The sequence below is a fragment of the Lepus europaeus genome, chromosome 3 (genome assembly GCF_033115175.1).
Source record: "Lepus europaeus isolate LE1 chromosome 3, mLepTim1.pri, whole genome shotgun sequence".
Taxonomy (NCBI): domain Eukaryota; kingdom Metazoa; phylum Chordata; class Mammalia; order Lagomorpha; family Leporidae; genus Lepus; species Lepus europaeus.
This window is the reverse complement of record NC_084829.1, coordinates 41805785-41924225: the sequence shown is the minus strand read 5'-3', so window position 1 is coordinate 41924225 and position 118441 is coordinate 41805785. Positions and strand designations below refer to the sequence as shown.

General features: G+C 58.8%; 6 protein-coding genes across 14 annotated transcripts; 3 read left to right on the top strand and 3 right to left on the bottom strand.

The window, feature by feature from the left end:
• Positions 1-237: 237 nt before the first annotated feature.
• On the bottom strand, positions 238-1493 carry TOMM6 (translocase of outer mitochondrial membrane 6). The gene is made up of 3 exons (XM_062186098.1): positions 1287-1493; positions 732-836; positions 238-515 (listed from the first exon to the last, which is right to left on the bottom strand). The coding sequence occupies exons 1-2, from the start codon at positions 1412-1414 to the stop codon at positions 740-742; spliced, it is 225 nt and encodes a 74-aa protein (XP_062042082.1). The 5' UTR covers positions 1415-1493; the 3' UTR covers positions 238-515; positions 732-739.
• Positions 1494-1616: 123 nt separating this feature from the next.
• PRICKLE4 (prickle planar cell polarity protein 4) lies at positions 1617-7179 on the bottom strand. Of its 4 annotated transcripts, none has more exons than XM_062186092.1 (8): positions 6831-7179; positions 6264-6300; positions 5197-5352; positions 4731-4838; positions 3984-4121; positions 3505-3708; positions 2730-2934; positions 1617-2245 (listed from the first exon to the last, which is right to left on the bottom strand). In XM_062186092.1, exons 1-8 carry the CDS (start codon positions 7130-7132, stop codon positions 1902-1904), a joined length of 1494 nt encoding a protein of 497 aa, XP_062042076.1. In that variant the 5' UTR covers positions 7133-7179; the 3' UTR covers positions 1617-1901. The 4 variants fall into 4 exon arrangements, with proteins under 4 accessions (XP_062042076.1, XP_062042077.1, XP_062042078.1 ...); XM_062186093.1 differs by having other exon boundaries at positions 5206-5352; XM_062186094.1 differs by lacking the exon at positions 4731-4838.
• Positions 7180-7667: 488 nt separating this feature from the next.
• FRS3 (fibroblast growth factor receptor substrate 3) lies at positions 7668-15625 on the top strand. Of its 5 annotated transcripts, XM_062186091.1 has the most exons (8): positions 7668-7748; positions 9208-9330; positions 10220-10308; positions 11069-11255; positions 13036-13197; positions 13959-14116; positions 14334-15023; positions 15119-15237. In XM_062186091.1, the coding sequence occupies exons 3-8, from the start codon at positions 10243-10245 to the stop codon at positions 15140-15142; spliced, it is 1287 nt and encodes a 428-aa protein (XP_062042075.1). In that variant the 5' UTR covers positions 7668-7748; positions 9208-9330; positions 10220-10242; the 3' UTR covers positions 15143-15237. The 5 variants fall into 5 exon arrangements, with proteins under 5 accessions (XP_062042075.1, XP_062042071.1, XP_062042073.1 ...); XM_062186087.1 differs by having other exon boundaries at positions 14334-15625; XM_062186088.1 differs by lacking the exon at positions 7668-7748 and adding an exon at positions 7947-8708 and having other exon boundaries at positions 14334-15625.
• Positions 15626-17252: 1627 nt separating this feature from the next.
• On the bottom strand, positions 17253-19180 carry LOC133756521 (large ribosomal subunit protein eL32-like). Its single transcript, XM_062187194.1, has 2 exons — positions 19143-19180; positions 17253-17696 (listed from the first exon to the last, which is right to left on the bottom strand). Exons 1-2 carry the CDS (start codon positions 19178-19180, stop codon positions 17288-17290), a joined length of 447 nt encoding a protein of 148 aa, XP_062043178.1. The 3' UTR covers positions 17253-17287.
• Positions 19181-35628: 16448 nt separating this feature from the next.
• Positions 35629-43366, top strand: PGC (progastricsin). Its single transcript, XM_062187495.1, has 9 exons — positions 35629-35687; positions 37978-38128; positions 38391-38508; positions 39318-39436; positions 39811-40010; positions 40889-41008; positions 41542-41689; positions 42371-42469; positions 43214-43366. Exons 1-9 carry the CDS (start codon positions 35629-35631, stop codon positions 43364-43366), a joined length of 1167 nt encoding a protein of 388 aa, XP_062043479.1.
• A 1524-nt stretch (positions 43367-44890) lies between these two features.
• TFEB (transcription factor EB) lies at positions 44891-93134 on the top strand. Of its 2 annotated transcripts, none has more exons than XM_062186086.1 (9): positions 44891-45105; positions 87191-87419; positions 87497-87751; positions 88095-88175; positions 89675-89795; positions 89894-89950; positions 90381-90456; positions 90779-90926; positions 92090-93134. In XM_062186086.1, exons 2-9 carry the CDS (start codon positions 87213-87215, stop codon positions 92567-92569), a joined length of 1425 nt encoding a protein of 474 aa, XP_062042070.1. In that variant the 5' UTR covers positions 44891-45105; positions 87191-87212; the 3' UTR covers positions 92570-93134. The 2 variants fall into 2 exon arrangements, with proteins under 2 accessions (XP_062042070.1, XP_062042068.1); XM_062186084.1 differs by lacking the exon at positions 44891-45105 and adding an exon at positions 56313-56463.
• The last annotated feature ends 25307 nt before the right edge of the window (positions 93135-118441 follow it).

The window sequence follows — 118441 nt, the reverse complement described above, 5'->3', positions numbered from 1 at the left end:
TGCCTCAAGAATAAGCCTCATGCTCTGTGAACATCAATGTACGGTGGTTACCATTTCCGTTCCTTTTCCTTTTTTAAAATGACGCAGACCACCTCCATTACAATCCATGTTTGGATCTTGTTCCTGCCTCTTTTGAGTATGAAATATAAATCATGTTTTTATGATTTTTGTAAATCTTGACTTTTTACACCTTGTTTTTGTAAGAAGAAATTTCTTATTAAAAGAATAAAATGGCTGTCCTTGTATGCAGTCTTTATTTCACATATCTGTTAACACACCGCTGTGGGAACTATGTACAGAACTTGACAGAGCAGAAGCGACACCTTAGCGGGGGCTGGGCTGCTCACCAGGGAGCACAGTTCCCAGTGGACTCAAGGGAGGAGAGAGAACCAGGCAGGGAAAGGAGAGGCTCCCGCTGCATCAAACTTCAGCCGCCATCGGGGCATGTCCTGTGGTGGTCACACACTGTGGGCTGCTTTTGGAAGGCTTGAGTACTGCACCGAGATTCCGTCTGTCTGCAATCAGATGACAGGACAACAGGTGACATCAGAAAGGAGGGAGACTGCTAAGAGATTCGAATCCCTTGTGCCATATGGAAACACGTTTAGCTAGGAAAAGCCAAGGGTTTAAACTCGAGTCTCTCCTAAATTTCATGAACAACTGGTATAAATCATGGCTTCTCCCCGCCTCTAGGATTCCTAAGACATGCAGAGCTGTGGTTAGGCGCTTACCTGCTTGGCTACACCCCTGGCTGGGGTGCCATTAGGTCAATATCACTCAAGTTCCTGGCCAGCCACACGCCTGCAGCAAACAGTCCCAAATTGAGGATCAAGTTCCTGGAAAAAGAATGTATTTCATCAGTCCTGTGGCCACGGAGTCCCTTGGATAGTCACCCAACACGGCGAGGGAGCCTTCCCATCACCGCCTCCTTCCTGAGGTTGCCCAAGACCCACGTGGGAATTTTGAGTCCACTTCTGAGCCTGATAATGGCAGGATCAAACCCACAGACCTTCTAAGCACTCGTCCAGCGCCCAAAACCCTGTTGGTATTTGGGCGCCTTCTCCCGCCCAGTCACCCTATATACAGCCTCTTAACAGATCGCTTCTGCCCCCACGCAACTCCCGCGGTCAAGTACCCCAGCAAGGTACACCCAGGGCCATGAGAAGGCCACGATGTTGGCAGTGTACCGAGACAAGCCCGGGGACGCCAACCCCACAGGGAGAGGGCTACGCAGCAGGTGTAGACGGTGAAGGCCACAGAGGGACCGGGATGCCCGGCTCAGTTACCTCCGGAAATCATTCCTGTCAGTGGCAAAGCGATAGACGCCACGAAGCCAATCTCCCACGTTGTCAGGGATCTCTGGAGCTTCATTCGCGGGGCCAGAAGGATTCACAGTGACCCCACTGGAAGCCATAGCAACACCTTTGCGCTCAGCACCGGCCCCGCACACGGTACAGCAGCCGCCCCGGCCGACACGCAACTTCCGGCCTGGCACTTCCGGCGGTACAGGCCGGCAGAGGGCGCTGTGACCCGAGCATGCGCCGACGTCCGGAGTGGGGCCCGACTCCACCGTCCCCTGCTGCAGGCTCCCGCCCTGCAGCTGCACGCGCCGAGTGATCATTTCAATGGCTCCAGAGGAGGATGCTGGGCTGTCCCAGCCCGCGGGGGTGGGGTAGGGGCCGGCTCTGCCCGGAAAGCGTAGCCTTGGGGAATGGGGTTTCCAAGAAAGTCTCCATCCAAAGTCGTAGAACGCGCTGTGCTAAAAGGGGTCGCAGTTTGTAACTCCCAGGCTCGGCCCCGATTGCTTTCATCTTAGGAGTTTTGTAAGGGGAGGAGCGCCTGGTGCTCTCGCCTCACAAGATCCCTCCCACCCTATTCCCCGCCGTCTCCGGTCTGTGCCACTAGCAAATGGTGCAGTGCTTCCTGGAGGTGGCTCTGTCCCCTGCTTGGGGGCTTCCAGGGGTCTTCCGGGACCGGGGAAGAGGCTGGCCCAAGAAAAAGCCTTCGGGTTCAGAGTCAGAGGAGGAGGAGCAGGTGGAGCAGGGGACATCCTCCCTCGGATCAGGGGGCGTCTCTAGATGGCCTTGTTCCCGCTTCCTGGGTCCCTCTGCCTCGGCCCCAGCTCGGCACTCCTGCCCCTGCTGGGTTTCCAGGCTGGAGCTGGCGGCTGCGGCGAGAAGGGCTGCACTGTTGGTGTTCATCGAGGAGCGATCCTTGCGTTCAGTTCGTTTGGGTCCCTCTTCCCCTATGCCGGGGCAAGTCAGAAACGCTTACCTCGGGGCCCCGAGTTTCTCTCTCCCGGAACCAGGCTGGGCGACCCGACAGTTGAGCCCAGCGCCGCGCCCCGTCCCGTCTCGCCCCTCCCCGCCCCAGGACCGCCGGCCGCCCCCCGAGCCGCCGCCAGCCCTCTCCAGGGTCCCCCGCCTCTCCGCCTCCGCCCACCAGAGGGCGGCCGCGTCCCCCTCCCGGGAGCAAGTCCGGCGCCGCAGCCCCGACCGCGGCGCGGGGTGGGTCCGGGAGGCCCTTGGAGCGCTGCGGCCAGGGACGCGCGGTGAGAGCTGCGGGCCCGGAGGCTCGCGTCTGGGGGGTGCGGGGGCGGGGGGCGGGAGCTCTGCTGGAGGGAGGGGATGGCGCGGGACCGGGGCGAGGATCTTAGCTCAGGAGGACCCCCTCCTCCCAGCCCAAGCCGCCGCCCCCTCCCGCTCTGCTCTGCACCTCTCCTCCCATACCAAGGGTCGCCCGCCCTTCCAGCGCCCCGGCCGAGCTCGAGCACGCGTCCGAGTAGCGGCTCTCGAAACAGCTGGGGCAGCAGGGGCTGCCCCCCGGCAGGGCATAACGGCCTCCACCCAGGGGCCCGGCGCAGTCCTGGCAGCAGAAGTGGTTCTCGTGCCAGCGCCGTCCCTCCGCCTCGGTGCAGCGCGGGGAGAAGATCAGCTGGGAGAGGGAGAAGGGAGCGGTTCGTTCGTTCATTCATCCATCCATCCATTCATTCATTCATCCAGTAGCCACGCCTTAAGCCCAGTTAACGCCGAAGCACGTCTAAGACATTCCCATTTGATCAACTGCTCTCAGACGCAGGGAGGGCTGGACAGGCTTGGCCAGGATCCCCCAGGTAGCAGGTGGCAGGGGCACTGCTCGAAGGGCGTGCGACCCTGGCTGCCTCTGCTGCCGAGACTCCCAGCTCTGCTAGGCGCTGCCTTCTGTGCTGACACTCAGCATAGCACTGGGCACCCGATATCCTGAGATGGATTCCAAGAGTCTGCTGAGACACTCTGAGTCCATGAAATTGGAAGGACTCTGCTTTCGTGGAAGGAGGGCACAGATAAAGTAGGGGTCCCGCGTGCCCAGGAGACAGGGTGGTCCTGGGCTGGTCCCTAGTTCTCCCTGCCTCATTCCCCCATGCCAGGAGAGGCTGCAGCCCAGGAGGACGCCCCTTAATATCCCACCACGCTGGCCATAAGCAAACCCAAAGCTCCACTGCCCACTGCCGGCCCCGTGCTGTACCTGGTCACAAGCTGGGCAGCGCGGCCGCAGCAATTCGGCGTGATGACGGCCACAGTAGAGATGCCCATCGCGGTAGAAGTAGATGAGGCTTACCAAGGTCTGGCCACAGGCCTGGCAGGTAAAGCAAGACCGGTGCCAGCAGTGCTGCTCCCCTGCCCGAGCTGCGAACACTCCGTACTCGCCTGGCTTCAGCGGCTGCCTGCACTGGCGGGCGGGCACGCTGGGCTGGTCAGAGCCTGCACTACTCTCCTTGCGTCCCTCTGCCTTGTCCATCCCAACCCCAACCTGCACCCGCTCCCCACTGCAGCCTCCACCAAGAACCCCCCATGCTTGAGTCCCCTGTTCCCAACATCTGCCACATTGCAAAGCTTGAACCCCACTTCCCGGCCAGAATCCCAGAAGTTGGTCCCTTCTACGTAAGTGAGAGGGGCAGAGTGGAGGGGGAGCAAGGCTCACAGTGGGGGGGTGGGGCTCCAAACCTTCTCACAGGTGTGGCCTTCGAGCCACGGAGAGACTGGGCGCGCCACCCCCTGTCCCAGGGCCTCCTGCTTCCTCTGAGCACAGAAGAGCTGCAGCTCAGCACGCTCCTCCTCTGCAAGGGCCAGGCAATAGCGCTCCTGCAGAACAGACTGAGGCTTAGCTGTGGGGTCTCCGAGAGAGGCTGCAGACCACCCCCAACCCGGGAAGTGCGGGAGCCTACAGCAGAGAGCACTGGGAAGGGCAGTGAATGAGGCAAAGGGGTGCGAGAGAAAGGACACCTCCATCCCCCCACACCCCAGGAGTCACCCAGGGCCTGAGCGCCCCCTTAGCCCTGTCCCCAGGGTTTCAGCTCCTTGCTCCCAGTGACTCAGAGCCCAGCATGGACTCCCATTCTCCCACTGTCTCTAATTATGTCATATACTCCCGTCTGGCCTCCCTGGCTGAATTGTGAGCCTTGAGACTGGGCACACGTGCGCCCTCAATAAACCCTTCGCCACCACGCTCTGCATTAGTCCATTCCATGACCAGTTCCAAAAGCCGCTCACGTCCATTGCTCATTTGCTCGTAAACTTAACCACTGTGGCAGCCAGAGCGGACGTTCCTGCACCCCTTATGTAGTTGAGGCAGAGCTGGGCCTTAAATCCACACCCCCTGACTTGGGGACCCTGGATCCTCCCACAATAAGTGAGGTGAGGGCCAAGGGACAGGGGAGGCAAGAGAGAGGGAAGAGGGGGTGGGGGACGCACATGGCTGTCTTGTGGAGGGAGCTGCCGCAGGAGGGTCTGAAGCTCAGGCCAGCCGGGGGCGTGGATGGCGTCCAGGCGCTGGGGACCAGAGCTCAGAACTGCAGGATCCTGAGGAGCCAGCAAGGGGGAGGCATTCCAGGTCTGCATTGTCCCTTACGGCCACCTCCCCTCCAGCAGAGAGCAGATTCTAAGCATTCCCCTCTTGGGGATCCTCACTGAGGGCACCCAGCCCTGGGCTGATGGGAGGGAGGCTGGGAGGGCCCTTGCCGGCAAACTGCCTCCCCCCAGCCGGGCTCCTTGCGGCTAAAGCTTTGAGGACACAGCACCTCCTCCCCACCAAGGAGAGCTCCCCAAGACTGTAAGAAAGAGGAATTCCTGAAAAGATAAAGTGAGGGGGCAAACCTCCCAGCCAGAGGGCAGGGAGCAGAGGGGGCCCCAGGGGTCTCAGCCCAGGCAGGACTCTTACCACTCTTACCGCCCCACTGGAAGGGTCCTCGGCCTCACGTCCTGGTAGGTGGTCCGAGTCACTGTCCCAATTGGCCGGTGGGCCTGGCCGCCTGGACATGGGACTATCCTCTCGGTGGGGCCAGCCATTGTCCAGCTCTGACATTGGTGGCAAAGTCTGCCCCAAACCAAGAAGAACACCTCCATCTCCTGGGCTCTCACAACGCGCTTGGCACTGCGAAGGGCTTCACAGCCTCACCCCGTCCGCCCAACAACCAGGTGGCTTCCGTGGTATTGTGCCCATTTTCCAGGGGAGCAAACTGAGCATGAATTGTATGCCCAGGGTAGAACAGCTAGTAAAGGGCAGAGCCAGGTTTTGAAGCCAGGGCTTTCAAAAAAAATCACAATTCTGGGGTCTCCTAGGATTGGGCTCGAGGTAAGAGAAGACCCATGGTGGGAGACAGCAGTGGGTATTTTGCCTTTCGGGTGAAGCTTTGGGCAGGCGAGCCAGCCTGAGCCCCTCCACTCCCGACTGCTTGTGCAGGGACAGCACCAGCAGCCCAGTTCCTGCTTTTGGGCCAGCCCTGGTAGGTAGGACCGGGGTACAGAGGGGTGGGGCGGGGCGGGGCTACAGAAGTTAAGGGGAGCAGGGCCCTGCTTCCAGGAGCTCTCTGGGAGTGGGTGGGGGCAGGGGCAGGGCTCTGAACACTGCAGATACACACACACCCCCCCTGGTCAAAAAGCAACCAGAGCAGACTGTTCTAGCATTTTCTACAGTATAGGCTGTCCTCCACACTCTACCAGGTAGTTTCCCTTACCCTCTTTTAAGGCTGAAATAAACGGAGATGAACTGATTGCCCAAGACCATACTAGAAGGCCAAGGGAAGCCTTGGGAGGAGGTGGCCTCCGAGCAGCAGGGCACACAGGAGGCCATCGCCAAAGCCCTGGTCTCCCTAAGACCCAGCTGTGGGGTCGGAGCCAGTGTCTGCACCCCAACAGTTAATGATAGTGCTCCCCAGCCGTGGCCCCCCACAGCCCCCCTTCAAATGGCCCGTGCCACCCCTCCCTCCTTCCTGGCTCCACACCCACCTGCTTCCTTCCTGTTCTGTCTCTCAGGTCAGATTTCCTGTGGAAGGGTGGCCAGGATGGGCGGTTGGCAGTCAGGGCCAGAAGTAGCCACTCCCCCTAACAGCACTGCCCCTGCTCCAGGCAGCGAGGGAGGGGGCATCTGAGGCCCCAGAGGGGGACTTGCACCCTCTTCCCGCTGCGCTCTGCTTTCCGGGAAATCGTCCAATACGGAGACAGGAGACGTCGCTGGGAAATCAGACCTGCACCCCTCACCCTTGCACCCTCTGAGGCGGGCCCAACTGCACCTCCGCCCAGCACTGGAACCCACCTTACCAACCCGCCCCATTCCTTACACTCCTGTCCTCTCCTGGCCCCTTCAGATCTAAGGGGCTGGGAGGAACGCCCTCTACCGCCTCCTAGCAGGTGCACCGAGCTCAGGGGCTCGACCTCCCCAACCCACCCTTATCCTAGAGGGCACAGCCCCAGATGCCCGAGGGAGGGGAGGGTTTCCCGGGACAGCGGGAGGGAGAAGGGTAGGGAGCGGCCGGTCCCGCCAAGGCTCCCCCGACGGGACTTGGGAGGGCCCACCTCCTGCCGTGTGTGTCTCGGCTTGGCTGCTGGGGGCTCAGGGGCAGGGACTGGGTCTCCGCCGGGCTCTCACTCTCGCCGCGCGCCGGTGTCTGGGCCGAACGGACAGGGGCCATCCCGGGGCCTCCGCGCCCGCCCGCACCGCGCGGCCCTTCCTTTCCCACGCCTCCAGCGGCCCCCGCCAGCACCTCCCCGGCCGGGGGGACAGGGCTGCTGGGGAGGAGCCTGGAGCCGCAGACGGCGGGAAAGCAGTCGTGAGCGCTCGGAGAGGACGCGTGAGGCTCCACTGCCTCCGCACACATGGGCTTCGCGCCAGGCCCGCGTCCGCCGGCTCGCGCAGAATGGAAACACCTTGTCCGCAGCCCCTTGCCCCGGCCGTCCCCGGAGCCCCCCGAGGCCTTGCCTCGGCCCCTCCGCCCCGCCCCCTCCGTGGGTGTCATCCACTTCCCACCCACTCCCTCCCCTCTCCTCAGCTCGCTTCCACGGTCCCCCGGCGCTGCCCTTCTCCCTACTGCCCCTTCACAGCCTCTCTTCTATCCCCTCTTCCAGCCCCCGGCCCCCTCTCTGCTCCCCGGGGAAACCCCACCTCCCGCCCCTCAGCCCCGCCTCTTTGCCCCGCCCCCTCCCCAGGCTCCGCCCCGCCCCGCCGGGCTTGCTCAGCTGCTGGCCCCGAGCGCCCTCTGGCGTCTGCGCATGCTCCCTGCTCCCGCCTGCAAAGTCCTCCAAAGGGACCTTCTAGGCTGCGCGCCGGTCGCCCCCGCTCGGGTCCGCCCGCCCGCAGCGTCTCGTTGGTGCTGCCGGTGACCTCCGACCCCTCGGCCGCGGGGCGGGGCGGGGAGGCCTTAGCTGCGGGCGGGCGGCGGCTGCTGCAGCGGGACCCGGGAGCGGGGCCCGGCGCCGCCCGGGCCGCGGGGCGATGTGAGTCGGGGCGCGGCGGGGCGGGGACGAGGCGGCTCCACCGAGGCCGCGCCGCGCCGCAGTCTCCGCTCCCTCCCTGGAAGTCCCGGGCGGGCGGGCGGTGGAGCCCCGGGGCTGGGGGCGGGGATGCGGGGACGACGCGCGGCTCCGACCTCCCCACGCCTGACGGGTGTCCAGAAATTCTCTCTGACAGCCCTGCAGCCTAAACCTGCTTCTCGCTCCCCAGACCCCTCCCTCGCTCCCCTCCCTCGGGCACACCTGCGTGCCCTGCGGAGCCCCCAGAGCCTCTCGCTCACGCCGCCAACCCGCCGGCCCGCCCCCGGGCCCACAGTTCTCTCCCAGATGGCCCCGAATGCCCCACCGCTGGGAACCTCCTCTGCTGCGTACCCTTACCTCCCTCCCCCACCCCATTCTTGCTCGGTGCCCAAATCTGGAATTCTTGCCCACATCCCCCCAAGGCTTGTCATTCGTTATTACCCATCACCCCCTCTAGTTCCTGCCCTTGATCCCAGACCAGAGCCCCCCACCCCAACGTAAGCACCCCTCAGTGGGCTCTCTGGTGACGTGTCCTGGTATCTCCAAGGGAGGGGGATAGGAACATTGCACCCCTCCCCCACCCTGCCCCCTATAGTTACTGGCTCCACATGCCCCTAGGGCTCTTGGTGGCCCAGGGAAACCCAGCCACCTGTCCCAAGCCTGCAACACCTCTCTCAGCCTGCTTCTTCCTTCCAAAGTAACCCGGACCGAGGGGAGGGTGGGGTCCTTTGACCTGGATGTGGTTCAGGGTTTCAGGGCACAAGGGACCCTGGGAATCGTCGCTTTTCCGGAGCAGAAGGTGGGGATGGCTCGTCTGGTCTGCTTGGGGCTTGATGCCCTGAGCTTTTGGCTTACTGTTGACAGCAGTGTTAAAGTTAGGCCTTCCCAAGCTTGGAGGACAGGAAGTCTACCAGGCTTCCCAGGGTGAGCTGGAAGAGGGAGATGGCCATTTTAGTGATGTTTGCCTTGCCTCAGGATGCAGATATTTCCCCTAAAAACTCAGGCGGTGGGAGGGGAGTGGAGTTGGGATACTTAGTAGCCGTGAAGCTGGCCAGAGCGTTGGTTTCCTGAATGGGAAGCCAGTGCCCTCTCCAGCCCGGCACATCTTCGTGTCCTTTTGAGAAAGCATTGTGTAGAGAGGTACAGTTCTCTGCAAAAGTAAGGGGGCGTCTGGGTGTTGGCAGATACAGGATTCAGAGGGCATTCTAGGGTCTTGGGCTCAGACTGAAACACGTGGTCCTAGGGGAGTTTCTCCCTCTCAGGGCCTATGGATCTTGGTATACGGGGTCCCTTTGCCCTTGATGTCACTTTGATCCTTGCTGTTTGACCGGGCCCCGGACGGACAGCACAGCAGTTTTGTTGACAGCGGGGGTGGCGGGGGTGAAGGTCTCCGTTAACCTGCAGTCTCTGTGTTTCCTGCTAGGTGAGCCCCCGGTGACTTCTCTGCAGACCGATTGCCATGAGCCCACAGCGAGGACGGGGCGAATAAAGAGGGGCTCCTTCCCCATGCCCCTCCCATGGTCGGCTCCCCAATGGCCTGGGTGAGGTAAGAGCTGCGGGTGGGAATCAGCTTCCTGCAGTCTCCCAAGTCGGGCAGGATGGAGGGAACAGGTCGCTGAATTGTCCGAGGCTCTCTCCGTGCAGCGGGAGTTCTAGGAGGATAGTGGCTCCGATGGGCTGGGGTCTCGTGCAAGTTGCGACTCTTCCATTTGCTTTTTGGCCCATGCATTTCCCACTCTCTTAGCTCACGCAGGCCAGAATGGTACCCTTGCCATCCTGGGCTTTAGCTTGGTCGTTGTGACGTGTAATCCGAGTTCCCGAATCTTGGACGGGAAAGCCAGCAAGTGAGGCCTCTGGTCTCCCCTTCAAAGGGGAAGAAACTCAGCCTTTGTGTTGATGAGGAGCCACACAATCTATGTCTGTGGTTAACATTTAGTCTCCTAAGCGTATCTTTATGATCGCACTGGAGCAGCCCGTTTGAGGAGGACGTGAGGAAGATAAACGAGGTGGGTGTTGGGATGGCGGTGAGGGAGGGCGAGAAGGAAGGTGCAGTGGCCAGAGTGCCGGGGTTCCCGGTGAGTGCCCACCCCCTTCTGACAACAGCCCGCTTCCTCTGGGCCTCACCTCTGTCCCTGCACATGCTCCTGCCTCACGCCCCTTCCCCGTCAGCACCAGGGTTAGAATCCCCCGTACCCACCCAGGACAGCATGGAATGTTACCTCCAAGAAGCGCTCATCCCCGGATCTGTGCGAATCCTACTACAGTCTCAACAGCAATGCATGTTTGCCTGCTGTGGGTCTGGCCCTGAGCTGAGAGTGGGGATTCCTTGGAAGGAGGGTCTGTGTTGCAGTCCTGGGGGCGGAGGAGCGGACCACAGGAGAAGTGGGTCTGCCCAGAGCAGGCCTTTCCTGAGCTCCTCATCCCTCTTCCCCCAGGGCGGGCCGGCTGCTCTGACACCATGGGGAGCTGCTGCAGCTGCCTGAACAGAGACAGCGTCCCAGACAACCACCCCACCAAGTTCAAGGTACCCAGAGCGCCTTCTCCACTGCATTTTTGTGGCTGTCGATACTACCAGAAATTAAGAGATGCTGTAGCATAGTAGCAAAAACGGTGCTTTTAGAACATCCACTGCTGCCAGTGTGTTTTTGTAGGTTTATATACACTTTGGGGCAAAGCAGCAAGTCTGTGAGTTAATGTATGTGAGGTATTTAAAATAATGCTTAGCACGTGGTGAGTGTACCTCTGTATGCTGTTTGCTTTGGGAAGCTGGGCCTGGCAGTGAGGACCTCCGCCTGCTGGGGTGTGCTGAGGTACATGTTTCTCCTGCCCGCCAGAAGAGGGCGCCCTCAGCAAGGGCGTACCACTGGGGAGGCAGTTTGTGTTCGTTCTCGCTTGTCCTTGACTTTTTCAGGGTCTTCAGATTTTGACTTGACAGTTGAACCCCTTCCCCATTTAATGTCTGGTCCCTGGATGCTAAGCCTTGGCTCATCTGAGGTCTTTCAACATTGGCCATTTCACTCTCTGACCTTGAAGGTCAGCAGGCTACCTCTTTCCCCACCGTGCACCTGACAAGACGAGTTGTTTGTCCAGGCAGCTGCTGTGGGTCCGTGCACCGTTTTCTGCAGCCCCAGCGACCTGTGGCACTCAGTGGAGTCTGGAAGGGAGTCCGCCGAGACCCCCAGCCCCCAAGCTCTAGTCATGTGTCTGACTGCCTCCTGGCGGCTCAGGACCCCTGCACGCACTTGTTGGACTCACCTGTTGCCCCTCTGTGCTCTCCCAACCAGGTGACCAATGTGGATGACGAGGGGGTGGAGCTGGGCTCTGGGGTGATGGAGCTGACGCAGAGCGAGCTGGTGCTGCACCTGCGTCGGCGCGAGGCCGTCCGCTGGCCCTACCTCTGCCTGCGGCGCTACGGCTACGACTCCAACCTCTTCTCCTTCGAGAGTGGCCGCCGGTGTCAGACAGGCCAGGGTGAGTGCCAGCCCCACCCCAGCCCCGGGGTAAGGGCCTGTGCACGTGGGGCAGGCACTGGGTCTGCAGGTGTCGCCCAGAGAGGGGGCAGGGTCTTAGCCAAGAGCGCCAAGCATGGCATTGCATAACGTGTGACCTTCCTCTTGAGGCATCGCAGCTCCAACCCAGGTCCCTTCTTGGAGACATGCATCACACAACCCACAGGAGAGAGCCAGGGCTCCTGGGCCAGAGCCCGTGGACAGAAGCAAGCAGCGACTCCTCCCTCTGCTACTGCAGTTTCAAGGATCCCTGTTGCCCCCTAAGTAGGAGCAAACTTTTTTCTGAGCACCCAGCGTCTGAGGCAGGAGACTCTGGCTGCCAGGGGGCTGGGAGGCTCGGGGAGCAAGACTCCTGAGTCCTTGACGTGCAAGGGCCCACAAAGGCGTCCGTCTCTGCCCCGAGTCTCCTGTGGTGGTGGGTGTGATGGTCTCTCCCTGCAGCACAGCTCAGGGGCTTCGGGCTGTTCCGTGAGGTCGGGGCCAGAGGCAGCCATGGCTCTTGGCGGGAGTGGCGTGTCGGGGCTTGTCTTTCGGGATGCAGACGTAAGCTCTGCCAAGGAATCCTGCCTGGGGTTGTGGTGACTGCTGTTCAGGATTGTGCCTGTGCAGTGGCTCTCTGAGTGAGGCTTCCGGCAAGGCAGCCCCGGGGGTTGTCTGCAGGAGGAGCCTTTCCCCCTGTGTCTCGTGTACCCTTAGCACGCCTCACGCAGGGGCAGGCAGTATGGGCTGAGGCGAGAAAGGTGAGGCTGCTCTAGGCCCCAACACAGGATTCTTCTGAAACTCCAGACCGCTCCGGTCTTTTCCAACCCTTGACATATGGGGGTACTTCAAGAAGTTCACAGGAAATGGAGTTGAAGACAGAAGTGCAGGTGCCACCCTCGACTCTGGCCAGCGTGGCCCTTTTACCCAACGTCATTCTCTCACCTCGGCCTGACAGTCTGTGTGGTGGACATGTGCACCTGCACACCCCAGAGAGCCTTCTCTGAGCCCCAGGTCCCCTGTTAGAGCAGGGGGCGCAGGGTCCCACACCAGGCCAAGAGCCCAGGACACACTTGGCCCGCTGCGTGCCAGATACTCAGCTTCCAGGACCTGGAACTGGCAGGGCCGGGAGGCTGGCTGCCCCGAGAACTTCCCTGTGTGCCTCCCAGCGCCCCTCCCCTTCCACACCAGAGTCCACGTTCTGTGAGGCCATAGGCCTGGACATGGAGGGGAGGGTGGGGGGGGCACATTCCCTCTGGCCAGGCACTGGGCCAAATACCCGGTGAACAGGGGGTGAGCAGGACAGACCTCCTGCCCTCGGAGAGCTCAGAGGCCATGGGGTGTCGGGCCAAGGGCTGATACCCCAGCTGGGCGGGGCTTGTCTTTCTGGGCATGGGCGTGGGGTCCAGCGTGTCTGGTGGAATCGTCCCACATCCGGCGTTCTCCTGTGCCTCCTGGGCATTTATTCTCTCCCCATCGCCCTGAACGCCCTTGTCCTTGTGCGAAAAAGCACAGCCGAAGTGGGCATTCATTCATAAGACGGGGGCAGTGGACCGTGTGGGCGTGGGCATGGGCGTGGGCAGCGTCCCCAGTGCTCTTGCATTCTGCAGGATACCGGGAAGAATACTCAGGGTGGGAGATGCGATGCTGCCCCCTCCAGGCCCGGGCATTGCTGCACGCCGCCGTGCAGCTGCTGGCTCCTGTGGGCCTTCCCCACCCGGCACAGGGTCCCAGGAGCCTCGTTCCTTCTCCTCCTTCTCCAGGGATATTTGCCTTCAAGTGCTCCCGGGCTGAGGAAATCTTCAACCTCCTTCAGGACCTGATGCAGTGCAACAGCATCAACGTGATGGAAGAGCCGGTGATCAGCACCCGCAACAGCCACCCCACGGAGCTCGACCTCCCGCGGGGCCCCCAGCCGCCCAGTGGTGAGGAGACCCCCGTGCTTGCTACCCCAGCACCCGTGCACCAGCGCACAAGCACGGGCCCAGCGAGCACGGGTCTTGGAGGCACACGTGGAAGGGGCCAGGGACAGTGGGGGGTGCGGGGTGAGCCTCTCCCAGGACCATCCTCCGTCATCAGAACCACCCTTGAGGATGGGCGAGTCTGGGGCTGGGCCAATCAGGTGACTCAAGCTGAGGCTCTGGAGTCCCGGGGAGCAGGCAGGCAGAGCCTGGGTTTCCATGGAAACAGCCGTCTGGAGCTCTTTTGCTGCCTTCCTTCTGTCTGCTGGGCCATACCCACAGCCCTGCCTGGCTGCTGGGGCAGGCGCCCCCGGCCGGGACCGTCCCCTGGAAGGGCTCCCAGTCTCTGCTCGCTCGGTCACCGTCTGGATGGAGCACCTGCTCGGCAGTGGTCTGCACTCCCTGGACTGGCCAGGAGCACCGCAGTGAGGCGGAGGGACAGGCCGGTGACAGCAAGGTGTCCCTGAGGAATTTCAGGGGAGGCTGTCGTGGAGAAGGAGGCAGGGTGGGCCGCAAGCTGAGCTCTGAGGCCTGGGGCGGGGTTTGAAGAGCAGAGAGAAGGTGAAGGGTCCCAGCGGCTGCCGGTTCAATGGAGCCCACCATTGTGGAGGCTCCCACAGTGTCTCCTCCGATGGTGGGCGGCCCGGGACACCACACATACGGGCCCTGCTGTGGCTGTCGGGTGGTTTGAAGTGCCACTTACCCAGTCCTATCTCCCGACCCAGCTCTAGGCTACACCGTCTCCAGCTTCTCCAACGGCTTCCCTGGCTGCCCTGGGGAGGGCCCACGCTTCTCAGCAACCCCGCGGCCTTCAGCCAGCAGCCTGCGACACCCCTCGCTCGGAGAGGAGTCCACACACACCCTCATCGCCCCCGACGAGCAGGTGAGCGGGCAGCCAGTCGGTCCCGGGGGGGACAGGACACATGGCCTCTCTTCCCAGTAAGGCTCACGGGAAAGGGGAGCACACTGACAGGGTCCCTTCCCTGAGGGCGAGGCGGAAGAGGAAGCTCCCGCTGTTTGCCCTGAGCCTCCCTCCTCTCATCCTGTCCCTCTGTTCTCTCCTTCCTCCCTGCTTCACCGGCACCCTGCTCCCCACCCAGTCCCACACCTACGTCAACACCCCGGCCGGCGAGGAGGACCAGCCCAGGAGCCGGCACTGCCTGCAGCCCCTGCCTGAGGGCCGGCTCCCCTTCCCCGCCCAGGCCCCCGGCCCCGACCAGCGGGATCCGCAGGTGTTCCTGCAGCCGGGCCAGGTGAAGTTTGTGCTGGGCCCAACCCCCGCTCGGCGGCACGTGATGAAGTGCCAGGGCCTCTGCCCGAGCCTGCGCGACCCCCCCCACCACAACAACAACGAAAGCCCCTCAGAGTGCCCTGCCCAGCCCAAGTGCACCTACGAGAATGTCGGCGGGGGGCTGCGGCGGGGGGCTGGCTGGAGACTGAGCCCAGAGGAGCCGGGCTGGAACGGCCTGGCCCAGCGCCGGGCCGCCCTGCTGCACTACGAGAACCTGCCCGCCCTGCCCCCAGTGTGGGAGAGCCATGCGCAGCAGCTTGGGGGGGAGGCCGGGGATGACGGGGACTCGAGGGACGGGCTCACGCCCTCCTCCAATGGCTTCCCCGACGGCGAGGAGGACGAGACCCCCCTGCAGAAGCCCACCAGCACCCGGGCCGCCATCCGCAGCCACGGCAGCTTCCCTGTGCCACTGACCCGCCGCCGCGGCTCCCCGAGGGTCTTCAACTTTGATTTCCGCCGGCCGGGCCCGGAGCCCCCAAGGCAGCTCAACTACATCCAGGTGGAGCTGAAGGGCTGGGGTGGGGACCGCCCCAAGGGGCCCCAGAACCCCTCGGTCCCTCAGTCCCCCCTGCCCACCACACACCCTGCCCGCAGCTCAGACTCCTACGCCGTGATTGACCTCAAGAAGACGGCGGCCATGTCCAGCCTGCAGAGGGCTCTGCCCCGGGACGACGGCACGGCCAGGAAGACCAGACACAACAGCACCGACCTGCCTCTGTAGGGACGGCCCGGCCCCCACCTCACGCCCCCGCCCCGGGGCTGCGGGGCCGCTTTGCAGGAGGCCTCGAGGTGGGACCAGATGCTTCCCAGCTGCCTGGAGCCCCCAAAGATGTCAGCCACTGCGTCTCCTGGCCTCCACGCTGGAGAGAGGAGGGGTGACCGGGCGAGGAGGGCGCCTCGCCGTAAACTGTGAAGGGTCCCCTTGATCGCGTTCACCCCCCGCCCGTGTCCATTTGTCTCGTCCGTCTGCTGTCCGTGTGAGTTTTTTGGTTGGAACTTCGAAACATTTTGTACCTGTTGATTTTATTTATCAGTTTATTTTTCTATTTATTGTTTTAAATGTAATTTAACATATTTATTATTAATATAATTATTTTTAAATTCTGGCCAATGCACGATTCCTTCTTCTGGACTCTTCTGGTGTGGTCAGAGGGCAGGGGTGGGGCAGCTGGGGCTTTTGTGGCAAGTCTGTGATGAGAACCGAAGAGCTGACAGGGATGGATCCCCTGTTGAACTCAAATAGCAGGACGGGCAGCATCCCGGATGCAGCGAGGTCTCCGGGCTGGGGGAGCTGCATGAGGTCCCGGCTCTGGAACCCCTCACGACGCTCTGCTCCCCCAGGCCCCAGGCGCCGGTGCTCCCCTGTAACAGGGGCCCAAAGGTGGACCCTGGATCCTCTGCTCTACCCAGCACGGCTGAGTCAAGGCTAGAACCTTTAAACGGGACTTCAGGAAAAGCACAGGAGTAGCAAAAGGAAACAAACAGGGTATAATGTGTAACTAGATGGCCTGACTTGCAAAGTGCAGCTCTCCTGGAGGACTGCTGCCCAGGAATGGCTCGTGGGGGACACCTCTACCCTACCGCAAGGGTGGAGCCCTACCAGCCCCTGCTGGTGCACCGCCCCAGTGCCTCTGCCATGGGAGCGCCCTTTCTCCCGCCCAAGGCCGTCTCCCCTCGCTTCACTGGCCTCTCTTCCTCTAAGACTGCATTTCTGACCCAGAGCCCTGTGCGGTTAATCTAAATCCAGTGTCTGATAAGCCACTCCGGCTGGGTTTATCCAGGATTGAGGGAACAGCCTGGGCCCGGTTGCTGTTAGCCCCTGGTGTATGTGCTGGTCAGAGAGCAGGCCTGTCCTCACCGAAACCACAGGCCAGGGTGCGGCTCACGCCACAGACTCCCTGCCCCTCCTTCCTCTCTAGAATGCCACTGAGGCCTCAGTTCCCGGAGCCCCGGCTCCAAGTGGGGGTCCAACTGCTGGCCTCCAGAGCCTCCGACCCCGAGGGTCACTTCCTGTTGGGGAAATCGGCTCCTGGCGGGGTGGCGGCCCCTGCGGGCTGTGGGAGAAGCCCTTGGCACGCAGGGCCCAGCAGGGTCTAGGGGGCGCACAGCCGCCAGCCCGGAGCTGTCCCCAGCCGTTTTCCCCTCTCTGTCCTTTGGGCTTGGGCTAGCCGGCACTCCCTCCCGTGCTACAGCAGGGGGCCTGCCTTCTGCAGCTTCCCCAAGCTGCTCAGTGGCTGCTCCAGGAGAGCTGAGATGGGAGAGGTCTGGCCACGCCAGGACCAGGCCTAGGGACCCTGGCCACTCTTGGCACCTCATGGGTCTGAGCAGGTTCCTTTTTTTTTTTTTTTTTTGGCGGTTTTCAAGGTTTTATTTTTTTAATTTATTTTATTTTTTATTTTTTGACAGGCAGAGTGGATAGTGAGAGAGAGAGAGACAGAGAGAAAGGTCTTCCTTTTTGCCGTTGGTTCACCCTCCAATGGCCGCTGCGGCCGGTGCATCTCGCTGATCCGAAGCCAGGAGCCAGGTGCTTCTCCTGGTCTCCCATGCAGGTGCAGGGCCCAAGGACTTGGGCCATCCTCCACTGCCTTCCCGGGCCATAGCAGAGAGCTGGCCTGGAAGAGGGGCAACCGGGATAGAATCCTGTGCCCCAACCGGGACTAGAACCCGGTGTGCTGGCGCCATAAGGCGGAGGATTAGCCTGTTAAGCCACGACGCCGGCCTCAGGTTTTATTTAAACACAAATAAAATGCGCACCTGAGCCACCTACTCATTTTCTTCACTGCGCAGCCTGGTATTGGGGTTGGTGACCCTGATGGCCAGCTGGGCCGCTCTCTCCACACTGGCCTTGCGGTTCTCGGAGGAGACGTTGTGAGCAGTCTCTGCACAGTAGGATTTGTTGCACATCAGCAGCACCTCCAGCTCCTTGACGTTGTGGACCAGGAACTTCCGGAAGCCGCTGGGCAGCATGTGCTTGGTCTTCTTGTTGCTCCTGTAACCTATGTTGGGCATCAAGATCTGGCCCTTGAATCTTCTCCACACCCTGTTGTCAATACCGCTGGGTTTCCACCAGTTACGCTTAATCTTGACATAGCGGTCCGACTGGTGGCGGATGAACTTCTTGGTCCTCTTTTTGATGATCTTGGGCTTCACCAGGGGTCTGAGGGCGGTGCCTCTAGGAGAAGGCAGCCACCTCCGGCGGCAGCGCCAAGGAAGAGCTGAGCAGGTTCCTTTTTACGAGTGGACAGCGCTGTCTGTCACAGGAGAGCCAGGGGCTGGCTTCAGACGCACTTCTGGCCCTGCCTCAGCCACTATCTCTGCCATGTTGATTTCTCCAAGTCGACTTGGTTTCTGCACCTGCAAGGCAGGGAGCCTGTGTGGGAAGCAGCCTGCGAGACCGAGTAGTAAACGTGACGCCACTTTGGAAGGAGTTGGACTTGGGCAAGCTGTGTTACCAAACCAACCGTGTTTTAGGGAAAAACAGCCACAGTCACAGCTCCTTTGTCCCTCTGTCCCTCAGGCTTGGGACTTGTGGCTGTCCCTTTGCTGAACAGCTCTTGCTGGTTCTGGACTGACCCCTCCCCCACCCTGTAAAGTTATAAATGCTTCAGTGAGTGTATTTGTGGGGCTTTTGGCAGTCCAAGAGACATAGCCTAGGAATCAGCTCCCAGACAGGGGAGGGGGCCAACCTTCCCATCCCCCTCCCCTGGTTACTGCCCCTGCAGGAATTTCCTGGTGGGAAGGGGCAGGTGGGAGCCGTGCCCAGGAGGGCGGCCGCTGACCTGTGTCTGAGCCTTCTCAGGGTGTGGTGTGCAGAATGATCATCCGGGCATCAGTGATGTTTGCTGAGTGCTCCATTCTCTTTAGAAACAGACCCTGCCCGCCCGCCCCCCCAGGGCTGCCCTCCAGGAAGGCTGGGCCTGGCATCCTGTCTGGGAGTGACATTTCAGGTCAGACCAGCAGGGCCCTCCCCAAGCCCACCCTGGGTAATCACAGCACTTTGCAGTGGGATAAACACAGGCCACTTTTCCACAGGGCCTTCTAGATCGTTTATCTCTGCCTGGCCTCTCTGGGCTGGATTGTTATCTGCCCCACACAGAGGAGGAAACCAGCCCAGAGGTGAAGGGACTGGCCCCAGGCCACAGAGTTAATAAGCGGCTGGGGCTGGGGCTGGATGCCAGTCGTGTGTCCACCCGCCCCGCCCCGCCCCTGCTGGGGCCTGGTTCTCCCTCGTGGGCTCCCACTCCAGCAGCATCTCATTCCACTGCTCCCTCTCAGGAATCCCTCGGGATTCTAAGCCACGGCCTTGCTAGCCTAACTCCAGGATGAGCCCGCGCTCCCCTACAGCCTGCCCGGCGCCCACCTACCAGCCCTGCCCCTCTACTCTCCGTGTCCTCAGATGGGCGGGGCCAGGGCAGGTGCTGACCTCAGCTGGCGAGCATCTCAGCCGCATGGCAGGTTCTCCCAGGGAAGGCCAGGCTGGGCCTTCCTGAGCTCTACTCCCCAGCTCAGGGGACGGGGAACGGGGAACGGATGTGAAAGGGGAGTCGGGACCCAGTGGACAGGGCTTGAGAATGGGAGGCCCCAGGCGGAGGGATTGCTGAGCTGAGCTGGGACCCACCCAGGGGCCCCTCCAGCGGGACTGCTGGAGACGTTCATCGCATCTTTGCCCACACACTGCCAGGGACAGGGAGCTCACTACCTCACAAGCCCCCCGCCCCCAACCCGCCCTGGGTTCTAATTCTGCTGCAGCTCCATATGTGGCTGAGTTTGGCCTCTCAAAAAGGGTGCTGGATTTTGAAACTTGGTCACTGCTTAGTGACAACTTCACCTCGTCATGTGTCAGTTTTCTCATCTGTCACCTGGAGTAACAACAGCCGTGCCTGGTGGGATTGTAGTGAAGGTCAAAGAGGGAATATCCACCCCCAACAGCGCGAGTGGGGCACCCAGCAGCACAAGATGGGTGTTTGTTCTTTTTCATTTACTTGTTTATTCTCTTATTATTATTTTTAAAAGATTTATTTTATTTTTTGAAAGGCAGAGTTACAGAGAGAGGTAGAGACAGAGAGAGAGGTCTTCCATCCGCTGGTCCACTCCCCAGATGGCCATAACAGCTGGAGCTGTGCCATTCCGAAGCCAGGAGCCAGAAGCTTCTTCCGGGTCTCCCATGTGGGTGCAGGGGCCAAAGGACTTGGGCCATCTTCTACTGCTTTCCCAGGCCATAGCAGAGAGCTGGATCAGAAGTGGAGCAGTTGGGACTAGGACCGGTGCTCATATGGGATGCTGGTGCTTCAGGCCAGAGCGTTAACCCACTGTATCATAGAGCCGGCCCCCACTTATTATCTTCATCTACTCAAAAGGCAGAGTGATAGAAAGAGACCCAGAGAGTTATCCACTGGTTTACTCCCTAAATGGTTGCAATAGCTCCGGCTGGGCCAGGCCAAAGCCAGGAGCCAGCAACTCCATCTGGGTCTCCCACATGGGTGGCAGGAACCCAAGTACTTAGGTCATCATCCACTGCCTCCCAGGAAGCATTAGCAGGAAATTGGATCAGAAGCAGAGCAGCAGGGACTCAAACCATCGTCCCGTTATGGGGCCAATATGAGAAGCCAGAGTCCCAAGCCGCAGCTTCATCTGCTGCGCCACAGCGCCCGCCCCCATCTTCTGAAAGTGACTCCTCCCTGCCCACCCACAAGTCCACCGCACCGGCTCCCCTCTGACCCAGACCCGAGTGAGGTCCCCGGGCCTGACGTCACCTTCCCTCAGCCCATCACCTTCCTTGAGCTAAGCGTCCTACTCCTGCCAATGCAGCCCTCCTCGGGCCCAGCCCCCTCTTCTGTCAGCGACCTCGGCTTGTCAAAGTCTAAAGTGCCATTGCTCCTTGGTGGCCTGGGTCTGTCTGAGAATTGACAGGCACCAGCTTTTGCCGCTGGCGTGGAGCTGCCGAGACAGGGAGTGGGTGGCTGGGGGACCGGTAGTGCCTGGAATAGAGTCTGGGCTCGCCACGGGGGTAGGTCATGAGGGTGCAGCTTGGCACGGGGCAGAGGGCCCTCAGTGAGCACTTCCAGAACTTTCATTCTGCACACGGTGGTTGGTAGGAAGTCTCCCTAAGGAAGGCGGCTTCCGGGCCACTTGCCTCAGACATCAGGCAGGTCCCCTCCGGGACTCTGAGGGCCCTGTTTCTCCGGGAGGGACACTGCTTACAAGACTGTACATGGTCAGGCTGGGGAGATGTCCCTGGAGTGTAAGGTGTAAGTAAGTGGCCGCTGTGCCATTGGCACGGTGATAGTGACATAATGACTGAGTGACGGAGCAGTCCTGGGGCCCTTCCTGCCTGGCCAGCGCTGCAGCTGGAGGGGTTTCTGTAGCTGACTCCTCCTTCCCTGTGGCCCCTCTTCATGCGGGAGAAGCTGGGGTCCCCGGGGGGTTGGCCCGTTGCCTTCCTCCACCTGCCCCTCTGCAGCCTGCCTCGTCTCCTCTGAGCGAGGGAAGAGGCCTGAGCGGGATCAGTGCCCCTCTAAAAAGCCAGCATGGAGATGCTGGTTCCACCCCACATTGCGTGAGGACAGGAGGAGAAGCAGCCATCTGCAGCCAGGAGAGGCTCCCCCAGACAACGGGCACCATGGCTTGGGACGGCCTAGGGCCGCTTAGCCTCCAGGACTGTGAGAAGCAAAGGTTGAGTGTTTCAGTCCCCCAGCCCTTGGACATTTGCTGCAAATGTCCCGCCTCACTACCATGCCTGCAATGTGGCCTCTGCCTCACTGGACCTGCCCCCCTGGGGATCCTGGGCCCTAACACCCTGCCTCCCCCTGGGAGCTCTGGGAGAGGAGACAGTGGGTGGGGTGTTCATGTCCACATCAGGCCTGGGGGCAGTTAGCACAGTGAGAGCCTGAAGGAGACTCCTGCTGGAGCCTTGGGCCCCACACCAGGCAGCAGTGACACAGTTTCCTGTAAAGGGACAAAGGTGACAGCCTCAGAGATCCCCTGGGAGCCTCGGGCAGCTTTCTGGAATGTGGGGAGGGCCTGGAGAGGGTGCAGGGCTCAGCTGGAAGCAGAGCCACACGGGGCCAGACACCTGCCACAGGCCCTCAGAACCTGTGCAGGGGCTCTTGGGGCAGGAATCTTTGGGGCCACCCAGGTCCTTCCTCTTCTCCCTCACTTCCGGGCCATGAAGACAGCCTTGGGCACTTGGTGATTGCTGAGTGTGCCTGGGCCTATTTGGGGGGCTTCTCCCTGGAGGCCGGCTGTCCCCAGCAGCCTGCCCTGGGCCACCAAGCCCCACCTTGTCCCAGGTGTCCCACGGGACAATCCCTGAGCACAGCTCCACGCTGCCATTGCCACTCACAGACACAGCTTTTCTGAACCCAGACTAGAGCAGCCGGGAAGCCGGGACCTGGGCCGGGGGCTGTGACCACATCCACCTGAAGTTTAATTGGGCCTGGGGGGTGGGGTGGGGGGGCGTCTGGGAGAGCGGAGGGCGGCAGGAGCCTCCTGAGCCCATTATCAGTGTTTGGTTTGGGACTTTTGGATCAGGCCTGGTTCCTGCTCCTTATCCAGGCCCCAGCGATTAGATTCCCTGGGCTTTGATGTGCCGAGTCTGGACACCGGCCTCTCCTCTCTCTGGCTCCCAATCCCCAAAGCCCCACACCTCCAGCTTCCCCTCCCAGTCTGGAGCCAAGTCCAGCTCAGTCCAAATAAGCCCTCCCATGACTTCTACCTGCGTTGCCTCCTGCTGTCCCCACGGCCACACAGGGCACTGGACCACCACTCGTAGCCCCTCTGGGCAGGCCTGGGAGCTTAAAGGGGAGGTCCTTTTAAAAAAGAGAAAGCCACTCTGTAGCTCGAGATTGGGACATACATGCTCCCCTTGCCCCATGGGAGTCGCAGGCAAGAACGCGTTAGCAGAGGCAGAACCACCTGGGGCTGGGGTCCTGGACAGGGAACTTCAGAGCCGGGAGCTGCAACAAGCCTTGGCCTTTGGAAAGTTAGGCTGCTCCCAGTGTTTCGCTGAGGGAAAGAGAAGCTGCCTAATACAGAGGCAAAAGACTCGAGTGTTACCTGCCCAAGGCTTCCTAAGCCCCTTCTTTAAAAAAAAATTATGTATTTGAAAGGCAGAGTTACAGGAGCGGGAGAGACACACGCACAGAGAGATATCTTTTATCTTTCATCCATTGGTGCATTCCCTGAATCGCCCCAGGTGGAGCTGAGCCAAAACCAGGAGCCCGGACCTCCATCTGGGTCTCCCACATGAGCAGCACAGGTCTAAGCACTCGGGCCATCTTCCGCTGCCTTCCCAGGTGCATTAGCAGGGAGCTGGGTCAGAAGCCGAGCAGCTGGGGCTTGAACCAGTGTGCATTAGTCACAGGTAGTGGCTTAACCTACTTGTCACAGTGCTGGTCCCTATAACCCTCTTGTTAAATCCAGCACAGGGGTTGGGGAGGTGGGGGGGGGGGGTGCTGGTGCTGTGACATGGTGGGCTAAGCCTCCGTCTGCAGTGCCGGCATCCCATATGGGCGCTGGTTCAAGTCCCAACTGCTCCTCTTCCAATCCAGCTCTCTGTTATGGTCTGGGAAAGCAGTAGAAGATGGCCCAAGTCCTTGAGCCCCTGCACCCATGTGGACCCAGAAGAAGCACCTGGCTCCTGGCTTCAGATCGCCCAGCTCTGGCCATTGCAGCCATTTGAGGAATAAACCTACAGATGGAAGACCATTCTCTCTGTCTCTCTTTCTCTGTCACTCTCCTTCTCAAAAAAAAAAAAAAAATCCAGCACTGGACACTACTTTTGCCATTGCCAAGGGCTAGGATTAAAGCCGAAGCAGGAGGATTGGGGGTTCACTTCAGGTTACTGAGCCTCCAAAGGCAGTGGGTCACCCCTGGACCCCTGCAGCCCCCAGCCCTTGTTCCTAAGTAACAAGCATGCCCAGAGCATCCTCAGGTGCCCACCATGGGGGCACAGGGAGAGGGAAGAGCCACAGCCCTGCTCATCAAACATCTGTGAGCCATTATTCACGGCGACATGACAGCTGAGTGTGTGTGTGTGTGTGCAGGTGCACAGGTGAGCAATGTGCTCAATATGGAATGGCTGCATCTCACAGTCAATTAGCAATCAATGTAATTGATTGGAACCAGCCTTTAGAAGCAAGTAATGGAATAGAGAATATGACGACGTATCGCATGTACTGCAGATGAGAATTTTACAGGGAGTAAGGCTTTGTTTTATTAATAAAATTGATTCTATTCTGTATGCACAGGGTTATGGTATAAAAGATTAATACAACTTTTTAAAAATTTTCTTTGAAGGGCAGATGGAGGGAAGCAGAAACAGACAAGAGATCTGCCATCCACTAGTTCACCCCCCAAATGCCTGCAGTATTCAAGGCCGTGCCTGGCCAAAGCCAGGAGCCTGGAACTCACTCCCGGGTCTCCCATGTGAATGTCGGTGACCAAAGCACTTGAGCCATTGCCTGCTAACTCCCAGTATCTTCATTAGCAGGAAGATTGGGAATGGGGCTTGAACCCAGGTACTCTGACACAGGATTTCAGCATCCTAAGTGGTACCTTAACCGCTATGCCACATGCCTACCCCTAAATATATTTTTAAGATTTATTTATTTATTTGAAAAGCAGAGTTGCAGAGAGGCAGAAAGAGGGAGAGAGAGAGAGAGAGAGAGAGAGAGAGAGAGAGGTCTTCTATTTTCTGGTTCACTCCCCAAATGGCTGCAGTGGCCGAAGCTGGGCCGATCTGAAGCCAGGAGCCAGGAGCGTCTTCTGGGTCCACATGGATGCAGGGGCCCAAGGACTTGGGCCATCTTCTACTATTTTCGCAGGTGCATTAGCAGAGAGCTGGATCAGAAGTGGAGCAGCTGGGACTTGAACTGGTGCCCATACAGGATGCCAGAACTGCAGGCAGCAGCTTTACCTGCTACACCACAGTGCTGACCCCCCTAAAATATATTTTTAAAGACTTACTTAAGTATTTCTTTGAAAGGCAATGAGAGAGAGCAAGAGAGATATCTTCCATCTGTTGGTTCACTCCCTAAATGGCTGCAACATCCAAGATCGGGCCAGTCCAAAGCCAGGAGCCATGCGCTCCATCAGCACCTCCCGCATCCATGGCAGGGGCTCTAACACTTGAGCCGTCATCTGCTGCCTTTCCAGGCCCATCGGTAGGAAGCTGCACCAGAAACAGAGTAGCTGGGACTGGAACCAGTGCTCCCATATGGGGTGCTGGTGTCGCAAGTGATGGCTTAATCCATTGTGGCATGACACTAGTCCCTAAAAGATATTTCTCAATGTGAGTTGTGGTCACAAAAGCTTCAAGCCCTCTGCTGTGGGAGTGGCCCCTCTGTCCTGTCCCTCGGCCTCACCAACTCCATCCTTTGGTCTTCCCCACTTCAGTCTCCTGGAGCTGTTCCGATGGCTCAAAAATGCTGTCTTCTCCCACTCTTCAGCGCCCTAACTCCTATCCACCCTGCAGACTTAGCAGTGAGTCACAGTATCCCCCTGCCTCAGTGTTGAGGAAACTCAAGTGGAGAGCGGTTAAGAGACTTGCCCGGCCGGCGCTGTGGCTTAACAGGCTAATCCTCCACCTTGCGGCGCCGGCACACCGGGTTCTAGTCCCGGTTGGGATGCCGGACTCTATCCCGGTTGCCCCTCTTCCAGGCCAGCTCTCTGCTATGGCCCGGGAAGGCAGTGGAGGATGGCCCAAGTCCTTGGGCCCTGCACCCGCATGGGAGACCATGAGAAGCACCTGGCTCCTGGCTTCGGATCAGCGAGATGTGCTGGCCGCAGCAGGCCATTGGAGGGTGAACCAACGGCAAAAAGGAAGACCTTTCTCTCTGTCTCTCTCTCTCTCTCACTATCCACTCTGCCTGTCAAAAAAAAAAAAAAAAAAAAAGAGACTTGCCCAACATCCCACAGGTGGCCAGAGCGACGTTGGGGTTTGAACCCAGGCCTCTAACTTCAGAGCTAAGGTTCTGCCTGAACTCATTGAGACCAGTCTGCTGATGGCCTCACTCCCTTTCCTCCAGGTCAGGGGTATGGCTGCCTCAACCGGCTGTGCAGCTCCTGGGGGACACCCTCCGGAGGGTCTGCTGCTCCATCCACGTGGGCAGCCACAGGTGCATCTGGCCACTGCTTTGTTGATCGTCTCTGCCCCCTCCTTGGCCTGAGGCACCCGCGTTCTGGGTCTCACAGAAGCTGGGGAGTCCCCATCTTTCACTGGTCCCAGCCAAATCCTACTCAGGGCTGTGATCTGGGAGACTCCAAATAAAGCAGCTCTAAGGGCTCTAGCTCTGGGGACAAAGCAGGTGGCTGCCTAAGGGTGTCAGGTCAGTCTGACATTTGTGTCCAGTCAAGATGGATCCGTGGGTCCCTGTGTTAAGCCATTCAAATACCAACCACCTTGTGGTCTCGGCACAGTCCATGTGTGGCCACTGACTGGGGAGCTTCAGGGGAGGGTGGGCCAAGCTCCACCCCCAGCTATCTGGCTTGTGCACGGGAGCATTTCTGGAGACGAGGGGCAGCCCAGAGGTACTGACCAGGCAGACAGTGCGGCCAGAGCTGCGGTTGTCCTGCCTGTCAAGCACAGAGGGACACTCTGGGCGGGGCCTGGGTGGGGAGGCGGGCTGTGCATTTCTGGCTGGACTCCACGATCCAGGAGACAGTCCTCCCCGTGGGGCCCAGAGCCGCGGAGGAGACAGGAGGAGAAACCGAACACCCCGAGACTCCAGGGGCCTGATGTCCCGGCTGGCCCTGCCCCGCCCCGCGCCGGCTGGCCTGGGGGATCTCAGCCGCAGCTCCTCGATTGGGAGCCCTTCTTTGGCCTTGTCTTAACCCACTGTGCGGGCAACATCGGGGTGACATGCATCTGTGATGTATGTGAGCAAATGTGTTCTGATAAGTGCTTGGCCAGGCAAAGAAGAACCACTCTGTTTCTAAAATAAAGATCTATTTGTGTTTGAAAGGCAGAACATGGCAAGTGGTAGCTTAACCCACTATACCACAACACCAACCCCACATGGTTCATCTTTTTTTTTTTTTTTAAAAATGATTTATTTATTTTGAAAGTCAGAGTTACAGAGAGGGGGAGAGAGAGAGAGAGAGAGAGAGAGAGAGAGAGAGAGAGAGAGAGAGAGAATCTTCCATCTGCTGATTCACTCCCCAGATGGCTGCAACAGCCAGGACTGGGCCCAGCCAAAGCCAAGAGCCAGGAGCTTCTTCAGGTCTCCCACACTGGTGGCAGGGGCATCTTCCACTGCTTTTCCCAGACCATTAGGAGGGAGCTGGATCAGAAGTGGAGCCGCCGGGACATAAACCAGCACCCATATGGGGTATTGGTGTCGTAGGTAGTAGTCTTACTTGTTACATCAAAACACCAGCCCCATTTTTTGGAGGGGAGAACATTTATTTTATTCATGTAAAAGGTAGAGTTACAGACAGAGAGAGGGAAAGACAGAGGGAGATCTTCCATCCACTGATTCACCCCCCAAATGGCTGCAACAGCCAAGGCTGGGCCAGACTGAAGCCAGGAGCCAAGAGTTTCCTCTGGGTCTCCCATGTGGGTGCAGGGGCCCAAGCACTTGGGCCATCTTCTGCTGCCTTCCCAGATGCATTAGCAGGGAGCTGGATCAGAAATAGAGCTGCCAGGTCAGGAACCAGTGCCCATATGGGATGTGGGCGCTGCAGGCAGCAGCTTGATCTGTTATGCCATAAAGCAGGCCCCATTTTTTTTTAAAGATGCATTTATGTATTTGACAAGCAGAGTGGCAGACACAGAGAGAGAAATCTTCCATCTGCCATTCACTTCCCCAATGCCTGCAGCAGCTGGGGCTGGCTCAGGCCAGCAGCCAGAAACTCCATCTGGGTCTCCCACATGGTCTTGGACCACAAGCACTTGGACCATCCTGCGCTGCCCTCCCAGGTGTGTTAGCAGGATTGCTAAGTAGGAAACTGAGCAGTTAGGACTTGAACCGGGGCTCTGACACTGGGTGCTGGCATTGCAAGCCATGGCTTATCCTACTACTCCACAATGATGGCCCTGAAATGCTCACTCCTTCACCTCGGGGCTCCCCTGCCTCTCTGCCATTGTGGGCCATATTTTTACAAGTGCAAGTGCACTAGTGCTGGCGGCTCGGGACTCCCAGGAGCAGGGACTGCCTGCCTCCCACTTTGCCTTTGGGGTTACCTGAGAACAGACCCTCTTTCTCCTTTCTTCTCTCCCTTATTTTTACTTTAACTTTTTTTAAAAAAGATTTATTTATTTATTTATTTATTTGAAAGGCAGAGTTAGAAAGAGAGGGAAAGAGAGAGAGGGAGAAAGATCTTCCTTGCTGGTTTGCTTCCCCAATGGCCACAATGGCCAGGGCTGGACCAGGCTGATGCCGGGAACCAGGAAATCCATCCTGGGTGGCAGGGGTCCAAGAACATAGGCCGTTAACCACTGTCTTCCCAGGAACATTAGCAGGGAGTTTGATCGGAAGTGGAGCAGCCAGGACGCCTACTGGCGCTCTTTCTGACCTGGGATGCCGGCTGGCGGCTGAGCCAGCAAAAACTCAGTCTGCTGCACCACACCGCTGGCCCCAGGGCAAGTGATTGTTGGGGGTCAAAGGATCATTGAATGGCAGAGACTGGACTTCTGAAGACAAGTTATCACACGCCACACAGCGCATCATTTCAGGTGTGCAGAGAGGGGTGAATGAGAAGAGGGAGGTATCAGGAATCAGTTGGTGTGGACTGCTCTGAGAATATTTGCTCAGAAACACACCTTAACTTCTGGGAACTACTCCCAGACACATTCTTCAAAACGCTGCCCGAGGGAGCCGCCAAGTCCTTGCCAAATCCTGCCCGCTGGCTATGCCGGGTGGTCCAGGAGTGGGTCTGACTAAAGAGCAGCCAATCAGATAACTCTCCTGGGAACTGTGAGTTTGCTCTTTGGAAATGTACAACGCAGCTGCTGTGGCCAGTCACACTGAGACAGCCAGCCGGAGGGAGGATGGAGCAGGGAGGTGATGTGAAGCAGGAATGAGAAACAGAGAGAGGGTCCCAGCAAGGCTGGGATCCCAGATTCCAGCTGATCCTGAGTCTCCACCCTATCCGTCCTTGCTTGCAGCTGGGTTGCTCTGACAAGCAAGCAACTGTCTGCACACAAAGGTGCGTTAGTCAATTGACCAGAGAACAGTCAGTCTGTCTATTACCCTTCCCACACACAGGCTATTTCCAGATGTTTGAGATACAGAGGAAAGGGACTGCAGGGTGGTTGGGGACAAGGTATCGTTTGAGGTTTGCATGTTTAAACAAACATGAAGCACCTTGCCTGGTGCATCTCAGGATGGAATATTTTGGCAGAGAAGGAAGAGTCCATTAGAAAACTTCAGATTCAGGAGCCGGTGCTGTGGCATAGAGGGTAAAGCTGCCGCCTGCCATGCCAGCATCCCATATAGGTGCCAGTTTGAGTTCTGGCTATGCCTGTTCTGATCCAACTCCCTGCTGATGGCCTGGGAAAGCAGCAGAAGATGGCCCAAGTCCTTGGGCCTCTGCACCCACGTGGAAGACCCGGATAGAGCTCCTGACTCCTGGCTTAGACCTGGCCCAACTCCAGCTGTTGCGACCATTTTGGGGAGTAAACCAGTAGATGGAAGATCTTTCTCTCTGTCTCTCCATCTCTCTCTGTAACTGCATCTTTCAAACAGATATATACAGAAGTAAATGTTTAAAAAGAAGTTTAGGGTCCAGTCCTTCCTTAGAGTGGAATCCCAACTAATAAATGTAGAAGGAATGAGGGCAAACACCACTGTAATGACCGCTGCTGGAAGGAACCATGGATGGATGTTAAAATTAATGGGCAGATGAGGCGTGAGAACCTGGATACCCACGTCGTCTCAGAGTATCTCCCCAAAAAATGCTTATTAATCACCAAGAGGAAAAATGTGCACTAGGACATCCGGTAGACCTCAACCTAAGTGAGGGATCGAGGGTCATGCACCAGTAGCAAGCGAGGCAGCATCACAGGTGTGCTGATACGCTGCTGCACGTACGTGATTTGCTTCCGTGATAGCCACATCAAATCTGTGCCGTTCTTTCCCAAAATGCGTGCCTCTGATGTAAATACGAGAAAACGTCAGAATGGCCTCAACCGAGGGGCATTCTACTAAATCAAGCAGCAAGGTCGCAGAAGATAAACACCTAGAAACTGCCACAGACTGGAGGAGTCCAGGGGACGTGAAAGGGGCTGGGGAGGGACCGCGGGGTAAGCCACAGCTCGCAGCGCCGGCATCCCACAGTGCACTGCTTGTGCGAGTCCCACCTGCTCTGCTGCCCATCTGGCTCCCACTAATACTCCTGGGAAGGCAGCGCAAGATGGCCCAAGTGCTGTGGCCCTGCCACCCATCTGGGAGACCCGGATGGAGCTCCTGGATCCTGACTTCAGCCTAGCCTTGTCTTGGCTACTTGTGGTCTTAGTTCTTGTGGGCATTTGGAAAGTGAACGAGTGGTTAAAAGATCTTTGTCCCTCTCTCTCTGTTGCTCTGCCTTTCAAGTAAATAAATAAATAAACTTTTTAAAAAAAGATTCATTCATTTATTTGACAGGTGAAGTTACAGAGAGGGTGGGAGAGAGAGAGAGAGAGAGTGTGTGTGCACATGGGTGGCACTTGGTCCATTCTCTATTGCTTTCCCAGGCACATCAGAAGGGAGCTGGATCAGAAGTAGACAGCCGGCATTGTAGGCGGTTCAACCTGGTGCCCCACACTGCTGGTCCTTCAAAAACAAATTAATTAATTTAAGTGAATAAATGAAAACTAAATGTATAGTGGGAATGTATATTGGACCCTGGACTAGAAAATGAACACTAGTGGGAAAACTTGTGATACTGAAATAATGTCATGAAGCACTTCGTAGTTGTCTTTTTTTTTTTAAGATTACTTATTTTTGAAACTCAAGAGTTACAGAGAGGGAGACACACACACATACACACACACAAACAGAATCTTCTCTCTGCTGGTTCACTCCCCAAATGGCCATAATAGCCAGCACTGGGCCACGCCACAGCCAGGAGCCAGGAGCTTCCTCCAGGTCTCCCATATGGGTGCAGGGGCCCAAGGACTTGGGCCATTTTCTACTGCTTTCCCAGGTCATAGCAGAAAGCTGGATTGGAAGTAGAACAGCTGGGACTTGAACTGGCGCCCATACAGGATGCTGGCACTGCAGGCAGCGGCTTTACCCGCCACAGTATCGGTCCCTAAAGATTTATTTTAATTTATTTAAAAAGCAGAGTGATAGAGACAGACAAACAGATCTTCCATCTGCTGATTCACTCCCCAGTTGGCCTCAACAGCCAGAGCTGGGTCAGAGCCAGGAGCTACATCCAGGCCTCCCACGTGGGTGCAGGGGCCCAAGCACTTGGGACATCTTGCGCTGCCTTCCCAGGCCATCAGCAGGGAGCTGGATGGGAAGTGGAGCAACCGAGACATGAACTGATGATCCTGATGTGGATCCCTGCATCACAGGTGGTGTGGCTCAACCCGCTGCTACATGACACAGGCCCCTGTACCTAACATTTTATACAGACAGCTTCCAAAGACTTACGGTTTATAGAGAACTTGTCCCCAGAGTTGCTGTGACAAGGCCAAGGTTAGAACAGGGAAAACTCAGATTCTTGGCCCCATTTCTCTCCTTCTACAAAAAAATCTCTCCACTAGGATTCCTCAAGGTTCTCCTTTAGCCTCTGATCATGGGAAGCTCACTATTCTCATTCTTTGGATGATCTTTAGGTTGTGAGTCCAAGAGCTCTGGTTAGCACCAAGAAATTGGAAAGAACCCAAATGAATAGGGCCCAGTAATCACAGCTACCAGGAGGACAGAGCACCAGGCGGCCAGTGCAAGTGGCTGATAGGAACGCGGCCTATCTTCATGCATGCAAACATGTAGACGTGTAGGCCGTGAGACCACGTGATAAGGGCAGAGTGGAAGCTGTGCTTGCGCACTGATCACAGCTGTGTTAGCATCTACGTGTACAAGGGGAGCTGGATGATAATTTAGAAAGATACAAACTGTTGTCGCAAGTTGTTTGAAAAAGTGATGTACAGGATGTAGATGTATAGAATGTTAAATGATATTTAGTATCCCAAATTTTTAAAAATACCCTCCTTTAAAGGATTTGAGGGTTATGATTTCATGGAGCACTAAATTGAAAGGATTTTTAAAAAAGATTTATTTATTTGAAAGGCAGAGTGACAGAGAGAGAGAGAGAGAGAGGAGGGAGAGACAGAGAGATCATCCATCCATTGGTTTATTACCTAGGTGGCTGCAATGGCTGGGGCTGGGGCTGGGCCAGGCCAAAGCCAGGAGCCAGGAAGTCCAGTTGAGTCTCCCATGTGGGCAGTGGAAGTACTTGAGCTATCATCCCCTGCCTTCCCAGGCACCTTAGCAGGAGGCTGTATTGGATGATGACCAGTCAGTACTCAAACCAGCACTCCAATATGTGCCACCAGATTGGAAGGATTCTAGGGGTATCTCTGAGCACTATGGGATAGAGTGACATGATTGTTTAGTGATGTCTGCCACAGGAAAAGGGTTAGCAATGGCCTTGTGCATGCTATGCAATTGTCACCACTTCTAGAGACACCAGCTCCCAGGGCCACTTTGGAGAGCCTCTGAACGAGTTGTGCTGTTTAAGGAGCCATGTTCAAGAGGAGGCCTGCTCATGGCCCTACAGACTGGGATTTGGGGACAGTTACTGGGCTATAAGATGGCATAAAACAAGCACCGTGAGGGGAAGAAGAGTTCTCCACATAGGGGTTAGTCTGGGGGCCGGTGTTGTGGTGTAGAGGGTAAAGTCTCTGCCTGTGGTGCTGACATCCCATATGGCTACTGGTTTGAGTCCTGGCTGCTCCACTTTCAATCCAGCTCCCTGCTAATGCATCTAGGAGACCCGGCTGACGCTCCTTGCTTCTGGTTTCAGCCTGGCCCAGTCCTGACCATTTCAGGCATCTGGGGCATGAACGAGCAGGTGCAAGATCTCTCTCTCTCTCTCTCTCTCTCTCTCTCTCTCTAACTCTTTCAAATAAGTGAATCTTTAAAAAAGAAAATAATAATAAGGGTCAGTTTGAGAGCAGCTGGTGTGATAGGGAAGACTGGGGAACTGGTGCTGAGTCGAGGGAAGAAGAGACCGTGCAGGCGACACACTGGGAACGGTGCTTCGGAGGGAGGTGGGAAAGAACGGTGCTCCTGGGAGAAAGCACGGTGTGGGCTGGGCTAGCAGCACAAGGCGAGCTTGGGAGTGGGCAGTGGGAAGGCACCCAGGGCTGTTCTGGATGCCAGGGTCACCACTTTGGCTTCCACCCGGTTAGCCTCGGGCGTCCTTTGCTGAGTTTTCAGGTAGGTGATGCTTACAGGAAATGAGCCTGGCAGCTGAGGAGCACCTGGGAGACCCCCACTGTGGGGGGGGGGGTTGGAGGGTTGGGGGTGGGGGGTCGTCTCAGAGCCTGGATTAGGGCAAGAAGATCCTTTTGGGGCCAGGGGTGGAAATCTAAGCACTGGGATAATGAGGTGTGCGGTACTTGCTGTCCCCTACCCCCTAAGAACCATCGCATGGGCTCCGTCAACTGGATAAGATTTCCTGAGCTCTGGGCCAGACGCAGGAAGGCAAAAAGCCTGGGTCTCTGCTCCCTGACAGCTTCTAGTCTTCAGAGAGAAAAGTATCCCTGGAGATGACCAACCAGTCCCGGGCAGGGTGAGCCCCGGCGCCAAGGGAACAGCAGCAGCTGGGAACACAGTGTTTGGGGGGCAGCAGATGAACCTGGGCAGGCGCCCGCATGCTCAATCTTGCTGGGGCTCTGAACTCTAGAAGGTGGCCGAGAGGTCGTCTCTAGCTGTCGCCAAGCCCTGCAGACCCCTGGCCGGTAGAAGGGAGAAAAGTGGCCTCCTGGATCCGAGTGGGGCTTGTGCTGTCTGGGGACCTGAGGCGGAGGCAGGGGGTGCAGGCTCCTGAGGCCAGCAGCAGGGCAGGGCTGCCTTGGCTGATGCTCTAGGTCAGGGACATGGTGCAGATGGGGTTTGGGAAGGGTTAGCTCAGCAGCCGTCAGCTCCTGGGGTCCCACCAGATAAGGAAAGGGTCTCTGCATACTCACATGGGCATCCTGGTGGGCCTCACAAGACTTAGGGGAGGGGCCGGTGCTATGGCGCAGTGGGTTAACGCCCTGGCCTGAAGCGCCGGCATCCCATATGGGCGCTGGTTTGAGACCCAACTGCTCCACTTCTGATCCAGCTCTCTGCTATGGCCTGGGAAAGCAGTAGAAGATGGCCCAAGTCCTTGGGCCCCTGCACCCATGTGGGAGACCTGGAGGAAGCTCCTGGCTCCTGGCTTTGGCTCGGCCCAGCTCCGGCCATTGCGGCCAATTGGGGAATGAACCATCAGATGGAAGACCTCTCTCTCTCTGCCTCTCCTCTCTCTCTCTGTGTAATTCTGACTTTCAAATAAATAAAATAAATCTTAAAAAAAAAAAGACTTAGGGGAGTCCATGGATTTGGCCAAGTTCCAAGGAGCCCAGCACTTTCTTTGATTGCTTTTTGAGATCTAAGGATCTCCTATCCCAGGGAAGCTGTCCCCTACCTTGCCTCCCACTTCAGAGCCCAAGGTGCTGCTGGGGGCTGCTGGGGGCTGCAGGGAGCAGTGGGAGCTGAGCCAGCCTTGAGAAACAAGCAAGCAGGGACCTCACTCTCTGGGTCAGGCCTGGGCAGTGCGTGGCAATAGCCAGAGTGGACAAGTCTCCCACTGGCTGCACCATATCAGTGGTTGGCAGGTCTGGCTCTGGCCTTCTGCCAGGGGCCAAAGGCTTGACAAATCTCTGTGGGGCCCTGGGTGTGGGGTACTGGGAGGCACAGAGGGTGCTGGCACGGGGATTTTTTCCACTTGCCTGAAATGGACAGCTCTCCTGGGCCAGGTGGGTGGGCAGAAGGCCAACTCCTGGTCACTTCAGGCAGGGGGAAGCTTGGAGCTGGGAATGGGGTGGGGGTGAGGGGGCTGGGGGAGGCGGGGGGATGTGGATGCGGGGGCAGAGAGGTGGCATGGACCAGGCCTAGGAGCCAGAAAAGGAGCAGCCCAGGGCTTGGGAGAGGGCGGTAGAAGGGGACGCGGGCATTTTAGGAGGAGGTGCAGGCAGGGCCACAGCGGGGTAGGGGACAAGAGCCGGTGATGGACAGTAGCAAGGGGCCGGCAGGTCCCTCCTCACCAGGCCTCCGCGTCAGCAGAGGAAGCCGGCGTGGCGGGCTTGTGAGTGGGTCCTGAGCACGTGCCAGGAGAGTCTCTCCCCATGCTGGCTGACCTGGGAGGCTTTTGAAGCTGCCCCCAACAGCTCTAACTTCAACCTCAGCACCAGCGCCAGTGCCAGCAACATGGTCATTGTTTCCATGGCAGCACACTCTCAGCTGGCACAACCATCATCCTAGTTGCTGACCCCAAGCCCACCCGCATACACTTAACTCCATTCTCCAAGAACTTAGGGATGCTGGGAACCAGGACTTGAGGCAGACATCCAAGTACATCAGCAGCAGATGATTCTCAGTGATTTTGTCCCCACCCCCAGGCAAGTAAGGCACAAGGCGGGGCTGCTCCCGGCATCTAGTGGGTGAGATGCCTGGGCCCTGGCCACATGTTCCAGGGTGCGCAGGACAGAACCAACCACACACAGGTGCCCGGCAGCTCTGTCTGCAGAGCCTTGGTCCCTCCCTCGGGCCGTACCATTCTCCAGCCCTCACCCCAGAGCGACCACATCACACCTGGGGTTCCCGGACAGGAGATAATCGCCACTCCACCTTGCGGCTACTTTGTTCTCGCTTATCGCTCACACCTCCTGGCCTTCAGCCTTGTATTAAAAAGTCAATAAGATGAATGGCCTGCTGCGGCCACATCCAGAGGAAAAGCACACAGGAACAAGTGATACATGGGGGCAGGGTACCTGCTGGAGGGGGGTCATGCTTGCACAGGGCAGGGGGGCAGGAACCGGGCCGGACCCCGGGGGTATAAGGGAGGAGGAGCGCTCAGGTCTCCACTCCACGGCCACTGCGGAACGGGGAGCAGCTTTTCTCTGCGGTCAGCTGTGAGGCAGCATCATGAAGTGGCTGCTGGTGGCCTTGGTCTGCCTCCATCTCTTGGAGGCAGCAGTGATCAAGTGAGTCTGGGGCCTGGCTGCTGGGGCAGGGCACCGGGGGAAATGCGGGGCTTGGCCAGGAGCAGCCCAGGCCGGGCAGCACGGCTAGGGGCCGCCCCGCTGTCTCTGCTCTGGGATTTCTGCCGGGGAAGGGAAGGTGCCCTTTGCTGGTGTTGGACAGAACGCGGAGGCGGGAGGAGATGCAGCCGCTACCTTCAGGAAAGTTCCCGGCAAAGGGAAAAACACATGGCAGGGTGCCCACGGAGCAGGCAGCCCCCGGATGGTGGGTGTGGCCCCTTTCCATGGACGAGAGACGATGATCTTCCTAAACATTTTCCTGAAGGCCCCCAGTTGACTGGCAGCTGCCAGACTCTTGCGAGCAGAAACAGCAGTACATGCCAATCTCCGAGCCCCGAGGTGTCGGGAGGGTAGCCTTGGTGGTGCAGGTGGGGCCCACGGGGGTCAGGGGGCACCCAGCCTGCCACACTGCAGCTCATCCGCCCTGCAGCCATGGGGTCCATACTCCCTAACCACAGGGTCTGCACCCACCCATTTAACCACCACAGTTAGAAAGCATTGGGAAAAAATTGCATCTGTACTGAGCATGTGCAGGCTTTGCCTTGCTATTATTCCCAAAACAATACAGGTGGCAATTATTTACCCAGCATTCACACTGTACTAGGGTTGACTTACTGATTTATTTGGGTGAAAGTCACAATGGGAGAGAGAGAAACAGTGACAGAAACAGAGAGATCTTCCATCCTTTGGTTCACTTCCCAAATGGCCACAGTGGTCTGGGAGCCAGGAGCCAGGAACTCCATCTGGGTCTCCCTCGTGGGTGGCAGGGGCCCACGCACTTGGGCCATCTTCCGCTGCCTTCCAGGATACAATAGCAGGGAGCTGGATCAGGAGCAGAGTAGCCAGGACTGAAAACAACTCTCCAAGGTGGGATGTGGTTATCACTAGCAGCCCGTGCCACAGTGTCCACCCTGTCTATGCCAGTTTATAGAAGGGCCTTGATTGCCGTGCCTACAGCAGTCCTGGGACCAATCTGTCCTACCCCTTGCAGATACCAAAGGGGTGTGATTGCTCAGGCAAACAGCTAGCTCCTATCAGAAACTTCACCAAGCAAATTTGGGAGGGGAGGCTGACGGCAGCAACTGTCAGTGTGGAGAGGCCGGCAGAGGACCCTGGAGAATGCAGGGTCCAGAAGCATGGGGAGAAAGCTAGTGAACGAAGCAGAAGAGGCAGGAATCCTGGCGTGTGCAGCTACTGGGTGGACCTGCAGACACTGCTAAGCTGTGGCAGCAAGCAGATCTGGGAGGAAGACCGTGCCTGTGGTCAGGGACTTGGGCAGAAGTCACCATTCCTAAGTTCCAACTCCTGAGCTTCCAGCCAACCTCCCTGAGGACCTGGAGTCCTGCAGAGAGCAGTGATGGGCCCCAGGCTGGGCAGTCAGAGCAGGAGCAGAACCAGGGCCCAGCGAGGGCCTGTGCTCCCCACCCCAGGCACTGTCAGCGTCTGGCCAGTGTCAGGTGCCTGGGGGCCGCTGTATTTAGGCACTGTCTTTGGTGAGTTTCCATCTTAGAAACTTTTTTTTAAATGCACTTGTCCTGAAAAGGGTGGCTCCTGAAGTCTTCCTCGACTTCCTGGGAAGGAATTCCTGGAATATTTGAGAGCAGAGGGTCACAAGGGAGGGGGGCACAGGGGAGACCCTTGCCTTGGGGGAGGGAATCCACAGGTGAGGTCAACTTGGAGCAAGTGGAGAGAAGAGCTTTGGAAGAAAGAGAAGGTGGGGTCTGTGTCGTTGCACAGTTAAGCTTCTGCCTGCGATGCCACAATCCCATATGAGTGCTGCTTCAAGTCCTGGCTGCTCCGCTTCTGATCCAGCTCCCTGTGAATGCTCCTGGGAAAGCAGCAGAACATGGCCCAAGTGCTTGGGTGACTATCACCCTATGGGACACCCAGATGAAGCTCCTCGCTCCTGGCTTCAGCCTGGCCGTTGCAGGAATTTGGGGAGTGAAACAGCAGATGAATGATCTCTGTCTCTCTCTCTCCTCTTTCTCTCTGTAACTCTCATCAGAGAGAGAGAAAGAGATAGAGAGAGAGAGAAGGAGGAGAAAGGAAAGAAACACTGAGATAGAGCCACACAGACACACACACACACACACGCATGCACGCAATAGCCACAGGACAGAGTCGCAGGGAGGCAGAGGCACACAGTGAAAGGTGAGGAGACAGAGAAGGAGGGAGAGGCAGAAAGAAGAGAGGAGGGAGGCGGGCCCTGCCCTGACCCGGAGCAATTCCGCAGAGTGCCGCTGAGGAAGTTCAAGTCCATCCGTGAGACCCTGAAGGAGAAAGGCTTACTGAAGGAGTTCTTGAAGACCCACAAGTATGACCCGGCTCTCAAGTACCGCTTCGGCGACTTCAGCGTGACCTACGAGCCCATGGACTACCTCGACGTGAGTCCTGCCCCGCCTGACGCCATCCTCGCTCTGCCCTCAAAGGCCGAGGCCAGGGTGCCCCCGGGACTCGTCCCTTCTCCTGGCAGACCTGCCAGCCCCACCTCACTGCCCGTGGGAGACTGTGACAAGCATGGGGGTGGGGAGCCCTGCTGTGACCATCCGGGTAGGTACGGAGGGGAGCCTTGGAGTAGGGCAGGGGCTGGTCAAGCCTGGGCCCTGGACTCCGCCAAAGCTAATGGCCTGTCCACGGCCCCCCCAGGCTGCCTACTTTGGCGAGATCAGCATCGGAACTCCACCCCAGAACTTCCTGGTCCTTTTTGACACCGGCTCCTCCAACCTGTGGGTGCCCTCTGTCTACTGCCAGAGCGAGGCCTGCAGTAAGTGCAGGGCGGGGCAGGGCTGAGCTGGGCACTGGCACATTCTGGGAGGGCCTGGGTTTGTGAGGGCTTGCTGGCGGGGCTCAGTCCTGGGGAGGGCGAGGAACTTGTGCTAGGGCCCACGGTCCACCCAAGCTGGGGGGCAGTGGCTGGCCTGCAGCCGGGTGGCCCCCTTGCGTACCCTGCAGACCAAGACTGTCCCTCCACTCAAGCCAGCCCACCTCCCCCCACTCCATTTCATTCCACCCACCCCATCATGTTCACTGCGGGCAGTCTCCACTCGGTTCCATCCCAGTGTATGCCGCGTCTCCAAAGCTCACACTCGTCATGTCCAAGGGACGTGGCCTGGCCTGCAGCAGTCTGGGAGATGGGTCACGTTCACTTTCCGAAGGTTGCCCTGGGCCCTTGGGGAACTTGGGGTTTGGGTCCTGATACTCCTGGTCCAAGGGGTCCCTGGCTGGCCCACCCTGTGCCAGCTCAGGATCCTGGGGTTGGGAGAATGTGGGTGTGCCCTGGAGGCCCCCCTAGTCCATCCTGTGATGAGGAATCACTTGGCACTGCCTGTGTGCTTTGCGCTCTGCCGGGGGACGGGGTACAGTGATGGGTTCCTCGCAACCCGGCCCATGGCGAGGCCAGAATCCTGGGAGCCCAAGATTCTGTCATCACAGGGGGCTTTGGGCCAAGGCCAGCCTGCCCCCAAGAGCCTTCCCACGCCTGCAGCCCCAGCTGGCCCCCCAGGGATGCGAGCACAGGCCCTGGTGGGCAGCCCTGCCCTCGCCAGCTGACTTCCACCCGGCCCTCCCCTGCAGCCACCCACAGCCGCTTCAACCCCAGCAAGTCCTCCACCTACTACACCTACGACCAGACCTTTTCCCTGGAGTACGGCAGCGGCAGCCTCACCGGCTTCTTCGGCTACGACACCTTCACTGTGAGTGGGCGGCTGCCACCCCCGGGTGGGGAGACAGGCGGAGCCCGGGAAACACAGCTGGAGAAGCGGACAGGGGGCTCACCCATTCACTCCTCCGACCCTCGCGAGGGCTGCCCTGCGCCAGGCTCTGGCGTCACCATGATGAGTGGGACAGCCACGGTCCTTTGGCCAGGGAGCTTACAGTGTGGGGCGTTCCGAGGACAGGGAGACGGGGACGGGGAGGAGACGATGGCTCTTGCAAGACCTGTCCAACGAAAGGGCAGGAGCCGAGGTGAGGGAGGGATGAAGGACACAGTGTGGTGGGTGGGGAGGGGGGTGTCACTGGGGGTGCAGCCAGACTTGTCACCTCCCCTCCTTTGTGACCCGCCCCCCAGATCCAGGACATCGAGGTCCCCAACCAGGAGTTCGGTCTGAGTGAGACGGAGCCCGGCACCAACTTCCTGTACGCGGAGTTTGACGGCATCCTGGGCCTGGCCTACCCCTCTCTGTCCGTGGGGGACGCCACCCCAGCTTTGCAGGGCATGCTGCAGGACGGCGCCATCAGCAGCAGCGTCTTCAGCTTCTACCTCAGCAGGTGAGCAGCTTCCCGCCACGGCCCCTGCAGCCTGGGACAACTGAGGCGATGGGGGTCTCCAGCTGGCCTCTGGCCCCAGATTCCCTCCTAGGCTCCCCCGTGCCCCTCCACCCCTCCCAGCCCTGTCCCCAGCCCACTCGCTCTTTTCTCTGCATTTCTCGGCCGGGAAGACTCTCTCCCCCTTCTGATTCTGCTTGGACCCTCAGCTCCTCTTAGATTTGCCTCTCCTGCCCGGGGCCCGAGCCAGCCCTCTTCCTTCTGACCCGATGGTTCCTATCTCGGTCCCTGCTGCGTTTCGTGCCCTTTGATCTGTTGTTCGGGCCTGGTCCTGTGGTCTTCTGCTGCGAGTCCTGGCAAGTGGTTATCCTTGCCAGCAAGCACAGCCAGTGTAGCCGCTCGGGGCCCCCGGGCCTGCCTTTTCTTCCCTGCCTTCCAAAGACAGAGCTATTTTTCGTGGCTTAATCCTCTGGATCTGAGGTTCGACACTGTCCTCTGTCATTGATGGCACTGATTTACTCTCTGCCTCTGTTTGCCGCTGCTTGGATGAACCCTGCAGGGGCTCGCCCCAGTGCTACACTCCAGCTCCGGGAGGGCCCCTGCCTCTCCCCTCCCAAGGCCGGCGCTCTCTCCCATCCCTGCATGAGGCCCCTGTACACCGCAAACAACAGAGGGGGAGCAGGGCTCCGTGGGGCAGCCTCTGTCGGGAGCCCGAGGGTCCAGGAATTCTGAGGTGTCCCAGCCAGGGTGCCCCAGGCTGAGGGAGGCACAGCCTGTCCTTGGGGAGCCCATTTCTGGAACCAGGGGAGAAGCTATGACCGTCTGGCAGGGACCTCCCCTTCCACGGCCCGCCCTGACTCCCCTTCCCCTGTCTCCTGCAGCCAGCAGGGCACTGACGGGGGCGCGCTGGTGCTCGGGGGTGTGGACAGCAGCCTGTACACAGGGGACATCTACTGGGCCCCTGTCACCCGGGAGCTCTACTGGCAGATTGGCATTGACGAGTAAGTCCGCGGTGACGGTGACATGCACTCTGGGGAGAGGGCTTTGGGGCAGCCCAGGTCACACGCACATCCAGGCACTGCCAGGGGCACAGCAGAGAACTGCCAGGCCTGCCCTGCAAAGCACCAGCTGCCCTCTGCAGGAGGGTCAAAGCCCATCTCGGCCTGGAGAAGAGGGCTGGGCTGGGGGCGGACCCCGGACATTAGAGACCGTGCAGTCTGACCCAAGGCTTATGGATTAGACCCTGGGGGAGATCAGTTAGCTCCAGGTCCTTACAATGAAGCAGTGACCTTGGCTTTCAGGGTTTCTAGAAGTTTCCTCGAAACTGTTTAGAAATAGGTCCCATCACCCCTCAGGTGACCTTGGTAGATTCTGGTGTGGTGTGACAGAGAGGAGCAGAGGGACTGACCCCCGTAGGGGCAAGTGCACCAGGATTCTGTGGTTGCAGGTGTCTGTCCCTCAGCATGGTAGGAAGCCCACCCTCTGCGGCCCTGAACTAGTGGGCACTGAGGCTGGGCATCTCCTCACCACACAGGTTCCTCATCAGTAGCGAGGCCTCCGGCTGGTGTTCCCAGGGCTGCCAGGCCATCGTGGACACGGGCACTTCTCTGCTCACCGTGCCTCAGGAGTACATGAGTGACCTGCTGGAGGCCACAGGGGCCCAGGAGAACGAGTATGGAGAGGTGCGCCTGGGGGCGGCTCCCCCTACCCCGCCCTGGGAAGGCCCTGCACAGCGGCTCACCACGAGAAAAGCCTTGTCCCCGGCCTCCGCGTCTCTGATTGCCCCAAAGCACTGGAGTGGGTGGGGGCTTGGGACAACTGGGGCTGGGGACAGACAGGAAGGGGACCGGAGCCAGGTTCAGTGGAGCCAGCTGCCTGTGCTGAGGGGCTGGGGGAGCTTGTAGAGAAGACTTCCTTCTGAGCTGTAGGCACTCAGGGTGCTGGCTCTGGGGTCAGCGCAGAGCTAAGAGGAGCGTGGGGTAAGCGAGTGAGTGACGAGAGCGCGCCCTGGCGTGCACAGCTCCCGCGCCTCCACGGGGCCCTGCTGCCCGGAGCCCCTCTCTGTCTGGAGCCCAGCAAAGGGTGTGCCCTTGAACCCATTTCTGTGGGGGACTGTGGGAGACGGATGCGCCACCACGTCTACAGATCTGTGTGCTTTCAAAGGACGCTGACATAGAGAGGGCAGTGTCCCGGACTCTCAGAGGGGAAATGTGTGTGGGGTGGGGGGATTGCACGTGTGTAAGGAGCCCTTCAGTCCAACAGCAGGCTGGGGACTCAGGCCTGAAAGCCGGGGGGCTGGAGAAGCCGGCTGAGTGGGACTGCTGCGTGGCAGATGGTCACCGGGCCCCTGCTCTTTCCTGCAGTTTCTCGTGGACTGTGACAGCATAGAGAGCCTGCCCACCTTCACCTTCATCATCAACGGCGTGGAGTTCCCTCTGCCCCCCTCCGCCTACATTCTCAACGTAAGTCTGGGCCCTGTGGGCTGAGCCACCATGACTGGGGGTGGCAGCCAGGGGTGGGGAGCCAGAGACCTTGACCTCCTTCCCGGGGGCCATTTCCTGACTCTGCAAAGCACCGATTGGTTCCCCACGCAGTGACTCTAAGCCCCGTTCCCTGGAACAAGGCTGTGAAACAGAAGTGTGGCATCTGTTACTTCTGTTCCTTGCGGGGAGGGACACTAGGCCTTTTGCCCGGCAAATGCCAGGGCCAACCCCAGCACCGGCCACTTCGTCTGTGTTCTCCCACCCAACCAACACAACATTCACCATGGGAGTGCCTCATTTCTGTTATACGAATGAGAACTTTGAGGTTCAGAGAGGCTAAGAACAGTCTCAAAGCCACATGGCTAGTCAGGGTGAAGCCATGGGTTGAATCCGAGTTGATCTGGTCCTAAGGCTTGACCACCAGGCTGACCTCTCAAAACTGGGGCAGGAGGAAAGCCTGGGGGGGAGGTGGTGGTGAGAGAAGCTTCCCATCGTGGGCAGAGGAGACATGGCAGAAGACCACAGGCGCCTGAATCCATCCACCCCAGAAAGCTCTCCCACCAGCCCCTGCCCTCGTGACCCAGTTAGCCCATGAGCCCTCTGGGGCACAGCCCTGGCCCACTCACGTCCGCCTCTGAGCCCTGGCCCCAGGCTCAGGGCTGAGCAGTGTGCCCAGGTCACATCTGTGCAAATGAATGAATTCTGCTTCTCTGTATTGAGCAGACTGACGGCCAATGCATGGTGGGAGTCGAGGCCACCTACGTGTCCTCCCAGGATGGCGAGCCCCTTTGGATCCTCGGGGATGTCTTCCTCCGGGCCTACTACTCCGTCTTCGACATGGCCAACAACAGGGTGGGCTTTGCCGCTCTTGCCTAGACTGGCAGCCCGGATAGCACACCCAGCTCCTCTTCCCTCGGCCGCGTGCGCTGTGGCGGGGTCTCCCTGTGTTTCCTCTGTGCATTGAGCCTTCCTCCTCTGGGCTCTGGACTTTCCCTAATAATAAACAGTTCTTCACGTTGGCCAGCCTGTCGTTTCTGGAGGGGAGTTGTGGCCCATAGATGTCCTGGTCTGCACCAGTGGCTAGGAGGGGTCACAGAACTTCTGCGAGAACTGGAGCTTGGTGGATGGCGGAGGTGAGGGCTGCATCTCCCAGAGCTTGGAGTTTGTTCGCAGCTTCCCTCTGGAGCGGGAAGGCAGTGGTCACGGCATGGGGGCCAGGTCCCTGGTAACTGGGGACACACCTGAAACGCTTGGTTTGCTAAACGGTCACCTGCATGACCCTGGGCACCCTGGGACCCACGTGCATGGCCACGGCTGTGTGACTAGAGGCCTCCCCGACCCGGGTTTAGGCATCCATCGCAGCCTCTGCAGACCATGTTTGGACTGGAAGCTTCTGAGGAGTGCTGGAGACCTCTGCACACTTGCAGCAGCCCTGAGGCCCTTGAAGGAGGGGGAGGGTGCTGCCACAAACCACCCCAGGAAGGCTTCCCCAGCTGGGGCTGGGGCTGGGGCCGGGGCCGGGGCGGGCTCCTGGGTTTTCACTCCAGTGCCTGTGTCCCCGTCCCAGGACTGGTATTTGAAGGAGAGCAGGCTGTCCACTCGGGTTACAGTGAAATCAAGGCCACTTGCTCTAACCCAGCCAGCAAGAGTTCTTGCTCCTCTGGCCTTCATCCCTCTCCTCCTCAGAGGTTGCATAGCAAATCTGGGGCACAAGGTGTGGGGAGGAGAGAGGGAGGGGGAAGGGGAGGAGGAGGAAGCAGAGAAAGATGGCTCTGGGCCATGAACTTCCAGTAGGGGAAGGTGACCCGGAGCAAATCAGAAAAGTCCTGGGGCAACAGGTGGCGGTGGCCAGCTGTGGCCCACGCCACAGTGGAGAACCCATGACAGGGGCAGCGGGGGTGGGCTCCTCCAGCAGCCCGACCCCCAGCCTTGCCTCTTAGGCTCAGGGGCAGGGATAAAAAGGCAAGATTCAGGTCTTGCGCCCCGCTCCAAACCAGGAAGGAAGAGAGTTTGCCACCGAGGAGTTTCTATAGCCGCGGTCCACCGTCAGGGGCCCTACATTTTCCCAGGAGTCCTGGAGAAACAGCCTGACGGGTTCAGACAGGCCACTGGAGGAAAGGCAGCGAGTCCTTTGTCGGAACGTCACTGACTGAAAGCAGAAAAGTTTGCAAAGGCACTAGAGTTCCAAACGACACCGCAAGCCCTTGCAGACCGAGACTGCAAATCCCGGCGTGCCCAGCGGGGCTGCGGCCAGGACTACGTTTCCCGGGGGGCCCCGCGGCAGGCCGGCGAGGGCGGGGCGGGGCGGGCCACGGGGGCGGGTGCTGCCCTCTGCCGGGCGCGGCGGGAAGTGGGCGCGGAGTGACAGCCGGAGCCCGGGCGCCGGGCGAGGGGCTCGGTGACAGCGGAGGCAGCCGCCGCGGGCGGGACGCAGGGAGCCGCGGCGGTGCCGACAGGAGCGAGGAGGGTGGACTGGGGGGCCTCCCTGGCGGCGCGGAGTCGGAGGAGCCCGGGAGTGGGCGGCGGGCGCAGCTCGCGGGCCGGGCACCCCAACTTGGGACAAGTTGCCGGAACCGCGGGGCTCGCGCGGCGGACGGACTGACCTTCAGAGCGAGGTGAGTGGGGCAGGGGGTGGGGGGACAAGGGGCACGCGGAGGGCGCGGAACCCCGATCCAGGCGCCGCGCCCCCCTCCCGCAGGATCCGGAGGCAGGTGGGAGGTGGGAGTGCGGGCTGGGGAGGGAGCGGGACAGTGCGCGCCGCCACCCCCCACCCCGGCCTGCGGCCCGCGCAGCCCCGGGCGCCCGGCGCGTGGACCGAGCGTCGCGGCCCGCCGCTCCGGGGGCCCCTCCGCCCCTCCTTCCGACCCGGGCCGGGGGCGGCTGCTCCGCGCCCTTATGTAACCTCGCGGGAGGGGCGGGCGGGCCTGGGCCATCCCCGCCGGGCGCGGGAATCCGGGCGGGGGACTGGCGGCGTGGGAGTGAACTTGCTAAAAGTTTGAGGGACACGCGGGCCCTGCGCCCACCCCTCCCCCGGACGCAGCCCGGCGGCGGGTGCGGGGGAGGGGTCCGAGGCTGGGAGGCGTGCGGGGGCCGAATCCGGCCCGGTCGGGCCCAGCCCCGATGGTGGGGGGGAGTGGGAGGACCGGGGCGGCGCCACGCCCCGGGGCCGGGCTGCTGGGGGGGCGGTGGACGTACCCGCCTCCACCTCGGCCTCCCGCAGCAGCCGCGACCCGGCCCCCGAAGGCCCAGGGCAGGGTCTCCCCCTCCCATTATTCCGTGACCCTCCGCGCGCCCAGCGCTTCGCGGAACCCTCGGCGGCAGCCGGCACCCAGCCTCCCTCTCGGTGCCCCGAACCCCGGAAAGCACGCCCCCTGCCCCCTGCCCGCTCGGATCCCCGGCCGCAGAGCCCGCACCCTTTCCCGGACACCCCCCCGTCCCAGCCATCTAGTCCTACGGGAGCGAGCTCCGACCGCGCGGGTCCCTCCCCTCGCTCCCTCCCGGCGCGGGGCCCCGGCTTCACGCACGGCTGCCCCGAGCGGCTCCGGGCTGCGCGAGCAGGTTCGCGCCGCAGCCGCCTGGCTCGCCCCGGCCCCGCGCGGGGAGGAAGGGAGGCCGCCCGGGCGGGGCCCGTCTGCGTCCGCACCCGCCCTCCCCGCGGCGCCCTGCCGCGACCCGCGTCGCTCCCGCCGGCCGGTCCCTCCGCTGTCGGGGCCGGGGACGGCGCAGCGCGGACAGCTTCTGCGCTGAACTTGGGCGCAGCTCTTGGGCTGAGCGCTCACTGGCTGGGGAAGTGTCGGTTAATTTCCACTGGCGTCCCTACCCCGAGCGAGAGGGTGCTTCTCGGAGCAGGGGAGGAGACAGCTCAGGTCCGTGGCCCGCCCTGGCCGAGATCCTGCTGGCCCAGACCCGGCGCTCTTGGGCATCGGGGGTTGGGGGGGGGTGGTGGTGGTGAGGTGGGGTCTGGTCTCTGGTTTCCTTCAGGGCGGCCAGATGCGGCTGCTCTCAGTCGGAACCCGCAAGGCCTGGCTGGTTCCTCGGCCTGTGCCCTCTGGGGTTGGCTCAAGCCCCGCCTCGGGTCGATGTTCTGCAGCGAGTGGCCAGCCGGGAGAGGCAGTGGGAGGGCACTACGCAGCTTGGTTAGTCTGATGGTGTGCTGGTCCCATGCCTCAGTTTCCCCAGCCCCCACCCCGGGGTGGGGGGGAACAGCAGCTGGAGGGGCGCTTTGTTTTTGCATGCCTCCTGGCTCCTGAGCTGGAGGGTGTGAGGTTGGCTGTGCGCTCAGCTCCTGCCCAGGGAGCCCGATGTGCTTACAGAGTGGGGGTGGGGTGGGCTCTGGGGTCTCATGGAAGGGGCAACAAGGAATGTGGCAGGTGAGGTCTCAGGTGGGCACTGAGTCCAAGGACAGCCGGCTGGGCTTTTGAGGGCTCACTGCCTGCTTCGTCAACAGCAGGGTCCCTCGACCGGCCAGGGCCCACTGCCAGCCACCTCTCCTCCCCCTTATTCCAGGAGCTGGGAAGTAGGTGGGAGGGGCTTCCCACCTTTCAGGCCTGGCTGCCCTCGGAGGGTCTGGCCCTGGCCCTGATCCCCCCCCCCCCAGGCTCTGTTTATGGCTGTAATTGCATCATTAGCCAGAGTTTATAGAGTTACTTAGCACCTGCCCCCACAGGGAGTGGCCCAGCCACCCCTGCTTTCTGTCTCTTCCTTTTCAAAGTCAGCTTCAGCAGCAGGGTTTCCCCAACTGCAGCTGGCATGAAAGCCAGGTTGGGCCTTTGTCCTGGGGCTGGAGGGCAGGCAGGCAGCGCTTGGGGCCCGGCTTGGGGCTGCCCTGGAGATGACCGTGGAAATTGAGTTGGCCTCCTCTGAACGGGAGGGAGTGAGTTCAGGGTTCCCGGAGCTGCCAGAAATGTCCACATCCCAGGATGCAGCGAGTGAGCAAGCACGCGCGTGCGTGTGTGTGTGTGTGTGTGTGTCTGCTCAGCTGGAAGGAGGGCAGTGAAAGCCCATGTGAGTGAGAGGGTGAGTACGCGTGCGGCTTGTGCGTGTGCTTGAGAGGCGATCGGGGGCCAGGTGGGCGTGCGTGGCTGCGTTGTGTGTAAGCGTGACTCTCAGAGCGCAGCATTGACTCTGTTCTATTAGGAGAATCTTCATCTCTTCATGGTAGTATAGTAAAACGTAGTTAGCAGCCATAGCTGCCAGCATTTGTGGTGTGGTTGCTCTTCAGAGTGTGGTAGGCCTTACCGTTTGCTAATGCAGAGAAGCTAAGCAAGTGGCTTAGAATCACACCGCCTGCAAGAGGCATGCCTTGCATACGGTGAGGCCCCACTGAGCCCAGACCACGTCCGGGATTCCCAGGAGTGGTGGGGAGACCTCCCTGTCTGGGACCTCCTGCTCTGCGCAGGGTGGGAACTGCTGAGGCCCCTGCTCTGGGCTACACCTGTCTCCCGCCTCTCTGCCAAGGTGCTGCTGTGGGTGACCGAGTCCTGATAGCACAGGGGAGGAGATGAGTTCAGACAAGACTTCCTGTGCCTCTTCGGAAACTCGGATGCCCTGGGAAGGGCAGGAAGCAGCCCTCAACTAGCAGCTGCCTGGGAGCCCAGCTTTGTGCCAGGGACTCCATGCCATGAACTCAGATGTGGAGAGGAGGCAGTGGGATGGGAGCGAGGGGCACAAGGGCATGGGCTGGGAATCGGAAGACCCCACTTTGCCTCTGACTTGCTGTGTGGCTGAGACAAGTCCCTGCTCTGCTCAGCTTCAGTTTCCCTAACCTGGGAACCTAGGTCATCTGTGGGGTCCCCCCCCCCCCGAGCAGGCCTGGTACCCATCTCTGCCGAGGGCACCAAAGCAGGGAAGGATGTGGGTTGCAGGGATGCTGGGACTTGAGCTTCAGCTAAGGGCTGGCCTTGCTGGAGCAACCTCAGGTGGGTTCTCAGGGCCACAGTGCTGTGTACTGGGTGATGGGGCACTGCATCAGCCAGTTGAGAGCCTGCGCTCTGGGGCCAGGCCATCTGGCTTGGAGTCCCCGCTCCTCCTGTGCGACCGGGGCCTCTTCCAAAAGGGTGTGTAAAATGTGTGTCATGAAAAAACGATGCATGGATTGCAAGATTTTTTGCACCAAAATAAAGTTTTTAGTTGTACCTCTGCAACCTTCTTGAAGCGCCGTTTGATGGCATGATGCATACCCAGCACTTAGAATGGTAAATAATTAACTTACAACTCATGTATCTTTCTTTTTAAAGATGTATTTATTTGAGAGGGAGAGAGAGGAAGAGAGATGGAGAGAGAGAGAGATATCTTCCATCTGCTGGTTAACTCTCCAAATGCCTGAGATGTAAAGGGCTGGGCCAAGTACCAGGAATCTGGTACTCCTTCTGGATCTCTCAGGAACCCTGATATGGGCTGTGGATTTCCCAAGCAGCAGAGGGAGAGAGGAGGAGAGATTTTCCATCCACTGGTTCACTTCCCAAATGCCCACAACAGCCAGGGCTGGGCCAGGTCAAAGCCGGGAGCCAGGGACCAGGAGCTCCATCTGCGTGTCCCATGTGTGTGGCCGAGGCCCAAGCACGTGAGCCGTCAGCCTCTGCCTCCCAGGATGCATTGGCAGGAAGCTGCATCCGAACTGGAGTAGCCAGGCTGGAATCAGTCACTCCAGTATGGGATGCAGGTGTCCAGGAGGTGGCTTAACCTGATGCACGACGCCCTCACCCCAAGCAGCGTCCTAAGTGCAGGCCAAACGCTCACTTCCATGTCTATCGTTCTCATTTCCAGGTGAGGCAGTAGAGACATAGGGAGCCCCAGGAAGGGAATGAAGTGTGTGGGTTTCCAACAGGCCTCCCCATGGCCTCCCCCGTGTGCCTAACATCCTCAAAAATCAAACCTCGCGTGAGGCTTTGCACACTCCCGGCCACAGTCTCTGCCATGCCTGTTGCACCCCACCAGCCTGGTCTCTTCATTTGCCAGGATTGCGTAGGGCACTTGGCAGTGCCTGAAGCATCTCTCCCACCCCTGCCTTGCCTGTTGGATCTCCTAGATTTGCCTTTGGCCTGGCCACATACCGCCCACTCCCAGCTATGACTCTCCTGTGGCCTCCTCCTGCGTGGCCCTCCCCTGCTCTGTACCCCTTGGCTGTGGTGTCACTGAGGACAGAGATAAAGTCCCAGGGATAGGGTAAGGTCTGAAGCTTATCGTGCCCACAGGAAATGCTCTGTGGGGCAGTGATGTCATCAGAGGGCAGAAGCACCAGGTGGGGTCGTCAGCAGCTTTCCTGGGGGCAGGCTGTCACGTTGGCTCTCCGCCTACCGCAGGGGTCCCCAACTACAGCACGAGGCCTTGGGGAATACTCCCGGGGTCCTGATAGAGTCTCCATCCAGACGCCAGTGTTGCCTCCCGCCAGCCCTTGTCGGTGCTGGTGCCTTTCCCCAGCATGCCCTCTACGGCCCCTCCCGGCGAGCAGTTCTCAGCCTCCCTCAAGGGCCCCATTTCCAGGAGGCCAGGGCACTGCTCCGGCTCCCTGCAGCCTGGACTGGGTGTTACAGCCACCTGGGGAGCTCTGAAAAAACACCGTTGTGTCAGCAATCTCTGGCTGAGACGCCTGGACATTGGCAGTAAAAGAAAAAAAAAAAAAAAAAAAAACCCTCCCGCTGATTCCAGCGCTTTTTCTCTCAGAGTTGGGCATGCATCAGAATTCCCGGGAGGAATTGTAAAAACTGGCCGCCTGGTCCCAGGCACGCGGGTGTACTCCGTGAGGTCTGGGATTTGAATTTCTGAGCTGTTCTTCCATGTCCTGAGAGCACGCTGGAGAACCACAGGGCATGGGGCTTCCTCTCCCCAGGCACGAGCTTTCTTTTTTAATTTCTTTAAAGATTTATTTATTTATTTATTTATTTGTATTTATATGTATCATTACAAAGAGAGATCTTCCATCCACTGGTTCACTTCCTCGCTGCAGCCACCAGGGCTGGGCTAGGCAAAAGCCTGGAGTTGTACCCACATGGGTGACAGGGGCCCAGGCACTTGGGCCATCCTCTGCTGCTTTTCCCAGGCCACTAGCAGGGAGCTGGATCAGAAGTGGAGTAGATGGGACATACACCAGCGCCCATATGGGATGCCGGCGTCACAGGCAGCAGCTTTACCTGCTACGCCACAGCGCTGGCCCCCACAGATAACTCCTGAGAGCATTTGTCATGCCCGCCCCCTGTCCGAGTCCTCTGCCCTCCTTCCCCCATTCTGCTCTCCGCTCCGGTTAACCTGCAGTTCAGCGCTCTAGTTCTTGGTCCCGTTCTTTGGGACAGGTGCTTAAGAGATCTGCACCTGTGGACAAAGGCATGGTGAGAGAGCAGAGTGGGCAGTGCTACTGGCATCCATCAGAGCACGGGGCAGGGCACTGCGGCAAAGATGCTGCGAGCCAAAGGGGCAGTGAGGGAAGAAGGGAGCAGGGGTCCGAAGTGACCCCTCACCACGCTTTACTCTCCTGCCCGCCCCCTGGAGGACGAGGTTCACTCACATGGTGTCTCTTGTGATCACACAGACACACAGATGCACATGGACACACACACACACACAGAGTGTCCCCTTCTCCTTTCCTGGCCCAAAGTGGAGGTGTTGGAGGCAGTGCTGTATCCATCATCTGCTAGGAGGAGGTCCTGAGCCTTGAGGGCAGCACAGGGTGAGGAGACCTTGGGGGATCATCCCTGGGGGATAGAGTTGACCTTGGACATGTTGGGGTGAAGGCTGGGAGGAGGTGAGGAGAGGGTTGAGGGGTGGGGCTGAGCTTGGAGTCAGCCAGCTGGTCAGCAGAGGACTGGAACTGCCCAGGCCCAGCACCCGGAAGACAACCTCGTGTATGGTGGATGCTCAGGAAACCTTAGTGGAATAAATGAGTGAACGTGCCTTGAGCCCCCGGCACGTGCACACAGGTGCTTTGCCCAGCCTCTACCCTGCAGGTGCTTCACCATCCAATACCCAGGGGCCTTGCCCAGAGCTTGGCAAGATCCTGAGCCCTGTGCCTCTACCCTGTCCCCTCCCCACCTCCCCAGCAATCCAGGACCTGCCCCTCCCCGTGGAGAGACGGCCAGCACCGCCCCCAGGCCCCGGTTCTTCCAGTGGGTCTGTGGGGTGGGGCTCAGGTTTGTTTGCTCCTGTTTGCCAAGGGAAGTCACAGCTTGTCCTCTGCCTTGTTTATGACTGCTTTGGGGACAGCACCTGTTCAGCCCCCTGCAGGCCCTGAAGGGTGTGGCATCGCCAGGAGGTGATACACTATACCTTAAATCCCGCACTGCCTCTCATCCACTCCTGGCTCCAGCAGGTGCGCCCTCAGCCGCTGGCACGGGTGGTGCTGGCTGGCTCAGGACTGACTGGAGTTGTGGAGCTGGGGCTTTGGGGGCCAGCTCGTGCCACCCCCCACAGTGTCCGGGAGACGACCTCCGGCCTCAGCGCCGTACCCACGCTTCTGGGCCAGGGCCGGAACAAGAACATGGCTCCTCCCTTGCCAGGGGAGCGGAGTGGCCGCCGAGGGCAGAGGAAGGCAGAGGAGTGACGGAAGATAACGTGCAGTGACAAATAACTCGCTGAGTGCGCAGGCGCACGGCGGGGCCTGGCCCTGGGCTCCTGCCGGCACCGGGAACCTTGGCTGAGTGTGGATAAGGCCCTCAGTCCCTCCCACCATCTGAGCCCCAGCTCTGTCCCTCCCTGGCTCCTCTCACCTGTAGGCCCAAGAGCCTTCCCTCGTGGGCAGAGTCCTTCCTTGGGAGTCGCTGGGCGGCGGAGTGGGCGGTGCCCTGGGAAGCCAGCGCCGCGCACCTTGGTGGGAAGCGGTGCTCTTTGGCTCTGCTTGTGGCTGAGCCCCAAGGCTTGGCCTGCTGCTCGGGACAGTGCGTTCGCGCCCGACAGTGCGTTCGCGCCCCTCGCCGCTAGAACCTTCCTTCTTTAGATCGCCCAGCTTCCCGCAGTCCTCTGACGCCCCCGTCTAGCTCCATGGCCCCTGGCACAGGGCCCCTGTTGAGTGCGTGTGGCTCCCGCTCTCTGATCTCCTTCTCCATCCTCCTTATTTCTCTCTCTGTTTCTCTCTTCTTGGTGTGCTTGGGGGATGACTGAGACCTGTCCCCAGTGCCTTCCCCAGAGGGGTTGGGAGGGATGGCCCAGGTGAGGGGGGAGGCAAGTGTGCAGGTGCCCAGCCTGACGCACCCTGGGACACGTTGGCCAGGAGGGGTAGTTGGGGCCCCTGGCAGGTGGGATACACAGGAGGCTGTGGTGGCTCCGGTGGGCTGAGGGGCAGCCAGTGGCCTGGGCCGGCGTGGGGAGAGGCGTCCCTCCATAGCCTGCGCCCAGCGTCACCAGATCCTCTAGACCTGGAACCGGCTACAGCTTCTCCTGCAGCTTTTCGGGTCTAATTATAGTGTCCTTTCAGAGTCGGGGGTGGGGAGAAGGTATCAGGACTTCCTTTTCTATTTATTTGTACCTCGTCTCTCCCCCTTGTTGTGAAGTATGGCGTGGTCGCTGAAACAGCATAAATACCCACATCCAATGTAGGAAAGGTCTTCAGAAAATGTATGCAAAATGCATGTCATAAAAAACTGCATGGGTTCCAAAATTTTCTACATCAACAAACTTACCTTTTAATTCCCTTTTCCATGAACTTTTTGGAGTACTCTCACAGTAAATATTTGTAAAATGAAGCCCATGGTAACCGCCACCCAGATGAAGAAGCAGAATGTAGGTTGTGCACCCAGATCAGCTGCGTCACCCCCTTGCAGTCTCCGCTGTCCTGGCCCTAGGCCAGCCCCGGGCTTCTCATCATGGGACTCCTGCGGCACCCCTAGCAAGGCAGGGCAGTCTGCCTTTGAACTGAATACACATGCAGAGACTCGAGTTATGCTCATGTCAGTGTCATATTTTTCCCATTGAACATTTTATGAGGGTACTTCAAAATGTTCATGGAAAATGGACCTGAAAGATAAGTTTAGGGGCTGGCGTTGGGCATAACGGTTAAAACACTGCACGGGGGCGCCGTGGCTCTCTTGGTTAATCCTCCGCCTGTGGCACTGGCATCCCATATGGGCGCCGGATTCCAGTCCCGGTTGCTCCTCTTCCAGTCCAGCTCTCTGCTGTGGCCCGGGAGTGCAGTGGAGGATGGCCCAAGTGCTTGGGCCCTGCACCTGCCTGGGAGACCAGGAGGAAGCACCTGGCTCCTGGCTTCGGATTGGCGCAGTGCCGGCCCTAGCGGCCATTTGGGGGGTGAACCAACGGAAGGAAGACCTTTCTCTCTGTCTCTCTCTCTCACTGTCTAACTCTGCCTGTCAAAAAAAGAAAAAAGAAAAAAAAAAGACACTTCATGGGCCACCCACATTCCATATTGGAGAGCCTGGGTTCAAGTCCCAATTTTGCTTCTGATTTCAACTTCCTGCTATTGCACACCATGGGAGGCAGCAGGTGATGGCCTAACTAGCTGGGTCCCTGCCACCCACATCAGGGAGACCTGGATTGAATTCCAGGCTCCTGGCTTCAGCCTAGCCCAGCCCCAGCTGTTCTGGGTATTTGGGGCATGAATCAGCAGATGGAAGATCTCTGTCTCCCTCTTTCCCTCTGTATCTTTCTGCCTTTCAAACAGATAAAAAAGAAAGAAATAATAAATATGAAAGAGATAAATTTATTTTGGTGCAAAAAAAAATTGTATTCCATGCAGACAAGAGATCTTACAAATTGTCATGAAAATCATGTATACTATGAAAAAAACTGTGCATAGATTTAAAAAAAAAGTTTTGCACCAAAATAAACAGATATTTTAATTCCATTTCCTGCCATCCCCCCCCCCGGTTTGTGACAGCCATCCGTCTTGAATGTAACGGTAGCATGTTCGTCATCAGTGTCACTCAGGGACATTGGAGTTGCTTTCCTCTCCTGGCTACAAACTCTGTTGTAAGAATATCCCTGTGCCTACTTCCTAGTGCGGTGCGCATTTCTCCCGAGTTTACAGAACCTGGAGTGGAACCGCCACAGAGTGGAACCGGAGCGCAGAGCACGCAATGCTTACCTCAACTTCGGTAAACATCGCGAGTGGCTGTGCCAGTGTCGTCCTCCGTAGTGACATACAGGTGCCTGTTGCCCCATATCCTTGCTGACACTTGGCGGTGTTGGACTGTCTATTTCAGCCACGCTGGTCGGTATGTATCTCATCACGGGTATAATGCACATTTTCATTCTTGTCTCTTTGCCGACGTGCGTAATACCATCATATGTTGGTATAGATGAGCCGTTTCTGAGGGTGCTCAAAATTTGGTACCGACAGCAGCATAGGCTCAAACTAGTTGGAAGATCATGCTCATGTTGAATGCCAGAGAGGGGGCAGGTGTGTAGCTTGCGGGCAGGGTGGGGTGGTACTTGGTCTTGGGAGGAGACCCAAGGGCAGGTCCTCCCAGAGGGTACTGAGCCAGCGAAGTCCCCAGCAGCCTGCAGTTCTCCCGCCCGCACGCCTGGCAGGGGAGGAAGGGCGACTCCAGGCTTGAGCCGTGGGTGGAAGCGCCCTTCAGCTGAGAGTTCTAGATTCTAGGGCAGTAGCTCTCAAGTGGGGCGACTTTGTGCCCCAGGGAGAAGCATCCTCAAGTGCACAGGAGACAGCCCCACAACAAAGACTGGCTCAGCCCCCAGGGTCGGTGGGTTGGGCAGAGCTCTGATCTAAGGAATAAGTCAGGAAACAGATCTGCCCTCCACTGGCTACCCAGCCTCCGGGGAGCGAGCTCAATGCTTTGAGCCCCACTCTTCTGATCTGAAAAGCAAGGGTGGCCAGGGTTGCTGCCCTTCCCCTTCAGGGGCCTGGGAAGCCGGTGGACGCACAGGCACTTGGGGAGCCATCCTTCCTCTGTGTTCCAGGGGAGGCGGGGCTTGTGGGCGCTGGCCCCTCCCCCTGTGCACTGAGCTGGAGGCTGGGCCCTGCCTGGTTCCTGCTGCTCCAGGGGCCCCGGGGGAACTGCCCGGGGCCCCAGCCTTTTGATGAGGGCTGCAGAAATGAGGGGCTCTCTGAGAACATTGGGGCCCAGGCCAAAAACCGTTTCTGACTTTGTCCTGAGCTGGACGAGAGTCCAAGGTTGTGGGGGCGATAAAAGGTGCTCGTCAGGCTCTTTATCTGAGGCCCCTTTGCAGGTGCAGGCCTGCAAGGGACAGGAGCCAGAGGTCATTGTTGGGGACTCTGGACATCCAGGCCAGCCCTCTCCTCACCCTTTATGTCCAGGGCCAAGGGTTGAGCCCGGGGCCTCTCTCACCTCCCTGCTGGGGACCTTCCTTGCCCAGCAAAGATGAGCATCCTTTTGCTGCCAGAGAGAAGCCGAAGTGAGCTGTGGGTGCAGACCCTGTGGCACCTGCTGTGGGAGAAGGCCCTGAAGTTGCCTGCGCAGCATGAACGGTCTCCCCGAGGTGGAAAGGGCGTGGCGGCCTGGCTCTCCCCGCCTCTCACGGGGTGACCTTAGGGCTTAGGGCAAGCCTGCAAACAGGGGGTCTGGAGGCCCTGGGAGGCACGAAGCTGAGGTGACAGGCATGTGGGGACTTGGGGGCTGCTCTGGGAGGAGGCATGGGTCCACCCTGGCCCTGCTGGCCCTCTGGGTCTCTCTGGCTGTGTTGGGTGAGGGGCTTCTGCTGGGAGAGGCTCAATCTGGGAGGTGAGATTGGAGCTGGGGCACTTGTGGGAGGCAGAGGGACCTCGGGGAGCACAGTTCCCTCTGCGCTGTGAGTAATCAGCCCCACATTTGCAGCTCCCTGGGGATTGCGTAACTTCCTCTCAGGGCGGCCAGAGGTACAGGGGGCTGGGTGAGAAACAGCACAGGGGAAAATGAGGAAACGGGCTGGCGCTAGGGCGGGGGTGCGGCCCTGGGCTCTGGCCCCTGGAGGAGCCGATCAGTTCAGGGGGCCTCCCTCCTGGGGGCTGCTGCTGTCAGGGATGAGGGGGCCCGCATAGGTGCGCCGATGTGTGTGCTGTCTTCCGGGATTGGGTGAGTGCACCAGCTTTGGGGTGTCTTCCAGGAGGGATAGTGGGTGCTCTGAGCAGGACCAGAGCTGGGGCTGGGGAAGGGGGAGGGGAAGCTGTGGTCCCTGTGAAGGGTCTGGGAGGAGCGTGGGACAGTGGGAAGTGTGGGAAACTAGGAGTTGGCCACACTCTCTGTCGGGGTTTCTGACGGGAAGGTCATGGGCGTGATGTGGTCATCATGGACAAATACCCACACACTCTGTCTTAAAGACTGAGAGCAGAACAGAGCCTGGCACCTGCTAAGTAAGCCCTCTGCACAGGTCACCATTTGACCCGTACATAGCGTATCTGTGTGCAGATGGCAGGAACCCGCCCGGAGCTCATGGCGATTGCTTTTGATGGTGGGGACTGAGTGGGAGCTGGGACTACTAATGAGAGCTCAAGTTACTTGGCTTCACTACATGGCAGGTGCAGCACCAGCTCCTGGGACCCTCACAGTTACACTATGGGGGGAGACTGTTAGCCCCATTTTACAGAGGGAGATGTGGAAGCACAGAAGGCTTGAGTGGCTCTACCCAGGACAGTGAGGAGTGGCGTGGGGGTGGGGCAGAGTGTTTCCCCAGCCCTCAGATGGACCCCCCCATACCCCTGCCATTCTTTGGGTTCAGTGGGAGGTAAGTGGCGGCAGGAGGAGGGAGTAGGGATGTGAAGGCAGCCTGGCAGCCCAGGGGCTCTGGCTCGGAACCCTTTCTTTGTTCCATCTCTAAACAAGTATCAACAGATATGAAGAGTGGATTTAATGTAGGGAGTGCCTTTTAAAAAATATTTAATTTATTTATTTGAAAGTTAGAGTTACACAGAGAGAGGAGGAGAGGCAGAGAGAGAGAGAGAGAGAGGTCGGTCTTCCATCGGATGGTTCACTCGCCAGTTGGCCGCAATGGCTGGAGCTGAGCTGATCCGAAGCCAGGAGCAAGGAGCTTCTTCCAGGTTTCTCATGTGGGTCCAGGGGCCCAAGGACCTGAGCCATCTTCTGCTGCTTTCCCAGGTCATAGCAGAGAGCTGATCGGAAGTGGAGCAGCTGGGACTCGAACCAGTGCCCACATGGGATGCCGGCACTGCAGGTGGCAGCTTTGTCCAATTCACCACAGCGTCAGCCCCTGCCTTTTTGTTTTAATGTTACTTATTTTAAATTATTTTCTTATTTGAATGGTGCAGAGAGAGAAGTAGAGAGAGAACAGTTCCATTCACTGATTCATTCCCCAAATGGTTACAACAGCCAGGGCTGCACCAGGGTGAAGCCAGGAGCCAAGAACTCCATCCAGGGCTCCCACATAGGAGGCAGAGACCCGAGCACTGCTGCCTCCCAGGGTGCACGTTAGCAGGAAGCTGGATTGGAAGTAAAGCTGGGACTTGAACCTAGGGATGCAGGTGTCCAAGGCGGCTTTCTACTCTTCCAACCAGTGCCCTCCTGGGAATGGTGTTTTGGGAGTTGGGAGTTGGGGAGGACCTTGTTGGAGGGTGGGCTCCCTGGCGCGTGTGGCTCTGGATGGCCCCCAGGCATGACAGACCAGACTGAGTTCTCCCCAGGCCATTTACTCCGCCACCTTGGGCCTCGGCGTCCTCACATTTGAAATGCCAGTTCTAATGGTTCCTTCCTGCACAGTGGTGGTGAGGATGAACTGAGAGCACGGTGCAGTGCGCGCCTGGCCTGGCCGACAGGTGCTTTGTCAGGCGCTGTCGTAGAGAGTGGGCAGGGAGCTGGACTCACAGGTTTCCTTGCAGGGATGTTTTTCGAACTGTGGATCCGAGCTCCACGTGGGACCTTAATCGGATCATCCAATCAATTTAGTGTGGATCTCCATGAACTTTTTTTTTCCAATGGAACAGAATAGAACAGTGCTGTTCTGTGTCTGTCTGTCTGTCTGTCTAGGGTCGAGTCAAATGTATCTTTCTGCGAGTCACGGTCAGGATGTGTGAGGCCCCTTCCTCAGCAATCTTTTCCCTCTGTGCAATGTTTACGGAGACCCGCCCCCAAGGACAAGACCCAGCCACTGCTGTAGGGGCCGGAGCGTCTGTCCTCGGTAAGCCCAGTGGGCTGGCTGGATACTCAGGGCCTGGTTCTTAGCAAGGTGGCTCCAGGTGTGTCTATCAGTGGAGCAGAGGGCACAGGTGGTCAGGGAGGGCTTCCTGGGGGTGCTGGCCTGTTGGCTGTGGTAGGGTAGGGTTGAGAAGGACTGGGGCCTGCATCTGTAGTGTCTTTGGGTGACCTCCTAGGAGCTGTCTGCACTTCTTCCTCCCTTCTGATGCTCCAGCTGGCTTGGGTGGCTGCCTAAGACCCTGCCCCAGGAGCCAGAATCCTTGCTACAACTTAGATCCCTGCCCGGCAGACTCTTGGTTTGCTCATTTGTAAAGTGGACCCACGAATCCCTGGGCAGCCAGCTTCTCGGGCAGTGTTGTCCATCTTGTGACCTAGAGTGGATAAATGGGCGGTGGAACGCGTGGAGAGCACTGGGCGGGTTATTACTGTCATCCATACGGCCAGGAGGACTGAGGGAGGTCATGAGGACATCAGCTGCCTGGCTGGAGAGCCCCCCACTGCCCCACCCCGTGACCTAGGATGGTGGGAGGAGTGGTGCGAGAGGCCTGTGACCCGTGGCAGGCTGGGGATGTCCCTAGCCCAGAGTGGAGGTGGCTTGGTGGGGACCTCAAAGGGTGGGTGAGAGCTGGGTTTGGCTTGGGTCCGGGAACCCCCAACCCTAGAGCACCCCCTACACTGAATACCCTGGGAACCTCAGCTTGGAGGGGCAGCACCCTAGGCCTGACTGGCAGGGGCCAATTTCCAGGAAGCTGTGGGTGGCTTCCTGCTCACTGAGCTCAGCGCCCAGACACTCGGGCGTGAGCTCCCAGGGTCCAGTGCAATGTGTGATGATGACAGCGCACATACATTGTTATTATTACCTCACTTTATTATTATTATTATTATTATCCTATTTTTTGTTATTTTCCCACTATTATCCCACTTTACAGATGGGAAAACTGAGGTGCAGGGAGGTTAAGCCTTTTATCCAATATCACCCAGCTAATAAGTGGCAGAGCTGAGCTGTGTGGGTATGAGTTCTGGATTCAGGCTGTCAGGGTGCTAATCTGGGCAGTGCCACAACTAACTTGGGCAGAGACTGGATCTCTCTGACCATCACTTTCCTCCTCTGTGCCTTCCTTAAGTGGTTGTGGTGAGGGCGATCTGAAGTGCTGGCTGTGAGGCTCTCTGCACACAGGAAGGGCTCTCTCTCCCACTCTGGCCACCCTGGGGCGGAGTCCTGGCCTCCCAGGCGCCTTGGTTGTCTGATGCAGGGCTGGCCCCCTCTTTGTCCTTCTCAGCAGGGTAGCTGGTAATCAGAGAGATCAGAAGCCTGGATGAGGCCTCCAGGAGAACACAAGGCCTGGACTTGCCCCACCGACCCCGAGGCTGCCAGGGGGTCCCAGGGCTTGTAGCTCAGGCAGGGCCTGCTGCGACCTTTCATGCTTCCGGCCCAGCCCTGCAGGCATCTCGCCTGGTGACCCCCAATCTGCTCCGAGCTTCCTGGCAGGTGTTCTGCAAGAAGGCAGGCAAGCAGGCACGGGGCGCAGAAGGCAGAGCAGGCAAACCGGTGTTCAGCCTGGCAGTTAAGAGGCCGGTGCCACAGACGAGTGCCTGGGTTTGGTCCCCAACTCCGGCTCCTGACTCCAGCTTCCTCCTAATACGGACCCCGAGGGGCAGTGGTGATGACGTAGGAGGAATAATTTTTTTTCTTTCCTTTGAAATATATTACACAGCCGAGCAAATGTACTAGGTAGTCATAATGTGTATTTCAAAATCAGTAAGACAGTAAGCTTCAAATGGTTTCACTACCAAATGTGATACAGATTTGAGGCGATAGATATGTTAATTGTCTTGATTTAATTACTCTACACTGTATTCGTATATCATATCACATGTTGTACCCCATCCATTTATTTTATTTTATTTTTTTCTTTTAGACAGGCAGAGTGGATAGTGAGAGAGAGAGAGACAGAGAAAAAGGTCTTCCTTTGCCGTTGGTTCACCCTCCAATGGCCGCTGTGGCTGGCGCATCTCGCTGATCCGAAGCCAGGAGCCAGGTGCTTCTCCTGGTCTCCCATGCGGAGTGCAGGGCCCAAAGACTTGGGCCATCCTCCACTGCCTTCCCGGGCCACAGCAGAGAGCTGGCCTGGAAGAGGGGCAACCAGGATAGAATCTGGCGTCCCAACCGGGACTAGAACCCGGTGTGCCGGCGCTGCAAGGTGGAGGATTAGTCTGTTGAGCCACGGCGCCGGCCTATCCCATCCATTTAGACAATTAGAAGAAGCAAATGCAGGACTGTCAGAGCCTTTGGCATGCTACTGTTCATCGTGTGTCTACAAATGTGGTTGTGATATGCCCCAGGCCTCAAAGGCCTTAGTATTCGAAACCCCAAGTTTTTAGATGGAGGAGCTGACCTCAGGGGAAGCCTGGGAAAGCATTCTCCCCGGCCATGCCGTTCTCCGTAACAGAGCTGGGACTAGACCCCGGTGCTCCTGACTCCCTGGCCAGTGCTCGCTCTGCGGCAGCCCCTCCCTCACCGCCTGTCCTGCGCAGAGAAATGGGGTGTGTGCGTGTTGACAGCCCTTTCCTGAGGGCGCCTCTCCTTCTCCCGCTCCCCTCCAGCTCCCAGCAGGAGAGGGTGTCCTGTTGCTTGGGCGCTGCTGGGAGGGGCGCTGTGCCTGGCCCGTGGCTCCTGGGAGAGGCACGCAGGCCGAAGGATGGCACGTGTGTGCGCCGGGCCGCAGAGCCCTCAGCTCTGACAGGACTCGTCACCGGTGCCTCTGGCTTCCTGGGAAGTCCAGCCCTGTCTCCTGCTGTGTGCATCCATCGGGTGGGCTTCCCGCTCAGGGACAGCTGTCTCAGAACTTCCGGGAGCCTTGGGTGTGGGAGGCAGCATGCTCAGGACTCGGAGGATGGGGTTTGTCCCCCACGTTGGCCGCGTGCCCTTGTGCACATTCCTGCCCCTCCGTGCTCTCAGCTCCTCTGTTCTCTCTGAAATGGGCCAGACTGGCTGGCGGGAGGGACCCGTTGCACAGATGGGACACGAGGCAAGGCCCACTTTCCCAGCTGGTGTCCTGAGCAGGGTGTTCCTGTCCAGCTTGCTGGCCTCCCCGAAGGGGGCAGGGCCCTGGCCGGTGCCGGGAGCCACTGTCCCGGTCACCGCAGCCGTGGGGTAGAAATACCCTCGGCCCTCTGCTGGCTGCGGCAGCCTGGGGTGGGGTGTGTGGCACTGAGAGGCCCCGAGGGAGGCGGGAGGAGGTGGCGCCTCCCTGGCAGACGTGGTCTCCTCCTGGAGGGCCATTTGCCCACAGTATTCTTAGCACTGACTCACTTGAAAGGCTATTTTTAGCCTGGTTTCTAAGTGTTGCCAACATCTGGCGCAGCCAGTACTGAAGGGGGTTGGGGATGGCAGGGGCGACCCCTTTTGGCGTTTCTGGCACCTGGAGCTCCGGCACCGGCCCCAGCTGGAAGCTGTGGGCACAGTAGCCACCTGCTCACGTGTGTGCCTTGCTTGCCTTTCCACAGCTCATGCTTCCAGCTGCAGCTCCTGGGTGGCAGTCGGGGTGCAACGGGTGCCCCCTTGCAGCTGCAGGGCGTGGGCTCTGCACCTTGGCCCTGCCAGGCAGCCCTCCAGGGCAGCCAGGGGCCTCCGAGGAGGGAGGGGATACAGCCCTAGCCCCAAGCCGCGATGGAGCGGGTTTAGCGGCAGTGGCTGGGCAGGCAGGTTCTGCAGTTAGATGCCCTGGGGGTGAGGCCTGGCTTTGCTATCTCTTAGCTGTGTGACCTGGGGCCATCCACCAACTTCTCTGTGCCTCGGTTTCCTCTTCTGTGAGATGCGGATGGGATGCAGCCTGGGGAGGATTGGGTAACGTCTCACTAGGAGGTGTCAGGTGGCGTGAGCCGCTGTGTGTGCGCCGTCCTGTTGGGTGAGTGGTCAGGAGGCGTCTCAGCCTTTCTCTGAGGGCGGTGAAGCTTGGCAGGGGGCTCAGAGGGACTGCGGCGCCTGCATCATGGCAGGGCGATTTCTGCGAGGCCGCAGCCAGGGTCAAGGGCGCAGGGGGTGGATTGGGATGTGGGCCCGGCCCCCTACAGGTTGGGGTGTCAGGTGAGTCTCTGAGTCTTCCTAACGGTCACTTTTCAGGGCAGAGGTTGTCCCCGGGCCACACTGTGCCTGGTGCCGGGTGCCTGAGGGGACTGGACCCATGAGACATTTCCTGGGAGGGCTGTCACCATGTGCCTCCCCCAAGTGCGGGATGGGGTCCCATGGTGTTGAGGGTCATGGAGAGCAGCCTGGCCTGGAAGTTTGGGCTGGCCAAGTCTGCCTGAGCTTGGTGCAATCCACGCCCCTGACCTGCTTCTGGAACGCAAAGAGCCTGAGAGAAGTGTGGCTTCCAGACTATTCCTCAAAATCCAGAGGTACCTTAGGACTGCGGTGGGGGGGGGTGATCCCCAGAGGGAGGCCGGGTGGCCCGGCCCTGCCTGCTTCCCACGGAGCTGCTGCGTCCTTGGGCTGCACATGGCAAGGTCCCAGAAAGTGGGCTCCTGCTGCTGAGCTCCGCCGGGAGCCCTGGTGGGGTGCGATTTCCCAGCTTCCTGTCGGACTGGGCGTCGACTTGCAGGTGGGGCTGAGTGTGCTAAGGGCCTGGATGCCTGGGGTGCAGGGGCACGGCAGGGCTGCCTCCAGGCTTCTCAGGGGACAGCCAGGCTGCTGCCCTGGGGAGGGCTGTCAGGGGTGGGAGCTGGGTCACACGGGAGGCGGGGCGGTGAGGGGTATTAAGGCATCTATCTGCCCAGTCACTGGCCTGAGGCAGGTGTTCAAAGAATATATATATATATATATTTTCAAAAATATTTATTATTTATTTGAAAGGCAGAGTTACAGAGAGGCAGAGGCAGAGAGAAAGAGAAATGTCTTCTATCCACTGGTTCACTCCCCAGATGGCCGCAATGGCTGGAGCTGTGCTGATCTGAAGCCAGGAGCCAGGGGCTTCTTCCAGGTATACCACATGGGTGCAGGGGCCCAAGGACTTGGGCCATCTTCTTCTTCTTCTTTTTTTTTTTTTTTTGACAGGCAGAGTGGATAGTGAGAGAGAGAGAGAGACAGAGAGAAAGGTCTTCCTTTTTGCCGTTGGTTCACCCTCCAATGGCCGCTGTGGCTGGCGCATCTCGCTGATCCGAAGCCAGGAGCCAGGTGCTTCTCCTGGTCTCCAGTGCGGGTGCAGGGCCCAAGGACTTGGGCCATCCTCCACTGCCTTCCCGGGCCATAGCAGAGAGCTGGCCTGGAAGAGGGGCAACCGGGATAGAATCCGGCGCCCCAACCGGGACTAGAACCCGGTGTGCCGGCACCGCAAGGTGGAGGATTAGCCTGTTAAGCCACGGCGCCGGCCGGGCCGTCTTCTACTGCTTTCCCAGGCCATAGCAGAGAGCTGGATTGGAAATAGAGCAACTGGAACTTGAACCAGTGCCCAAATGAGATGACAGCACTGCAGTCCAGGGCTATAACCCACTGCACCACAGCACTGGCCCCAAGAATATATATTTTTAAAGATTTATTTATTTACTTAAGAGGCAGAGTCATAGATAGAGGGAGAGACAGAGAGAAAAGTCTTCCATTTGCTGGTTCACTCCCCAAATGACTGCAACGGCCAGAGCTGGGCTGAGCCAAAGCCAGGAGCTAGGAGCTTCTTCCTGGTCTTTCACATGGGTGCAGGGCCTCAAGCATCTTATACTGCTTTTCTAGGCCATAGCAGAGAGCTGACTCAGAAGTGGAGCAGCCGGGACTTGAACCAACGCCCCTATGGGATATTGGCGCTGTAGGTGTAGGCTAAACCTACTACACCACAGCACCGGCCCCTCAAGGAATAGTTCCAAGGAAAGAATGACATGGTACCAGTGCACCAGCCAGACAAGCAGCACCTCTGGTGAGGTGACAAAGCCCCCCACCTCCCTCCTCTTCCTTCCCGCTACTCACTGCGTGCTTGGACCAACCTTAGGCTACCCCAGCCCTGGGTTCCAGCCTGGGCCTTGTTCATAACTTCAACCAGACGCTTCCCCAGCCAGACTCTTAGTTCTTTCATCTGTGAAGCGGAAGGCTTCCCTTCTGGCCCCCGCGGCCTCTGTTCTCAGGGACAGTTTCTCTGCCCCCCCCACACAGGGCTTGGCCAGGTGGCCCTGGCTGAGGAAGGTTCCCCCGCTCTGAGCTGGCAGCCGTTGGGCCTGCAGGATGCGGTGCAGCCTGGGCTCTCCAGCTGCGGGGGAGGGCCCGCAGGTGTCAGGGCAGGGGCGGCCATCCGACTGTGTCCACTGGGCGGGGCCGCTGCCGTGACTTTGGTGTGTGACCTTGGGGAGCGTGGGCGGCCCTCAGAGGGGCACATATTTGTGTTGCTGGGCCCGGGTGTGAAGGGGTGCGTGACCTGTACTCGGGCCAGGAGGGAGCAAGTGCAGGTAGATTTGAGGAGAAGGGAAAGTGAGTGGGGCCAAGGGGCCCTCCCCGCTTGGCCGCAGCCCGAGGCTCCAGGTGCCGGGTTCTCCCCTCTTCCCCCTGCAGTCGGACGCCTCTCTCAGGGACACCTCAGAGCAGTGGGCCACCCACGCCTGCAGCCGTAGGGATCAGTGGGCACACCAGGACATCAAGACCCCCAGACGCTGGGATCGTGCAAGGCCCTCACCAGAGGAAGTGGCCTCCTGAGGCCCAGGCTGGGACGCTGTGGTCAGTAGCTGAGCCCAGCCGAGTGGTTTCCCAGCCAGGCAGCCGGGGAGGGAGAAGACCAGCCTCACCTGCCCACTGGCCAGTGCTGCCATCCTGGTGATGAGTCATCCCCCCCAGGGAGGAGGCCGGCTCCCTCCCGGGAACCCCCAGCTCCTGGGTGTCTTAGGGCTTCGGCTGGCTAGGGAGGGAGGAGACAGGCCCTGTGTGCTGGGCCGGGGTCGTAGCCAGACTTCTCTTGCCCCCTCTCCTTCCCTCTGGCCACGGCCGAGGCTGCAACTCCAGGTTACATAATGAAACCAAAATGCCTCACAAGGGAGCAGCCCAGCAAGAGGCAGGACCCAGGAGTTCCGCGGCCAACAAGTGCCACCACAGGGCCCGTTCTTGCTCCCTGCCTCTCGGGCGCGGGGGACACAGGGCTGTGCTGTCTGGGAGGGGGAGGGGAGGCTCTCTCCAGGGAAATGAATTCTTGGCCTGACCCCAGATGCCAGCCTGCCCAGCTCTGCTCCAGGGTAACGCTGGGTGCACACACAGTCCCATTGTGTGCCTGGGCCCTGCGCCCGCCGTGGGCCTGGCACCAGCTCTATCAGCAGCCGTGGCTCCGTCAGCTCCTCAGCACCCGCGCTGGGACCTGAGCCCTCGGCCCCCGGTGAGGAGGACACAGGAGGGCTGGTGATTAGGGGTGAGGGACCACGACCAGTTGGACCTTGAGAAGCGTTAGCTGTGGGAGACAGAAACAGACCTACCCCGTTCACAAATGAAGAGAAGAGGCATCAGGCGGCTTGCTTGGGTCACTTGGCCAAGGCCTCGCTGCCAGTGAGCAGCCCAGCTGCCTGCCATTCCCTGAGCTCCAGTCCAGCTGTGGGGAACATGGCTGGCTTTCTTCTGGGAAGCCGGGGTCCCCCAGGGAGAGGGGTCCTGGCGTGCCGCCACAAAGCATGGGTGTTCATTCTGAAGACCACTGCCATGGCTGGGCAGGCAGAGAGGGTCGTCAGAGCAAGAGGGCTCCACCTGCGCCTGTGGCTTCTGGAGGGGACAGGAATGTAGAGGTGAGGTAGAGCTAGGGCCCCGACTTCTCACACACACAGAGGTCTTCCATCCTCTGGTTCACTCCCTAGATGACCACAACAGCTGGGGCTGGGCCAGGCTGAAGCCAGGAGTCAAGGGCTTTATCCAGGTCTTCCACTTGGGTGCAGGGACCCAAGCATTTGGGCCACCTTCTGCTGCCTTCCCCAGTGCATTAGCAGGGAGTTGGATGGGAAGTGAAGCAGCCGGCACTCAAACTGGCACCCATATGGAATGCCAGTGCTGCAGGAGGTGGCCTAACCTGCTACATCACAGTGCCGGGCCCTGGACTTCTCTTCTGAGCCCCATAGGCTAGCCAGGGAGCCCTGGCCCTGCCCTAGCCCTCCCTGGTGGGTGGCGGGGTGCCATGAGAGATTGGCCTGAGCTGCCCATCTCCTTGACTTGCCCAGCCCAGAGGGGTCTCTGAGGCTACACGAGCCCACTGTCCCTGTCCCATTGGCCAAGGTAAGGGTGGCCAGGGGTGACCCTTGTGGAATCTTCCTGGTTTTTCACTTTCCAGGCTCAGTCCAGTCCCAAAGCCCCAACCCCCAGGGCTGTGGAGCTGCAAGATCCCCTCTCCAACCACCCCCCCCCTTCCACCTGCCCATCCTCCCAGCTCCCTACCCATACTGGGCACAGGGCCTGTCTCCCTCCTTCAACAGCGCCTCAGCCTCTGCGAAAGACAGTGACCCAGGAGCTTGTGAGGTGCCAGGGCTGGGCCATGAGGCCAGGTCGGGAGGGAGACACTGAGACCGGCTCCTTCCCACCCTGCCCTGGAGCCCTGTCTCCTCCTCCACACCGCCTGGGCACATTTTCCTCCGTTTACACCGACCCGCCAATGCCTCTCCACCCCAGGTCACAGGGCGGGCGTGAGCCTAACGTGGCAGAGTCCAGAGGGTCGTGGCGGGGGTGGGGGGGCGCCTCTATCTGGAGGCCATGTGGGAGATGCCAGGAAAGAGAACACTTTGAGAGCTTTGAGGAACCCCAACAGAGTAGCCTCACTGTGTCTCACCTGCAAAATGGGCACACTAGTACTTCCTACTTCCCAATCGTAGTGGGCGGGTCGGATGAGCTCATGCTTGAAAGCTCCTAGAAGCCGTTCCTGACAGATGGTTGATTAGGTGTCCTGTGCAGTTTTATTTGCCCTAGTGATAGTGGCAGAGCAGGTACTCTGTACAAGACCAGGTAATGGTGCTTTCTCCAAGCTAGATTGTGAACAGCGCAGGGACTGTCTTAGTCCTGTGCTCCTGTGTCCGACCAGAGTCTGACCTGAAGCAGAAGTAGTTGTTTTCAAGTGGTGCTCAGAGGAGGATGAAGTTAGGGCGGGCTGCCTGGGGGAGGCCCTGGGGCAGGACTTCCGAGGGATGCGGAGGGGTTGGACAACCTGTGGGGAAGGCGTTCTACAGCAGATGAACTAGGGGGTGAGAGGATCTTCTTGTTTGTGACGTTAGTGGAAAGGGTTATGAAACAGGAAGCAGACTGCAGACAACTACGGTGTCTCTTTCAGCTCCAAGCATCCATTCATCTGTCCATGCGTGTATTACATCCATCCTTCCATGCATGGAGCTAATATATCCATGCATGTATCTATGCACCCATCCATCCATGCATCTAGGTACCCATCCATCCATCCTTCATCCATCCATCCATCCATGATATTCATGCATCTGTGCATCCACCAGTTATTGAGCACCTGTGCTGGGTCAGACACTACATTAGATACATTTAATCTCTCCATTAACTCCCCAAAAGGAACACCATCCTCATTTTACACACAAGGATACTGAGACCCCATGAAGTCAAGTGAGCTGACGGAGGCCACATATCTAGTAAGCGGCAGATCTGAGATTCAGCTCTATGTGCTCTTAGAGTTGAGTCAAGTGGCAACCCTGGATCTGAGTGCGGAGCACAGAGGCTGTGCTGCCCGGATGCATGGACATGCTAAGGTTCTGGAATGCTCAAGTTCTGTGGTTCTATCCGTGGTGCATCACCCTGTGGCCAGATGGCAATGCAGGGCTTTGCAGCCTATTGGCATTCGTCACCAGTAACCTAATGTTGCCATCGCCACCTCCGCTGTGGAGGTTTCTCCTCCACGCTGCTTGCAACCCTGCCAGCCCTTGTTTCTTCTCTCTGCCTTCTCACCTCTGATTCCGAGGGCAGTTTTACCTGCCCACAGGGAGCGAAGTTCCAGGCACACATTTGGCTGCTGCACCCCACTCAAGAGGTCTTCTCCAGGGTCCGAGTCTTACACATCTGCTCTCAGTCAGGGTGGGCCAGCGTGAGCCAGAGTGGCTCTTTTACTGGCTTTTCTTCCTAAGCTTTGAAGTCAGCTACTCAACACCAGGCCCCGTTGGCTGAGGGAAGGAGATGAGTGCGAATAGTGCGGGAGGTCACCCTGCCGCAGAGTAGGGTTCGTGAGATAGCAAAGAGAGGGAAGCTGGCAGCTGTGGGTCCCTTTGGCTCCACCTCATGGGGCCTCTGCAGAGCATGCGCGACGGTCACCCAGTAAGGACTGGGGTCTTTGGCTAGGGACGCTGGCAAAGCACAGGGCGCAGGCCCCTTGGCTGTGGCGCAGGTGCACGTGTGCTCAGGAGGGCAGGTTCAGGGCTGTGAGTGTCTGGGGCCTGGACAGCTCCTGCCTCATTGGCCAAGCCTGGGCCTGGCAGTCTGTCAAGCCCTCTTCCCACAGCCCTCCCTTTCTGTCTGTGTCCAGCAGGCTTCCCCGGGCAGACCCTTCCCACTGTGGCCACTGTGCAGAGCCCCCTTCGTTGTGTTCAGCAGTTACTTACGGAGTACCGACGAGGTGCTGTGGACAGAGAGCAGGAGCTGGGGGGATCCCTTTGGTGGGTGAATGAGACCCTCCCCCTGCCAGCTAGCACGGATTGTCCCAGCCCCGTGCTCCGTGCTCTCCCAGAAGAGGCACAGAGAAGCGGGGTGCCGTGGCGCACGGGCCGGGCTCTCGTCCACGCCCCTCCCACCTCACGCAGCCTGGGACTGTGATTGCCGCGGTTTGCTGACTTCCTTTTTCTTTCTCACTGCCCTGCCTCTTCCCCCAGCCCATGGCTGCCGTGTGGCCTGCCTTTAGTCAGCTGGGAACTGAGCCTTCTAGTACTTTCCTTCTGTTTCTCTCTCGGAAGAAGATGCAATTCCTGGGGCCAGGGGAGGGCAGGGGGACCCCCTTTGCCCTGGGAAGGCTCCGCTAAAGCCTGCTTCCTCCCTCTGGGTCCCACCTGCTCCCACCCCGACCCCTGCCCGCCGACACTGCCACTCTCCTGCCTTAGGGGCGAGGGAACGAGATGAGTTGAAAGAGGAAAGTGGTGTGTGTGAGGCCTCTGGGGTGGGGGCTGCAGACAGGGGTGGGGCAGGCTGCACCTGGCAGGTGTATTGCCACTGGGAAGCATATGGGGGCATGGGCAGGTGCACAGTCCTCGCGACTCCAGCTGCTTCCCACGGGCTTTCCCTGGGAGGTTTTGCCTTCCAGGGCTGGTTTGGTTAGGTTGTGTGCTGGGTGGTGCAGGCAAGAGCGTGTCCACCTGTGCCGGCCACCCTCACTACCTACCTCTGGCACTCTCTTATTTCCAGGGGGCGTCCATTCCCGCCAGCGGGCCGAGTGGGGTTAGCAGACAGAACATCTCTCGTGTCTCTCCTGACCCCACGTGGGCAGGTGTATGGGTGCAGGGCTGGACAGGAGTGGAAAGGCAGGGGAGATGCTGGGGCTTTGTGTTCCTGTTTCAGGTTTGGCCTTCAGCACCTTTGATGCAGCCGGGAGGTAGAAGGCAGCTGCTGCCCGAGCCCAGCCCTGCAGGAGAAGGTGGAGCAACTCCGGGCCTTGGCAGAGCCGGAGATAAGGGAGAGTGGGTTACTGACACGCTGCCCACACCCTGGCACACAGTCCAGGGCATTCCACTCCTCTCTGTGTCCTTTTAGAGGCAAAAGACTTCTTGGGGTGTTTAAGTCCAGGGGAGAAAAGGGTAGCCGTGTCTGTTTTGCAATGAGGCTTTGGTCTTCCTCCCATACCTGCGTGCAGCCCAGGGCAGTGGGGCAGGTGGGAGGTTAGAATGCAGCTGTAGGCGGTCATTTCTCCTTGTGGGGCAGAGGGTGGCCTCCAGGGCGGGTTTCTTCTGGTTTCCCCGGTGGCGATGCCGGCCAGCGTGCACCCTGGCAGGCAGCAGCTTCGCTGAGTCCTGGATCTAAGGCGACCAGTTTCACTGGGGAGCCCTGGGGTGGTTAGGGCCTGGATAGGACCCAGGCAAGGGAGCCCCTGGACTTTGTGCCCTGAGGCCTGTCTTCTGCACGGAACAGAGGAGGCGGCCCGTGGGGGCAGGCGCGTGGACTGAGGGGACAGCAGTCCCCAGAGCCACTGCCGGGGCTGGCTGCTGGCCTGTGCCGGTGCTGGCCGCCCGGCCTCCCCCACCAGGCGTGAGTCAGACCGAAAGCAGAAGCTGCCAGACGCTGTGGAGAGTGAAGTGAGGCAGAACCAGCTGTGCTATTTTGGAACCTGGTTAATTCCCCCTCCAGCTCCCCCACCTCCCTCTCTCAGGGCTCCCACCCCCTCTTGGCACTTTGGCTTCCTCGGGGTGCCAGGGGGGCATTTGGGACAGGACTTGATGTCCTGGTGTGTCCGGGGGAAGACGGGCTGAGAGGCTCACAGCTCCTGCCTGTACCGAGCTCCCCTTCTGTGACCGGGAGAGGCTGGCTTCTCACGACAGCGCTGGTGGCTGTGGGAGGGCAGAGCGCCCCCTCTCGGTGGAGCTCATGGGCAGGGCGCCCTGCTGAGCGGATGGTCAGTGGCTCTCAGCTCTGCCCTGTGGCCCTGGCGCCGCCCTCCCTGTCCATCTTTCGCCACCGTCAGGCCAGCTGTCAGCTGCCTCTCTCAGGAGTGAGTGACTTCAGGTGCGAGCCTCTCCCGGCAGTGAATCTCAGCGGGCTGGGAGGGATTTCCGGACCTGGGGAGAGATATTTTGGGGCTGAGGGCCTTTCCAGAACTGGTGAAATCACACACCCTGTTGCAGCCCCAACTGACCCCCTAGCCACCGGCGGTTTCTTGGACATCCTGGGCCTGCTTGGAGTTCTGCTCCGCTCTCCCACCCCCCATTTTGGTGAGCCTGGGGGTCCTGGCAGTGCAGCCTGCAGTGGTGAAAGAGGTCAGTGGGGTGTGTGTCCCTGAGCTGAAGAGGAGGGTATACGGGCAGACAGGGCCCCTGCCCTTCCTGGAACCCTGGGCCGGGGACACAGTGGATTTGTTCTTCCTATGTGAGCGCATGCGCGGGAGATGGGCTAGCCTCAGTAGGCGAGGCTGCCCCCTGGGGGTCCCTGAGGTCAGAGCTACACTGTGGGGGTGTGCACTCACCTGGGACGGGGTGAGCAGGCAGGTGACCAGGGGACATTCGGGTCCTTGCTGACCTCAGGTGAGCAGGACTTGGCTTTCTCACTGCTCAGATGGAGTTGGGGTTCAGGCAGGTGGGAGGCAGGGGCAGAATAGTATGGAGGGGAGGATCGGCTCCTAGGCCTGCTGCAGGGGGTCTCAGCGGAACACATGGCAAGCACATGCCAGGCGTACTGGTCCTCAGGTTGTCTGTTGTGCCAGCCCTAGGGCGGTGTGTCTGTGTGTGTGTGAGATGCAAGGGTGGATGGGTGTGTCCCATGTGGTCCGTCTGGGTTGGGTTTCCACAGGTAACCACATCAGCTTCTAGGCTGCTTCCCGGCAGACCCTGACTATTTTCTCCAGAGCCCCCCACACGAGGTGAGCCTGCTGGGCACAGAGCCGGCCTGCAGCCCTGTGTGTTGGCCCCCACTTGGGCTCCTGGGCCTGGGAGTCAAGGCTGTTGGCTCAAGTTCATTGTGGGGCCCAGAAGGGCATGTCTTGCCCTTTAAAGAATCTCTTCTCCACCAGAGACCTGCACCTGTCTGCTGTCTCCTCCCACTTGTCACCAGTTTTCATAGTTGGGACCAGGTGGCCAAGTCCCCAGCAGGAACGAGTCAAGTTTCTTTAAGGTGCCCTCAGATCTCGTGGAGTGACTTGTTAAGGTGCAGATTCTTGTCTAGTTGTTTGTTTTTAGATTTATTTTATCCTAAAGGCATAGTGATAGAGAGGGAGAGAGACTGAGATCTTCTGCTGGTTCACTACCCTATTGGCTGCAACAGTCGGAGCTGGGCTGGACCAGGCTGAAGACAGAAATCTGGAACTTTCCAGGTCTCCCACTTGGATGGCAGGGCCCAAGTACTTGGGCCATCTTCTGCTGCCTTCCCAGGCATATTAGCAGGGAGCTGGGTCGAAAGTGCAGCAGCCAGGACTTGAACCAGCACTCATCTGGGATGCTGGCATCATACGAAGCAGCTTAACACCACGCTGGCCCCAAGGTGCTGATTCTGACTCAGTGGCTCTGGGCAGGGGCCCAAGAGTCTGCTTTTCTTTTCTCTTTTTTTTTTTTTTAAAGATTTATTCATTTATTTGAAAGGCGGAGTTATAGAGGCAGAAGCAGAGAGAGAGAGAGAGAGGGAGACAGGTTGTCCATCTACTGGTTCACTCCCCAAATGACTGCAATGGCTGGAGCTAGGTCAATCCAAAGCCAGGAGCCAGGAGCTTCTTCTGGGTCTCCCATGTGAGTGTAGAGGCCCAAGGACTTGGACCGTCTTCTGCTGCTTTCCCAGGCCATAGCAGAGAGCTGGATTGAAAGTGGAGCGGCTGGGACTAGAACTAGTGCCCATATGGGATGGTGACAGCTTTACCCACTACACCACAGCTCTGACCCCTCTTTATTTATTTATTTTTTTAATATTTATTGATTTATTTGAAAGTCAAAGTTACAGCGAGAGAGGGAGAGACAGGACGAGAGAGGGAGAGACAGGAAGGGAGAGAGAGGAGAGAGATCTTCCAGCCATTGGCTCACCCCCCAAATAACTGCAATGACCATGCTGGGCCAGGCTGAAGCCAGGAATCAGGAGCTACATCCGGGTCTCCCATGTGGGTGCAGAGGCCCAGGCACTTGGGCCATCCTTTGCTGCTCTCCCAGGCCCATTAGCAGGGAGCTGGATTGAAAGTGGAGCAGCAGGGACTTGAACTGGCACCCATATGGGATGGCAGCACTGCAGGCTACTGCTTTACCCAGTAGGCCACAGTGCTGGCCCCCAAGAGTCTGCTTTTCTAACAGCAGTTGGGGGTGCAATGCCTGTGGAGCATGTGAGTAGCAAGGACCTTTTGAGGCCCCCTCCCCTCCAAAGTCCCAGCAGATGGATGGGGTCACGCAGGCAGGGAACTGACCCTCGGTGCCAACACATCACCCCCTTCAGCTCCTTTGCCCCCTCGCCTACGTCACTGCCACCCTGCTTCACAGATGGGGAGAGTGAGGCTCTGTTAGGGAAAGCAACTGCCCCGGTCTCCGGTCACTGGCCAAGGCAGATTTGAATTCTGCTCTGTGGGGGTCCCGGGCATGTGCATGTTCCCCTAAACCCAGCTGTCTCTAGAGGGAGGCTCCATGCAGGGGTGCAGCCATCAGAGAGCTGCAGGGGTAGTCCTGGGCAGCTCTTGGGTGGGAGGCATGGTTTGAGGCAGAGGAGCAACTGAATGAGGAGTAGCTCTGGGGGAGGCAATGCCAAGGGGGCTTGTATCCTGCCCCCACCAACTTAACCAAGCACCCCCCCCCAGCTCTTTCCACAGATGCTCAGCACACCGGGGTGACCATGAACTCCTGAGTGTGTCCAGGAAGTGACCAGGTGGCCCCACTGCCTTCCATCTGTGTGACCTCTGGCAGGTGTTCAGCCTCTCAGTCTCAGTTGCCCACCCCCCGTAAAATGGGGGATGGTTAGTAGCTCCATAGGTGGGCAGGATGTTTTGGGGAGGAAGTCAGTGATGAATCCCAACCAGCTGGGAGCACTGCCTGGGGCATGGTGAGTGCTCAATGTGTGCAGCCCACGGTGGCTGTCGGCTGCACCCGGACATAGGCCACCCTCCTCTCGGTGAGCGTGGTGCCCTCATCCGTGCTCACGGTGTCCCCTCTTCCTGCCCACTTCGCCCTCCTTAGCAAAGCCCGGGCTCTGCAGGCCTCAGAGGCAGTTAGACTTGCAGCCATGTAGCAGGACGTGGCAGTGGACCAGCCTCAGGGAGAGCAGAGAGGCTGGAGGGGGGAGCATGGGGGCTGCAGGTGATGGAGGAGAGGAAGGCCCCGGAGCAGGGGCAGGAGCCATACACAGGTGGGGTTTGGAGTGCTCTGTGGGCACCAGTCCTGGGGCAGGGCACTGGGCTGGGGTGGCTTGGGTACTGGACCCTGGGCCATTAGTGGCCAGCACAGAAGGAGAAACAGGGAGGTGGGGCCTGTGGCAGGGTTTGGAGCAAGGCACTGGGGCAGGGAGGCAGAAATGGCTGTGTGTGCCCGGCTCTGTGTGTGCCTGGCTCTGTGTGCCCAGCTGTGTGTGCCCAGCTGTGTGTGTGCCTGGCTCTGTGTGTGCCCAGCTCTGTGCTCCCCTATGCACCTGTGTGTCTGCTCGTTTCGCACTTGAGCAAGGAGCCTTCCCTGCCCCGTGCAGGGACTGAAGAGGCTGGGGTGCAGGCGCCTTCCCCCGAGGAAGCGGAGGGCAATGGCTGGGTCCCTGCAGGCGCCGCTTTCTCTTGAGCATCCCTGAGCAGGAGTACCACGGAAGGCCACTCTGCCGTCCCCTCCTGGCCCTGTAGGCTTACTGCCCTGGAGACCTGGCCATGCACATGGCATCTGTGCCCACAGGCATAGCCAGTGGGAGTGAAAGAACCTGCGAGATGTCTCATCAGCCAGCTCTCCCACTTTAGCAATGAGAAGCCCAAGGCCCAGAGAGAGGCAAGACAGCTGGCAGAGGTCCTGCCCATGTGGCCGCGAGCAGGCTCTTGGGCTGGGACTGTGGGGCTGTGGAGCCCTCGCAGGATGACCCATTGCAGAGGGTCCCAGCTGTCGGGCCCCCAATCCCTGAAGGCACTGAGTGGCCACTCGAGCAGACCATCGGGCCTTGTCCTCCTGGGATGGGGGACCCCATCCTCCCTGGGGAGGGTCTCAGGGACCCCACTGGCTGACCTCTACCCATGAAAACTTGGCTGCTCTTCCCTTCCCCTGAAGGAGCCACCTGTGGGCAGGACCCCCCTCCCCGAAGCACGCAATGGCATGCTGGTCCCGGGCCAGCACTCTGGTCCACGTAAATGTGCTTCTGTCTGGCAGGCTTCATTTCACTGCCCCCGGGCCCTCTCGTGGCCCATGTGAGCCGCCTCAGTGAGATCCAGATATACAAATATGATCCCCACAGCTTCTGCGCAGGGGCATCTTGGCTGGTGCTGAAAAGTACCTGTGGACAGTCTGGGAGGACCAGGGGCCACCCGGGGTTAGGGGAGTGGGCAGGACTGGGAAGGTGGTGGACATAACCCATCTGCATGGCAGGGGGGGCTTTCCTGGGGGCCCCCGGTTTTCTCACCTGTGCCGGAGCTGCAGGTTGCACACCTGAGTGACCTAGGCCGGGTCCCTGCTTCTCTGTTCTTGTAATGTGACCTTGGACAGATTTCACTTGACCTTTTAGAGCCTAGGTTTCCTCACCTGCTGGTGTTGCTGTTTGCTCTGGGCGCCTGCGGGGGCTGGCTGGGGCCTGAGCAGGTGTGAGTTGGGTCCCTGGGCGGGCGGGCCCCGGGGGCACAGTGTCTGATGGGTGGGATGGGACAGAGACCCTGAAGAAGAAAGGTGACTTCTCTCGAGCGTCCCTGTTGCTGGGAGCCTGGGAGGCGGCCAGAAATGATTAGAGAGCGAAGAAGAGTGGACACAGGCGGGGCGCTGAGTGGGCAGAGTGGCGGCGGTGGGGTGAGGGGAGCAAGGGAAGGGGATCTCACCTTCCAGCCCTGGCGCAGCCCAGGAGAAAAGTGGCAGCCAGCTGGGGGTGGGGTGGGGGTGGAGGCGGCCTTCAGACTGCAAGGGGTGGGTGAGAGACTCAGCGGCATTGTGTGTGTGCACGTGAGTGCGTATGCATGTGTTTCTGTGTGTACATGTGACACACACACACACACAGGCTGAGAGACAGCGTCTGTGTGGGCAGTTGCGCTGGATCTGTGCCTGTGGCCACCTCAGGACCTTGCAGGTTTCTCCTCTCCATGTCCCTCTCCTCCCCGCACTGCCACACCCAGGGCCAGTGCTCCTGCAGCAGCTTGGGCCAGGGTGCAGCTGGCCCCGTGGGACAGGACAGGGCGCCTCTCTGGCCCGGCCTGCCTTTGAAGCTGCCTTTGACTGCCTTTGACTGCTGCACAGTCGCCTGGCCCTGCCCCGGGCCAGCGGGCTGCCCAGCCGGGAGGCGCCACCCCCGCCCTTCCTGTGGGATGTGAGCTGTGACTCGGGGCTGCTGGGCCTGAGCTGTGGGAACGGGAGGCCACCGCACCGGCCGGGAGCCCGGGGGGCTGCTCTTCCCTCCCTCTCTTTCCTCTCCTCCCTCCCCTCCCTCTCAGGCTTCCAAACAAGCCCCTGAGTCCCCCTCCACCGCGCCACCTCCTGCATGGACCCCTTGCAGTGGCTCTGGGAGAGGCGGGTGCTCTCCGTGGGGTAGGAAGTGTGCTCTGGGTTTTGCAGGTCCCCCTGATGGAACCTCGGCTTGCTCATCAGAGTCACTGTCCATTTTCTTACCTTGCATCAGCGTACACAGGGGTTTGGTGTGCCGGGGCTGTGTTTTTCCACTTGGCAGCCATTATGTGGCATGAAAGACGCAGACGGCCGCTGCCTACGTGGCATCATCCATGTGACACTCAGCTGGGGCCCCCCAGTGGGGCGGGCTCCCAGAGCAAGCCATCCCGGCGGAGGGGACCTCCTCTACCTTGCAGTCGGCCGTGATGCCACACCTGAGCACGCTCCCTGGGCTCTGCCCCTCAAACCTGTGCAGTCTGCTGGGATACGCGATACTGCAACAAACAGGGAGGATGGCGAAACAATGAATTAACAATGCTAAAAGCAGGTACCACTGACCTCATTTCTGTTTCCAGCACCAGGGGCTGCCCAATGGAACAGTGCATACTTCCCAGAGCCTGTGGTTTGCTGTGTTGGTGCAGGAAGCAGCCAGAGGGCAATGCTGCCTTCACAGCCTCCAGGGCCACATGGGCAGGTGCGAGAGCATGAGCCTGCCCTGCCGAGTGGCCCCAGGTGCCAGGTGCTCAGTACCCTGCCTCTTCATCTTCTCTTGTTAAGATTTATTTACGTATTTGAAAGTCAGAGTTACACAGAGAGAGGAAGAGACAGAGAGAGAGAGAGAGAGAGAGAGAGAGAGAGAGAGACAGAGAGTGAAAACAGGTTCACTCCCCAAATGGCTGCAACTGCCAGAACTGGGTTGATCCAAAGCCAGGAGCCAGGAGCTTCTTATAGGTCTCCCACTTGGGATGCGGGGGTCCAAGGACTTGGGCCATCTTCTACTGCTTTCCCAGGCCACAGCTGAGAGCTGGATGGGAAGTGGAGCAGCTGGGACTTGAACCGGTGCCCATATGGGATGCCGGTGCCGCAGGCGGCAGCCTTACCCACTGTGCCACAGCACTGGCTCCTCGTCAGCTCTTTAGAACCCTAAGGGCATCTCACTCATCAGTCTCCACCTACCTCTCCCAGACCTACTTCTGCCAATTATGGGATAGACAAGCTTTGGAAAAGAACATCTTTAACAACCCCAGGCTGTTGGAGAGAAACCCAGAGGGTGCTTGATAATGAGACTAACCGGCCCGAGGCCTTCCTGCCCTGTCCAGTAAAGGGGACAGGGGCTGGGGTTGCCCCTGGCAGGTCTGTCTCAACCTGGGGCCTGCAGATGGGTGTGTGTGCGTGTGTGTGTGTGTGTGCGCACGCACATGTGAATGGATGGGACTTTTCCTAAAAGGAACTAGAGAGGGACAGGTAGAGGGGACGCCACGCAGGGGGCACCACGAGTGTCCGCCAGGACTGGAGCCCGAGCCTCCTGCGGGCCGGAGTGCTGGCTCCTGGGAGTCGGGTGCCGCCTCGCCCCCCAGGCCCTGTGAGGACCCGACTGCCCGGCCGGCCATGGGGAATGGCCTCGCCCCAAGACCTGGGGGCCCCGTGGACGCTCTTGTTTCGTTTCCTAGTTGGTCAGATCATCCTCGGCCACCTCCTCCGAAGGGACTCAGAGGAGACAAAACAAACCCCCAAACAGGAAGCTGTCCTGGCTTCCCTCCCCGAGGCTGGAGGCTCCTGGGGGGTCACGGGGTGCTTTCCTCCGGCCCTGCGGCACCTGCGCCGAGCAGGCAGCTCCCGCACAGTGGCTCGTTTGTGCCCGGCTGACTCAGTAGGAAGCTGCTTCCGACCACAGAGGCGCAGAACGTGACGAGGGCTCCGACGGGCGTCCCGGCCGCAGGCTCGCACACTTTGTTGTTTCAGCCGCCTGACATGTGTTTTTCTGGGAGCAGGAAATTGCCTCTGCCCTTTGAGGAAGGGGAGAGGTTTTTTTTCTCCTGTGTTTGGGGATTCCAGACCATACGGTCATAGGTGCTCTGCCTGCTGGGCTGCATGAGACACCAGCTGCTGCAGCCTTGGATTGCTTGATTGCTTTTTTTATATTTGAAAGACAGAGTTGGAGAGCGAGAACGAGAGAGAGAGAGAGAGAGAGAGAGAGAGAGAGATCTTCCACCCACTGGTTCACTGCCTAAGTGATCACAACAGCCAGGACTGGGCCAGGTTGAAGCCAGAAGCCTGGAACTCCATTCGGGTCTCCCACTCAGGTGCAGGGGCCCGAGAACTTGGGCCATCCTCCACTGCTTTCCCAGGCACATTAGCAGGGAGCTGGATGGGAAGCAGAGCGGCCGGGACTCAAACCCGTGCTCATGTGGGATGCCGGCTTAACCCTATGCACCACAGTGCCCCAGTGGGAATCCTTAAAACAAAATGGTACAGTTCTCACCCCAAGTGCAGGAGCCAGGCCAGACCCTCACCAGCATGGGAGGGATCTGCAGTGGCAGAGTTACAGAGAGGGAGAGGGAGAGGGAGAGAGAGAGAGGTCTTCCAGCTGCTGGTTCACCCCCAAAATGACTGCAACATCTGGAGCTAGGTCAGTCCAAAGCCAAGAGCCAGGAGTTTCTCCTGGGTCTCCCATGCAGAATCAGGGGCCCAAGCAGTTGGGCCATCTTCTACTGCTGTCCCAGGCCATAAGCAGAGAGCTGGGTCAGAAGCAGAGCAGCCGGGACTCGAACCTGCGCCCATAGGGGATGCCGGCACCACAGGTGGCAGCTTTACCTGCTACGCCATGGTGCTGGCCCCTGTATTTGTTAGTTTTGTGACCTTTAGCAAGGGACAACGTCCTTGTGCCTGTGGTGCTTCAGCTGTGAAGTGGGGACAATAATGAAGTAACCATGATGACTGTGTCGGTGCTTTGAACAGTGTCTAGCCCATGGTGCCATGGTGTGTATTCTTTGCACCAGATACCATTCCCTGATTAGGAAGATACACGTGTTCATTACGGAAGAATTAGAGACTCCCACATGCCACACTGGAGTGCCTGGGTCCCAATCCCAGCTCTCCTTCCAATTCCAGCTTCCCGCTAATGCACACCCGGGAGGCAGTAGACGACGGCTCAAGTACTCGGTCCCTTCCACCCCCCTGGGAGACCTGGACTGAGTCCCAGGCTCCTGGCTTTAGCCCAGACCAGCCCTGGTTATTGCAGGCATTTTGAGGAGTGAGCCAGTGGTTGAAAGATCTTTGTCTATTTCTCCCTGTCTCTGTCTCTCTGCCTTTCAAATAAATAAAAATTAAAATTAAAAATTGAAAAAAGAATACACACATGAAACACGATTGTATCATCCCAAAAGTCAGTAATAATTTTGGTTATTTCCTCCCAGGAGATCTTTCTACACGTGATCTTACGTAGTGATTAGATTTTCTGTTCAATTTGGTGTGCTACTTTTTTTTTTAAAGATTAATTGATTTATTTGAAAGGCAGAATTACAGAAAGAGAGGAGAGGCAGAGAGAAACAGAGAGAGAGTCTTCCATCTACTGGTTAACTCCCCAGATGGCTGCTACAGCTGGAGCTGGGCTGATCCTAAGTCAGGAGCCAGGAGTTTCTTCCATGTCTCCCACGTGAGTGCAGGGTCCCATAGGACTTGGGCCATCTTCTTCTTCTTCTTTTTTCCTAAAGATTTATTTTATTTATTCGAAAAACAGAGTTACAGAGAGAGGTAGAGAGAGAGGTCCTCCAGCCACTGGTTCACTCCCCAGATGGCTTGCAATGGACAGAGCTGCTCCGATCTGAAGCCAGGAGCCAGGAGCTTCTTCTGGGTCTCCCACATGGGTGCAAGGGCCCAAGGGCTTGGGCCATTCTCTACTGCTTTCCCAGGCCATAGCACAGAGCTGGACTGGAAGTGGAGAAGCCGGGACTAGAACTGGCGCCCATATGGGATGCCAGCACTTCAGGCCAGGGCTTTAACCCAATGTGCCACAGCACCAGCCCTGGGCCATCTTCTACTGCTTTCCCAGGCCATGACCGAGAGCTGGATCAGAAGTGGAGCAGCCAAGACTTGAACCCGCTGTGCCATAGCGCCTGCCCACCCCCTCATCATGGCTTACTTTTATTCACTTGACACCTTCCCACGCTCTGTGTTGCAAACAGAGTCCTGGACCAGGTGGGGTACACTGTAACTTATTTACCTATCCTATTCTATTGTTTGCAATTCTGTTGGCATTATTTTTATTTTTCTCCATATAACGTGAAGGGCATCTAATATATAAACACCTTTTCTGCATTAGGATTCCTTCCTTGGGCTAGTGAATATTTTTTAAGGCTTTGACACTTTTTGCCAAATTGCTTTTTCAAAGAGATTGTACCAGGGTATGTGCTGGTAGTTATGTTAAGGTGCCTGGCACCAAAAATGTCTCAAAATCATGGGGACACTGCATGGGGGGAAGGTGTTGTTGAAGATAATTTGCTTAACTTTTTAATTTTTTTTTAAAGATTTATTTGAAAGGCAGAGTGACAGAGAGGGAGACAAAAAGAGAGAGATCTTCCATCCGTGGATTCATTCCCCCAAATGCTCCCCAGCAACAGGAGCTGGGCCAGGCCAAAGCCAGGAGTGAGGAGCTCCATCCAGGTCTCCCACGTGGGTGCAGGGGCCTAAGCACTTGGGCCATCTTTTGTCACCTTCCCAGGCCCATTAGCAGGGAGCTGGTTCGGATACAGTACAAAGTGACCGGGACCCCAACCCAGGCCCTGCTGCGCCACGGTGCCTGCCCTGTTAGCTCTTCAGCTATGTATAGTTTCCTCATTTTTATCTGACCTTTTTGATGAAAGGACAAGACACATACAGTGATGAGAAGTGAGCAGCTGCGGCCGGCACTGTGGCACAGTGGGTTAACACCCTGGCCTGAAGTGCTGGCATTCCATATGAGCACGGGTTTGAGACCTGGCTGCTCTGCTTCCCATCCAGCTCTCTGCTGTGGCCTGGGAAAGCAGTAGAAGATGGCCCAACTCCTTGGGCCTCTGCACCCACGTGGGAGACCCGGAAGAAGCTCCTGGCTTCTGGCTTCGGATTGTCGCAGCTCCGGCCATTGCGGCCAACTGAAGAGTGAACCAGCGGATGGAAGACCTCTTTCTCTCTGCCTCTCCTCTCTCTGTGTAACTTTGACTTTCAAATAAATAAATAAATCTTTAAAAAAAAAATAAATAAAGAAGTGGGCAGCTGAGCGGATTGCCATAAGCAAGACACACTCTTGTCACTAGCACCCATGTCAAGGTACAGGCCACTCCAGCCTCCTGCGCCCGCCCAGCCGCCTGCAACCCCTCCCAGGCGCTCCCCCAAGGGCAGCCAGGATCCGGGCTTCTAGTGCAGTAGGTTCGTGTTGCCCATTTGTGAACTTTACACCCACAGATGGTGCCGTGCACCTGTGGTGTCCACCTGTGAGAGCCGCATGTGTGAGTGTGCATGTGTGAGTATGTTGGTTCGCTGTTTTGCTGGGTACCTTCCTGCTGTGCGGGTGAACCACAGCCTCTTTCCCCTCTTGTCTTTTGAGGGAGCGGCTTCCGGGCTGGGCTGCTGTGAGCGGTCCAGGCTGCTCCCCCGCCCCTCCCTGTGCTGAATGCTCAGGTGCTTCCCTGTGGGGCAGAGGAGTGGGAGTGGAGGGGCTGGGGCATGCGGTCTGTGTGTTTCCAATTTCTTGCTCCAGTTTTTTAAATTCTTATTTTATTTTACCTATTTGAAAGGCAGAGATACAGAGAGGGAGAGAAAGAGAGAAAGAGCAAGAGAGAAAGAAATCTTCCATCCACTGGTTCAGTCCTCAAATGGCCCCAATAGCCAGTGCTGGGCCAGATTGAAGCCAGGAGCCAGGAGCATCTTCCAGGTCTCCCACATGGGTGCGGGGGCCCAAGCACTTGGGCCGTCTTCCACTGCTTTCCCAGGTGCACTAGTGGAGAGCTGCTTTCCCAGGTGCACTGGTGGAGAGCTGGTAGGGAAGTGGGGCGGCTGGGACTTGAACAGATGCACGTATGCAGTGCCTTAACCCGCTGAACCACAATGCTGGCTGCGTATTTTGGTGGTTGTTGTTTGTTTGTTTTAAACATTTATTTATTTGAAAGACAGAGTTAGAGAGAGGGAAAGAGAGAGAGAATCTTCTGTCCGCTGGTTCATTCCCCCAAATGGCCACAATCACAAGGCTTGGCCAGACCGAAGCCAGGTTTGCTCCCGTTTTTGAAGGGGCAAAGTCGCCAGGACAGCACAGGCCCCACAGCCATGGAATGGAGCTGGCTCTGCCGAGAGCACCGGGAGGGGCCCTGCAGGAAGACCCACCCCTCCGAAGGCTCCGGGCCAGGGCTGCAGCGGGAACAGCTGGACCCCGGGGCCTGGCCTGCGTTTCCAGCGGGCGTGGGGCTGCTGCAGGCTGCAGAGAGCCACTCAGTCCTCACCCAGGGTCCCTGGCTGGCCCAACAGGCGCTGAACGCAGCAGGGTAGGGGAGCCCCAGCTTTGGACATGATGGGGAGCAGGTTGGGGCCCTGACAACCCCTCCTCTCTCCCCTGTAGTAAAGGAGGCCCCCGTCCCCACTGTGAGTTGAGTGCCGCATGCGTGGGAGGGAAGCCATGGAGACCCCTCTGTGGCCTTCCCCGCCCCCACTCTGGGGTACCCGGGGAGCCCAGAATAGCCGAGCGTGGAGGCTGTGAGCCCAGTGCCTGGCTCAGATCTCCATTCTGCTGCTTAACCAGCTGGTGATGCCTCTGGGCAAGGCGTCTCCTCCCTGAGAAACAGGGGCAGTAGAGCTGCCCACCCTTAGGGCTGGGGTGAAGAACGAGTGGATACAGGTGAGCGCCGATCATCTAAAAATCCGAACGCTTCCAAACCTGCAACTTTCGGAGTGGCAACGCGCAGCCACAGGTGGAAAATTCCACACTACGGAGCTTTGCTTCCTGTACGGAATTGTTAACAATGTTCTATACAATTGCCTTCAGCCTGTGTGCACAGGGGCTGTATCTGGAACAGAAATGAGTTTTAGACCTGAGTCCCATGCCCAAGATATCTCATTATATGCTTGTGGAAGCAAATATTCCCAAATCCAACAAAACCCCAAATGCAGAGCTCTCGGATCCCAGGCGATCGGGAGAAGGAATGCCATCCTGGATCTGGAAAGCTCGCCGAGCAGCCGGGGGACCCTGGCGGGCACTCAGCGAGTCTGGAGCTCCTGGCGCTGCGAGCCCTCTCAGCTTCTCCACACCCACGTCCACTTCCCGCCTGAACAGACTCGCGCTGTGCATTTCGTTCTGCAGTTTCTTTCTCCCAGTTCTATCTTTGAGACTCCCCTCCTCGGTCTCAGACTTTTCTGTCCTGGGGTCCTGGTTCCCCTTGCCGCTCCCTTGTGAAGTCCAGCGAGGGGGCTCGCTCTCCGGGGAGACTCGCTAGTTCACACTAAGGTGTAAATGACTGATGGGAGGCCCACACCAGGGACACAAGCCCCAGGGGCTCCTCCACCTCTCACAGTGGCCCTGCGGGGCAGGTCCATGACTGGCTCCATTATACAGGGCGGGAGGGGGAGGCACAGACAGGGTGAGCGGCTCTCCAAAGTCATGCAGCGGGCAGGGGCAGAGGCTGTTGGCCTGGGAAGCTCAGCTAAACTGGGAGTCAGACTCAGGTTGGGCAGAGGTGTGGTCAGCTGACCAGCTCCAGTGAGCAGCACTGGGGGGCAGCTGCTGGGTCCTGAGGGCTTGGAGGGGCAGGGCAGGGCGGGGAGGGCAGGAGGTCTGCAGGGCCTCCGACCCCGGCTCCAGGAGCAGGGTATTTCTGGGGGTGGGGGGTAGGGTCTGGGGCACCCCTGCCAGGCATGGTGGCTCAGGCAGGCCGGGTGTGGGGGGCGCCCTTCAGCAGTCTGCCTTTCCCCTGTCCCTCTTCTCAGTTCTTCTGGCGAGATGCAGTTCTTGGGCTTTGTGAGTGAGCAGGTGCACAGGGAGCCGAGGCTGGGGGATGAGCATGCCCAGCGGCTCTGCCCTCACATCCCTACAAGTCCCTCCCTTCTCCCCATTTCCACCCAGACCACACTCAGAGCCACCAGGCAGGGCAGCGGGGCCGAGTGTCCCCCAGGCAGCCTCCTCCCTCTGCTCTGTCACCTGGGCCACCCTCCCCTGGAGGCCCCGGGGCCAACACTGCTACAGACCCCTCGCTGTGCACATGGTTCTGACATCCTCTCCCAGGGGGCCCACAGATCTGGCCTGGGTGATGGGCAGGAGTCCTGCGTCCATTTTACAGATGAGAGAACTGAGGCCAGCAGAGCCAGTTAAAGACTGAGCAGGGCCTGACGTAGGTTCGCTCACGGCAAAGCCAGCTCTAGCCTGGGCCAGGCCAGGCTCCCAGGCCTTTGTCAGAGAAACAAGGGGCTCGTTCTCCCCCGGCCTTCCCTGTGCCGGCACTGCCAGGCCCTGGCCAGCCCCTCCCCCAACCAGGGCCAACTGAAGCCAGATTGTCCCCAGGGGTGCCCTGGGTGTGTGGGATGCAGCTGCGAGGCAGTGGGGGGGCAGCTGCAGGTCTGTAGGGCCAGTGTGTGTGGTGGCCGTGGGGGTGGCAGACAGGGCCACCTCTCTGTGGGTTGCAGCTGCGCCCCTGTGGCAGCACGCGGGAGGGAGAGGGGCAACTGCGCCCTGCTCCCTGGGGACTGCCCTGCTGGGAGCTGGGCAGAGAGACCTCCTGGGGCGCCTTCCCAGCTCTGTGGAGACCCAACCCTCCCCACCTGGGCTTGGATGGCGTCTAAGCTCTGTCCCCTCCACAGGCCACTTAGCCTCCCAGTGCCTCGTGTCCTAGGAACCCTGGCTACCTCTAGGGGCCGGTGCCTGACCCCTGCAAATGCTCAGATCCATCCATATTGTTGTCATCTCCTCGGCCTGCAATCCTCACCGAACGGTTGCCGGTGCGTTCTGCCCGTGCTCATTCAGTGCGGCGTCTGGCATCGCCAGAACATGGCTGCTTTGCCACCCCCGGAGGTCTGGGGCTGTCCTAGGAGCTCGGCACCTGGCTCTGGCCGCTGCTCTGCCCGCGTCGGCGCCCCCTGCCCGGCTTGGGGCTGTCCGCGGCTCACCTGCGGGTGCTGTGCGCAGAGCAAGGCAAGTTAGGTTTGTGTCGTGCGCTCACCAGCCTTCTGAAGTGGACACCGGGGCGCAGAGAGGTTGAGTGACTTGCCCAGTTCACCCAGGGAAGAAGTGGCAGAACCAGGATCCCAGCCCACTGCCGTCCTGCGGGCAGGCCCTCGCTCAGCCTCGGAGTCCTACTGTCTCCACGATGAGGGGCCCTCCAGCCCCTGCCAGACCTCACCTTTCAGACAGCCTCACCCCCCGGGGAGGACCTTAGAAGTCACAGGGTCCGGCCCTTGCATTTTTGTGCATGGGAAGACGGCGGCTTGGGGCAGGGGGACGGGACTTTCCCCTGGTCACGCAGTGGGCTAGTGACATTCTCTCCTGCCCTCCCACCCTCCCGACCGGGCAGGGGCCTAGATCCCGCCTGTCCCACCGAGGCCTATGCGAGACCAGGGCTGGCGCCCATGGATCCGCCTTTCTCCTTTTCTAGACTCAGGGGCGACGCTGGGCTCCCCAGGGCCGGGTCATAAGTCATACCCGCTACGCTCACTCGCTCATCTCAGTGGGTGACGTCCCGGGCCCTGGGCCGGAGGCTGGAGGTGCTGCAGTGAGCCAGACAGACAAAATGCCAGCCCTCAGGGCAGCTTGCTTCCAGTAAGAAAGAGGCCACAAGCAAAATGTATACTATTTTACAAGGTGATAAGTGGCATGGAGAAAAATTAGAGGATGGGGGCATAAGGAGGGTGCGAGCCGGGGGATGGGAGGTTGGCGATTTTGATAGGATGGACGTGGAAGAAGTGAAGGGGTGAGCCATGAAGGTCTCTGGGGAAACAGTGTTCCCGGCAGGGGGAGCTGCACACGCAAAGGCCCTGAGGCTGGCAGGTGTGGCCAGAGCGGAGAGAACCGGGCAGAGAGTAGGGGGAGCCAGGATCAAAGGGGAGCGTGTGCTGGGGGCAGGTCGGGAAACGGGAGGACGTCAGCTTTTCCTGGGAAGTGGGAGCCATGGAGAGTTCTGAGCAGAGAGAGGGCCAAGACTGGCTTAGGTTTTAACAGAATGCGTGTAGCAACCGTTGAGTCAAGTGTCATGGAGCAAGACAGGAGGAGGGAGTCTGAACGTGAGGAGGCCCCTTGGGAACCCAGGAGCGACGCGGTGCAGCCTGGGTGCATATGGGGGGCGGGGGCAGACCTGGCTGGATTTGGGGTCACAGAGGCTGAACGCGAGCATGGGGGGCCGACTGCGGGCACTGACCAGGAAGGGAGCCTGGAGCTGCAGGCCGGACCCAGGGAGCCTGACTTGGCGCCTTGCTCTGTGGCCATGGGCACATCCATTCCCCGCCCGCACCAGCGCTTGTCCGGGTCTCTCCCTCATGCACCTGCCCGTCTGGCCCACAGGGAGCGAGTGCCAGCAGCCGCCATGGCGTCGCGCATCGGGCTGCGCATGCAGCTGATGCGGGAGCAGGCGCAGCAGGAGGAGCAGCGGGAGCGCATGCAGCAGCAGGCCGTCATGCACTACATGCAGCAGCAGCAGCAGCAGCAGCAGCTGGCGGCCCCGCCCACGCCGGCCATCAACACCCCCGTCCACTTCCAGTCGCCGCCGCCTGTGCCCGGGGAGGTGCTGAAGGTAGGGCCCGCCCCCGCCCCCGCTGCCCGCACTGGTGCCAGCCTCCCCCTAGAGCCGCTGCCCTCCCTGCCTCCCAGGTGCAGTCCTACCTGGAGAACCCCACCTCCTACCACCTGCAACAGTCCCAACACCAGAAGGTGCGCGAGTACCTGTCCGAGACCTACGGGAACAAGTTCGCTGCCCACATCAGCCCTGCCCAGGGCTCCCCGAAGCCCCCACCTGCCGCCTCCCCTGGGGTGCGGCCAGGACACGTGCTGTCCACCTCAGCTGGCAACAGCGCCCCCAACAGCCCCATGGCCATGCTGCACATCAGCTCCAACCCGGAGAAGGAGGTGAGCAGGGGGCGCCACATGCCAGGCTCCTGACACTAGCAGGGTGGGGGGTGCTGCCTTCGGGGGTCCCAGTCTGTGGGGGGAGACACAGCCCCACCCTCGGGGAGCCCAGTCTGAGGGGGGGAGACACAGCCCCGTCCCCAGGGAGCCCCTGACTGAGGAGGGACACACCTCCCTACTTTGGAGAGCTCTGTTGGGAGGAAAAGAGGACCCCCCCAGACGAGCAGGCTGGACAAGGTGGCTCCCGGGCCCCAGAGGGTCACTGGCTGCCCGGCGCCCCTCCGCCTGCCCTGCCTGCCCCGCTGCGGGTGCGCCGCCCCCAGGTGGACTTCCTGTCTTGCAGTTTGACGATGTCATCGACAACATCATGCGTCTGGACGACGTCTTGGGCTACATCAACCCTGAGATGCAGATGCCCAACACGGTACTGCCCCTGGGGGTGAGGCCGAGGACCCCCAGCAGCCCTGCGCCTGGGGAGAGCTGGAGATGGCTCCTCACTGGCCGGGGCTGCTGTCTTTGCAGAGATGGGCCGGGGCCCAGGGCCCAGCAGAGTTAGGGCTCGAGAAGGCCGTGCCTCAGCCTGCATGCGTGATATGAGCCAGGTGGCTGTGGCAGTCTCGGAAGGCTTCCTGGTGGGGACAGGGAGGAGGCGGGGAGAGCAGTGTGTCCTCAGGAAGACCTGGAGCTGGTGAGCTCCTCTGGGGATCCGGGGGCCCCTCTTCTGCCAAGTCCAGGGCCCGCAGGCACAGACCTGTGTCCCTCGAGGGGCTGGCCTTATCCCTAGCTACAGGACCCCTCTGCCTGGCCGCTTCCTGGCCGCACGGCTGCAGTCTGGGTCTGCAGGCAGGGGTGAGAGGCAGCTGCCCTGGGAATCCTGAGGCTTCTGGCTTTTGCCATGACCCTGGGGGAGTCCCCTCACCATTGTGAGCCCGTTTACTCAGCCGTGGGGAGAAGCCACCTGCCCACAGCACTGCAGGAGCTCTGCTCGGGGCGCCAGTGTCCCCTGGAGCCAGAGGAACTGCTGGGGCCTGCCGCCTTCTTGGGGTGCGTCTTGAACCTCGGCTGCACACTCCTGCTGCTCCTGTCACCCCATCCTGACCCCAGTCCCTGCCACCGAGGGAGGGAAAGTCGCCGGCGCCTGCGCTGGGGAGCCAGTCCATCCTCAGCCCCCACTGCCCTGGTGGCTCAGCAGGAACCGGCCAGGGCCAGTTGCACACACCGCTGCGGCTCGCAGGGGCAGCAAGGGAGGGCGACGTAGTTTCGTCCTTGGCTGGTTCCCACGTACTCGCTGGCGGTTGGCAGTGGTGGCGGGAAGGGCCTGTGTTTGCACTGCAGAGGAGCTGGGGACTTTTCCAGAGCTCCTACCTGCCCCTGTTGGGCCCCTGCGGTCTCCACCGGCTTCGAGTGCCACGGGCCCTGCCTGTTAGGTGTGGCATAGCACAGGGTCCTGGCCTTTCGTACCCCCAGAGAGGAGAGACGGAAAAAGGAGACAGAGACCGACCTCAACAGAGACAGGGTGCTTTATTCGAAGCAAAGAGGTTAGCCATGGTTTGTGGTTGCGAAGACTGCGCGCGCCGGGCGCCCTTAGAACTGAGTTTTTATCCAGCTAAGGAGGGAATTTGCCACTGTGGGGGAGGGGGCACCTTTCTTGCCCTCTCTGCTCCGGACTCAGCCCCACACCCTCGGGGGAAGCCTTTCCCAAACGGCAGGTAGATAGCCGCCCCTCCCTGTGGCTCCAGGCATGCCTCGGCCTCATCCTATCCCGGCGCTCCCTAAGCCACTCTCCTGCTTCTCATGGGCTGGGGCTCTGGGCAGACCTGAACTGCGAGGTCCTTGCCTGGGACCATGCGCCCTGCGGGGGGCTCCCCGTGGCGAGGGGGCTGCTCACCGGCTGCTCCTCCCTCCCCCGGCCTCGCCCCACAGCTCCCGCTGTCCAGCAGCCACCTGAACGTGTACAGCAGTGACCCCCAGGTCACGGCCTCCCTGGTGGGCGTCACCAGCAGCTCGTGCCCCGCAGACCTGACCCAGAAGCGAGAGCTCACAGGTAACCGGCTGCCTCCCTCTGCCCCGCGTCCCATCCCTCTCCCTCCTTCCCTCCCCCCCCCCCCCTCAGTTGCCGTCTGTCCTCTGCCCCGGCTGCAGATGCTGAGAGCCGGGCCCTGGCCAAGGAGCGGCAGAAGAAAGACAATCACAACTTGAGTGAGTCCTGCCCTGCTGCCTCTCCCCGCCTCGCCCGCTCCACCTGGGCGGGCTACAGAGCCCCTCCCGGCCTGCGCCATCCCAGCCGGGCTCCCCTGCCGCCGGCTGTTCCTTGGGCAGAGGCCCGGAGCGCTCCCATTGGCGCGGCTTGTGGGTGGGTTCTTTATCCTGGAGGAGGAGAGAGAGGGGCTCTCCTGGAAGCCACACCCGGTCCGGCTGTAGGGCGTGGAGCCCGGCCCCCGGGAGGGAGCTCCATGAGACGTTGCGGAGGGGTTTTGCCCCAGGTGCCTTTGCTGTGCCGACAGCCTGGCCTGCACCCTAGAGAAATCCCAGCCCCTCTAACCGCCGGGCTGCCCTCCCTGGGCTGGGCGCCCCCTGCAGGTGGGGTCCCCACGCCTCTGATGGCCTCCTCCCTATCTGTTGCCTTTAGTTGAAAGGAGACGCAGGTTCAACATCAATGACCGCATCAAGGAGCTGGGAATGCTGATCCCCAAAGCCAACGACCTGTGAGCAGGCTGGGGGGCTGGGCGCTGGGGTGGGACCAGGGGAGCTCCTGGCGGGGCAGGGGGAGCCCTCCAGGAGGAAGGGGCACACACGCAGGGCCTTGGGCTGGTGGAGAGAAGCCAAGTGGTTGAGGGCCCAGGGTAGGCACGGGCAGGGGTGGCAGGAACGGGGTCTTGGGAAAGACCAGCCTGCTTGGCGCCGGGCACTGGCGCTCTGTGCAGCCCCAGCTGCCCCCTCCAGTCTGAGAGGCCGAGAGCAGAGCATTGGCAGGGGTGCGGCTGTGCCCCTGAGTGCGTGCCTGACGCTGCCTGGCTGCCGCCGCAGAGACGTGCGCTGGAACAAGGGCACCATCCTCAAGGCGTCCGTGGACTACATCCGGAGGATGCAGAAGGACCTGCAGAAGTCCCGGGAGCTGGAGAACCACTCCCGGCGCCTGGAGATGACCAACAAGCAGCTCTGGCTCCGCATCCAGGTCTGGCCCTGAACTTGACTTCCCGGGGAGCTCTGACCCTTGACCCCAGGGCTGCTACTTGCGCGTCTTGAGTGGGAGATGAGAACGGCGAAGCCGTGAGGGAGGAGCAGGTGTCCTTCCACTTGGGGGCAAGCCAGCCCCAGCACCTTTGAGCAGCAGGTGGTGGCTAGACCCGGGATGATGGACAGGCACAGCTGGACCCGGCTCTGAAAGCCGCAGATCCCTCTTAAGCTGCCCCACGGCACATCTGCTCACTGGGGCTCCCATCTGCGGGACACTAACGCTTAAGGTTTCCTGCTTAAGGGGCAGGAAAGTGCAAGCCTACTATGTGCCTAGAAGCCGAGGAGTGAGGAATCGCCGCAGTGGGCAAACCGCAGAACACCCCTGTCGGCTGCAGCCGTGAGGTCCGGTCCCTGCTCGTGGGCTTCCTGGGGTCTTCGGCGCTGAGGCTGGCCCCCTGCACAAAGGACAGTTGGCTCGCAGCTTTTGTTTTGTTTTCAAAGATTTATTTACTTGAGAGAGAGGGAGAGACAGAGAGAGAGAGAGAGGTCTTCCATCGGCTGGTTCACTCCCCAGATGGCCACAACAGCCAGAGCTGGACCGACCCAAAGCCGGGAGCTTCTTCCAGGTCTCCCACTCGGGTGCAGGGGTCCAAGCACCTGGGCCATCCTCTACTGCTTTCCCAGGCCATCCTCAGGGATGCTGGATTGGAAGTGGATTGGCCGGGACTCCTATGCCCATGTGGGATGTCAGCGCTGCAGGTGGAGGCTTAGCCACCACACATAGCGCCGGCCTCTGGCCCACAGCTTTTAAACCTCTCTGTCTTTCATGGTAGGGAGGGCAGCTGCATGTCCAGCTCACGGTGAAGAACACTCAGCAGTAATGGCTGCCATGCGATCTGAGCGTTTCTATTCCGGTCTAGTCTAGACAAGTCTATTTCAATTAGAAAGGCAGAGGGACTCAGTACAGTGGTTTCACAACCCACTAATGAGTTGCGACTTGCACTTGGAGAAACCGCCGCTCTCGATTCTAGAGCTGCCCCATGCCCGCTGAGACATTCTGCGGTCCTGGGTGCCCCAAGGGGAGAGGCACGTGTCGTGGCCCGGGCCCAAGGACGGTGCCCCCGGCGCAAGCCCCCAGCCCTCTGTCTGCGCCCTCTGCAGGAGTTGGAGATGCAGGCCCGGGTGCACGGCCTGCCCACCACCTCCCCGTCCGGCATGAACATGGCTGAGCTGGCCCAGCAGGTGGTGAAGCAGGAGCTGCCCAGCGAAGAGGGCCCAGGGGAGACGCTGATGCTGGGGGCCGAGGTCCCTGACCCCGAGACGCTACCGGCGCTGCCCCCCCAGGCCCCGCTGCCCCCGCCCGCCCAGCCGCAGTCCCCGTTCCACCAACTGGACTTCAGCCACGGCCTGAGCTTCGGGGGCGGGGGTGACGAGGGGCCCCCGGGCTACCCCGAGCCCCTGGGGCCGGAGCACGGCTCCCCGTTCCCCAGCCTGTCCAAGAAGGATCTGGACTTCATGCTCTTGGACGACTCCCTGCTCCCCCTGGCTTCCGACCCCCTCTTCTCCACCATGTCCCCTGAGGCCTCCAAGGCCAGCAGCCGGCGGAGCAGCTTCAGCATGGAGGAGGGCGAGGTGCTGTGACGCTGCCTGCCCCTGTGCAGGGAACAGGGGCAGCCTGGGGCGGGGAGGGCTGGGCCCCCTCCCCCTCCAGGGTGCACCTGCGTGTGAAGTAGCCACCTGCCCCGCCCCACGCCTCCCTGCTGGCCCCCTGTTTGGACTTAGTGCCTGCCTGGCAGCCTGTGGGGTCAGGAGAAGCCCCCACCTGCCTCAGTGCCCCACCCGCCAGGGGCAGCCCTGTTGGTGGAACTGGACCGGAACAGCCCGCTGCGGGAGGGGCCATGTGGGGAAGGGAGGGGATGGAGGAGCGGAGGGGAGAGGCAGTGCCGAACCTGCACCCCACCCCTGTGAAAGACAGTGGGCACCGTGGGTTCTGGAAGCAACACCTTGCCATCCCTGCACACTCCCCTCCCACAGGTGGGGCTCCCACCCCCCTTTGGTGCTAACAGCTCTCCACCTGGTGGTGTGAGGGTGGGGGTGGTTGGAGGAGAGGGCAGGCGGGGTCCAGGTGAGAGTGCGGGGTCTCTGCTGGGAGAGCAGCCCCCTCCCGACTTCCCACTTTGTGCCTTTAGTAAACACTGTGCTTTGTACCCGCGTGGCCTGTCTCTGTGCAGTGGGTCCAGGGCTGATGTACCTGGGGGGGTGGGATTCTGCCCAGCGGCCCCTTGCGGCTCCGCTGCACCGGGAGGGGGCCGCAGAGAGGGAGCAAACCCCAGGCCTGGGGCCCACGGCCTGGGAAGCTGCGGGCCCAGCAGGTCTGGGTGCCGCCCGGGGCACGATCCCTGCGCGCGGCCACGAGGTGGCGCTGCGGCCACGCCACCGTCCGGGTTCCCGCGGCTGTGGCCTGAGACGCGGTAGTCGGGTGATGCGGGGCAGGAGTCGCTGCCAGGCGGAGCCTTCCGTCCCCAGCAGCTGCTCGGCGGCATCCTGCCGAGCGACGGCGGAGCGTCCTCCCTGGGTCTGGGGAGAGGCCGCGGCAGTTCCTTTGCTCCTGGGCTGCAGCTCCCAGACGTCTGCCCGGGCGCCTGCGACCCAGGACGTTACCCGCGATGGGCTGTGGGAGGGAGGAGAGGGCTCGTCGGGCTCCAGCCAGCTGCCCCTGCGCTACCCAAACAGCGTCCCCCTCACTGGCTGAGGTGCTGAAGGGGGCTAATTAAAAAAAAATTCCAGGATGAAAATGGCTAAGAGGGCAATTTCCTCTGTGCAGAACGAGATCAAATCAACGCCGGAGCAATTAATGTGCGAGGGGAGAGGGCGAGGAGGCCGCACGTCTGGGCTGGCTGGGCAGCAGGATTAGCCTCAAGGTCAGATGGGGCGTGGATGACCTTGCGGAGCTCGAGCCAGCCCTGGCGCTAGTGCCTCCTGCTGGTTCACCCCAGGTCCAGCCCACTGCCCTGGGGAACACTCCCTCCCTCTAGGTCCCTCTTGGGGCAAGCCCTGGACTCTAGCTGGGGACACCTGATGATCCGGGCTTGGGCGGCCTTGCAGGTAAGGCTGGTCCTGCGGGCGGCTGAGAGAGCTCTGCTTTCCCACTTGGGCTTCTTCGTCCTGTCTACTTCCCACCGCAACCCCTAAAGACCGCTGCTAGCCTCCCGACTGCTAACCTGGGGACTGCGGCCCGGGCGTAGGCGCCGTGGACTCCACTGAGAATGTGGATGGGGCTCTGTCCACAAGGGGGCGCTCCCAGCCGGGACCTAGCAGCCGCCTGCCGGGGCGGGGAGCGGGGTTCGGGAGTCTCCACCCTACCTGGGGGTCCTGTAGTGCTGCTGGTCTGCTGGGGTGGGCCCACGTGCCGCCTCCAGCGTTTCAACAAGTCACGGGAAGCGTTCCTGCCTCCGGGGCTGGCGCATGCGACCCTCACGGTGGCAGGAAGGGAGCCGGGCAGGCGGCTCCCCATTGCGGCTGGCACAGCCAGGAGCCCCCTTCTCCATTTGTGCTCCTCATTTGGTGAGGACACCTTTGCGGCCGCTAGGTCTCCTTTTCCAAAAGGAGAGCGCTTTTGAAAAAGGCCGGGCGGCAAGGTGGGCGGGCAGGAGTAGGAACAGGAAACCGCTTCGGCCTTGATCATGAATGAACTTAGTGTCCTGTGGGAGAGGGGTCTGAGTAAGGGGTCCCAGCTAGGTAGGGGAGGCCAGCAGCTGCAGCTCTCAGGTCCCATGGGGCCCCTCGAGCCGGAGCCAGGGGTGCTGGCGGAGTGGAGGTGGGGAGGGCGCAGGATGCAGACCCGACCCCCCCCCCCCTCGGGCCACTGTCCGCTATCCTTGGGGGCGGCTCCTCTCCCTGCCTGTGCCCAGTGCCTGCCTCCTTGGTGCTAGGAAGCTCTGGGTTTCCAGACATATGCACCCCGTCTCAGCCCACGAGCGGGGAGCAGGACCCAAGAACGGCCCACATGGCCTAAGAACCCCCCATGTGGAGTTGCCCACGATTCCATCACCCACAGTCTTTAAAGTCAAGAGATTGACTAATTGAAACCATTAGCTTGGACAAGAGCCTACTGTCCACTGGCGTCTGATCCCCAGACACACAGCCTGCCAGGAGCTCACCCTGGCAGTGCACCTGCTAGTCTTCAGCCAGGGCAGTTGGAGAGAGCCCCCTCCACGCACCTCAGCCCCACCTCTCAGAGTGCAGCACCCCCCCCCCCCCAAGGCTCCTCCAGCCTCATCTTCTTTCTTTGCTCTCCTTTTTCCGAGGGGGGCAGTGGAATTTATACAATATTTAAGCAGCCAGAGCCGAGTCCTGGAAGATATTATTAATGTAAAAGGGACGGGGCTGCAAATGCTTTTGGACCTGGTTACAATTAGAGGGTGATTTTTCTAAAGGTCAATGAATTCAGATAATATCCACGGGGGGGGGGAGAGAAATTTAATACCTTTTTAGTGAATTAATTAATTATAATATTATATCGGCTTGGGGTTCTTTTCCTGAGTGATTAAGGGAGCGATCTGTCTTCTGTGAGGCCGGGGAGCAGCGTCGCGGCGGCAGCCGCCAGCGAGGACCCTGTCGCCGGGTTGGAGATGGGGGCCTTTCTTCTCCTCACCCCGGCTGGGGCTGACGGCCAGCAGCGGGCAGAGGGCAGGTGCAGTGGTTGGCAGGGGCCCTTGCCCTCAGCCTGGGCCACCCCCGCCCCGGCCAGGCCTCGGATGGCAAGAGCCTGGACATGGAGGTCGTGCCTGAGCCCCATGGAGCATCAGGACGGCCTGGCAATGTGGGGGACAGAAGGGCGCCCCCCTCCCCGCTCTGGACCAGGCCTTCTGGGAAATCATCGCCTCTCCTCCAGAGACCCCGGGAGCAGCTCCTGAAGTTTGCCCTCTCTCATGGGGGCTGCCGGCTCTGTGAAACGGAGATGCCCAGAGTGGGGCGGCGCGCAGGGGCGGCAGGGCCCTAATGGAGAACAGCCAAAGCTCCTGTCCCAGGAGGGAACTGGATGCAGCCTGGGAGATGCTGTGTGCCCATTTGTCCCCATATGAGGGGACTTCAAAAAGCCCGTGGAAAAACGGGATAAGATCACTTTATTTTGGTGCAAAAAAAAATCATTGAAATCCATGTATGATTTTCTCATACTATGCATTTTCCATGAACTTTCTGAAGAACCTCATATGAGGGGATTGCAAAAATTTTGCACCAAAGTAAACATACCTTTTCATCCTATTTTTTGTGAACTTTTTGCAGTCCCCTCAAACTCATTCGAATAGTCATTCCACACACGTGTGCAACACTCTCTCTCCTGGGTGGCAGGGGACAGACTGAAATAGCCCTTCTGAGCCCCTTCCCCCCCACCGTGCTGAGCCCCAGCTGTGTCGAAGTCTGGGGTGGGGAGACCCCCTGGCTTTCTTTCCTTCCTGGGGGCAGGGAGGCTGGCGGGGCTGAAGACCCTGAGCGCCACTCTGAGTTGGCCCCATGCTGGGTGTGTGGCCAGAGCTAGTGCCCAGGCATGGGGCACAGGTGAGACAGAGACGGAAGCGCGCGGTGATGAGTCAGTATGGGTTTAGGTGACATTCAGCCGGGCCAGTCGTGGGGGACCAGGCTGCCAGAGACAGGGAGGAGGTGTGGAGAGCGAGAGCGGTGGTCCGTCCCAGGTACCTGCAGATGAGGGTGCAGTGGGAATGGCTGTGAGTAGATGGGGCCAGCAGGGCGGCCCCCTCTGCTCCCACCCACCAGGACCCAGGAATGTGCACTGGGAGACATTCCACAAGGACACAGGTTCTAGGACAGCAAAGCCAAACAGCCTAGTATTTATCATAAAAAGAAAAAAGGTTTAAGTGTGTGTGTGTGGTTTTTTTTTTTTTTTTTTTTTTTTTTTTTTTTTGAATGGCAGAGACACAGAGACAAAGGAGAGAGATCTTCCATGGGCTGGTTCACTCCCCAAACACTGGTCAAAGGCTGGGGCTGGGCCAGGACAAAGCCACAAGCAAACTCCATCCGCATCTCCCATGTGTGTGGCAGGGACCCGAGGCCTTGAGCCACCACCTGCTGCTGCCCAGGGTATACATTAGCAGGCTGCTGGAATCGGAAGTGGAGCCAGGACTCGAACCCCGATACTCCCGTGTGGGATGTGGGTGTCCCCAGCGGTATTGGTTGTTTTAGCATCCACCCCAAGATCTGAACTTCAACATGGGCTCAGCCATGGCTCACTGTGTGAGGGAGCTGCTCTCTGCCTCAGTTTCCCCAACTAGACAGAGGGATTGCTTCCCAAGGTTGCTGTGGGAACCAAAGGAGTAATCTGGGGGAAGATCTGCCCGTGGTTCACCATGCGGCTGCTGGCATCTCAGCCTCCTGCCAACCCTGGATGGGGTGGGCCAGGACATCCTCCCCCATCCGCTCCTGGTTATGCCCTCAATCCCTTGTCCCTCCCAAGGGGGTGCCCGGGGAGACCCCCCTCTTCTTCCTCAGCGCCCCCCAGCCCCTGGCTTCTCCCCACCCCTCCCCCACCCTCTCCTCTCCAAGCACGGCGGCCGGGAGGGCCTTCCCGCTGTACTATCTTTGGGCCCAAATTAAAATTGATGACATCTTGAAATGAGCAGTGAGGGCAATTTTGCTTCTGAGCCGGGATGCTAATGAGGCCCCTTAATGGTGCGAGCGCCGCGCTGACGGGTCGTGTGTCACGCGCCGCGGCGAGGCGGGTAATGGCCGCGGTAAGTGCCGGTAATTACACCCTGTCTCTCTGTATTTTGGCAGGCCTGGTGGGGGAGCAGGGGCTGCATCCCCGCCGGCAGGGACGCCCCCACCCACCGCGGGGCTGACAGCCAGAGATGCCCCCCGCCCCAGCCCCACCCAGAACGAGGGTCTGGGGCCCAGCCTAGCCCCCACCCCAGCGTGCATGCAGCGCGTGGGAGAACATGCAGGTGCATCCATGCCCCCCCATGAAGGCCCCCATCCACCTCCACACCCTGTGGATGCCCCACTCCCCGGACACGCACAGCTACGGGCACACGGATCACTACCAGACCGCACCCTGACCTCTGGGGTGCACCTCGTGTCTCTGCGTGCTACTCCCGGACTGGCTTCCCACAGCCATCTCCTTAGTCTCATTTTACGAGCAGAGGCTGGGCAGCTTGTCCTGGGTCACACAGTCAGGCTGTGCCAGAGGCGGGACTGGGCTTCGGGTCTGACTTCCTTTGCCATCCCTCACCCCCACGCTTCCTCCAATGTCTGCGTGCACTTACAGCTCACAGCACACGAACCCACACACCCACGTGCATCCCCCAGGGCCCCGTGCTGCTGACATACGTGCAAAGGAACCTTGCACACTCAGGCGTGTGTGTATGTGGACATGCTGGGGCCCCAAGTCTGCCTCTCCCAACACCCAGGGCTCAGTGTGCATGCAGGAGGAAGCCCTGGGCAGCGGAGAACTGGGCATGTGGTCTCTCCTGTGGTTTTTTTTTTTTTTTAAATAAAGATTTATTTGATTTACTTGAAAGGCAGAGTGGCAGAGAGGGAGTGACACAGAGAGATTCTTCCATCTGCTGGGTCACTCCCCAAATGGCAGAGGCTTGGGCCAGGAGCCGGGAACTCCATCTGGGTCTCCCCGTGGGTGGAAGGGACCCTAAGTACTGGGCCCATCATCCGCTGCTTTCCCTGGTATACATTAGCAGGGACTTGAATGTGCGCGCGGATATGGGATGCCGGCCTTAACCCGCGGTGCCACCCTGCAGGCCCCCCTTCAGGCTTTGCCATCTCTGTCTCTGAGATAATCCCGGTCCCCTTCCCTGGCTGTGCGTCACTGTTGCCAAGGCAGAAGGAGAGCCACACAAAGGAGCGTGCCGCGCCTGCCCCCCAACCCTGCAGAGTCACATACTGGTACACACACCCATGGCACACCTGTGCACGCACTGAGCATGTGCGAAGTCCTGCACCCATGCCACAGGGGCACGTGCCCTTCACACGCTGTGAAGATCCCCACACCGTGTGCTGGAGAAATGCGGGGCCCTACAAGGCCCGGGGGCACTTGTATCTTCCTCCTGCCCCCTGGTCACAGCAGAGGTCAAAGTGTGGCCTTTGGAGTTTTACAGCCTGTTTCTTGGTCCGCCGCGATCACTTTATTTGCTGTGTGACCTTGGACATGTTACTTAACCTCTTCATGGTTTTTTTTTTTTTGTCAGGCAGAGTTAGACAGTGAGAGAGAGAGACAGAGAGAAAGGTTTTCCTTCCATTGGTTCACCCACCAGATGGCTGCCACGGCTGGCGCTGCGCCAATCCGAAGCCAGGAGCCAGGTGCTTCCTCCTGGTCTCCCATGCGGGTGCAGGGACCCAAGCACTTGGGCCATCTTCCACTGCCCTCCTGGGCCACAGCAGAGAGCTGTAAGAGGAGCAACCGAGCTGTAAGAGGAGCAACCGAGACTAGTACCCGGTACCCCAACTGGGACTAGAACCCTGGGGTGCTGGCGCCGCAGGTGGAGGACCAGCCAAGTGAGCCATGGCACTGGCCCTCTCTGTGATTATTTGCCTCCTCCTTAGAAGAGGGGTAAACGCAGTGTGCCTGTCTCTTTAGGGTGCTATGAGGGTGGAGTGAGCCAGCAGAGGCAAAGCACCTACAGGAAGCCCCAAAAGATGTGGAGCAGGGTGTGCAAGAGGACTCACTAGGAGATGAGCTTATTTGGGGGCAAAAAATTTTGGAATCTATGCCTAGTTTTCTCGTAACCTACATTTTCCGTGAACTTTTTGGAGACCCTGCATGTATCCGAGACAAAATATGCATCTCAGCGTGTGATGAGCACTGAGAAGGGTTTGGGGTGGTCCTGGGGGCGGAAGGCTTTGGACTGGGCCTTGAAGAACCGCAGCCACCACTCACTGAGTGCCCGTGTGCGCCAGGCCCTGTGCTGAGCACTTAGCATGAACTTTCCCAGTGAGCCCCAGGCAGTGGCTACTGTCACGTCCACATTACAGCTGAAGACAAAGGAACGCAGGCTTGTGGCTTGTCCTAGCCTGGAAGGGCCTGGCTAGGAAACAAGGGTTAGGAGGCATGTGCCAGGAATGCCCCCCCCCCCCAGCTCTCTTGTGCACCACTATCACCCTCTCCAGATCCCAGTGGGGGCGGCCTCTGGATGGGCGGGGGCGCTGACCTCATTGCTGTCTCTGGCAGTGACATCAGCGACCTTGAGGGGAGGGAGGCTGGCACTGATCCAGGGCGTGCTTGGGCAGGGGCTGGGGCTAGGGCTGGGCATCTGCCGCTCCCTGAGTCCCTCCACCAAGAGCCAGGCCTGGCCCAGTCTGGGCAGGGGGCGGCCATGCTGCTCTGGGCTATTCGGCCCTGCAGATCCGTTCTGGCTCTCTGCAGAGGGAGGTGTGAGGCAGGGGAGGGGGCAGCGAGGGGGCAGAAGTGTCTGCCCTTCCCCCATACACACACACACAGCAGCTCCACCCCAGGGTCCGTCCCTGCAACCTGACAAGTCACTCCGCTCACCACTGCCCGGGAAATCATGGTTGCCCCCACCACTCAACATCTGGGCACAGGCTGTTCCCACCCCTGGTGCTGTTGCCAGCACTCAGCAAACAGACACGCTCGGCTCACCCCACACAGCTCCTGCCCTGTAGCACTCCTGGCCAGCCAGGGAGGGGCAAGAGGGGCAGGGGAGAGGGGGCATGGGCTCATGGGACACTCACATCCCTTTTCCCCCCTTTCCAGGGCTGGAACCCAGGGGAGCCCCCCTCCCATGCCGCCTCGTGCCCTTGTCTGTTCCTCTTTGGCTAAGACAACAGCCCAGCTCCCCTGGCTATGGATGGATTCCCCAGGGTTGCTGTGGATCGAAGCCACCACAGCACCGGGCTCGTGGTAGGGTGAGAGCGTGCATGGGAGACTTTGTGAGAGCGCGTGTGTGAGTGTAAGAGACTGTGTCAGTGTCTGTGTGTGAGTGCGTGAGAATTTGTGAGTGCATTCGTGTGAGAGAGTGAACGTGTGTGAGAGCCGGTGAGGGATTCTGTCGCCCGTGGTCCAGACCGGAGACTGTGACAGTAAAGGCGGCACCATTAACAACTACTCCAGGACACCAGGTGACCATTGGGACCAGCTGGGGAGAAGCAAGATTCATGGTGACCCCGGGTGTCAGCAGCAACAGTCCCCTCCTGTCCCACCTCCGGGAGGACGCACAGGGAGGCTGAGGGGGGACAGGGAGGGCTCACCTCTGGGGGAAGAATCTCTAGGAGACAAGGAAGCAGGAGTGGCCCCAGGGACAAAGGGAGAAGAGGAAACCCTGAGGGATGGGAGAGGAGTGCGGGACACAAAACCACAGATGCTGGCTTGCGTGTGGACAGACGCTGGCTTGCGTGTGGATAGCTTCCATCCCAGGCAGCTGACTCGCTCCCCTGTGCCCCTTTCACGCACTAGCTCACCTGATCCCCAGGACGAGCCCACGGGGCATTCTTATCCCCTCCGCCTTGCAGAGGAGACACAGAGGGAGTGATCACTGGCCCGGCGTTCACAGCCAGGAGGGGCAGAGTTGAGATCGGAACCCAGGCAGCCTTCCCACAGGGCCCTCCCCTGGTGCTGCAGAGAGGTTCGGCTCCTTACTGGGGGCCAGTGGCTCCATAGAAGTCCCCTGCCCAGCCCTGGTCCCCATGTCCAGCCCTGAGGGACCTGGGGATTCCACAGGGGCAGCAAGGCTGTGCTAGGGGCAGCATGGCCGTGGAGTCGGAGCTGTTTTGGGTCTGGTTCCATCCCTCACCTTCCCTGCAAACCTCCCGAGCTCTGCCTCCTCCCTTGGGCAAAAGCCCGTTGTGTTGGAAGCTTGGGGGGGCTATGGTGAAGGCAGCTCCCTGTCACTCTCCCAAGTGGGCCAGCCCTGGGCCCCTCACCCCGGGGGAGGCGGAAGTCCCAGGCCCAGAGCACACAGCGCTCCTGATTTCGCCAAGGGTCTGGAAGCAGGACCCGGCTCCAAGGTGGGGGCACTTAGTCTCAGACAGGGCAGTGCAGGGCGTCCCAGGGGACTTTCTTGAACTGTTCCAGGCCTCTCGGGTGTCTTGGCTGCAAGAGGGTGGCGGGGAGAGGAGACTGCTTCCGAATGAAGTTAGCGTCAGCTGCGTGGGTAATCATGTGGTTCCGCGTAATTAAGAAGTTAATTAGCGCTGTGTCGGTCAAGGTTTAATTGATCTCTTCTTCGGAGAAGCCTGGAAGACCCTCATGCTGGAAGCTTCTGGAATGGAAGGTGGGGGTGTGGGCAGGCAGATGCAAGGTGGGACAAGGGTGTGAGAGAGCCCCACTTCCTCATGTGCCTCCGCCGGGTCCGGGGTTGTTCCCGAACAGCACCCCAAACCAGCTGGAGGTGTGGCTGTGGAACCCCCAAACCTGGATCCACTCACTGACGTCGGGGTGGTGGAAGAAAGCGGGTGTTTATTGCAAAGCACGGAGCAAGGAGGGGTGAAGATTCTTACAGACTGAAGTTGGGGCTGAGATGTGTGATGGGCTCATGTCCAAGTCCCTGGTTGGTCAGTGGTACCTGTGACCTCCCTTTGATTGGTCGGTAATGTTGTGCTCTGAAGGGAATTTATGGTGGCCGCCTGGGCTCCAGTTGGCCTGGGGGTTACATGAAGGTGGCAGCTACATTGTGCTCAGAGCTGGAACTTCCTACGCCAACCACCCCAGGACAGCACTGGTCATCAAAGTTCTTATCTATTGGAGAAGCAAAGCACTCTTTGAGTCCTGTGATTAAAACCTTGTAGGGCCAGCGATGTCACTCCTTCAAGTCAGTGAATTCCTTTTGATAAAGGACAGATGGGGACACTTTGGCTGAGAGGGACAGACAAGAGGCTGGGTCCTGCCTCTGCACTAAGGATCCGTGACTCACTTCCGCCCTCTTCCAGCCTCCCATCCCCTATAGCTGACCCCGGTTATGGGGACTTTGAGGGGCCCTGGGAGCTCTCCCCCATGGCCAAGGTTCGCACACCCACCCAGAGTGAGCACCAAATTCCCTACATCTGCTCCTGGGGTAGGCTTCCCGCTGCTCCTCCCTCGGGAGGTGAGGGAGCTAAGTGACGCACTACAGGTCACACAGCCTGGTAAGTGCCAGAGCTGCAACTCGGCCCCGGGAGACCCCGAGACGTCCAAGCCAGGCAAGCAAACGCTCCTCACACGCGAGATCCTCAGGGTCCGCCCGGGCTGTTCTCTGTGTGTGCGTCGCTCCCTTTCCCCGACGTCCGTGAGGCTCCCCACCTCGCTCATGCACGCCTCTGCCCAAACGCCCCTGTGTCTCAGGCACCTTCTGCGGTCCCGTGTATGAAATAGCGCCCGGCCCTCCTGTCACAGGCCCCCTGGGGGTGGGCACACCATGTCATCGGGACATCCTTGCCTGTAGCCTGCCTCCCACCTGGGGACGGAGGCTCCCTGCAGGTGGGGGCTTTGCTGCTCGGTCCCCAGTGCTCCACAAGTGTCTGTGGAGTGAATGAATGGACACAGCTGTGGTGAGGTGTAACCAAGATGAGGCACCCCCAGGGCTGGCCGCCAGGAAGCTCCTCTTCTCCTGGGACTCCTGGGCTCCCAGCCCTGGGACAACATAAGGACTGGAGGGAGCTGGGTGGGGCTTTGCGCTCTGGCTGTGCTCCTGGCCCCGGCCTTGGCAAAGCCTCCCTAGCTGCTGCTTTCTGCTTCCTCCTGTCTCCTCCGCCCCCATCCGGGGCCCCTCACCTCCCGCTGTTATTCGACCCGTCAGGGGGCTACTTCTTTCCCCTCCTGCCGGCATGGCGGGCGGTAGGAGGGCACCTGCATGGATGCACTGGGGACCTGTCAGCTGACCTGTCAGCTCCCAGCCAGCTCCCTCTGCACGTGGGGTCCTCCAGTCGCAGGGCGGCAGCATTTCCTGCTGGGATCTGCAACCGTTGCTGGTGATGGACAGAGGCCACTTTCCTAGGTACGCAGGCACCCCCTGCCTGCTTAGCGCTTTTATTGAAGCTGTCATGGCCAACAGCAAAGTTCACCCATCACAGGAGTGCGCTGCGGTGGTTTCAAGTCCAGTTCCAGAGCCACATGACCCCCCCGCCCCCCGACATCGAGTTTTAGAGCATCTTGTCACCCCAGAAAGGAAGCATGGACCCACTTGCGGCTCCTCCCCAGCCCACGCCCACCCCGGACCCCCACCCCTGGCAGCCGCTAATCTGCTCCCTCTCTCTGAAGAGCTGCCTGTGACCTACGCATTTCTCAGATGTGGGGTCACACACGCGTGGTCTGCTGTACCTGGCTTCTTTCCCTGCTCCTGTACTCCATGATCAATATCACTGAGCATATCATTGGTAATTTTAAAAAAATCATTAATTTGGTAATTTAAAAAAATATTTATTTGAAGGCAGAGTGACAGAGAGAGAGAGAGAGAGAGAGAGAGGTCTTCCATCTGCTGGTTTCACTCCCTAAATGACCACAACAGATAGGGCTGAGCCACTCCATCTAGGTCTCCCATGTGGGTGCAGGGGCCCCAGCACTTGGGCCGTCTTCTGCTGTCTCCCAGGTGCCTTAGAAGGAAGCTAGATCGGAAATGGAGCAGCTGGGACTTGAACCAGCGCTCTGACGTGGGATGTGGGTGTCACAGGTGGTGTCTTGGCCCTGTGGATAATTCCTTTAGGACATGATTCTGACATAGGGAGAGACAGTTGGTTTGGTGTACCCCTAAAGCCCCGCCCACATCCAGAGCTGTTTGGGGACCTCCCTGTGTGAGGTCTCCTTCCGCCACCCTCCCAACTCCCACTTCCACTTGCAGAAAGCTGTCAGCAGGCCAGTGCTCCAGGGCCCCATGGGATGCAGCCCCCGCTCCTGGGTGGCCCCGGCAAGGTTGATCCCACCCCCGGCCTCGGCTTTGGCTTCTTCCTGTGTGCCGTGATCATTCGGCCAGACCTGCCTGGGCTGCCCCGTTGCAGCCTCTGCCCTGGTTGCTGCTGGCTTCCCTTCACTCGAGTTCCCAGAGCCCACACCAGTGCTCCGTGGAGCTTTCCTCGATCCCCGACTTCAGAGCCGCACAGGCGCTGGCAGGGGTGCTGTCTCCTGCCTGGTCTCCTGTGCCCGGCTCTGGGCTGGCTCTGACCAGGCGTAGAAATGCCCTCCTGTGTGCCCAGTGGAGACGTGGCGCCGCCACTGGACCCAGGGCAGCCCACCCACCATTCGCAGCCTTTGTGGGTGCCAGGCCAAGAGACACGGAGCGAACGAGGAGACAGACCCTCGCCTGCCGTCTAGAACAGACTCTCCAAGGGCCACTTGGTGGATGCCTCCCAGCTCAGCGCCCTTCCCACCGCCACGGGCCAGCCAGTGCGCGAGGGCAGGCAGAGCGACTGAGCTGGAGGAGGGGAGGAAATGAAAGAACAAAGATAATTGTTCCCATTTGACAACTTTTTCTAATTAGGGACCAATTATGTCCTCAGGTACCTAATTGGGGTCCTGGTGGATTCTCTAATTTGCTAGGTAATTACTGGCCAGTAAAGCTAGCAGAAGGAAATTTGGGGAGGAAATGCATTATTTCTCTGTTCTGGGGGCTTTGCCCAGAAAACAGGTGTGTGCTCTGAGCTCTCTCTTTAGTCTTAAATACCAGCCCCCAGCGCTGCCCCCCCGGCCCAGGGTCCCCTGTCCCCTTCCTGGTCTCTGAGCCCCCGGAGCTGCTCCTCCACCCTGAGAGCCTCCAGCTGACAGCACAAGGAGATGGAGGCGTGCGTGTGTGTGTTTGTGTGTGTGTGGCCTCCCTAGCATCCACCCAGCCTAGTTAACAAACCAGGAATTGCCAAACAGTCCATGGAAAACACACGTTATGAAAAAAGAAAGAGTGGATGGGGCCGGCACCCTGGCTCACTTGGTTAATCCTCCACCTGCGGCGCCGGCATCCTATATGGGCGCTGGGTTCTGGTCCCGGTTGCTCCTCTTCCAGGCCAGCTCTCTGCTGTGGCCCGGGAGGGCAGTGGAGGATGGCCCAGGTGCTTGGGCACCTGTGCCCGCATGGGGGACCAGGAGGACGCGCCATGATCCTGGCTTCAGATCAGTGTAGTTCCAGCCGTGGCGGCCATTTGGGGGGTGAACCAACGGAAGGAAGAACTTTCCATCTCTCTCTCTCACTGTCTAACTCTAGCTGTCAAATACAAATTTTTTAAAAAAATGAGTGGATTTCAAAGATATTTGCACCCAAATAAACTTATCTTCTAATTCCATTTGTCCAAGAATTTTTTGAAGTTCCCTCATAGAATCACTGTGTTGGGAAACTGTTCTAGTTACACCCCCACCCCCTGGTTTATTGAATTCTACAATGCACTCACATGGATAGCATCATTATTCCCGTCGTATGGATGAGAAACCAGGCGCTGAAAGGTCAAGGAAACACGGCAATTTGCCCTAAGGAAGTCAGCCAAGCTGTGCTGGGAGGCTCCACGTTCAGGGATTTCCATTACAGGTGTTCACCCCGACTGGTCGCCGGACAGGTCCCCAGAGAGTCTGGCCCTCAAGGCCATGTCCTCAGGCACCACCCAACCCCATCTCTTTCCTTTCTTTCTTTCTTGCTTTCTAGCTTTATTTATTTATTTGAAAGTCAGAGTGGCAGAGAGAGAGAGAGAGAGAGAGAGAGAGAGAGAATCTTCCATCCACTGGCTCACTCCCCAAACGCCCACAACCAGGGCTAGACGGCCAAAGCCAGGAGTCTGGACCTCCATCTGGGTCTCCCACATGGGCGGCAGGCATCCCCTTCTGCCTTCCAAGGTGCATGTTTGCAGGAAGCTGGATCGAAAGCAGCCTAGCCGGGACCTGAGCCAGGTGCTCGGACACGGGACGGGTGGCCTGAGTGTGGCTTAGCTGCTGCACCAAATGACTGCCCTCTTAGTATCTTATTGTTTTAATATTTATTTATTTGTACCATCTTCTGATGCTTTTCCAGGGACCTAAGCAGGGAGCTGGATTGGAAGTGGAGCGGCCAGGACTTGAACAAGTTCCCATATGGGATGCCGCCACTGTAGGCAGCAGCATAGCCTGCTGCTCCATGGTGCCAGCCACCTTAACATCTCTTTTTTTTTTTTTAATATTTATTTATTTATTTGAAAGGCAGAGTTACAGAGAGACAGAGGCAGTGAGAGAGAGAAGTCTTCTATCTACTGGTTCACTCCCCAAATGTCTGCAACAGCCAGAGCTGCGTCGATCTGAAGCCAGGAGCCTGGAGTTTCTTCCAGGTCTCCCACACGGGTGCAGGGACCCAAGGACTTGGGCCATCTTTACTGCTTTCCCAGGCCATAGCAGAGAGCTGGATCAGAAGTGGAGTAGCCGGGACTCCAACTAGTGCCCATATGGGATGCTGGCACTGCAGGTAGCAGCTTAACCCACTACGCCACATTGCTGGCCCCCTTAACATCTTTAAATGTGTTTATTTATCAACTATATTTTTTGCTCTGGTAAATTATTTATTCAAATATTTTGACCATTGTTATTGAGTTGCTTTTTACCTTTATTGGGTTTCGAAAATTCTTTATATATTCTATATATCAATATTTTACAGATATATGATTTGTAAATTTTTATTTAAAGATTTATTTTATTTATTTGAAAGACAGAGTCACAGAGAGAGGTAGAGACAGAGAGAGAGGTCTTCCCTCCGCTGGTTCACTCCCACAATGGCCAGAGCTGTGCTGATCCAAGCCAGGAGCCAGGAGCCAGGAGCTTCTTCCAGGTCTCCCAAGTGGGTGCAGGGGCCCAAAGACTTGGGCCATCTTCTACTGCTTTCCCAGGCCATAGCAGAGAGCTGGATCAGAAGAGGAGTGGCCGGGACTAGAACCGGCGCCCAAATGGGATGCCAGTGCTTCAGGCCAGGGCTTTAATCCACTGTGCCACAGCGCCGGCCCCTGATTTGTAAATTTTTAAAAATTCATTTATTTTATTTGAAAGAGAGACAGAGAGAGTTAGAGATCGCCCACCCATGGTCTCATCCCCTAATTACCCCCAACAACCAGCATTAGGTCAGGCCAAAACCAGGAAGTGAGTTTTAAATTTTGATGTTGAATTTTTTTTTTTTTTTTGACAGGCAGAGTGGACAGTGAGAGAGAGAGAGACAGAGAGAAAGGTCTTCCTTTGCCATTGGTTCACCCTCCAATGGCCACCGCGGCTGGCGCACCGCGCTGATCCGAAGGCAGGAGCCAGGTGCTTCTCCTGGTCTCCCATGGGGTGCAGGGCCCAAGCACTTAGGCCATCCTCCACTGCACTCCCGGGCCACAGCAGAGAGCTGGCCTGGAAGAGGGGCAACTGGGACAGAATCTGGCGCCCCAACCGGGACTAGAACCCGGTGTGCCAGTGCTGCAAGGTGGAGGATTAGCCTATTGAGCTATGGCGCCAGCACTTGATGTTGAATTTATCAATTTTGTCTTTTACAGTTTGTGCTTTTGAGTTCTTCCTAAGAAATATTTACCAATCCCAAAGTCACAAAGATTTTCTTCTGTGATTTCTTCAAGAATTTTTAGTTTTAGGTATTACATTTAGGCCTGATTTGTTATTTGGATTTAATTTTTGCAAGAGATGCCAAGTATAGTTTCAGGTCATTTTCTTGCAGGTGGAGAGTCAATTGTTCAACATTTGGGGCCATGCTGTGGTGTAGTGGATAAAGCTGCCACCTGCAGTGCCGGCATCCCATATGGGCGCCGGTTCAAGTCCCTGCTGCTGCACTTCCAATTCAGCTCTCTGCTATGGCCTGGGAAAGCAGTGGAAGATGGCCCAAGTCTTTGGGACCCTGCACCTGTGTGGGAGATCCAGAAGAATATCCAGGCTCCTGGCTTCGGATTGGTGCAGCTCCGGCCATTGTGGCCAACTAGGGAATGAACCTGTGGATGGAAGACCTCTCTCTCTCTCTCTCTCTCTCTCTCTCTCTCTCTCTCTGCCTCTCCTTCTTTCTCTGTGTAACTTTGACTTTCAAATAAATCAATATCTTAAAAAAAAAGAAAAGACAACCTTTGCTCTGTTGACTTGCCTGAACACATTAGCTGAAAATAGATGGATTATATATTTGGCTTCTAGACTTCCTATTATTGGTCTATTTGTCTTGACTATTGCAGTTCTGTAAATCAGGCAGTATGCATTTTACTAAGTGCTCTTTTTTTTTTGTCAGCGTTGTTCTGGCTATTCTAGATCCTTTTCCTCCCCATATTAATTTTGAATTTCTTCTTGATTTCCACATACAAGCCTGCTGGAATTTACCTGGGATGGCATTGAATCTGTAGATGAGTTTTGGAGACAATTAAAATTTCAACAACATTGAGTTTTCTGGTCCATGTCTGTTTCCATTTCTTCTTGAATTTCAATAACTCAGAAATTTAATTAATTCAGTAATCTGAAGTTTAATTTTTCAGTGTATCAGTCTCACACATCTTTGTCAGATTTATTACTAAGTATTTAACAGTTTTTGATGCTATTGCAAATATTTTAATTGGTAATTTTGGACCAATGAGAGGGTTATCAATTTTACTGATTTTTTTCAAAGAATTGACTCATTCATTTTCTGTATTGTTCTGTTTTCTGTTTCACTGATCTCTTTTTTGTTTTAAATATTTATTTATTATTTGAGAGGCAGAGTTACAGAGAGAGAAAGGGAGGGAGAGAGAGAGAGAGAGAGAGAGAGGGAAACGTTTCTGGTTCACTCCCCCAAATGGCCACAATAGCCAGAACTGAGTCGACCGGAAGCCAGGAGCCAGGAGCTTCTTCTAGGTCTCCCACATGGGTGCAGGGGCCCAAGCACTTGGCCCAACATCTGCTGCTTTCCCAGGCACATAAGCAGGAAGCTGGATCAGAAGTGAAACTTGAACAAACACCAAATATGGGACGCTGGAGTCACAGGCAGCGGCTTGACCTGCTGGCCCCTGGCATAAATTTCTTTATTTTTTTTAAAGATTTATTTATTTATTTGAAAGTCAGAGACAGAAGGAAAGGCAGAGAGAGAGGTCTTCCCTCCACTGGGAGTGCCCCAGATGTCTGCAAAGGCCGGATCTGCGCCGAATTGAAGCCAGGAGCTTCTTCCAGGTCTCCCAAGTGGGTGCAGGGGCCCAAGGGCTTGGGTCGTCTTCTACTGCTTTCCCAAGCCATAGCAGAGAGCTAGATCGGAAGTGGAGCAGCCAGGACTCGAACCTGCGCCCATATGGGATGCTGGCACTGCAGGTGGTGGCTTTACCCTCTATGCCACAGTGCTGGCCTCTGTGAATTCCTAAGAAGGAAGGAGTGAAGATGGAGTGGGCTACAGAGCCTGGCCCCAGGTACGTGCATAACCAGCTTCTGAGATGCTCTGTGCTGGTCTGGCTCCTGGACACAGCTATGTTTGCCCCGTGTGCCCTCCCCACTGAACAGGGCTGGCAGTGTCCCCAGCAGGCTCCCAGGCCAGGTCACGACACATGCTGTGGCCCCTGCCTTCTCTCTCTCGGTCACTCTGGAGAGACTTCCGGAGGAAGTCAACCACAGTGCTGTGAGACCGCTGACAAGTTGTACGTGCCCAGGGGCTGCGGATTTGGCAGCCACATGAGCAAGCCTCCCCTGAACACCCACACCCTCCAACACCTCGAGACACAGGGGGTGCCCAGCACAGCTGGGTTCAGTCCCTGACTCACAGGAATGGTGTGGGTGAGAATCCATGCTCCGTGCTCCGTTCAGCTGAAGCTCTCAGGCTCCCATGCTATGTAGCAACAGTCAGCGAGCGTGGCACTTGCTCAGGGCATCCGTGCTCCTGTTCCCCCCCTGCACTGGCCCCTCCTGCCGTGCAAGTCTCTCTTCCCTCAAAGGCTGCGGGGGAGATCTTAGGATGCATGCGGAGTAGCTGCTCAGCCTATGTCAAAGGCTCCGTGTTGTCCCCAGGAGAGAAGGATCCAGAACTGAGGCTCTGTCCTCGGCGGCATCAAAGCGCCGTGCCCCTTTCAGATCACCGTGGTCCTAAGTTGTCATGCCCGGGTGATATGAGAGAGGACAAGATGAGCCGGGCAAGGAGGGAGCTGTGTTCTCAGCCAACCAGCCAGCGTGCTGCCCCATCAGTGTCACCGCCCCAACTGGGCCTGCCCCTCTCTGTCAAACAAGAGGACAGAGCACAAGTCCTTTGCTTCCTGCCCACTCTCATGGTGCATCAGAGTTCACACGCACACACACACGCACACACACATGTTCACATGCACACACACACACGCACGCACGCACACACCAGACATCTTCAAAAGCTCGCAGAGCTGCTGGCTTTGTGGCACAATGGGTTAAGCTGCCACTTATGTCCCTCCAGCTCCCCACTAAAAGGGAAAGCAGTGGAAGATGGCCCAAGGACTTGGGCCCCTGTCCCTCATGTGGGAACCTGGGATGGAATTCCTGGTTCCTTGCTTTGGACTAGCCCAGCCCTGGCTGTTGTGCTCATCTGGGGAGTAAACCAGTGAATCCAGTGGATGGAAGATCTCTCTCTCCCTCCCTCTCTCTCTCTTTTTCTTTCTGTAACTCTGCCTTTCAAATAAATGCATCTTTTATAAAGTTTATGGGAAATTCATATATAGAAAAGCTATGCATGTACTCCAATTTTTTTTTGCACCAAAAAAACCCTTACCTTTTAAGTCCGTTTTCAATGAACCTTTTGAAGTACCTTTGTGTATGTGCATACATACATATGTGTGTATATAAACCTTCTTTTTGGAATATTTATCCATAAAATTGCACCCACAATTACTCTGCAGCTCCGTCGATTTTTGTACACTGAACACACTCATGTCCCCAGCACTTAGATTAAGACAGAAATTACGAGCCCTCAGAAGTCCCCACAGTCCCTCCCACCCTCCAGGCAGAACGACAAGGGCTAACAGTGGTACTTTTTTTTTTTTTTAAAGATTTGTTTATTTGAGAGGCAGAGTTACAGAGAGAGGAAGAGACACACAGAGAGAGAGGTCTCCTATCCCCTGGCTCACTCCCCAATTGGCTGCAATGGCTGCAGCTGGGCTGATCTGAAGCCAGGAGCCAGGAGCTTCTTCCAGGTCTCCCATGTGAGTGCAGGGACCCAAGCATTATGGGCCATCTTCCACTGCTTTCCCAGGCCATCAGCAGAGAGCTGTATCAGAAGAGGAGCAGCCGGGACGTGAACTGGTGCCCATATGGGATGCTGACACTGCAGCCTGCTACACCACAGCGCTGGCCCCAGTGGCCCCAGTGGCCCCAGTGGTCCTGACTTCTAACGCTGTGGGTGGCCCCGTGTGTGCTCCTGCTTCCTAGGATCACGGTATAGGATGCCTGGTGTCTCTGGTTGAGCTCTGAGTTCACGAGAGCCCTCCATGTTTATGTGGGCAGCGAGGGCCATGCCTCCTGTCCACTGTGTGGAGCTAACAAACCGCACGGGACCATGCCACAGTCTGTTTCCCTTCTACCAGCAAGGACCCCGGGTCTCCGTGTAGGTGCTTCTATGGGCAGCGCTGTGGTGAGCTCTGCCGTCTCAGCCTTGGGCTCGTGTGTGCACCTAGCTGGCAAAGCTGCCTGGCTCATAGGGCATGGGTCTGGCCGCGTAACCAGATTTTGCCAAAGTCGATGCACAATTGATACTCCCAGTGACAGCACAGGCGGGTTCCAGGAGCTCCTTCTTGAGGTGGGCAGTTCCCCGCAGCCAAGGGGTGGGCTGCTGCTGGACCTCTTCACCCTGAGGAGTGGGTGGGGGAAGGGGGGGCAGTGATGCCCCAGGGGTCCACGGGGAGCTGCAGTCTTGGGGGAGGGTGACCACGAAGAGTCTGGAAGGGGCCTTCCCTTGCCTTGCTCCTGAGCGAGGCAGGCAGAGGCGTCCCAGGTGACTGCACTACACCCAGGTGCCGCTAACAGGACTGGGGCTGAATTTTGCCGTCTCTCCGTGGGATTTGTCCCCATGTTCTCCTCTCCCTGACATGGAGATTGCCCATCCCCGGGGGTGGCAGAGTCCGAAAGGGTGCCTTGGAGAGAAGCCGGCAGAAGGCTGTGTGGCAGACACGGTGGTGCCCCCCCCCCATCTCTGTCCCCCTGCTCATAGGCATCGGGGTTGCCTGGCTGGCCATCACTCTGCCCTCGGCAGGTGGGGGCAAGCCCTAGCCAGGCTCGCCTGTGCCCCTGGAGCCCTCCCAATGAGGGCACTGGGGCCGCCATCTCTCTCTGAGGGCTTCCGCAGCAGCCCACACAGGCTGGCGAAGCGGGAGAATGGCCGCTCCTGGGAGTGACCCACCGTGACCATGGGTTTGCTGGGTAAACACCTCCAAGGTGTCCTCCGTGACAGCTCCGCCCACCCACACTGGTGAGCAGGTTCTTCAAAAATTAACTCATTTATTTTCATTTTACGTGAAAGGCAGAGTGAAGGCTTCCATCGCTGATTCATTCTCCAGATGCCCGCAACAGCTGGCGCTGGACCGGGCCGAAGCCAGGGGCCCGGAACTCCATGTGTGTGGTAGGAACTCAAGTCCTTGAGACATCATCTCCCAGGATGTGCGTTAGCAGGAAGTTGGGTCAGAAACCAGGTAGCCAGGACTCAAGCCAGGTACTCCAGTATGGCATATGAGCGCCTCAAATGGCAACCTAACTACTGGCCAAATGCCTGCCCCAGGGTAGTGACTGAGCTGAGACATCCCTTGCAGGCTTCTCACCCACTCCCTTGCTGAGCTTCTGGGACCTCCCTCTAAACAAATGACTTGCACTTGAACTCTTACCTGGTGCCTGCCCTGCCTAAGATTGGGTATGACCCCGCCTGGCAAAGACGGGGGTAGAAGCTGCAGGTGCAGGGTTCCTCCCTCCCTTGTGAAAAAGGAGAGGGAGTGGAGGCCCCCTTTTCCCACCTGCCCTCTTTGTGGGATGTGGCGTGTGAGAGCAGGATGCCTGGGGCCACTCTGGGACCAAGGAGGCAGACAGGGACCCCACTGTAACAAGCACGGCGGAGCAGCAGGAGGGAAGCCAGGCTCCTCAGTGGCATCCTTGAGTGTCCTGATCAGCTTGGGGGTCCTGCCTCTGCCCTCAGGGTGAAGGAGACAACAGTTGTTCTTCCGGACGAAGCCACATCTGCTTGTCGCACGCGTCAGGTACTCTAGCAATAACGGAACTGAGGTGCTACCCCTGGGATCGGGTCCCGCCTCTGTTACCTTGGTGACTCCAGAGACAGACTTGGGTGAGGGGTGGGAAGCGGAGGGGGCCCAGGCTTGAACTCCGCAGGTGGCTGAGGACCAGGATCCTGGAATGGAGAGAGACACGGGGCAGCGGGTATCTGGGGTCAGAGGACAGGGGATGGAGAGGTCACAAGGGCAGGGCCTGCGTTAATCTGGCGCGGGGATAGTGGTGTTATTATTGTTATTATTATGAAGTATCGCAGGGCTCACACTCGTCCTGGCCTGGCAGGGCCCCCCTAATGGTCCCATAAATCCTGGCCATAAAGAGTAATGGGGGGAGACAAATGAGATAATTAGGAATAAATCTCGCCCAGGTCTCTATTCATCAGCATCCCTGCAACTGGCCAATCTTCCGAACCATTAGCCGGCTCCCTAATTAATACCGAGCTGCCCGGCTCTGCAGAGGTTCCAGGCCGGGGAGGGGCTCGGGCTGAGGGGCACCTCCGCCTCCACCCCAGCCTGAGGCTGTGACCTTGGGAGGAGCCATGGGTTGTGCGTCTGCAGTCCGCCTGCTCCTCCTCCCTGGGTCCCACCTGCTTCTCTTCCTCTGCCTCCATCTCCCTGTCCACCTGTGATGCGCGTCTTACGCCTGTGTTTCCGTTATCAGATGGCCACGGTGTTGAGCCATGGGAGGTCTGTGTAAGGGGACCTGGGAGGGGGCACCTGCACCTGTCCTCCCTGCTAGCCCTCTGTCTGTACCTGGGCAAGGACCCCATCCACGGCCCCTTCCCATAGAATAGACCCCACCCACCGCTGCAGTGGTCTGTTCTACTTGGGGCAGTTCTTCCTTGGAGTACCAGAATGTTCTCTCTTGCTTGGAGCTGAGAACACGCTCCCCGTCCTGCTGCTTCTTGGTTTTCCCCTCCCTGCTGGAGCCTGACCGTAAGCTTCACTCTCCTTCCAAGCCCCTGACACTCCAGGGCAGTTCTTCCTGACTTCTGGCCGAATGCCCTAAGACATTATGACAGCTGGTGGTCTCCGGCCATGCCCCCGGCCCCAGGCACTGCATCGGCACCAGTCCACCACCATGGCTGCTGCCTCCATCTTCCAGCCTTCCCCACCTTTTTCTTACAGCACCCCTGCTTCTTTGGGGAGCTTCCCTCCCCCCACCCCAATTCCACATGGTTCTGCAGGAACAATGAAGTAAGCCCCCCTCCCTGACCACAAAAGAATCACATGTCTTTGGCCTGGCCAATCACAGTCCTCCATCTCCTGGCCCAATGATAAACCTGTAGCCCATGCTGGGCCAACCCCAGCCCTGCCCTGGCTGTTACGATGCAGGCCCCTGAGGCTGCAACACTGAGACAGTGCCAGGTGGACAGGGTGTGTGAGCTCACCTCTACCCCCATCTGTCTGCAGTAGGAGGGACTGAGGCTGACTTAGAGACGCAGGGGCTGCGGGATAGAGAGGCCACTACAGGGTCAGGAAAAGGCAGTGACTCCAGGCGAGGGGCAAGGGACAGCCTGGAGCAGAGGGCTTTTCCCTGGAGGAGGCGAAGGGTGAGGGGAGTGCTTGGGCAACAGCAGGCTGTGTCTGCAGGTCCAGCCCATCCCGTGACCTTCATCACCCTGGGAAAGTTGGAGTGAGGAAAGGAGGGTCAGTCCAGGGAGGACAAGGGACCAGGCCTGTGACTTCTGTCCCCCTATTGCCTCTCTGCTCCCCCCATCCTGAGACTCCCGCCCTGCCTCTCCCAGACCTCTCTGCTCATGGGGGCTGTCCTGCAGGTAACCCTGTGTTTTCCCAGCTACAGTGGAGTCCTGTTGCCCACTGCTCAGCAACAGGGAATCCCAAGAGCCTCAGGGTCCAGCCCCCAGAGCCCTGCTGCCGGATCGGATCATCTTCTCCGGGGGAGCTGGTGCAGGTCCCCGGGCATGACCTGCCACGGGCAAAGCTGCACCTGCTGGGTTCAGCTTCGGGTTGCTTGAAGCCGTCCTGTCCTGGAGGTAGTGGGACTTGGAGCTCATTTTGCCCAGATCTGGGTATGAGAACAGGAAATGCCAACTAAATATGGAGAGAAGCTGAGTGGGAGGCCGCCACCTCTCCCTTCCCAGGCCAGCCCCTGGCTCCACTGCTTGCTCCATCCAAGAGCAGCAGCTCTTAGGTTTGGTGGATAAGATCACTGTACCCCCTGTCTCCCTCAAGCATAGACTTCCTGCCTCGGCTTAGGTGGCCAGGGGGATGAGGGTAGCCCCTGAAGAAGTCACCCCCACCACTCTGGACCAGTCTGCTGCTCCGCGGATGAAAGCACCCCAGGGAAGTGGGGCGTTCCCTATCCCCAGACACCAGGTAACCCCTGGGCTTCCAGAGATGAGGGCCCAGGGCAGTGCCAGCTGGTTCAGAACGGATGCTTGGAAAGCAGAGGCTGGGAGCCCGAGGAGGACCACCAAGGAGACGAGGGGAAGGGCCCAGGACCCTGGGAGGGCATCTGGGCAGGGGTGGCCTCTGGATGAGTGGATGAGCGCACAGGGAGCATGGTGGGGAGGGCAGAGCAGGGCCAGGGAGACGTGGACTCGGCCGCCCAGGCCCAGGCTGGCTGGGGCTGCAGGTTCTCAAACGTGAAATGCAGGGGTGGGCGTCTGGTGCAGTGGTTGCGTCCCAACTTGGATGCCTGCATTTCATATTGGAGTGCTTAGGTTGAGACCTGGCTCCTCCGCTTCTTATCCAGCTTCTCGCCAACACGTTGGGAGGCAGCAGGTGATGGCCCAAGTGCTTGGGTCCCTGCCATTCACAGCTCTGGGCTCTCTGGACTCCTGGCTTGGGAAAGGTCAGAGAACTTACCAGCGTGCGCTATCCATCATTATAAACTGGAAAGGTACAATGCCACCCAGCAGTCCTTTTACTTAGTGCAATGTCTTTATTGTGATACGTTTTAAAATCCTGATAGCAGCTTCCAGAGGATCCTTTTCTGCTGTCAGTCTCCTTATCCTACCCTGTTGAGATCTTAAAATTAGATATTTTTTTTAAAGATTTATTTATTTGAAAGGCAGAGCTATAGAGTCCCGGCTGCTCCACTTCCAATCCAGCTCTCTGCTATGGCCTGGGAAAGCAGCAGAGGATGGCCCAAGTCCTTGGGACCCTGCACCCTCGTGGGAGACCTGAAATGGGCTCCTGGCTTTGGATTGGCTCAGCTCCGGCTGTTGCAGCCATTTGGGGAATGAACCAGCGGATGGAAGAGACCTCTCTCTTAAAAAAAAAAAAAAAAAAAAAAAAAAAAAAAAAACTTTATTTATTTATTTGAAAGTCAGAATTACACAGAGAGAGAAGGAAAGGCAGAGAGAGAGGTCTTCCATCTGCTGGTCCACTCCCCAATTAGCTGCAACAGCTGGAACTGCATCAACTTGAAGGCAGGAGCCAAGAGCATTCTCTGGGTCTTCCTATGTGGGTGCAGGGGCCCAAGGACTTGGGCTATCTTCCACTGCTTTCCCAGGCCATAGTAGAGAGCTGGTTCGGAAGTGGGGCAGCCGGCTCTCGATCCGGTGCACATATGTGATGCCGGCACTGAAGGCAGTGGCTTTACCTGCCATACCACAGTGCCGGCCCTCTCTTTGTCTACCTTTCTCTGTAACTCTTTCAAATAAATAAAATAAATCTTAAAGCCCTGACTGTTGTAGGCACTTGGGGAGAAAACCAACAGATAGAAATCTCTCTCGCTCGCTTGCTTTCAAATAAAATGGAAGTAAATAAATAAAAATAAAAAAGTATGTGAAATGTGTGGACATACAAAACATTTGTGGAAAGTGAAATTAAAAGATGTTTATTTTGGTGCAAAGACATTTTGAAATCCATGCACTGTTTTTTCATAATACACATTTTCCATGAGCTTTTTGAAGAACTCATATATATATATATATATATAAAATATATTTATATACAGATTTCAAATTTCTTGCACCAAAATAAGCTTATCTTTTAATTCCATTTCCCATGAACTTCTTAAAATATTTATTTATTTGAAAGGCACAGTTAGAGAGAGACAGACAGAGAGGGAGATCTTCTATTTGCTGTTTCACTCCCCAGATGGCTGCAACGGCCAGAGCTGAGCCAATCCAAAGCCAGGAGCCGGGAGCTTCTGGGTTTACCACGTGGGTGCAGGGGCCCAAGCACTTGGGCCATCTTCTATTGCTTTCCCAGGCGATAGCAGAGAGCTGGATTGGAGGAGGAGCAGCAGGACACTAACTGTGCCCATATGGGACGCCGGCACTGCAGACGGCAGTTCAGCAGTTTTACTCGCTATGCACAATGCCAGACCCTCCATGAACGTCTTGAAGTCCCCTAGTGTGTGTATGCAGGTATGTGTGTGAGTGTACGTGGTGGTTTGTGCATGCTATAAGGTGAATGTGTGTGTGTACGTGTGAGTATGTA

Excerpts from the sequence above, each read along its gene's own strand:
- FRS3 (XM_062186087.1), top strand. The coding sequence starts at position 10,243 with ATGGGGAGCTGCTGCAGCTGCCTGAACAGAGACAGCGTCCCAGACAAC. Across the intron at positions 10,309-11,068 it reads ACCACCCCACCAAGTTCAAG|GTGACCAATGTGGATGACGA; the intron begins GTACCCAGAGCG and ends TCTCCCAACCAG. Across the intron at positions 14,117-14,333 it reads TCATCGCCCCCGACGAGCAG|TCCCACACCTACGTCAACAC; the intron begins GTGAGCGGGCAG and ends CTCCCCACCCAG.
- TFEB (XM_062186084.1), top strand. The coding sequence starts at position 56,438 with ATGTGTGTGCTGTCTTCCGGGATTGG. Across the intron at positions 87,752-88,094 it reads GCTCCAACCCGGAGAAGGAG|TTTGACGATGTCATCGACAA; the intron begins GTGAGCAGGGGG and ends CCTGTCTTGCAG. Across the intron at positions 89,796-89,893 it reads CCAGAAGCGAGAGCTCACAG|ATGCTGAGAGCCGGGCCCTG; the intron begins GTAACCGGCTGC and ends CCCCGGCTGCAG.
- LOC133756521 (XM_062187194.1), bottom strand. The coding sequence starts at position 19,180 with ATGAACGTCTCCAGCAGTCCCGCTGGAGGGGCCCCTGG. Across the intron at positions 17,697-19,142 it reads CCCGCTGGAGGGGCCCCTGG|AGGCACCGCCCTCAGACCCC; the intron begins GTGGGTCCCAGC and ends GCCTTCTCCTAG.
- PGC (XM_062187495.1), top strand. The coding sequence starts at position 35,629 with ATGAAGTGGCTGCTGGTGGCCTTGGTCTGCCTCCATCTCTTGGAGGCA. Across the intron at positions 35,688-37,977 it reads TTGGAGGCAGCAGTGATCAA|AGTGCCGCTGAGGAAGTTCA; the intron begins GTGAGTCTGGGG and ends GCAATTCCGCAG. Across the intron at positions 39,437-39,810 it reads TCGGCTACGACACCTTCACT|ATCCAGGACATCGAGGTCCC; the intron begins GTGAGTGGGCGG and ends CCCGCCCCCCAG.
- PRICKLE4 (XM_062186092.1), bottom strand. The coding sequence starts at position 7,132 with ATGTGTGCGGAGGCAGTGGAGCCTCACGCGTCCTCTCCGAGCGCTCAC. Across the intron at positions 5,353-6,263 it reads ACAGAACAGGAAGGAAGCAG|ACTTTGCCACCAATGTCAGA; the intron begins GTGGGTGTGGAG and ends GGTTTGGGGCAG. Across the intron at positions 2,935-3,504 it reads GCTGCCCAGCTTGTGACCAG|CTGATCTTCTCCCCGCGCTG; the intron begins GTACAGCACGGG and ends TCCCTCTCCCAG.
- TOMM6 (XM_062186098.1), bottom strand. The coding sequence starts at position 1,414 with ATGGCTTCCAGTGGGGTCACTGTGAATCCTTCTGGCCCCGCGAATGAA. Across the intron at positions 837-1,286 it reads GACAGGAATGATTTCCGGAG|GAACTTGATCCTCAATTTGG; the intron begins GTAACTGAGCCG and ends TTCTTTTTCCAG.